Raw genomic sequence first — 141258 nt, 5'->3', positions numbered from 1 at the left:
CCCTAAACCCTAAACCCTAAACCCTAAACCCTAAACCCTAAACCCTAAACCCTAAACCCTAAACCCTAAACCCTAAACCCTAAACCCTAAACCCTAAACCCTAAACCCTAAACCCTAAACCCTAAACCCTAAACCCTAAACCCTAAACCCTAAACCCTAAACCCTAAACCCTAAACCCTAAACCCTAAACCCTAAACCCTAAACCCTAAACCCTAAACCCTAAACCCTAAACCCTAAACCCTAAACCCTAAACCCTAAACCCTAAACCCTAAACCCTAAACCCTAAACCCTAAACCCTAAACCCTAAACCCTAAACCCTAAACCCTAAACCCTAAACCCTAAACCCTAAACCCTAAACCCTAAACCCTAAACCCTAAACCCTAAACCCTAAACCCTAAACCCTAAACCCTAAACCCTAAACCCTAAACCCTAAACCCTAAACCCTAAACCCTAAACCCTAAACCCTAAACCCTAAACCCTAAACCCTAAACCCTAAACCCTAAACCCTAAACCCTAAACCCTAAACCCTAAACCCTAAACCCTAAACCCTAAACCCTAAACCCTAAACCCTAAACCCTAAACCCTAAACCCTAAACCCTAAACCCTAAACCCTAAACCCTAAACCCTAAACCCTAAACCCTAAACCCTAAACCCTAAACCCTAAACCCTAAACCCTAAACCCTAAACCCTAAACCCTAAACCCTAAACCCTAAACCCTAAACCCTAAACCCTAAACCCTAAACCCTAAACCCTAAACCCTAAACCCTAAACCCTAAACCCTAAACCCTAAACCCTAAACCCTAAACCCTAAACCCTAAACCCTAAACCCTAAACCCTAAACCCTAAACCCTAAACCCTAAACCCTAAACCCTAAACCCTAAACCCTAAACCCTAAACCCTAAACCCTAAACCCTAAACCCTAAACCCTAAACCCTAAACCCTAAACCCTAAACCCTAAACCCTAAACCCTAAACCCTAAACCCTAAACCCTAAACCCTAAACCCTAAACCCTAAACCCTAAACCCTAAACCCTAAACCCTAAACCCTAAACCCTAAACCCTAAACCCTAAACCCTAAACCCTAAACCCTAAACCCTAAACCCTAAACCCTAAACCCTAAACCCTAAACCCTAAACCCTAAACCCTAAACCCTAAACCCTAAACCCTAAACCCTAAACCCTAAACCCTAAACCCTAAACCCTAAACCCTAAACCCTAAACCCTAAACCCTAAACCCTAAACCCTAAACCCTAAACCCTAAACCCTAAACCCTAAACCCTAAACCCTAAACCCTAAACCCTAAACCCTAAACCCTAAACCCTAAACCCTAAACCCTAAACCCTAAACCCTAAACCCTAAACCCTAAACCCTAAACCCTAAACCCTAAACCCTAAACCCTAAACCCTAAACCCTAAACCCTAAACCCTAAACCCTAAACCCTAAACCCTAAACCCTAAACCCTAAACCCTAAACCCTAAACCCTAAACCCTAAACCCTAAACCCTAAACCCTAAACCCTAAACCCTAAACCCTAAACCCTAAACCCTAAACCCTAAACCCTAAACCCTAAACCCTAAACCCTAAACCCTAAACCCTAAACCCTAAACCCTAAACCCTAAACCCTAAACCCTAAACCCTAAACCCTAAACCCTAAACCCTAAACCCTAAACCCTAAACCCTAAACCCTAAACCCTAAACCCTAAACCCTAAACCCTAAACCCTAAACCCTAAACCCTAAACCCTAAACCCTAAACCCTAAACCCTAAACCCTAAACCCTAAACCCTAAACCCTAAACCCTAAACCCTAAACCCTAAACCCTAAACCCTAAACCCTAAACCCTAAACCCTAAACCCTAAACCCTAAACCCTAAACCCTAAACCCTAAACCCTAAACCCTAAACCCTAAACCCTAAACCCTAAACCCTAAACCCTAAACCCTAAACCCTAAACCCTAAACCCTAAACCCTAAACCCTAAACCCTAAACCCTAAACCCTAAACCCTAAACCCTAAACCCTAAACCCTAAACCCTAAACCCTAAACCCTAAACCCTAAACCCTAAACCCTAAACCCTAAACCCTAAACCCTAAACCCTAAACCCTAAACCCTAAACCCTAAACCCTAAACCCTAAACCCTAAACCCTAAACCCTAAACCCTAAACCCTAAACCCTAAACCCTAAACCCTAAACCCTAAACCCTAAACCCTAAACCCTAAACCCTAAACCCTAAACCCTAAACCCTAAACCCTAAACCCTAAACCCTAAACCCTAAACCCTAAACCCTAAACCCTAAACCCTAAACCCTAAACCCTAAACCCTAAACCCTAAACCCTAAACCCTAAACCCTAAACCCTAAACCCTAAACCCTAAACCCTAAACCCTAAACCCTAAACCCTAAACCCTAAACCCTAAACCCTAAACCCTAAACCCTAAACCCTAAACCCTAAACCCTAAACCCTAAACCCTAAACCCTAAACCCTAAACCCTAAACCCTAAACCCTAAACCCTAAACCCTAAACCCTAAACCCTAAACCCTAAACCCTAAACCCTAAACCCTAAACCCTAAACCCTAAACCCTAAACCCTAAACCCTAAACCCTAAACCCTAAACCCTAAACCCTAAACCCTAAACCCTAAACCCTAAACCCTAAACCCTAAACCCTAAACCCTAAACCCTAAACCCTAAACCCTAAACCCTAAACCCTAAACCCTAAACCCTAAACCCTAAACCCTAAACCCTAAACCCTAAACCCTAAACCCTAAACCCTAAACCCTAAACCCTAAACCCTAAACCCTAAACCCTAAACCCTAAACCCTAAACCCTAAACCCTAAACCCTAAACCCTAAACCCTAAACCCTAAACCCTAAACCCTAAACCCTAAACCCTAAACCCTAAACCCTAAACCCTAAAACCCTAAAACCCTAAACCCTAAACCCTAAACCCTAAACCCTAAACCCTAAACCCTAAACCCTAAACCCTAAACCCTAAACCCTAAACCCTAAACCCTAAACCCTAAACCCTAAACCCTAAACCCTAAACCCTAAACCCTAAACCCTAAAACCCTAAACCCTAAACCCTAAACCCTAAACCCTAAACCCTAAACCCTAAACCCTAAACCCTAAACCCTAAACCCTAAACCCTAAACCCTAAACCCTAAACCCTAAACCCTAAACCCTAAACCCTAAACCCTAAACCCTAAACCCTAAACCCTAAACCCTAAACCCTAAACCCTAAACCCTAAACCCTAAACCCTAAACCCTAAACCCTAAAAACCCTAAACCCTAAACCCTAAACCCTAAAAACCCTAAACCCTAAACCCTAAACCCTAAACCCTAAACACTAAATTTATAGAAAATTCTATTTTGACCCTGTAATTTTTATAAAATTATATTATGACCTTAATATTTTAGACAAATGATAGATTAACCTCTTTATTTTTTAAAATTAATAGTTTACCCCAACTCTTTTATAAAATTATAAATTGACCCCTATAATTTTATTTAATTACAAATTAGCCTTAATATTTTTCAAATTTAGAAATTAACCTTTAAATGTTAGCAAATTTATACATTAACCCATATTCTTTTACTAACTCCATAATTTCAATAATTTTGAATTTTTTACATCCTTTCTCTTTGGATAAATTGCCTTAAACCCCCCTATTGTTTGCCTTTTGTACACAAAACCCCCCTCATTGTTTAAAAACACACATATAAACTCCTTGTGCTTTGGACTTCTTTGGTGAAATTGATGGAAATCATCGAAATTGGCGGAAAGACGTAAAATTCCAATACTAACCCCATTTTGAAAATGTACCAATAGTTGATTTAGGATTTAGCTGTTATTTTACTAACTTTCTTAATTCATTTATGAACAAAAAGTAAATTAAGGGGCCAAATTGAAATTTTAAAATGATTTCATCATTTCCAAACGGTCATCTTTTCCAATCTTCTCTCCTTCACGCTATGAATATTAATGTCTTTTCCATTGTCATCATCTCTAGGTTCAACCATCAATCATTTATACCATGCCTTTTTTTTTCTTTTTTAGCATTAAAAACTTTTTTTTCTAAGCTTTTCTTTTTCCATTTTTTATTTTCTAGATTTTATTAAAAAAAAATTTCTACTCCTGCTAATTTTCGAGCCATATACAATCGTGTCATGTCAGAAGTTCCCACTCTTATTGTTAATTGACATATAAAGCCACAAGAAGGAGTTTATATTATTATCAAGATAACTACCCAACCATGAGCATTATAACTATTAATATAAGACTATTTTATGAAAAAAAGTTTAAAGGATTAAAGTTTGCTTCAACAATGAAAATTCTATATTAAATATATGACCACAAATATTTGTTATTAAACCTAATACTGAAGGGTGCGGGTCAATAAGTTAGTAGTTCAACCATTGGGTATGCGATGTGGAGATAGTTGGACATGTGAGTCATTCGAATTACTGATTTCTGCCCATTTGATATCTTTGAAATAAAAAAATACATAATTCTTTACTAGTGTTAAAGGCGCATCCATGTGTATGCATTTAAGAACAAATTAATTTTTATGAATTTTTTATTAAATTGATAGTTATCTTAGTAGATATGCTTATTGTTAGTTATATTGCTAGTTATGCCCATTAGTAGTTGTAGTGAAAACTATGTTGGTTATATATAATTTGATAATTAGGATAACATTTAGTTTTTGTGAGGATAAACATGGAAATTTAAAAAGTGAGAAAATATGTTTACCCTACCTCTTTCTCTTATTTATATATAGTATAAAAATATCTTATACTAGTGTTTAAGGCACTCTAATGTGTATACAACTAACAAAAAATATATTTATCAATATTATCTCTTTAAAAAGCCTTTTTTATGGGTTTTATGAGTCAAATCATATATATATAATAAAGTCGTATTCTCATTCTTATCCCTTCATGTTTTCTCTTTCTTACATGGCTTAACGAGACGGCAAGTAGTTTCCTAATAGGATTCTTAATAAATCGTATATATATATATAAAATAAAGTCTTATTCTCATCCTTATTCTTTTAGTTTATCTCTTTCCTACGTGGCTTATCGACATAGCAAGTAGGTGCAACACGTTTTATGAGTTAACTCCCTAATAACCTACGCTATTCTATCCCTCTTTTTTCTCTTGACTTTACAATTCTAGATAATATTTCCATAATTATCTCTTCCATTCTCTCACTTTTTTTTCCCTTAACCCTAATCGTCAAGCCTAAATTTTTAGGGGATTAGTATAAATAATTTTGAATTATGTTTTTAACTCTCTCTCATCTTCAACTCAAAAGTTCGAAATATTAATTCAAATATTAGATTATCTTTATCTGATTATCGCTATCGAAGATACTCTATATTTTTACTCATATATATGGTTATCGATCTATTACTTATTACTTTATCAGGCAGTGCAGATGTTTACACTTTTCCACAATGTTTTTGGAAATTTTTTTTTTCAATGCAAGGACCGGATTTGGAACTTCGTTTTTATTCCCTTCAATACAAGGATCGTATTTGGACATTGTTTATGCTCGCTGTATGTGATCTGTAATTTCCTACACTTTTTTCATAACTAGGTCATTGAATTTGAATTTTCTTCAAAAGTTACAGTTTGGTTTTTATTTCTGGCAAGGTTTTTGTAATTAATTTGTTATTTCAATTTATGGATTCACTCTTCAATTCAAGTATAACACATATTGCTTTTTTGGTTAGTGATTTAAAAGTGGCCTTTTAAACTATGTGTTTTCACACGATTTTTTAATTGCCTTTGACAATTTATTAATTGTCTTCAACAATGTATTAATTTTTTTTATTTTCTGGGTTTCTGGGGTTAAAAAAATTTTGTGCAGTTTTCAATGTTTTTTTTAGACTTTGATAGAAAGCTTCTAAAGAACAAGAAGGTGTCATTGATTACATAAATGGCAAAACATCAAGTTCATTGTTCACGTCATGCAGTATACATCAGACTATTTAGATTTTTTATGTTTTTGACTTAATAGCAAAATACATCTTATGTTTTCGTTTTGGTTTCTATTAGCCATGAACAGATTTAGAAGGCTGCTATGTTCCTGTGACTTGATTGATTTTGAATTCTTGTCTTTTATTAATATTTCATTCGACTTTTTTTCTTTTCACATTAACCTTTAAGCCATTTATATTAAGTACCAACATTGATGTTTTGGTAACGGGTTGGCCATTCTTTTGTTTACAGAAGATCAGCCAAGATTTGATTTTTCCTATTTTCAAGTTTTTGAATGTCATCATATTGTCGATTTTTTTTTTTTGCATTTCGAATTATTAATCACTGAATTAGATGTTTAAATTTACATTATAAGACTATTTTTGAATAACAATGTATTTAAGAAAGGTTATAATAGATTATACAATAAGTTTGTATTTTATGAAAATATTTTTATGAACTACACTAAGTAATTTATTATTTTTAGACAATTCCCATTCAATGAATGGGTACAAAACTAGTTATATTATAAGTAGATACTCATAAAAAAAAATGATATATGTGAAGCAGAATATATGGGAGTTGGGAGTTGATTTGGTGTGACGAACTCATAATTAGTAGATAACTGAAGGATAAATACCTTCTTATTCAAACAACTATTTTCTAATTATCGAGATTTTTCTGAAATAAATTGGGCTAGAATTGCCCTTAAAATTAAGGGTATATTAGGAATTTAAAAAAGTAACACTATGTGTTTACACCCCATGATGCTCTCCTTTTATATCTTACTAGTTTTAAGGGCATGCCAATGTGTGTGCAATTAGGGAACTATTAAAATGAATCAATTTTATATAAATTTTGTTTGTTACATACAAAAAATTTATATAAGATTTTCATGAAAGAATTTTGGTTTATATGGTTATAGTAACTTGCTAGTTGCAATACTTAGGATATGTATAAGTAATTATTTTGTTAATATGTGATCAGTGTAAAAATTAATCTTTGTAAGGGTAAAATAGAGAGTTCAAAAAATTATGTATTGTATATATAATATTTACATGAAAGAAGTTTGGTTTATATAGTTTTTACAATACGTATAGTGGTTATGAGTAGTTATATTGGCAAAATATGATTAGAGCAAAAATTAATTTTTATAAGGGTAAAATTGAAAATTCAAAAGATGACAAAAATTGTTCTCACTAACTGCCATTGCTCAAGCATTATATATATATATATATATATAGAGAGAAAATTAGAGGTCGGTAGTTATCAAGGAGAGTTTAAAAAGAACATAAATTTACACAAGAAGTTTACACCAATTTCGCCTTCTCCCTTTATATATAGTATAAATATTGTTATATAGACTATGTTAAGTGCACGTACAATGTGTATGCAAGTTGGGAATAATTGTTAGTTTTCATGAGTATATATATTTTGTTTTTATACAAATTAATTTTGATATAAATTCTTCATGAAATAAACTGCAATTTATTTAGTAAATTTTTTTCCTTCAATAGAGTTATAGTTAATTTATTAGTTACAATATTAAGGCACTATGAGTGGTTATATTTGACAAATTTGATTTGGTGATTAGGATAAAAATTAATTCTTTAAAGGGTAAAATTAAAAGTTGCAAAAAATGACATGAAATGTCTACCCAGCTGTCACTTCTTTCCCTTTATTATACACACACATGCATGTTAAGTTAAATATAGTATTTTATTAGTTTTAATACAAAAAATATGATACAAACAATAACAACATATGCTATGACAATTTTCTATAGGTGAAACATAAAAAACTCGAATATAACGTATATATTTTTGGTTCAAAAGAATTACAGAACTCGATCATAGTGTATATAGTATTATGAAAAATGTTCTATGCATAATTTTCAAAGATGTAGTCCTTTGGCTTTTGTTATTTTCTTGGGGTACTTTCACCTTTTTGTGGCTTCAACGGTGCCTTGGTGGCCAAACTTAGAAAAAGGAAAAAAGAGTATGCCTTGTGATGCAAAATGGAGCTTCCAAATGTTTAATTCGTCCAAGACAAATGAGCTCAAATGATCCGAGTTCTCATACCTTATTATTATTAGTACTTTTACTGTGATATTTATTTAGTTAGTAGGAATAAAGTTCGGTCCAAGATCTCATGTCGAGTTAGGTTCGAATTAGATGGTTAGGGCCATAATTAGTTAGTCGTTTTGTTAGTTAATTAGTAGGTTAAGTTCGGCCAGCTTAAGGCCTTATTAGGCCCGAATTTAGTGTTTAGTAGTTAGGGTAGTTGGGTCAAGTCGTGGCTCAACCCATCCTGGGAGTTGGTAGGTTATTTATATTTGTATTTTTCTTTTGTTTTCGGAGATGAGAGTTTGATGAATTTTCCAGCAAAGTGATATAAGGGAAACCTCTTTTTCATGGCTTGCAAAAGCTAGCTTGAGAATTTTAGTGCCGCTCCTAAGGTACTCGTAGACTTATTGATTGAGAAATGCACTCAATTGTGACGTCTTTCTACCGTTGGTTCGATACTCGAGTGATTCCTTTGTGCTAATGAGAATCTTCTATTAACATTTAAAACAATTCAATATGGGACATTTTAAATAGAAATGATATGAAATCACAATAAGTGGAATTTTGGGATGTCAATCAAAGATACATTAATAACTCTCCATCTTTTAAAGGATTTTCCTGACAATTGTATCTCATTTGCTATTTAAATGCACGCAATCACATTAATTCCACTATCTGTGTTTAGTCACTTTAACATACATAGAAAAAAAAAACACCAAATTGATCACCTAATGCCTCTTTTAACGAGTCCTTCCGTTAAGAAAAAATAATATCGGGTTTATTTTTCTTATTAAAGAAAAATAAATGGGATATGCAAATGGATGCAATGTGTCAAATACACCATTCATATAATAAAATCTCTAATTTAATGAAATATAATCAGGTTTATATGCATGGAGAAATTCTTTGTTTGTTTTTTAACAAAAATCTTTGGCGTCTTAATTGTTTCATTGATAACCAGACAGACACCTTTGAATCTGGTCGACTGTGAATATACCATCCCATGTATATGGATTCCCCTTCGCATGCAAATTAATTTTTACCCTCCAATTCTCGTTTTTCCATATATATCTGAAAGTCTAACATGTATAAATTCCCAAGTTCTTTTATGCATATGCAGATAAAAGTAGCACACTTTAAGATTCAGAATCTTTGAAAAGAGATAAGAACAAAGAAGATGGCAGCCATTTTCAAGATCCTTTACTTGCCTCTCTTTCTTGGTCTATTGAGCGCAGGTACAATTTCTAAATGCATCACTATATCAACTGCGGCAGATTTCGAAAAGAATCATAGAAACTGTACATATACATATATATATATATATATATATATATATATATATACGCGTGTGCATGCTGTGTCGAGCAGGTGTGCGTTGAATTTTGAAAAAAAAAAAGAAATTAGATATGTGTATTGATAAATTTTCATTAAAATCTATACTTAAAAACATCTTTTTTTTTTCAAGTAGGAGATAAAATAGTAGTGTTATCAACTTCAAAACTTTTGGCTGGTCCGCTTTAGACATACAATGCATGTATTTACATGTTTTTTGATGCATGCATTTCATCATTAGTTTAAGAATAATATGTATGTGTATAATGTGTTTTTCTTTGGAATTAATAAATAATATATGTTATGTTGTTAATTGGTAGTAGTAATTCATTTTAACTTGCAGGCACTGCAAATGCTCAAGGATGCTCTCTATCAAGTCTGATCATATTGCAGGCTCCAACAGGAGCAAAGGTACAATCCAAGCCGGAGTTCAAACTCACCATCTTTAACGATTGCACTTGCACTCAGACCCAGGTCAAGCTATCTTGCTCCGGCTTTCAAAGCGTTGAAAAGATTAATCCCACCGTCTTGTCTCAAAATGGCGGCGGGTCTTGCCTCGTTAACGGTGGCCAACCGATCTATTATGGTGTTACACACCGCAATTTCAGTTTCAATTATGCAGCCGATAATCAATACCTCTTTAAACCTATTAGCAGTCAAATATCCTGCTCTTAGATTGTTCTTGAAGTGGAATCCATGATTGAATTGTGCCTGGTTAATTCCAGTTTTCATTTAATGTTACCTGGTAAGACATGATCAACATGCAAATTAAATAAGATGAGTTTTTTAAATTTATATAAAGTTCTTGTTATATATATGAATGGCTTATATATTACGTAATCTATTACTTGTTTAACAAACAAGTAATAGAAAATGGATACTTGAATATCCAAGGTCTCTTTTTTCCTTGAATTTCTTTTTTTTTTCTTTTTTTTTCCTTTTGGAAAACCAGAACTAAACGTAGTATGTTCTATTTAACGTACAAAAGTGCACAACACTAGCAAACTTGTAACCTGTGTACCAAATGTCGACGGGTCTGTTTAGAATGTAAGCCTTACAGTTGAGATGATCTGGTCCAGAATAAATAAACCCATTTTGTTTGGCTATCCAAAAGTGCTACGCTTTGATTGGGGCGAACATAAAATGTTGCAATCATGTACCAATTATGTCATCATGTTTGGATTGTTAGTTTTCACAAAAAAAAAAAATTTATTCGAAAATATATCTCTTAAAAATAGTAATCCAAGCAATAGAGACGAGTTCTAACAACAAAAGCCCAAGTCTTCCATGTCAAAATAGAACCATTATCAAATAACAATTTCATCTCGTAATATCCGACACTTTCTTCTTCTTGGGCAATATATATATATATATATATATATATATATATATATATATATGTATATATCAAAGTTGCCAACCTTTCGTTGGTATTGAATTCAGAATTCTCATATATTAATTCATGACGGAGGATGATAGCTCAACCCTGTAATGATCCCACATCGGCTAGAGAGGAAGTCCTGGGCTGCTTTAATAACCTGTTGTGGTGTCCCCCACGTAGCCGAGACCTTTCGGTGAGGCATTAGCCTGTTGTGTTGTCCAGCACCACCAGGAACAAAACCCACGGCCCAATGGGGGCGGCTAACTGTGGGACAATATTGGCTAGAGGTGTTAGAAACCCTCATTCCCAAATTGATCATTTGCTTCATAGCAGCAGCTTCAACAGCAGCAGTAGTCACCATCTATCACTGCATAACCGCAGGTCACATAAGAGCCCTACTACGCTTAGGCCCCAGCTATCGCACCACATTTGTCCTCAGGCACCACCACTACCAACCGAAAATGCCCCAAAGCAGTATGGAGAATTCCTTGGCGGAGCTCATCCCATCCCACAAGTATCAGAAGGGCTCCGGTTTGGTCTCTGAAAGCTTAATAATGGCATGTTATCAGTGCACTGATCTTGAAAGCTTTAAAAATGTAAACCTTAAAATGAAACAAGGGAGCATCTTTTTCTTAATTGGTTGAGAATGTTGCTATCTTTGCTGATTAGATGTGGTGTCTAGTAATTGAAAGGAATTGGTACGTCGGTGGAACTGAACATGGTGTTTTTGGTTTGGATAAAAAACCTATGGAACCCTTAAACTATTGTTGTTGTCTACTTTTGACTCCTCATCTAAATTTTATTTTCGATTGGCCCTTAAATAATTAAATCTATACACTTTAAGGACTTCCAGTGACTTTAGACATAAATTTGGCTGGATTTAAAGGGCATTTTTATCCATTCATAACTGAAGCATTGAGACTAGCATCGAAAACCCTAAAAAAAGGTAACCCTTCAATTTCTTAAGCACATCATTAGATTTTTCTTCATAAATCTTCTGAAAATCAAGTTTTACCCATAAGAATAAAGTTTTGTACCATGCCTCACATGTGTTTTTTTCAATCATTTAAAAGCTTCACTGTCAAAATCTTTTGAGTAAAACTTGATATTCAGAGGATTTGTAAAGAAAAATCTAATGATGTGTTTAAGAAATTGAAGGGTTACCTTTTTGAGGGTTTTTGAAGTTGATTCCGAAACTTCAATTACAAATGGACAAATATGCCTTTCAAATCAAACCAAATTTATGCCTAAAGTCACCGAAAATCCTTAAAGTGTGCAATTTTAATTGTTCAATGACCAATCGGAAACAAAATTTAGATTAAAGGCCAAAAGTAAATAACGGCAATAGTTTAAGGGCTCCCTAGTTTTTTTACTCTTTTGGTTTCATTGGACTCAATGTGCATCACTTGATATAGTTGGGAAAAGATCTTTTGGGAAATTTTTGTGGGATTTGGGTTGTATAGAACAGAACCATGTCTGGTATTTATGGCATCAATGAATACCTTGTCTAGTATTCATTGATATAGTTTAAGGACTCCTTAGGTTTCTTACTCTTTTGGTTTCATTGGACTCAATGTGCATCACTTGATATAGTTGGGAAGAGATCTTTGGGGAAATTTTTGTGGGATTTTGGTTGTACAGAACAGAACCATGTCTGGTATTCATTGGATCTTATTTGGGAGCAGTTTTGCTCCTTGAAATTGTGTTTAATTGATTTGCTTTCTAGGTATTTCTTTTCATGCTTATATACTAAGCTAATCTTTTCTAATTGTTAACCGTTCTCATCAAAATTAGGAGTTGTCAGTCGAATAATTAGTCCGTTTTGAGGCCTAAATGATGGTTTGCCATGGTTATATCTTAGATGATAGTTGATAATATGATTATCTTGGATTTAGCTTTTATACAATTGTTCAAAGCTTCCATTTTGGGACAGAGGATAAGGTTGATGATGAAGATGAAACGGAAGTAGGCCTATGCATCAAATTCAAAATCGGTAAATCGGAAGCCTGAAATCGAAAATTTTCAAAATTTGGACATGTATTTTCCCGACCGCTTTCGAATTCGAAATGGCCAATTCCGATTTCGAATTCGATTCCGAATTCACCTATTTTACCTTTTTTTTCTTGTTTTAATGACTTCTCACAAGTCTGCCACTTCATACGAGAATACAAAACCAGCAATGGGGGAACCCCATTTGGTGCCACCAGCCCACCACCAGGCATTTGTTCCTACGGATCCCATCTTTCTTCCATCCAGAAAGGCAAATCAGCAGGTCATGACACATAAATAAGGAGAAGGCTCGCAGCTTCTTGGATTGAAATGACAATGTTCGGAAAGCTCAGTGCTTGCGAGTGTTCCAAGTTGTGGCCGACAATACGGTCATCATCCGAGTTTAAGCAGAAGCAGGGTCAAAATAGAAACTCTTTAATCTCTATAACTTTGAGGGTGTATTTTTAAATTAACCTCTCTAGTTTGTGGGTTTAATCACAATTTGCATCTTTTACGAACTGAAGAACAGATGCCAATTTCCATACATTCTTATATGTGGAAACTCCCCCAACTCTCCTACTCAGAAGCTGTTTGATGAAATGCCTAAGAAAAATAAACTAGAAACATAGATGAAGGCTAAGTAAAATCACCTGCGTACCTCAATTTGTCCTTGAAGATGAAGCCTGATGATGGCTAGCTGATGATGGCTTGAAGATGAAGACTGTTGGGCTTGAAGACTGCTTGAAGATGAAGGTGAAATCGAGAGTAAGAGAGAGTGAAGATGAAAGCCCTAGAAGTAGGAAAGCTGAAGGCAGAATAGTTGAGCCCCTTCTCAAGTCTTTACTCTTGACTGAAGACTGACTGAGTCTGGAGGTGGAAGCAAAGGATAGGAAGGTCCGAAGGTGAGACACTGAGACTTGAGAGATGAATTGAGGAAGAGGCGGACGGAAGAACAGATTAGGTTTTGCAATTTGCACTTTTGCTTTTTTGTCTTTTTGGAGGTTGTTTTGTGATTTTTGTTAATTGTTAGATGTATCAGTGATTCAGTATTAATGTATTATTGTTATTAACTTATTATGTTATATAATATAAATTATATATTACATATAATATATTGTTAAAAATATTATATTATATATATATATATTATAAAACGAAATCGAAATTATATTTCCGAATTCGATTACCGATTTCAAATCGGAATTCGAAATCGGAAATTCCGATTTCAAAAATTATATTTTCAAATTCGACCCGATTTCGACCAATTTAAAATCGGAATTACCGAATTCCATTCCGAATTACCGAATTCGAAATTCCGAATTCAATTCGAAATCGGTCGTTAAATCGGAATTTTTTGACTTTGCACACCCCTAAACGGAAGATTAAGATTGGAAGATGGAAGGGAAGATGATGTTTGAAATAATGATGGTGGTGAATATGCTATTAATGAGAATCAATTTCAAACAATGCTCTAGCATGAGCAATGTTTGTCGACTATGAAATTATACAAGGCCATTATCAAAATTGAAGTTTGATAGGAAATTATTCGAACTTAATTTAATGTTAGAATGGCCATTTACTGAAGAATGGTAGCAATGTATAATTATGCTTTCTTTCCCATTTTCTTTGTGCTTAAATTACTTTATTTGCATATTCATCTACTGGAACTTTCTTGTAAGACATTTGTTCTCAAAAAAATCTGTAGAACTTTCTTGTAAGATGCAACGCTCGAACATTTATAATAGTTACAAATTATGACTTTCCTCCCCCTTCGTATAACAAAGTAGTCTCTTGGTTTTCTAAACTTTAAAATTTTTAACTTAAAAAAATGTATTAGGATTTTAACTTGATAAATATTGGCTACTTTTAAGTCAGAATATATAATTAGTTTTTTACTAACATAATTTAAGTAAGAAAAAAAGGAAGCAACCATAATATATCGATTTCTTTTTCTTTTTTTGCAAAAAAGGAACTATTTGGTGTTTTGCTTTAAAGCTTTGGTAACAATTAGCTAAATCAAAGAAAAAATAAATTATTAAAGGCACTCATTGTTTTTTTTTCCTTTAAAACTTTAGTAACAATTAGCTAAATGTAAGAAAAAAGAAAGTATTATGTAGCGAAAAAGCAAAAAAGAAAATTTTTATATAAACAAAAGTTACATGGAAACAATTCTAACTCGTAATGAATTCTTCTCTCATTCAAACAAAGAATTTAGAATTTCAAATGAATTCTGTATGAATTTTATGCATTTCCGAAACAAAAAAGTTGCAATTATAATTCATAGCATTCAAATTCTATAAAATTTCAATTCTAATTTAATTCCAATTCTATGGAACCAAACGCAACCTTAGAGTCTCACTTGAAGAATTGGAGTACAAAATTTTTTTTATTCTTTTATTTATTTATTTTGTGGAGCTTTAACTTCCTATACATCACACACCCATTTTCCTTAAAAAAATAAAAAGATATTTAAGAATTTTATTTAAGATGATTTTTTGGGCTTTTCAAAATTAAAATAAGAAAAATTTAAAAAAAAGGACCTATAATGGGACTTGATCAAGGCGAAGAATTTGGATGCACAAGTCTAGGAGGAGGGCTTCTAAAAATTTGAAGTCGATATTGGATATTGAATTTAAGTATACTTAGTCACCTAAAAAAGTAATTTTTTGATGCCAAAATACAAAATTAAAACCCTTTAACTAGATAGCTCTAGATCTTTTGAAATCAAAGAAACGAATTCTGGAGCTACATTTGTGACGGGAAAAGGTCGAGGTTTTTCCCTTAAGCACCTCCCTACACCTAGCAAAACTAGTTGTGAGTTTAATTTTATTCTTTTAATTTTAAGGCCAAAATTGAGTTAATTTAAACTAAGCATAATTAATATCTGAACACATAAAACATGCGCAACACATAAATGGGAATCAAAATGCGATAATTAATTCCAAGATTTCCATTGGAAAAACCAAGGAATAGCGCACTCTTAGCCCACTCGATCACATGCAACAAAATAAAAAGTAATTAAAATTAAAAGGAAAAGGAAAAAGAGAATTACAAAACTCAAATGCCCCTATGTCCCATATAGGTTACATCACTTCTAATAAGAGAAAATAAAGTAAATTGCAACTCGACAAATTGGATCTTTTTCAAAAAAAAAAACCTTGACAAATTGAAGCATTAATTAATTGAAACATTAATTGAAACTGCCAAAAATATGTTCTGGAGTCAAATTACAAGCTATCTCCTATTCTGCTTCTTCTTCTGGTGAACTGTGCAGAGTTTTGTCCTTAATCGGCAAGTATTGAACTCATATGCAATTGGGTCACATCTCACACCAAAGATAAACAAGGCCCCATTCATGGATAAACAAATAACAATCATGCCGACTTCACCAAGGTCTTCTTCTTCAGCAATAGCATTGGAGGTAACATTGCCATGACATGGCAGTGAGAGCAAGTCGAGATGGGCTAGGCGACGGCGTAAAGCTTGAGGGAATGATTTTGATGCATCCTGATACGCTCCTCGATCCACGGTCGAGACACGTAGCACGTTTGCCCAAGGATCTAGCGGGGATGTCCAACGCTTGGATAGCGGAACCTCTAATCAAACGGACAACACGATTTGATTGAAGATGGTAGACGACACTCCGAAGAAGGTGAATACTCCAGGGGAATAGGTCGGATGAACAATCTAGGACAGGACGCGAGATTGCTCAATAACCCTTGCCAAGCAAGTTGAAAGGCACGAATTCTTTATGAAAGAAAACGAATGCACTAAGAATTTAATTCATCCAAAAACTAACTTTTAACCTTACAAGGCTAGCCTATTTATAGGCTTAATGAAACAACTAAAAACCCTAAAAAAAACCTAAAGGGGAGGTCGGCTACCTTGTCATCAAGGTGGGCCGGCCTCAAGCCTTCTACGGACAATTAGTCCAACCAAAATGGAAACAACGACTAAGGCCCTACTCGGCCGATTCGTAAGGAGGCCCACTGGAGTCTTCCTGGGCTTGGACCAAAGTGCAAGTTGCTTGATTGATCCTTTCCAAGCCTTCAATATCTCTATAGCCTCCATGTTGATCGTGGACAACTCGAACAAGGGCTTGGAGGGATTCCTTGAATAGCTTGGCCCGTGCACGTGTGACTGGGCCTAATGGGACTTGGACTGGGCCCTGGTTCATGCACACATCAGTCCCCTCCTCTTGTGAAGGATTTGCCCTCAAATCTGGATCCTCCTCACCAAGAAACGGGCTCAAGTCTGCGACATTGAAGGTCGCGCCAACATTGTACTGCCCAGGTAGCTCCAATTTGTAGGCGTTGTCATTAACCCGGTGGAGCACACGAAAAGGTCCATCCCCTCTGGGGGATAATTTGCTTTGTCGCTGCTTGGGGAACCTCTCTTTGCGTAAGTGTAACCAAACCCAATCACCAGGCTCGAAGATCATTTGGCGGCGGTGCTTGTTAGCTTGCTGGGTGTATTGCTGAGTACGCCTTTCAATGTTTGCTCGAACAGCTTCATGTAACCTGCGCACAAAATCGGCCTTCTTTTTCCCATCTAAGCTTGTGTGCTCAGAGGAAGGTAAGGGTACTAAATCAAGAGGGGTGAGCGGGTTAAAGCCATAAACAATCTCAAAAGGTGAGTAGTGTGTAGCACTATGAACAACTCGATTGTAGGCGAATTCAACATGAGGCAAACACTCTTCCCAAGTCTTAAGATTCTTTTTAATCAATGCCCGAAGTAGTGTGCCAAGTGTGCGATTGACAACTTCAATTTGGCCATCGCTTTGTGGATGACTGGTGGTGGAGAATAGTAACCGGGTGCCAAGTTTAGACCACAGAGTCTTCCAAAAATAACTCAGAAATTTCACATCCCTATCACTAACAATGGTCCTAGGCATACCATGCAGACGGACAATGTCTTTGAAGAATAGAGTAGCAATATGAGATGCATCGTCAGTTTTGTGACATGGAACAAAATGAGCCATCTTAAAAAACCTATCAACCACCACAAAGATGGAGTCATTACCTCTTGGCGATCTAGGCAAACCTAGAACAAAGTCCATAGACAAGTCAACCCAGGGATGGTGAGGGATAGGTAATGGGGTATACAAGCCATATGGATTTGTTTTGGACTTTGCCTTGTGGCAAGTAGCACACCTACCAACCATGCGGTCAACATCCCTACGCATATGGGGCCAGTAAAAGTGCTCTTGCAACATAGCCAGTGTCTTGGCAATGCCGAAGTGGCCCATGAGACCACCACTATGTGCCTCTCGAATCAAAAGATCACGAATGGAAGAGTTAGACACACACAGTTTATCTACATGGAATAGAAATCCATCATGCAAAAAGTACTTGCCATGCGGATTCTTAACACACACGGCATAGATATCACCAAAGTCATGATCATTAGTGTAGAGGTCCTTTATCATTTCGAACCCAAGCAATTGGCATCAAGACAGGCAAGCAAGGAGTGCCTACGTGACAAGGCGTCAGCTACCACATTCGTCTTGCCAGTCTTATATTTAATCACATAGGAGAAAGTGTCAATGAAGCTTACCCACTTGGCATGTCTCTTGTTTAGCTTGGGTTGGCCTTTGAGGTACTTCAATGACTCGTGATCGGTATGTATCACGAACTCCCGAGGCCGAAGGTAGTGTTGCCAGGTCTCCAAGGCCCTCACTAAGGCGTACAACTCCTTGTCGTACGTGGGGTAGTTCAGTGCAGCTCCTCCCAATTTCTCGCTAAAGAAGGCACACGGCCTCTTGTCTTGCATGAGGACTGCTCCAATACCTACACCGGAAGCATCACAGTCAATTTCAAAGGTCTTGTTAAAGTTTGGTAATGCTAACACAGGTGCATGGGTGAGTGTGTCCTTAAGGGCGAGGAACGCTTGTTCTTGGGATTCCCCCCAGTGGAACTTGTCATCCGTCTTTGTCACGGCGGTCATTGGGGCGGCAATAGTGCTAAAATTTTTGACAAATCGCCGATAAAAGCCCGCCAATCCAAGAAAGCTGCGCACGTCAGGGACGGATGTAGGGGTTGGCCATTGCTCGATGGCCTCAATCTTGGATTTGTCCACCTTGATGCCCTGCGAACTCACGACATAGCCTAGAAACACAAGCTCGTTAGTACAAAAGGTGCACTTTTTGAGGTTAGCGTATAGACGCGCCTGTCGAAGTACGTCGAGAACTAATCTTACATGCTCCAAGTGCTCATGCTCACTACGACTATAGATCAGAATGTCATCAAAGTAAACAATGACAAATTTACCAATAAAATGCCTCAAAACATGGTTCATGAGGCGCATGAAGGTGCTAGGAGCGTTAGTCAAGCCAAAAGGCATCACTAACCACTCATAGAGACCATGTTTGGTTTTGAAGGCCGTCTTCCATTCGTCGCCTTCCTTCATCCTAATTTGATGATAGCCACTCCTCAAGTCAATTTTGGTGAAAATAATAGCACCATCGAGTTCATCCAACATATCATCAAGTCTAGGAATGGGATGCCGATATTTGACAGTGATAGCATTGACAGCCCGACAGTCAGTGCACATGCGCCAAGTACCGTCCTTCTTGGGAACAAGTATCACAGGTACAGAGCATGGGCTTAGACTTTCCTTTACCCAACCCTTACCTAGGAGGCCATCAACTTGCCTTTGAAGCTCCTTGGTCTCCTCGGGGCCCATGCGGTAAGCAGGTTTGTTGGGCAATGGTGCTCCAGGAATGAGGTCGATTTGGTGTTCAATTCCCCAAATGGGTGGTAAGCCATCAGGGACCTCGTCAGGAAAAACATCCTCAAATTCTTGCAAAAGAGCAACTATGCTTGCAGGCAACGCCTTGTCGAGCTCAGCAACATCCAAAAGCACATGCTTGCAAATCATGAGAAGTATAGGCTGGTTAGAGTTCACCACTTTTCTAACATGTTTAGCCTTAATAATCATGTTATGCTTCCTAGTGGGAGGTGCGGCAGGTGGTTTGTCGCATATACCCCTAGGTGTGCTCCCTTGACCCTTGGTTGATGGCTCATTTGTAGACGTAGAGCCTTGACCAGGGTCGACCGCCTTGAGTTTCCTCCTTTGTCGGTCTTGGTCACACTCCCTTTGCAGCAGTAGTTGGTCCTCATAAACTTGTGCAGGCGTGAGAGGTGTAAGGACCTTCCGTTTGCCTTCGTGCAAAAGCGTGTACTTATTTGCTCTTCCATCGAATGTGACGTGTTTGTCAAATTGCCAGGGCCTTCCCAAGATGATATGTGTAGCATGCATTGGCACCACGTCGCACACGATTTCATCAATGTAAGTTCCAATGGAGAAGGGAATGCGTACTTGTTTGAAGACTCGTACTTCACCATCCTCACTTAGCCATTGGAGGCGGTAAGGATGTGGATGCCCGGTAGTGGGGAGTCCTAGACTTTCAACCATGAGCAAACTGGCCACGTTCGTGCAACTCCCACCGTCGATGATGAGACTACATACTTTGTCTCCTACCTTACAGCGGGTGTAGAATAGGTTTTCACGTTGTAGCTGCTCATCCTCCCTGACGCGGGCGGTTAGCACTCGTCGTGCTACTAGGCAACCTACTTCTCCTCGTGTAGGCGAGCAAGCCTCCCCAGCTGGCTCTTCTTCCAGGCAGGCATCTCCTACTAGTTCGGGCATGTCCTCACATTCGTCATCATCCGACACGATTTCGCCATTGTGAGTTATCAGCATTACCCGTTGGTTTGGACATTGAGATTGAATATGCCCAAACCCTTGGCACTTAAAGCATTTGATGTCCCTACTCCTAGCTTTAGGAGTTTCTTGCGGTGCCTTAGAAGTAGACCTGGACATATCAGAAACCTTGTTAGGTGTAGAATACGCATTACGGGTAGAAGCATTACCTTGGAGGCGGTTAGAATAGGTTGGTGTGGTTGCATTTCCAACTTCGTGGGTCACTCTTCGTGGTTGGTTGCCTTTCCACGGGGTGGTGGTAGACGATTGGAAAGTACGGGCTCCCCGTCTTAATTTCTTCCCCCGTTCGGCCTTAATGGCAAGTTCTAGAAGGTCGTGCATGTCCAAGTAGTGTTGAAGCTCCAAGGCATCCTGAAGGTCAGGATTGAGACCCCTAAGGAACCTAGCCATGGTGGCTTCATTGTCTTCTTGAACGTTGGCCCTCATCATGGCCATCTCGATTTCTTTGTGGTAATCCTCCACACTCATGTTGCCTTGCGTGAGTGTTTGAAGCTTAGAGTGGAGATCACGATTGTAGTAGCTAGGAACAAATCGCTTGCGCATTAGTGCCTTGAGTTCTCGCCAAGTCCGGACACGTGGTTCTCCCATCCTCCTCCTCGTGGTCCTCACTTGGTCCCACCAGACTAGTGCGTAGTCGGTGAACTCCACGGTGGCAACCTTCACTTTTTGCTCCTCGCTATAGTCGTAGCAGTCGAAGACCATCTCGATACGGCCTTCCCACTCCAAGTAAGCCTCAGGGTCACTTTTGCCTTTGAATGCGGGAACTTGAATTTTAAGCCCCTTGATTTCGTTTTTGGGCATGTCCCTTGTAGGCCTCTCGGGTCGTTCCTCATCCTCACTAGCGGAGTAGTCTTCGCCATTTGTTTCTTTGGTGCCATGGTTACTCCGGTTATGGGACCTAGAACGAGAGCCGCGCGTCAGGCTCCTAGACAACTCATCAAAATGAGTGTGTAACGTCTCCATTTGTTGCTCACTGATTCGTTTGAGCTCATGCCTCATGGCGGTGAACAATAGAGAGTAGTCTTTGGAAGGTGGTTGTTGATCTTGCTCCATGTCTCTTTTGTGCCCCTGCAAAGGTTAGTAACAAGCAAGAAAGTGCAAATATAATCCTCACTTCACTCCCTGAGTGTATCTCTCGCGCTCGTGTATAGTGCTCAAGTCACTCTATAAAACTTACCAAGTACCTTACCTGTTGGTTTAGGTAGTTGAGTACTGTTGCTCGAGTCCAATAATTGCCTCCAACTTTTCCCCACAAGAGTAAACAAGGTAAAGGACACAATTGGGTGAAATCTTGCAAAGGGAAGGACGGTTGTGGAAGGATTAGGGTCGGTGGACAGATTTGGAAAGTATTGCCAAGAAAGGAAACTCTAAGAATCCTAAGTTGTAGGAGTGGTTTCCTAAAAAGGATGAGAGAAAATAGTAGGATATCCTAAAATGGAGGAGAAAATGTAGGAAGGTGTCCAAGTGTTATCCAAGTGTTGTACTTAGTCTCCTAAACTAAGTTGGAAAGCAAGTTAGAGTTGGTAACCCCCTTGAAGACCTCTTTTAAGCAACTTCTAATTCCCCCCCCCCCCAAACAGATTCGGTTCCCTCTCTCCTTTCTCTTCGAATTTTTTTTTCCAGAAATCTCCCTTCTTAATCCTTCCCCAAGTCGGCTACTACTTCCTATTAAACCTCCTCTCACAGCCGCTTTCTTCACCCAAGGAGTTCGACTCCCTCTCTACCCCAAGAACCAGCAATTCGGCCCTCTCCCTTACAAGACAGATTTGGCTTTTATTGCTCCAGAAATTCGGCTCCTAATGGACTCCCAAGGCCATGCAAGTGATGTGACTCAAGAATCTCCCAAGAAGTTCACCCCTCAACCAAGAAAGCCACGTATGGATGCAAGGTCTTACAAGAAACTCTTTGTGCGAAGGGAAGTGCAAGTGTTTAAAGTTCAAGGTAATCAAGAACCTCAAACAAAGGTTGTTCAAGTGATCAAGGCTCAAGGTAACCAAGAATTTCAAGAAGAGGTTGGCCAAAACTTTTGAATTCTTTTCTTTTCTTGATGTAATTTTCTGGTTGGCCAAAACTTTCGAATTCTTTTCTTTTCTTGATGTAATTTTCTGGTTTGAAACAAGAAATAACAAGACAGATTTGACAATAAAGAGTTACGGCTTCCTTCTTGGTTTCTTGTTGGCCGAATGTTTCCTTTCTTTCTCTCTTGTCTTTTGCGTTTCTGTTTTGTGTCTCTTTGTTCGCTCTCTTTTTTTTTTTTTTTAAAAAAAAAAAAACTTAACAACTGTAACTAAACCTGGACGGGAAAAAAAGGTTCACCAACCAGATTTCTGGTCAGCCCTACGTACTACAACTAATCAGTCAAACAACTCCAAGATTCGCCAAGAGCTTTCAAGAAATTCAAGATTTAATTCCAAGAACTCAAGAAACCCTAGATGGTTGTAGTTTCCTTAAAGATTCTCAACTCCAACAAGTTTGATCCACAAGTCAGTTTAGAAAACTAATTAAAACAGCTTGGATGACCCAAACAAAACTTGGACAGATTGACAACAAAGACAACCCTAGCGCAAAGATTTAGGAAACCCTAGCCGCAACTTGGAACCCTAGCCGCAACTTGTTTTTTTTTTTTTTCTCTCTTTGTGTGCAGATTCGGCAAGGCTAATTGCTGGCCAGAATGGATGTCACTAGAGTATGAAATCTGGGCAGATTGGGACTAACAACAATAACACACAGCTGTCCAGAAATTTGACGCGACAAACAACAAGAACAAGCGGACAGAATTTTTTTTTTTTTTTTTTTGTTTTTGACTAGCAAAGCAGCAACGGACAGACTTGAAGACACAAACGAACAGATATGGATACGAACTCAATCAATAAAAGCAACGACCAGAATTTCTAGGCAACAACGAAGGAAACGGCACAACAAAACAACGAACAGTTTTTTTTTTTTTTTGTAAAACAAGGCAGCGGAAATAATGAAAAACTAAGACACAACTACGGATATAACGGAAGATACCTCCACCAAAGCTCTGAAGCCAACTGATACGCTCCTCGATCCACGGTCGAGACACGTAGCACGTTTGCCCAAAGATCTAGCGGGGATGTCCAACGCTTGGATAGCGGAACCTCTAATCAAACGGACAACACGATTTGATTGAAGATGGTAGACGACACTCCGAAGAAGGTGAATACTCCAGGGGAATAGGTCGGATGAACAATCTAGGACAGGACGCGAGATTGCTCAATAACCCTTGCCAAGCAAGTTGAAAGGCACGAATTCTTTATGAAAGAAAACGAATGCACTAAGAATTTAATTCATCCAAAAACTAACTTTTAACCTTACAAGGCTAGCCTATTTATAGGCTTAATGAAACAACTAAAAACCCTAAAAAAAACCTAAAGGGGAGGTCGGCTACCTTGTCATCAAGGTGGGCCGGCCTCAAGCCTTCTACGGACAATTAGTCCAACCAAAATGGAAACAACGACTAAGGCCCTACTCGGCCGATTCGTAAGGAGGCCCACTGGAGTCTTCCTGGGCTTGGACCAAAATGCAAGTTGCTTGATTGATCCTTTCCAAGCCTTCAATATCTCTATAGCCTCCATGTTGATCGTGGACAACTCGAACAAGGGCTTGGAGGGATTCCTTGAATAGCTTGGCCCGTGCCCGTGTGACTGGGCCTAATGGGACTTGGACTGGGCCCTGGTTCATGCACACATCACATCCCTTTTTCGGTAAACTTCCTCCCTTTTTCGGTAAACTTTGGGAGCTTATTTGTCCAAACTTTAAGGGATGGGATGATCCAAGGCTGAATCTGATGGCTCATCCGGGTTCCTTCTCCAGCCTTGTTTGAAGCAAGATTCTGATTTGCATATACAAGAAAGATATGCGGCGGTGGTGGTGGGCCTGGTGGCAGATGATAGTGGCAACCAGAAATTATTTTGGATGGCTCTAACAACAATCGAGCTTTTAGAGTTGTTATGTCACTGCTTCTTGAGTTTTTTTTTTCCCTTCAATTTTTCTTCTTATCTTATGGCCCCAACAGTGAAGTACACGAACTACCCCTGCTTAGTTGTTCAATTAGAAATTTGATCAAAATTACATGGTAGCGCCGCCACGACATTCCTTAATTGGAACCGCTAAATAAGTATAGGGATTAAATTGACCAAAAAATTACATAGGAACCACATTGACATTAAAAAGAAATTTAGGGACGAAATTGGCCATTTAATCTATTGCTACAGCAACAAATGGGTAGCTTTGGATGGATTTTGGGCTTGTTAAAACGGAGCTGGATGTTGTAAAAGTCGTTTCAAAAAAATGGGTGGGCCAAAAACACCCCATGTTGTGATTGCAAAAAATGTCCAGTCCGAAATATGGCCGAACTTGCTGTCGAGAAGAACTTAGGTTAAAATATAGGGAAAAATTAGGAAATGAAAAGAGATCTATAAATGAGGATACAAATCATTGCGGGAAATAAATTAATGAGAATCAAACATAAACAGAAAGCGATTGCCTTTTAAATACAGAAATCAAGGGAATTAATGTGCTACTGAGAATCTTCTTTTAACATTTAAAACAATTCAATCTGGAACATTTTAAATAGAAATGATATGAAATCACAAGAATTGGAATTTTGGGATGTCAATCAAAGGTACATTAATAACTCTCCATCTTTTAAAGGATTTTCCTGACAATTGTATCTCATTTGCTATATAAGTGCACGCAATCACATTAATTCCATTATCTGTGTTTAGTCACTTTAACATACATAGAAAAAAAAAAAAAGAAAACACCAAATTGATCACCTAATGCCTCTCTTAACGAGTCCTTCCGTTAAGAAAAAATAATATCGGGTTTATTTTTCTTATTAAAGAAAAATAAATGAAATGTGTCAAATACACCGTTGATATAATAAAATATCTAATTTAATGAAATATAATCAGGTTTATATGCATGGAGAGATTCTTTCTTTGTTTTTTAGCAAAAATCTTTGGCGTCTTAATTGTTTCATTGATAACCAGATAGACACCTTTGAAGCTGGTCGACTGTGAATATACCATCCCATGTATATGGATTCCCCTTCGCATGCAAATTAATTCTTACCCTCCAATGCTCGTTTTTCCATATACATCTGAAAGTCTTGCATGTATAAATTTCCAAGTTCTCTTATGCATATGCAAATAAAAGTAGCACACTTTAAGATTCAGAATCTTTGAAAAGAGACGAACAAAGAAGATGTCAGCCATTTTCAAGATCCTTTGCTTGCCTCTCTTTCTTGGTCTATTGAGCGCAGGTACAATTTCTAAATGCATCACTATATCAACTGCGGTAGATTTTGAAAAGAATCATAGAAACTGTACATATACATATATATATATATATATATATATATATATATACACGCGTGTGCAAGCTGTGTCGAGCAGGTGCACGTTTAATTTTGAAAAAAAAAAAGAAATTAAATATTTGTATTGATAAATTTTCATTAAAAACTATACTTGAAAACATCTTTTTTTTTTCAAGTAGGAGATAAAATAGTAGTGTTATCAACTTCAAAACTTTTGGCTGGTCCGCTTTAGACATACAATGCATGTATTTACATGTTTTTTGATGCATGCATTTCATCATTAGTTTAATAATAATATGTATGTATGCTCTCTATCAAGTCTGATCATATTGCAGGCTCCAACAGGAGCAAAGGTACAATCCAAGCCGGAGTTCAAACTCACCATCTTTAACGATTGCACTTGCACTCAGACCCAGGTCAAGCTATCCTGCTCCGGCTTTCAAAGCTTTGAAAAGATTAATCCCGCCGTCTTGTCTCATAATGGCGACGGGTCTTGCCTCGTTAACGGTGGCCAACCGATCTATTATGGTGTTACACACGGCAATTTCAGTTTCAATTATGCAGCCGATAATCAATACCCCTTTAAACCTATTAGCAGTCAAATATCTTGCTCTTAGATTGTTCTTGAAGTGGAATCCATGATTGAATTGTGCCTGGTTAATTCCAATTTTCATTTAATGTTACCTGGTAGGACATGATCAACATGCAAATTAAATAAGATGAGTTTTTGAAATTTATATAAAGTTCTTGTTATATTTATGAATGGCTTATATATTACGTAATCTGTTACTTGTTTAACAAACAAGTAATAGAAAATGGATACTTGAATAACTAAGGTCTCTTTTTTCCTTGAATTTCTTTTTTTTTCTTTTTTTTTTCCTCTTGGAAAACCAGAACTAAACGTAGTATGTTCTATTTAACGTACAAAAGTGCACAACACTAGCAAACTTGTAACCTGTGTACCAAATGTCGACGGGTCTATTTAGAATGTAAGCCTTACAGTTGCGATGATCTGGTCCAGAATAAATAAACCCATTTTGTTGGGCTATCCGAAAGTGCTACGCTTTGATTGGGGCGAACATAAAATGTTGCAATCATGTACCAATTATGTCATCATGTTTGGATTGTTAGTTATCACAAAAAAAAAAAAAATTATTCGAAAATATATCTCTTAAAAATAGTAATCCAAGCAATAGAGACGAGTCCTAACAACAAAAGCCCAAGTCTTCCATGTCAAAATAGAACCATTATCAAATAACAATTTCATCTCGTAATATCCGACACTTTCTTCTTCTTGGGCAATATATATATATCAAAGTTGCCAACCTTTCGTTGGTATTGAATTCAGAATTCTCATATATTAATTCGGCGAGGAAGTCCTAGGCTGCTTTAATAACCTGTTGTGGTGTCCCCACGTAGCCGAGGCCTTTCGGCGAGGCATTAACCTGTTGTGTTGTCCAGCACCGTCAGAAAATGAGAGTCCAATATTTGCACGCAAAGGACAAAACTCTACACAATTCACGTAACTTCTAAGCCTTGTATGTACTGGTACTCTTTGCTTTAAACCTTGTAGAATTACCAAAAGCAACCCCTAATGAACCTTTCTTGTAAATCTCTATAATTTCTAGAAGCTGAGATTCAGATTTGAATACCAGCATCATTTCCTATAATTTCACCACAAAATTACTTATCTACCATGCAACACTCAAAAATTAGTAACAAGCCCATAGATAAATCCCAAAGTACAACATCCTTGTATATGAGTCATCTAATTGCCTGCAAAGGTACCAAACTCTGCACAAAACCAGCAAATTTCTAAGCACAATTTAGTATATTCTGGTTACCCTTTGCCTAAAGCCTTGTATAATCGTGAAAATACAACCTCCGAGTGAATCTTCCTGCAAAAGGCTTTCTTGTAAGTCTTGGGATTTCTAGAACCTAAGTTTTAGTTACTAATTGGCCTATTTTCTTTTCTCTGGAACGGTACTTATCCACCATAATATACATTAACAATATTGAAGATTTTTAATAAAACCAAAACAGATTCCAAGTCACCCGCCTAGATTAATTAAAATCCAACCAAATCTCAATATCCAAGAAGACATGCATATAATATTTTCGGCCCCCGCCATCCATTTGAATACTCAAATAAAACTCCCGCAAAAGGACCGAACTCTATGCTTTCTTTTAAATCTCAGGAATTTCTAGAATCCGACTATCAAATCCCCCATTCCATTTTACTTTCTTTGTTTATTTCACCCCAGGGCTACTTATTTACCATAAAATCATTGACAATGCCCAAAATTTGTAAAAGAAAAACCCACAAATATATCCCAAGTAATTCACCTAAAATTAGATAGAATCCAAAAAGATGCAATACGTCATTGTATACAAGTCCTCTAATGCCGGCAAAGGAACCAAGCTCTGCGCAGCACCAGCAAACTTCTAAACAAACTTAGTATTAAATGCTTAATCATTGCATTAAGCCCAGTAGTGTGGTTAAAAAAAAAAAAAACCACCTCCAAATGAACCGCTTACTTGCAATTATTCTTGGGATTTTTTAAACCTAAGTTTCTATTTTAAATGCCTTTGTTCTTTTCCCCATTTGTTTGACCAGAACACAGCTCATTTATCACAAAATCAATTGGTAATATTCCAAATATATTCAACAACCCACAATTAAACTCTAAGTAACCCACCTATACTAATTAGAATCACAACAACATGCAGATACTCTGTTGCTTCTTTCACCATTTGAATATCCAATACCCTAAAGTCCAACATCCTTACCTGTGAATCCTAAAGTGCAACATCCTTACCTATGAATCCTATATTTGCATGCAAAAGGGCAAAACTCTACAAATCTACCTAAGTTCTTACTAACCTAGTATATTCTGAGCATTCTTTGCCAGAAACCTTGTGGAATGGTCAAAAATATCCTCCACTTGAATCTAAGCGCAATATGCTTTCTTGCAAATGTCTGTAATTTCTAAAACCTGAGTTTCAATTATAATTAAAATTTATTTCTTCTCCATTTATTTGACCACAATGCCACAAAATTGTAACAAACTCACAGATATATTCCAAGTAACTCATCTAGACAAGACAAAATCCATAAAAATCTCAGAAATCCAAAATGATGCTCTACTTAGTTCCTCATATCATATTCAACTTAAACACTAAAGTGCAACGTGCTCGCCTAAGAGGTACAAAGGCCTGTCCAGTTGACCAGTGAAGTCCTTCCAAGAATCAGAACACACAAGAGCAAACTCTTTAGACCCAAACAATATAAAAAATGAAAGCCTTTGTCTGTATCCATGGCACCCTCATTTTTAGAGAAGTCAATTGCGCACCTATCTCCTCTTTTCTAGAAATTAAAATCCAGTATTTTTAGGCTCTCACTACCCCAAGAATCACCTACTTCATTTCAAAAGTTCATTTGTCCCTGACAACAATCTACAGCCATTTCTAAATCAAAACTAAAACTTTCTACTGTGAGCCATTATTCTCTCTATCGGGTTTCAATCTCTACTGATGAGCAGCATAGTTCAAAAAATATAAACTGACCCAAGTACTGATTGTGCAGTTAGCTTTCATGTTTCAGTCTCAATATGTCTATAAAATCATTAAAAGTATAGCCAAAGATTTTAATGTAGGCAATAAAGAAATATTCACTAAAGAATTTTGGCTGCAGATAGCGTACTTGAAAGACTTAAAAGACTCCATATGGTACCATCTATCCCTTTTTGGCTTACAAAAAAAGAACCCATTCCCTATATAATAGAAAGGTATATGAGTAGATGAAATAAGCCATATAGGGCAAACGGCACGTCATTTAAACCATAAGGTGTCTTGAGTTAAGCAACTATACTATATGAGGCCAAAATATTTAGTAAATAATTACATGAAGCCTACTTTAAATGCTTTGATTAATACTTGTATTGATTTTAATCATTTTTACACTGAACTATGAAACAAAGTGCACACTCAGTCCATGCGATCAATTTATATTTTCAAACTATGCCACATAACATTAAAGGCCAAAACCCAACGAAGGCAATAAAAACTCACACTAGACAATTTGAAATCTGATTGGGAATTAGCTGTAGATTGTTGATAAAGACTAATGAACATACTAGAATTAAGCGGATGATGTCTACCGTAGTGAGGGCCCAAAAAATTTCTGGATTTCAATTTCCAGAAAAAAAAAGGAGATAGGCATGCGCTATTGGCTCCTCCAGGACTTAAGAGAGTGCAATGGATAGTAACAAAATGAAGGGTTTTCAATAGAGCCAAAATTTAAATTACAAGAATCAAGAATGCAAATTTGAGATTGATGATGTTTTAATCTTAGGAGTTCATTCTTACGCGCTTAGAGGATTGGAGGGACTTCATAGATCAACTAACAGCCTTTGTATGCAGCTTTGTGAATTCTTGGCCCACTGATATGGAGATGAGACATAAATGGGAGAATGGGATATCACCTAAATAGTGGGAGCTTTACCTAAGACATGAAACCAAATGACAGGCCATGAAATGAGTAATTGGTCCATGAAAAAATTTGAAGAAAATTGAAGAGGAAAATCGGACTAGAAGACAAGTCGTGATGGATAGAAAGGCCCATCCCTCTGGGCTGTCAGGAAGCTGAAAGTTCTTCCCCAAGATATGACTTGCAGACGCTATGTCAAAGAAGGTACAACAATGTCCAATAGTCCAAATGAACAGCATAGAAAATCGCTAAGTCATATCAAAGCATTAGTTATATCATGATACTTTTTTTCCCTCCAATGTATCTTTTGAATGTGAGTTGTAAAGAAATTCTAAGAAATAAGAACTCTTATAAAGAGGACAGATCATGCAGGTATTTTGAAAGTTGAAATTGAAGAACTTACCAGTAATAACTGTTTATCCTATTTACCAGTAAATGAATAATAAATCAACTATGTCCATTTTAAGAGATCCAGAAGTTTCTTTTGTTCTGTTTAAATGATTTCAGCATAACCAGAGAGATATATGGATATCCAGAAAAATGGGTAAAACACATTCTAAACCTACAAGAAGAGTTCAAAAATCATGTCCTCCAAGGATTATATCTTTCTATTTCAGTTTCCAACATGTATTTATTGACCATGGACAATCGAATATGAGAAGGAAAAGCAGGACAAAAAACAAAGCCATAAGAAGCCCTACTCCTACCTTGAAGTAGAAGACAACCATGCATATAGAACTATACTATGAAATTACACTTTTCAGAAACAGGGCATACCCAGATTAACTCCTATTTATGTATGAAGAACAAATGGGCAGCAGATGAACGGAAATCAAGGTATAATTGTCAAGAAAGCAAGGATTCCAAAAATTATAAAGAAAAGCAAAGGACACAAGTTTAGCAACATAATTCCATGTAAGGAAAAAGTGGGAGAAAATGTTGGAGTCAGCAATAAAGCCAGAATCTGTGTGACCATCTGAAAGGAAATCTGGAGGGAAAAGAGCGGCCTACTCATTTAAGATAGGCAGTAAGATTTTCATTCAAGAGTTCCTAAGTGATAAAAGATATAAGAGACAAATGAGTAGAGACACTGTTGACTGGCAAACATACACTGTTAAACCAACAATTCTAATAAACAAAAAGAAAATAGAAATGACCCAGACCTCCAAATGAAGGCAGATGGTGTACAGTGAAACTAAAAGCAGGTTATGCGTCTTGTCATTAGGAAAAAATCAAAGCCTAATTAAAATCCTTCAACATTGTTTGGCCAGGAGAGCTTCATTAAAGTTTTCTAGGTCCCTGAACCCAAGTCCACCATTTCCTTTAGTTTCAGTGATCTTGTGCCAACTCATCCAGTGCATTCTTTGTCCGTATTCACCATTTCCCCACTAAAAATTTGCAATTCTTTTACAGATCTCCTTACACAGGCTCCTTGGAAGCTTGAAGCATGACATAGTAATCAGAGCCAGGTATTTGAGAGATAGAAACCTTTTTGAAAGCAAGGTAAAGAACAGTGATTCTTGGGTATGGAAAAGTATATCCAATGCAAGAGAATTGCTAGCCAAAGGAATAATGAAGAGGACTGGAGACAAGAATACAGTGGATAAATGGAATAATAAGTGGCTACGTGATACAGAAGAGGGCAATGGGGTGTATACTGTGAAAACAGGCTATGCTCTAGCTAAGCAGAGGAAGAAGAAACTCCAGTGTGAAAAAGGAAAGCATGAGGCTAGTACTGGACCTAGGAAGGATAAAGTTTGGAAAGGTTTGTGGAACCTAAACATTAAACATAAGCATAAACATTTTTTCTGGAAAAGCTTACAAGAGTACTCCCGGTTCAAGAATGCATATTCCATAGAACAAAAATGGGTGATCCTATGTGCACATGTTGCAGAGAGGAAGTAGAAACTCTTGAACACGTGTTCTTTTCTTGCACCAATGTGCAACAGACATGGAAATTACCACCATTGAAGGCTTGAATGATCTGAGGTTTAATTTTTGGAGATGGTGGGAATGTCTTATAGATGCATGCAAAGTGGAGAATAGAGAGGGGCACTTGGAACTCACAGTCAATATACATTGGCAAATATGGAAAGCAAGAAACAAATTCATGTTCGAGGGCAAGATAATGGACAGCAAATCAACCATCAGGAGAGCTCAGAAAAAAATGGACGGAATACACAGAGGTAAACAAGGGGAATCTGGAGAAAATAGAGGACCAACCAAGACAACAAATGATGAACCAAAGATGGACTCCTCTCCAGTGTGATACAATAAGAATTAACAGGATGCTGCTGTGTCTGCAAAGAAGATCAGAACAGGACTTGGGATAGTTGCAAGAAACTGGAAAGAGGAACTAGTAGAAGTGAGGGTAGTGCAGGAACTAAAGAAAGGAAGAGCAATAGTGGAAGAAGCTGTAGCAATTAAACAGGCTTTGCTGATGGCAAAAGATGCAGGATAAGCGAAAATTGAATTGCAATCTGACTGTAAAAATGTGGTCAACATGATAAAAGAAAGAAGAACTGAGGACCACACAGTGACAACTATAGTGGAAGACATCATTCCGTTAGCAGATTGGTTTTCGGTTTGCAAGTTCAAGTTTGTTAGTGGGAAAAGGAATTCTCTGAGTCATTATGTAGCAAAATTTGCATCAACATTAGTGAAGAATATAATGTGGAAGCTTAGCTTTCCCCTGTGGCTCAAACAGATGGCACAAGATGATCTGATAGGCAGTTGCCCACATTTGTAGAACTTTTGTAGTATCAAGTTTTATTAATACAATATCGTTTTGACAAAAAAAAATAAAGAATTTCCAAAACCTGAGCATCAGTTTCTAGTGACACCCTTTTTATCACCAATTTATTTCATCAGAAGACCACTTATTTCACATAAAATTTTGTTAAACAATCTCCCAAATTCATAACGAGCCCACAAATAATTTCCAGGTTACTCAACTAGATTAACTTTAATTCCGTAATACACTACCAAAATCCAACAAGATGCAAAATACTTTTCTTCCTTATTGTCACCATCTAAATAGTCAATTTAAACCCCACGCTGTGACCTCCTTAGACAACAGTCAAATTTCTGCCTGCAAAGGAACAAAACTCTGCACGGTTCCACTAATTTCTTATTACTCTTTGCCTTAAACCATGTAGACTGGTCCAAAAAACAACTTCCAAATGAACCATGGGGTGCAATATGCTTTCTTGTAACTCTTCAAATTATCTAGACCCTGAGTTTCGGTTTCTAATTAACATTTCTTTCTTTTCTGCATTTGTTTCACCAGAGCACTACTTATCTACCATAAAACTATTTACAATAGTCCAACATTATAACAAACCCACAAATAAATTCCAAATAACTCATTTTCATTACATACAATCCAACATAATCTCAAAATCCAAAAAGATGCAATACATAATTCCTAGTATCCTGATCTGAATATTCAATTTAAATCCTAAAATCCAATGCATTTACATAAGGATCCTATATTTGCAATCAAATGAACTAAGCTCTGCACAATTAAACAGATATTTTAATAAAATTAGTATGTTCTTGTTACTTATTGCGATAAACCCGGTAGCATGGTAAAAAACAACCTCCAAATGAACCTTGGGTGTTATATGCTTTCTGGTAATTCTTGGGATTTTAGAAACCAAGAGACAGTTTCTAGAAAACCTTTTTTTCTTTTCTCCATAACACTACTTATCAACCATAAAACAGACTGACAATATTCCAGATACTTAACAACCCAAATAGATGTAATTCACCGTCATGAGATAGAATCCAACTAAATCTCAGAATCTAACAAGCACATATAAACCATCTGAATATTCAAGTTAAACCCTAAAAGTGCAACGCCCTTACATAAGAGTCCTATATTTGCCATAAAGGAACTCAACTCTAGATAAATCTACCAACTTCTTAGTAAAGTTAGTATGTTCTTGTTACACTTTGCCATAAAGGCTGTAGAATGTTAAAAAACAACCTATAATAGAACCTTGCTGAAATATGCTTTCTTCTAATTCTTGGGATATCTAGAACCTAAATATCAGTTTCAAATTGACCTTTCGTCTTTCCTGCAGAACACTACTATGTTTTTAACAATATTTCAAGTCTTTAACAACCCAAATAGATTCTGAGTAACTCACTTAGATTAATTAGGGTCCAACAATGTTTAAGAATCCAACAAGATGTGCATATATTTTATTCCACCTTCTATCCATTTGACTGCTCAAATCAAATGCTAAACTTCAACAACAATGCATAAGAGTCCAATATAGGAAGAAACTCTGTACAATTCACCTAAGTTTTTACCAAGCCTAGTATGTTAAGGTTTGCTCACTGCCTTAAACTGAAAACAACCTCTAAATGGACCTTGGAATAGCTTGCTATTGTAAATCTCTAGCATTTATAGAAGCTAAGTCCCATTTTTTGAAATACCAGTTTTATTTTATCCGTTAATTCCAGCACAATACTACTTATCTACAATAAGTCATTGACAATACTCGAAATTTGTACAAACCCACAGATAAATGCCAAGTAACTCACCTAAATTACATAGAATCCTAAAAGATGCAATACTAGTTCCTCATGTCACCATCTGGAAATTCAAGTTAAATCCTAAAGTGCAGTTTCCTTGCCTACAAGTCCTCTAATTGCTTGTAAAAGGACCAAACTCTACACAACACCAGCAAACTTATAATCAAACTCAGTATGCTCTAAAAACAATCTTAAGCCTTGTAGAATGGTAAAAAGACAACCTCCAAATGAACCGTGCTACAATATGCTTTCTTGTGATTCTTTAAAATTTCTAAACCTTTAACTTTCAATTTCTAATTGACCTATTTTTCTTTTCTCCAGTAGACTACTCATCTACCATAAAATTCCTTGACAGTATTCCAGATTTTTGATGAATCCAAATAGATTCCAAGTCACTCACCTAGACCAATTAGAGTCCAATAAAATTTTGGAATCTAACAAGATGCACCATACACTTTGTTTCAACTGTCGCCCATATGAATACTCAAATCAAATGCTTAAGCTAAAATCATTGCATATGAGTCCTATACTTGCCGACCAAGGACAAAACTCTGCATGGTTCACCTAACTTCTTACTAAGCCTACTAAGTTCTGGTTACTCCTTGTTTAAAAAAATCTCCTAAATGGACCTTGGTACAATATGCTTTCTTGTAATCTCTGGAATTTCTAGAAGCTGAGTTTCATATTCGAAATGCCATAATTATTTTTTCCATTTATTTCACCACTGTACTACTTATCAACCATAAAATCATTGCCAGTACTCAAAAGTTGTAATAAACCCACATATATATCCCAAGAAACTTGGATAGAATCCCTAAAGATGCAATACATAGTTCCTCAGTCACCATCTAGACGTTCAATATAAATCCTGAAGTGCAATGTCCTTGTATATCAGTCCTCTAATCGCCTGCAAAGGATCCAAACTCTACACAACACTAGCAAACGTCTGACTAAACTTTGTCTGTTCTATTTGATCATTGCCTTAATCCTTGTAAAATGGTGAGAAAACTCTGCACTAAGCTCTATTTGATCACTGCCTTAATCCTTGTAACAACACTAGCAAACTTCTAACCAAACTTACTATGTTCTATTTAATCATTGCCTTAAGCCTTGTAAAATGGTAATGGCAATTCTTGGGATTTCCGAAACCAAACGTTGTGTTTCTAATTGACCTTTTTTTCTCCTGTACAGTACTTATCTGAAATCTATTGACAATATTCCAAACTTAACAAGCCCAAATACATTCCAAGTGACTCACCAAGATTAAAGAAAGAGAATCCAACAAAATCCCTGAATTCAATGAGATGCACATATACTTTTTTCAACTGGTGGCCCATTAGAATATTCAAATCAAATGCTATAAAGTACAAAGTCGTTAAATGAGAGTCCAATATTTGCATGCAAAGAACAAAGTTCTGCACAATTCACCTAACTTCTTACTAAGTCTAGTATGTACCAGTACTCTTTGCTTAAACCTTGTAGAATAGCCGATACCAACCCCTAATGGACCCTGTTACAATATGCTTTCCTGTAAATCTCTATAATTTCTAGAAGCTAAGACTCAGATTTGAATACCATCATCATTTTCTCCACTAATTTCACCACAAAATCGCTTACCATAATATCATTGACAACACTTAAAAATTAGTCACAAACCCACAGATAAATCCCAAGTAACTCATCTAAATTAGATAGAATCAAGAAGATGCAATACTTAGTTCCTTGTGTCACCATCTGGATTTTCAATTTAAATCCCAAGTAACTCATCTGCAAAGGAACCAAACTCAGTACAAAACCAGCAAATTTCTAAGCATAATTGTTTTCTTAGCAGCAAACTCGGTGCACACTGGTAACTCTCTGCCTTAAGCCTTGTATAAAGATGAAAATACAACCTCCAAATGAACCTTCCTGCAAATGCTTCCTTGTAATTCATCTACAAAGGAACCAAACTCAGTACAAAACCAGCAAATTTCTAAGCATAATTGTTTCCTTAGCAGCAAACTCGGTGCAAACTGGTAACTCTCTACCTTAAGCCTTGTATAATGATGAAAATACAACCTCCAAATGAACCTTCCTGCAAATGCTTTCTTGTAATTGTTGGGATTTCTAAAACCTAAGTTTTAGTTTCTAATTCACCTATTTTCTTTTCTCCAGAACAGTAGTTATCACCATAAAATTCATTAACAATATTGAAGATTTTTAACAAACCCAAACAGATTCCAAGTAACCCATCTAGATAAATTAGTCCAACAAAATCTCAACATCCAAGAAAACATGCATATACTATTTTCAACCAGTCGTCCATTTCAATACTCAAATCACACGCTAAAGTGCAACATCACTGCATGAAAATCCTGTAAATGCTCACAAAGGACAAGTCTACACAATTCACCTAACTTCCTACTAAGCCTAGTATGTCTGGTTACTTTCGCCTTAAACCTTGAAGAATGGTCAAAATCAACCTCTAAATGGACCTTGATGGAATATGGTTTTTTCTAAATCTCTGAAATTTCTAGAAGTTGAGCCTCAAATCCCCTATACCATTTTAACTTTCTCTGTTTTCTTCACCCGAGTGCTACTTATTTACCATAAAATCATTAACAATGCTCAAAATTTGTAAAAGAAAAACCCACAGATAAATCCCAAATAATTCACCTAAATTAGATAGAATCCAAAATGCAATACATCCTTGTGTACAAGTCCTTTAATTGCCTGCTAAGGAACCAAACTTTGTGCAGCATCAACAAACCTCTAAACAAACCTAGTATTATTTGGTTAATCATTGCCTTAAGCCTTGTAGAATGGTTAAAAAGACTCCAAATGAACCTTGCTGACTAGCAATTCTTGGGATTTCTTAAACATAACTTTCTGTTCTATATGCCTTTTTTCTTTTCTCCATTTGTTTGACCAGAACACAGCTCATTTATCAAAAAATCAATAGGCAATATTCCAAATATTCAACAACCCACAATTAAACTCTTAAGTAACCCACCTACACTAATTAGAATCTAACAACATGCAGATATACTTTGTTCCTTCTTTCTCCATTTGAATATCCAATTGATACCCTAAAGTGAAATGTCCTTACCTATGAATCCTATATTTGCATGCAAAGGGCAAAACTCTACAAATCTACCTAACTTCTTACTAACCTAGTATATTCTGAGCACTTTTTGCCAGAAACCTGGTGGAATGGTCAAAAACATCCTCCACTTGAATCTAAGCGCAATATGCTTTCTTGCAAATGTCTACAATTTCTAAAACCTGAGTTTCAGAATTTCTAATTAAATTTTATTTCTTAACCATTTATTTGACCACAAACCTCAAAATTGTAACAAATCCATAGATATATTCAAAGTAACTCATCTAGACAAGACAAAAGCCACAAAAATCTCAGAAATACAAAATGATGCGCTACTTAGTTCCTCGTGCATATTCAACTTAAACACTAAACTACAACATCCTCACCTAAGAGGTATTCAAAGCCCTGTCTAGTTGACCAGTGAAATCCTCCCAAGAATTGGAACACACAAAAGCAAACTCTTTAGACCCAAATAATGTCAAAAACAAATTTGCGTTGTTGATTCTTAAAATTGAAACATTTGGTTCTAATGAAAGCCTTTGTCTGTATCCATGGCACCATCATTTCTAGAGAAGTCAAATGCGCACCTATCTTCTCTTTTCTAGAAATTAAAATCCAGCCATCTTAGGCCCTCACTACTCTAGGCATTACCCATTTCATTGACACAAGTACTAATTGGGCAGTTAGCTTTCATATTTCAGTCTCAAAATGTCTAAAATCATTAAAAGTATTAGCCAAAGATTTTAATGTAGGCAACAAAGAAATTATTCACTAAAGAATTCTGGCCGCAGATAGTGTATTTGAAAGACTCAAAAACTCAATATGGTACTATCTATCCCTTTTTGGCTTACAAAAAAAAGAACCCATTCCCTATCTAATAGTAGACGGGTATATGAGTAGATGAAATAAGCCATATAGGGCAAACGGCACGTCATTTAAACCACAAGGTGTTTTGAGTCAAGCAACTACACTATCTGAGGCCAAAATATTTAGTAAATAATTACATGCAGCCTGCTTTAAATGCTTTGATTAATACTTGTACTGATTTTAATCATTTTGACACTGAAATATGAAACAAAGTGAACAATCAGTCCATGAGATCAGTTCATGTTTTTGAATTATGCCACATAACATTAAAGGCTAAAACCCAACGAAGACAACAAAAAATCACACAAGACAATTTGAAATCTAATTGGGAGATGGCTGCAGATTGTTGATATAGACTAATGAAATTACTGGAATTAAGTGGGTAATGCCTATAGTAGTGTGCGCCTAAAAAATTACTAGATTTCAATTTTCAGAAAAAAGGAGTTAGGCATGCATAATTGGCTCCTCTTGCACTTAAGAAGGTGCAACGGATAGTAATAAATTGAAGGGCTTTCACTAGAGCCAAAATTGAAATTCGAAGAATCAAGAATGCAAATTTGAGGTTGATGTTGTTTTAATCTCAGGAGTTCATTCATACGCATTTAGAGGATTGGAGGGACTTCATAGGTCAACTAACAGCCTTTGTATATCACTTTGTGAATTCTTGGCCTACTGATATGGATATGAAATCTTTGTAAGGGTACAAAAGTGCTTGTGATATGCTATTCTATTCCATTATGTCTCTAGGAAATACTCAGAGGTTTACAAGAAGAAAAGCCATAAATGGGAAAATGGGATATCACCTACTAAATAGTGGGGGCTTTACCTAAGACATTAAACCAAAAGACAGGGCCTTGGGAAGAGTAATTAGTCCATTAAAAAATTTGAAGAAAATTGAAGAGGAAAATCAGAGTAGAAAACAAGTCATGATGAATAGAAGGCCCATTCCTCTGGGCTGTCAGGAAGCTGAAAGTTCTTCCCTGAGATATGACTTTCAGAAGCTATGTCAAAGAAAGCACAACAATGTCCAAGAGTCCAAATGAACAGCATAGAGAATTGCTAAGTCATATCGAAGCACCAGTTATATCATGATACTTTTTTGCCTCCAACATGTCTTCTGAATTCAAGTTGTAAAGGAATTCTAAGAAACAAGGACTCCTGTAGGAGAGAACAGATCGTGCAGGTATTTGAAAGTCGAAATTGCAGAACTTAACAGTAATAACTGATCATCCTATTTGCCAGTAAATGAATAATAAATCACTTATGTCCATATTAAGAGATCTGGAAGTTTCTTTTTTTTTTCTTTAAATGATTTCACAATAACCAGAAAGATATATGGATATTTAGAAAAATGGGTAAAATAAATTCTAAACCTACAAGAAGAGTTCAAAAATCAGGTCCTCCGAGGAGTATATCTTTCTATTTCAATTTCTAACATGTATTTATTGAGCATGGACAATCAAATACAAAAGAAGCCCAACTCCTGCCTTGAAGTAGAAGACAACCATGCATATACAACTATACTATGAAATTACACTTTTCAGCAAGAGGGTATACCCAGATTGACTCCTATTCAAGTATGAAGAATAAATGGGCATCAGATGAACGGAATTGAAAGTATGACAGTGAAGAAAGCAAGGATTACAAAATAAAAAAAGATAAAAGAAAAGGAAAAAGGAAGGAAACAAGTTTGTTAAAATAACTTCCTGCAAGGAAAAAGTAGGAGCAAATGGAGAAATCAGCAACAAAGCTAGAATCTGTTAAGTCATCTGAAAAGAAACCTGGAGGGAAGAGAGAGGCCTATTCATTTAAGAATGGCAGTAGGATTTTCATTCAGAGTTCCACATTGACAAAAGAGGGAAGATAGAAACAAGTAGAGATACTGTTGACTGGCAAACATATACTTTTTACCCAACAATTGGGTAAAACCAAAAGTATACTTTTTACCAAACAATTGCGCAGATGGTATACAGTGAAACCAAAAGTGGCTCATGCGTATTGTCACAAGGAAAAGTTCAAAGCCTAAATGAAAGGTAGCAACAGTCTTGTTGCCAGTTAACAACTAAAGAAATTATTAGCAATCCATTCTAAGCCTTTAGTTACTCAAACAAATCTTTTTCATTTTTTTTCCTAGAATCCCATACAATCACCAAGATCAGTTAAATATCAAATGCAATATGACAAAGGAATACCATTATTCACAAGACAAATTACTACAGAACATGCCTGGGCAGCACTATTGTAATCAAGCTACATGTCTTTCAGTAAGTGTACTAAGCAGAACAAACGACAGCTGATGCAAAAATAAAGCAAGAAAAGACAAATTTTACAATTCAACAGTGAGAACAGACCATGCAACAGAAAATCCAAAGTTCTCCATACTTCAATCTAAAAATGATTAGCAGTAGTCAAACTAATCAAAGTGTTAAAAGTAAGCAATATGTATTAAGTTAACTTTTCGGCCCTGGATAGTCTAGTTGCGGGACTCAAAAGCTCCATTTGGTTTAAAAATATACCTTCTACCCCTTTGCAGCTTACGAAAAAAAGTACCCATTAACCTACCAAATGGATAGATTTACGAGTAGATAAAATAAGCCATGAAGGGCAGATGGTACGGTATTTAAACCATCGGAGCTTTGTGATTGGAGCACCTCCACCATCTGGGGCCATAAAATCTAGTCAATCTTTTACTAGTTGCCAACACTATATTCCTTAATTCATATTTCACTGGCTTTTGTTAATTGTCTTGATATTATAAATACCCAAAAAAATACATTAACAAGCAGTCTACGAGCTAAATTTATGTTTCTGCATTATGCCGTTTACCATGAGATATCAAAACCCAAATGAGAGAATAAAGAACCACCATACGGAATCCCATATGACTACCCTTCAAGCATGAAACAACCATGGAGAAACAGCTGCTAACTAATTTCATTTTATTTTCTCTTTTTTTAAATTTCAAATTGCATCAACATAAAAGATTATGGTAATTTTGCTTAAACCAGAACCAAAACAGAGAGGTAGACAGAACACTCTAAGACCTTCAGTTTCTAACGTACAATGTAAAACGTAGACACTACAATTATTAGTCTTCGAACAAATTTGAAAAAAAAAAAAAAGCAATCAACAGCCATTTCATTCCAAAAATTTCATTTGTCTCTGACAAAATCTATAGCCATTTCTAAATCAAAACTAAAATTTTCTAGTGTGATTCATTATTCTCTCTATGGGGTTTCAATCTCTACTGATAAGCAGCATAGTTCAAAAATATAAACTGACACAAGTACTAATCGTGCAGTTACATTTCAGATTTCAGTCTCAATATGTCTAAAATCATTAAAAGTATTAGCCAAAGATTTTAATGTAGGCAACAAAGAAATTATTCACTAAAGAATTCTGGCCGCTGATAGTGTACTTGAAAGACTAAAAAACTCCATATGGTACCATCTATCCCCTTTTGGCTTACAAAAAAAAGAACTCATTCCTTGTCGAATAGAAAGGTATATGAGTCGATGAAATAAGCCATATAGGGCAAACGGCACATCATTTAAACCACAAGGTGTTTTGAGTCAAGCAACTACACTATCTGAGGCCAAAATGGTTAGTAAAAAATTACATGCAGCCTGCTATAAATGCTTTGATTAATACTTGTATTGATTTTAGTCATTTTGACACTGAATTATGAAACAAAGTGAACAATCAGTCCATGAGATCAGTTCATGTTTTTGAATTATGCCACATAACATTAAAGGCTGAAACCCAACGAAGACAATAAAAAATCACACTAGACAATTTGAAATCTAATTGGGAGATGGCTGCAGATTGTTGATATAGACTAATGAAATTACCGGAATTAAATGGGTGATGCCTATAGTAGTATGCGCCTAAAAAATCACTAGATTTCAATTTTCAGAGAAAAGGAGATAGGCATGCATAATTGGCTCCTCTTGCACTTAAGAAGGTGCAACGGGTAGTAATAAACTGAAGGGCTTTCAACAGAGCCAAAATTGAAATTCGAAGAATCAAGAATGCAAATTTGAGGTCGATGTTGTTTTAATCTCAGAAGTCCATTCATACGCGTTTAGAGGATTGGAGGGACTTCATAGGTCAACTCACAACCTTTGTATACCGCTTTGTGAATTTCTGGCCTACTGATATGGATATGAAATCTTTGTAGGGGTACAAAAGTGCTTGAAACAACCATGGAGAAACAACTGCTCACTAATTTCGTTTTATTTCTCTTTTTTTAAATTTCAATTTGCATCAACACTCTAAGACCTTCAGTTTCTAACATGTAAAAACTAGACGCAATAATTATGAGTGTTCAAACAAATTTGAAAAAAAAAAAAATAAGCAATCTACACCATCAGTACTAAATTGGAAGCATAATTCAATATAACTAGGTCTAAACCCACTGAAACTGAAAGCAAAGACATGAATCGGACAAATTCGTTGAAAATTTGCCATTAGGTCAAAATTGAAAGCAAATAATGGATATTGAAAGCAAATATGCATAGCAAGAAAGCACGGAATTTGAAGAATCTCATCTCCAGGGAAAGGAAACAAAAAATAGAAAGGAGAAGAGAAATAATACTTGCCTGAAATCGTTTCTCCTCAAAAAGCTTTCTTCACAGCTCCAGAAAACAGCCAACTCTGGACAGAATCAAGCCCCAAAAAAAAGGCAACTCTTTTCCCAAGAAACAAATGCGTCCCCAATTTTCTGATTTTTCTCCTCACTTTCCCTTTCCCTCTCTCTCTCCTATCCCGCTCTCTCTATCTCTCTTGAATTTTTGGAAAGTAAGAATACAGACACGAGCATATATATAGCGTCCACTGATTGCTGGCAAACGGCTAGTCTTGGCTTGCTAGTGTGACCCGAGTTCCAACGGTAAATTCGAACGGGTCGGTTGGAAAGTGTCAATTGGGAAACCAAATATGGGAAGGATTAGTCATCACAATTTGGCAACTTGGGTTGAGTTACTTGTAATTCGTCTATCACACTTATTAATTATGGTCAATGATATATTTTGAATTTGATTTGTCTAATTGGTGCTTGTAACACTGTAGTATTTTTTTTTTTTTGTAATATGATGTATGTGAGATAAAAAGAATAGTTGAGAATATAAAAAATTGGTTGACATTTTTGTTTATGATGCAACTCAAATAATATTTTTAAAAAAAAACCTACATTCCTAGTAGGATGAAGAATCAATTCGTGTGTATAAAATAATTAGGATCTACAATGTTATTATGATCTACAATGTGTATAAAATAATTATTTTTAAAAAAATAATTAGGATCTACTAATTCGTGTGTATAAAATGAATATTAGTTCCAAAATACCTCCATTAAGAATGTCCCTTTGTTATTATGTCTTTCTCATTGTCTAATTGGATTGATCTATCTCTTAAATTTTTCAATATTACTGGACATGAAACAATTAATCAAGCAGTCTGAAATTTATTATGATTTTGTCATTTTACATGGAGATTTTAAATGAAAATACAAATATACACTCAGTAAAAGTAATTATTTGCAACGTGGTTTGGAAAAATATGCACATGGGTCATATTTACTTATAAATCATTGATTTTGTAAAAAACATATAATATTCATCATTTCATTTTTCTAAAAGTGATAATTACGTTTATAATCAAATCATTATTTTCAATAGGGGCATGTCTTTCCTCTTCTTCTACCATCTCATGTGACAAAATTCAAATTAATTTGCAATTGTCAAATTGGTTGTACTACATCAAGCAAAGTCGAGAAGTGCAAGGTCAGATTTGTCCAATTAAATAATAAAATGGGTTGATGTGAGAAAGTAAACATGTATTGAGGGTATCTTCTATAATGCTTAACATTTGCTACTAAAATTAGTTGTGTTTAGGGAGTCTTCCATGAAGAATCCTCTTAGATTTGTCACGTATTATTTTGCTCTCTGTGTTCTCAATTTAAGAAAGTCTCCTCATCTATAATTCCTTTGGTTCTGCTTTCTGGGTGGTTCCATCTAGGGGTGCAAACGAGTCGAGTCGAGTCGAGTTTTGAACTTATCGAGTCGAGTTAGGGTTGTTTATATGCGAGCTCGAAAAATAGAGCTCGAGCTCGGCTCGATGTAGGAAAAGGAAAACTCGAGATCGACTCGTTTATGGCTCGCGAGTTTAGCTCGAATTCTGGCTCGCGAATAGCTCGAGTTGCGCTCGATTTTCTGGCTCGCATGAAGCTCGAAGGCAGCTCGATTTCTAGCTCGTTAGGAGCTCGAAAATAGCTCGAAAATTTCTAGAAATTTAAGCACGAAACATCACTAATACAATCATAATTCTCCAAATGTCCACTAATACAAATTCTCCAAAATTATCCACTAATACAAATTAATAGTTTCTGCCATCATAAGAAGAAAAGAACCACACTTTGAAACCTCTATCAAGCAATATAAAATTCAGCTAAACAAGCATTTCACTAATGCAAGAAGTTGCAGAAGAATTGGAATTGCATTCTGCCAGGAAAAGAACTTATACCTGCATAACAAGAATACGAGATAGTGAATAAATTATTTGGATAGTAGGATGTGAAGACAAACGAAAATAGTTCTTTTTTTTTCACCTAAAGCAGCAAAGAAGCACATGGTAACAGGATTCCATTGTTTTTCCTATTGTCCATTTTGCCGACTGCCCCACAAAAGCTTGAAAGCAATTAAAACAAAAAAAGAAATACAACATTCTACCAAAATCTAAAGATATTCAAGATTGACATGAATCTATTGCAAGCAATAGTTCAAAAAATAAAAATTTCTTATAAGATTAAAATACTTCAGTTTCACCACTCTTTTCAATATCACACGCAGATCTTGTTATACAAAAGTTCGAGTAAGACCTATCAATCAAGTTCACATGAACCCAAATTTCTTATCCCCAAACTCAAACCAAACCTACGGAAACAGAAATGAAAGGCTACAAGGGGCAGCTGAGGTTGGCTTTTAAAAAGCAGATTTTTGGAAAACCCAAAAAGGATAAGAACGGAGAGAACCATCAGTCAACTTGGAAGCAAAAACAGAACCAGTAGATCAAACTATCATCAAGACAGTACCAAAAAGCATGACATCGAATTTCATTTACCCCTTGTTATTGCTACTTCAAAGCAGAGCAAAGTGGATCACCTTCCAAATTCCAAAGAAAAAGGAAAAAGAAAAGAAAAAGAATCTCAGTACATACCTGCAAAATCTAGGCACAAAATCCAGTGGACTGATATGAGGATGACGTTAGGGAGTGGTGGAGATGGGCTCAGCGGGTGGCACACTTGCGACGCTGGAAAAGCTTAGACAAAGCCCGGAGATGGCCTTCCAGATCCTCGTCCGTTAGTCAGCCTCCGTCAGTGGGTTGCGCACTCAAATTCTTGGGCGGCTTGGAGGTTGCTGAAGTGGAACTGGCGGAAGTGGCGGAGATGGAGCTACTGCGTAGCGATGGCAGTGGGGGAAGTGGGAGGAAGTGGTGGAGATGGAGCTAGCAGTAGCAACAATGGCAGTGGCCAAAGTGGGAGGAAGTGGAGAGGGAGCTAGCAGTAGCAGCGATGGCAGTGGGAGTTTGGGACAGTCGGTCGGCGGAGAGAAGTTAACCTAATCGAAGGAGTTTGGGACAGTCGATTGTAACTTAGACTCCGAGTCAAGTGTGCAGAAAGTTGTAAATTTTAATTGATTCAGGGTATTTTTATAATTTCACATTTACTCGAGCCAAACGAGCGGCTCGTCAAGCTATCGAGTTTAAGAAATGAAGGCTCGAGCTCGCCTCGTGTGTCTTGACGAACGGCTCGAGCTCGTGTTGACCGAGCTCGAGCCGAGCTTTGACTCGAGCTGCTCGCGAGCAGCTCGAGTCGTGAGCAGGCCTAGTTCCATCAGCAAAGTAACATTTCCCTAATTTAAATTTTACTCCTTATTGTCAGATCACCTACAAGAAAAATCACTTAAAAGAGGGGCAAGAAAGCCCTCTCACCTATACGATATTAACAATTAAATAGTAATAAATATACGAGTAGTGTCACACTAGCTAAATTGCACGTTTCGTTTGTTGCATTGTTGGTGCCAAGTAGCATTGCCCATAAGCAAGGCACCTGAAGAAGTGAGAATTGATAGCATTGCTCTTGCCTCTGGTGTCAGCATTTATGTCATAATTAAATCTCGTTAAGCTAAACCTAGAAGAAAAAAATGATTGTGATTATAGTGCATCAATCACAATAAAATTCTGCAATTTTTCTCTTCACTGAAAAACATACCTGATGCAAACATATGATCCACAGTTCATGTTCAAGTCATTAAAGTAGTTGATTAATTCAAGATGGTGAGTTTGAACTCTGGTTTGAATTGTATCTTTACCCCTGTTGGAGCCTGCAATGTGATTAGACATAAAATCGACTACAATTTTACCTCAATTTTACTTCTATATAAAAAAAAAGGACCAAATTTTCTTCCTTTCTTTTGTGTATTCAAAGATAGCCCCATCAAAAAGTTCTGTCAAACTCCCCTTCGTCAGATCCGGAAGATCCTAACGCTGTCACCGGTGGTGTCTGATCAAAAGACGTCATTATCTCACTAGAAAACAAGGTAGGAGCATGGCTATTCCTTCCCAAAACAATCAAACCAAATGAGAAACGTCCCCTCTTCATCTACATCCATGGTGGTGCCTTCGTCATCGAATCAACCTTCTCCGTTCAATATCATAATTACGTTAGCTCTCTCATAGTCGAGGAGAAAATCAACGCCATGTCCATCGAATACAGGTTGGCTCCGGAGCTCCCTATGCCCGCGTGCTACGACGACTATTGGCCAGTGATTAATTGGGTCACATCTCATGCCAAAGATAAACGAGGCCCCAATTCATGGATTAACAAATAACAACCATGCCGATTTCACCAAGGTCTTCTTCTCTGGCAACAGCACTGGAGGTAACATTGCCCATGACATGGCAATGAGAGCAGGTCAAGATGGACTGGGCGACGACGTAAAACCTGAGGGAATGATTTTGATGCATCGCTTTTTCGGTGATGGAAAGCCTGATAAACTTTGTGAGCTTTTTTTTCTCACAAAGATCAAGAACACACGCACACAGTTAGATTAACACTCGGAGAGTCATCAAAAAACGACCCAAACAGACAATTTAAGGAAGACTCACAAAGCAACACGGTTCAGCCAATTGGTGACAGAACCGGCCACCCATGGACTTTAAACCCAGACTTTGGGAGCTTATTTGTCCAGATTTTGAGGGAATGAATTCTTCTCTTATTCAAAGAAAGAATTTAGAATTTCAAATGAATTCTATATCAATTTTATGCATTTCCCAAACAAAAAAATTGCAATGGTTTGAAATTCCAATTCATAGCATTCTAATTCTATAGAATTCCAATTCTAATTCAATTCCAATTCTATAGAACCAAACGCAACCTTAAAGTCTCACTTGAAGAATTGAAGTACAAATTTTTTTTTATTCTTTTATTTATTTATTTTGTGGAGCTCTAACTTCCTATAAGTCACACCCGATTTTTCTTTAAAAAAATAAAAAGATAGATATTTAAGAATTTTATTTAAGATGATTTTTTGGGCTTTTCAAAATTAAAATAAGGAAAATTAAAAAAATTACCTATAATAGGACTTGATTAAGGCGAAGAATTTGAACCCACAAGTCTAGGAGGAGGGCTTTTAAAAAGTTCAAGTCGATATTGGATATTGAATTTAAGTATATCTAGTCACCTAACAAAGTAATTTTTTGATGTGTCCCTAACCATCTCTTCTTTGTCTCCTTTTCTAAAGCTATTTTCTTCTTAATTCTAACCCCTCATTTGGAGATTCAACCAATTGGTCTCTATTTTCTTAGGACACATCTCTTCTTTTTTGTAAATTGGATTGAATCAATTATATGACCCGAATGCGTCAGATAAAAGGAGGGAAACTTTCCCTTCCTTGTGCTAACTAAATTTCTTTTTTATTATATCTTTTTTCTAAATTTTCATCCTTATCCTTGGTCAATAGCGTGTTTTACACGCTCAAAAAACCTGAACGATATTGTGGATTCTATTAACGATTTTATTTAATTGGAACGGATTCAATAGTTTGGAGATTTAGGTGTCCCATTTTAAAGTTTAGGGATTGAAGTGGAAACTGCGTACAGTTTAGGAGTTCAAAATGGAATTTACTCAAATTATCCCTAATACGTCATAATCAAAAGATTCTTTTTCCTTCCTCTTTTTTTCCCTGCGAGCACCCAAAACCTTTTTCGGAGAATACACCCAAAACCTTGGGCAGCTCCAATTGCATGTCACCTTTCCCTCAACGGCTCTGATTGTACGTGTTTCTCTAGATTAGACTGCTTTAATATTACTAAAAAAAATACCCGCTTTTATAAATACTGTAGAAACATAGCCGGTGAATTAAGGAGGCTCTCCTAACAGCGTATAGGTCCATCTCGATTTTTGCTCAGTCCTCTCGCTCGTTTATTTAACTTTTGCTCAGTCTTCCCACCAGACCACCGCCCACTCCCAGGTTCCACCACCACTTTCTTTTTCTTTTTTATTTTGTTTTTTTGTGCGATTTCCTTGTCTATTCTATTGTACGCTGTTTCCTCGTGAGTATTACTAGTATTTAATCCACACACAATAAAGTGATCATAGATGTGGCAATGACGATGGCTAGGGCGAATGGTATGTTTCTTTCGTTTTTCTTCTTCTTCTTCTTGTCCGGTGAATGCTGTTGCTCATCTCTATATCTTTGTTTACAATCAAAATGACTCAGTAATTTTCAACTTGCAGCATTTAGGGGGACCTATGTTACATATCCAACCTAAATTCCACTTGTGATTCGGACTCGAGTATGTGCAGATTTTCTCATAGTTCTTCTTTTTACCCACCGAAAAAGAAAAAGGACAATAATTAATAAGAATAAACGATCTTGTAATGTTGACTCTCGATATGAATTTTTTTTTTCTGGGAGAGTGATGAAGTCAATTAATCCTGACTGGTACCACTTCCTCCTCCTCTTCTTTGCTGCAGGGTTCGGGACAAATTCTCAAGACACCTTTCTGACTACGGAATACACTTTGTAGGTTATAAATAAATCTCAGGGTTGACGAACTCACAAAGAGTCTTGTTCGAGTTTTTCTTATTCTAGTTAGTTGGCGATTGGTATGGATCCGAGTTTTCTTGGGATTCCGGCTTCTGCAACAGGGATTCGATTGAGGAATCAAAACCTGTCCACCTTTGGGGACTTGAATCCAAATGGACCCGCATTTGAGACTCTTTATCTGGACCAGAAACGGGCGAATCACGGCCTTACAACTAAAAATGCCCCTCTCCAATACAACTTTGATGGAGGAGTTGAATTCCTTCCCAGCGATCCCTCCCCGAGTAACTTAACCTCAACTTCCAGTCTGGGTGTTGAGGATGATTTCAGTGAAGACCTTGATTTTTCCGATGCAGTTCTGCGGTACATAAACCAGATGCTTATGGAAGAAGATATGGAGGATAAGGCGTATATGCTTCAAGAATCGTTGGATCTCCAAGCAAAAGAAAAGTCTTTTTATGAGGCCCTTGGCAAGAAGTACCCTCCTTCCCCTGAGCCGCATCCTACTTTTATCTTCCAAAATGGTGCTAGCCCTGATGAATGCTTTTCTGGGGATCAGTGTAACCTGACAAGTACAAGCAGCAATCCTGGAAGTTACATAGCAGAACCTAGTTCCCTGAACAACCTTGCTCATTACGACACTACCTCTCTTGTTCACTGTCTCCATGCTCATCGTGCTCCAAGCTCATCACTTAGCTCATCAACGGTGAATAGCTTCCTGGACTCTCCGTCTAGTCCTCCTTATGGGAGCCATTCTGTTTGGAATTTCAAGAAGGGTGTTGAAGAAGCTAGCAAGTTTCTTCCAGATGGCAATAAGTTGTTAAACTTCAGCATCAACGGGTTGTTTCCCGTGGAGCTGGCGGAAGAAATTGAGGAGCCAATACTTAAGGAGGAGGGAAGAGATGAAGTGAACTTCCTACCAACTGGGTCAAGGGGGAGGAAGAACCCTCATGGCGGGGATACAGATTTAGAGGAGAGGAGTAGCAAGCTGGCAGCAGTTTTCACTGAATCAACTGTGCGATCAGAGGAGTTTGATGTAGTCTTGCTTCATAGCATGGGAGAGGGTCAGGCTGCGCTGGCAGCTTATCGAGCAAACTTGAGGACTGCCAAGAGCAAAGTTATGCTTCAGAATGGGCAACCGAAACTGAAGGGATCTAGTGGGGGAAAGGGTCGTAGAAAGAAACAAAATGGGAAGAAGGAGGTGATAGATTTAAGAACCCTCATGATTCATTGTGCACAGGCTGTTGCTGCTGATGACCATAGGAGTGCAAATGAGCTGCTCAAACAGATCAAGCAGCATGCTTCTCCTTTTGGTGATGGGAATCAAAGGTTAGCTCATTGCTTTGCCGAAGGTCTTGAGGCACGGATAGCTGGCACTGGTAGCCAGATATATAAGGCCCTTGTGAATAAAAGGACATCTGCTGCTGATTTCTTAAAAGCTTTTCATCTATATCTAGCATCATGCCCATTCAGGAAGATCTCAAATTTTGCTTCAAACAAAACAATCATGATCCAATCGAAAAATGCCGTGAGGGTTCATGTCATAGATTTTGGTATCCTGTACGGTTTCCAGTGGCCCACCTTTATTCAACGTATTGCAGGAAGAGAGGGTGGCCCTCCGAAGGTTCGGATTACAGGCATAGAGTTTCCTCAACCTGGATTCCGACCAGCAGAGCGCATTCAGGAGACAGGTCATCGTTTGGCAGAATATGCTAAGATGTTTAAGGTGCCATTCGAATACAATGCACTAGCTAAGAAATGGGAAACAATCAAACTTGAGGATCTTAAGATTGAAGAGGGTGAATTTGTTGTGGTGAATTGTATATACCGATCTAAGAACTTATTTGATGAGACTGTGGCTGTAGAGAGTTCAAGAACTATCGTTCTCAAGCTGATAAGAAGCATTAATCCAGATATCTTCATCCATGGGATTGTGAATGGAGCCTACAGTGCTCCCTTTTTTGTCACCCGCTTCCGAGAGGCTCTCTTCCACTTTTCAGCTCTTTTTGATATGCTTGAAACTATTGTACCAAGGGAGATTCCAGAAAGAACATTAATTGAGAAAGAAATTTTTGGGAGAGAAGCTCTGAATGTCATAGCTTGCGAAGGTTGGGAGAGAGTTGAGAGGCCAGAAACATATAAGCAGTGGCAAGTCCGTAATCTAAGGGCAGGCTTCAGGCGAATCCCTCTAGATCGGGAAATCATGAAAAAGGCAATAGAAAAGGTGACGTCAAGTTACCACAAAGATTTTGTCATTGATGAAGACAGTCAGTGGTTGCTGCTGGGATGGAAAGGGCGAATAATTTATTCCCTATCTTGCTGGACACCTACTTAGAAATCCCAGAAGTCCTGCACTTCTGGGATTTGAACCCACCCTTCTGCATGTATTTAGTGCCAGTTCAAGTTTACGAGGTAATGTAGTCATTAACTCCTCAGTATGCAGTTCATCTCTAATTATTTCATCCTGTTTCCTTTGCATTACTACTTCCAAAAGACTGTTATATTGGTCGTACAGGGGACTGATTGCCGATTTTGATTGTTAGTAGCTTATGAAAGAGGCAATCTTATTCTGTCTATTCCAAATTTTTAGTGAATAACTGGCCTAGGAGTGTCTTCCCATGAATCATGAGGCCCTCACTCTTCTCAAAATCCAGAATGAGCTTTGGGGCATATACGGTTTAGTTGCCAACAACACATCAGCAACGTGGTTTATTCCCTTCTTACATTGTTGAGATTCAGCTTTTAGAATTAGCGAATAGCTCTCTCAGAGATTTATGCGCACGAGAATCAGACACAAATTTTTATATCCACTGTTTTCAGTTCGTCTAATTTTCAAAGCAGTCTATTCAAATTATTCATGCATACAAATGTTTAGATCTCTATTTAAGCTTTACCATGTAGCTAAGATGTTCTTTTTTTCCTTCCTTTTTGGCATATCTTAGTTAATATGTTATTCTTTTCTCTGCTGTTTCTGTAGCTATACCCATTTGTTGTATTCTATGTTTTCCCCTGCCTGCTCTAAGAGATTTTTTTTTAATGGTGAAATTCTTGTATGGCTTGTTTGCTTTGTTAGGAAGGATAATTTCTGCACATCAACCGATGATCTTAGTTAAGCAAACTTGGCTCTGTAGATTCAAAATATTACTGATATTCCATGATTCTCTACTTCACCACCTGAAATGCCAATGCTAGCCTTCATGTTGATAGAGTCATTCGAGTTTTGATACGAAGTACCCAGAATACCTTTTTGTTTAGTTACATTCACATCATATTTACCCCAGAATTATCTAAATTATGTTGTATAAATATAATGGACCTTTGCTTGAAAACATTCAGATGCTTTGTGGCTCTCTTTTCTTGCTATTATTCGAACTTCTTTTTCCAAGGGTGCTTGTGACACAATATCAACTGGACTTATGTTCTCTGAAGAGGGCAGTGGAGATGCTAAAGCAGTAGTCAAGAGAAGAAGATAGAAGCAGGGGGTACTTTTGTCCTTTTCCAACCTCTTCCCTCCCACACTTTTTTAATAAGCTTTCCCGAGATGTTTCTCAGTGTTTCATTTGCTTATCTGTGTTTGGTTGAAACCTGGTTTACAAGATTATGTTCAGAGCAAGAAACTTAAGATGTTACTATTTGCAAAAATACATGTTGAGGGTCCTTGTTCAGTATAAATAAGGAAGTACAGACTGGTATAATTGGCTAAAAATGACTATGACGAGTTAGCTGATGTTGTGCGTTTATGGTATTGATCCACAAATGACCATTATTTGTTTCCACATGTCCTGTCATCGAAACTTTGCATGTCAAACAAAACTGATTATAAGACTTGGCAAAAGAATATAAGACTGTCAAGGCTGGTTTAATTTTGTGAAGTATCTTCTGGAGCACTTGCTCTCCTTTTTTGGTACTCTTTGCACACTGATGTGCCAAAAAAAAATGCTAGTTTATCTGCTTGCACTAAACTTTGCAGCTTCCAGGTTTACATCATTATGAAAGTGTTTAGAGCACTTTAAATACATTTCATTGTAAAACTTGTAAAAGTGTTGACCCTGGTGCATCTTGCACCAAGCTTGATTAGTTTTATTCTTCTTTTCCTTCTCCTTCTTTGGCTTCTCATGCTTCATTTTCTGAGAAGTATAGTTTCATGTGGGGGCAATTCTTCCTTTAAAAACTTTGTATATAACAACGAAATTCACATAACAAGTAATAGTACTACAACTATTTCATGTATAATAGAACCGGAAATAACATACTCAAATTCACCAATACAAGAATCATTTTCTTTCAAAAAGCATACAGAACATTTCAATTTCCCTTGTCCCTGCGACTTTTTGTGATAGTTAGGATTACATTTTTTGTTTTTGTTTTATTAGGATATGTCACCTCTGATTTACTAGGCAGTACTAATCATTTTCTAGGCATATTGAAGTAATGTACTTTTTGTTATATTGAAAAAAGCCCAAACAACTCCTTTAGCATAGGAGTAGTAAAATATAATGAGTTCCAAGGGAATTAAAGACTAAAGTAAAAGGCATATGGTTTCTGATTATTTTGTACTCCATTTCCATCAAATTATAAAGTAAGTTGTGTATATTTACATTTCTTAAAATTTAGTGGGCAGAGTTGAAAATTTTGGAAATTGCTGGAGACTTGTCCAGTTTTTCAAAATTATGTGGATCTGCCCTTGGTTCTAGGGTTTATCTGGCATCAGAATGACCAAATCTGTATGATCCTGTTTATCGATTTATAACATCAGTATCTATTGACAACAATTCCTCAATGTCTACCAGCTAGTGGTACATGATGTTAAACATTTATTGGGACAAGTTTTCTACCAAGTTATGTGGTTACATCTTTCTTTGTATGTCCTTTGTCCAGGGCATGTCTGATGATCCTCAAAAGAGATAGTACGGAACTTAACTTGGTTCCAGCATTTACAGAGTATATACTTGGGCGAACCTTGACTAATGGATAGCCCCACCTGGTGAGATGATCTTGACAAACTCGACCGTTGGGGACGACACTTTGTTGTACATTCAACGCTCTTGTTGGTTCAGGTATGGGTTTAGAATCATTGTCAAACTTTTTGTTAGATTGTTTTTGTGACTTTGTTCAGTAGCTTTTGTGAGGTTAAATTCCACCAAATCGAAATATTTGGTATTTGACTTTTATGATGGATGTGACCTGGACAACCCATTCTAATCAACAAAACTATTACGTGCTCGTAGACAACAGATTAATACTCCTTTGAGATGGGATGCCTTTGTTGCATTTGGATCTTCCAATTAATAACTACTTCCATTTGATAGCAGTTACGAGTTTTAAAATGGTTAATTTCCATATATTTTCTAGTAAAAAAGAGGTATATAGAGAAATTATAGTTCTTTTACATGTACAATTTTGAAGTAACAATGTGCTTTAAACATAGCAAAAAGTACCATAATCCATGCCCGTCTGGGGGGCGGTGATCGAGTTATCTGACTAATTAAATGTTTATGCTACAGTTGTGAACTAGAGAATCTTGAGTGTCTTTCGGAATTCACAAAGTTTGCTTTTGTTTATCTGGTTATTGACTTAACACGCCTTCAGTTTTCTTAAGGTTTTCAGCTTGTTACTCAGTCCAGGTCAACGGGGAGCGCTGAAAAATTTGTGTATTGAGTGCTGACGAAGAGCCTAAGTTGCTAATGGCTGGAAGATGGAATCAGTTTGCAATTATTCAGTCTTGCTATTTGTTAGACGAACCAGTTCAGCGCAAAAAACTGAAAGATGATTTAATGTAATGCATGATTCCTTTATATTCGTATGACACTTTGTCAAATTTGCATATATGATTTATTGTGAAACCTGATTGCCCTGGCTACTTTTCCGCCAGGAAATGTTTTAACTGGGATGATACTCAATTTGTTTACGATTTTCATTCCTTAACTAGTGTTTGGTTAGAATAATGTTAAGGGATAATTGCAAAAACTTCCCCCGAGATTTCTAATATTAGCACTCACTTCCCTTATGATTTAGAAAATAGCACTTACCACCCTTAAACTTAAGGTTTGTGTTGCAAATTCAGTCCATGCCAGAAAAGTTACCATTAAAAAAAAATTTTAAGAAGTGAGATGAGAAATTTGTATTAAATTTACCCTTCATGCTGCTTGTCAAGTTATATTAACAGAGGAATGACAAAATATGGAAAGCTATTAAGAATTAACAAAATTTAAGGGGTATAAGTGCAATTGAATAAAGTTTACCAATAATACATGAAGTAAGGTTTATAAAGAATACACATTACTTTTAAAACTCTCTATTAGTAATATGAATAGTTATTTGTAGGGATAATACGGTTGCTTATGTTGTCAGCACTGATCATATACAAAAAAAAATATCACTGAACAATCGACTAATTAACAACATACTTAAGCATCACTAAAAGTTACTGAGTATGAGATAAGTCTAATTACAAGTAATTAGAAGTACATACTAATAAGATAAGTCTAATTGCAAAAAAAATTTCCCTTCATTACCTTCTTCTCGTTCCACCTCTTCCCTCAATCCACCACCACCTCGATCGCTAGTCGATGCCAACCTCCTCTTTTTTTTTTCGCTCTTCTTGTCTCCTCCCTCTCCCTTTCCTCCTTCCTCCTCTCCTTTGGTCGTCATTTGCGAGGGGGAGGGGGGGGAGGGAAAGGGAGTGGACGAGATGGACAGAGAAGGAATGAGAAGAGGATGGGAGAGAAAATTTTCATTTTTTAATAATCCAATTAAGATAAATTTCATTACTTGAAAATTCTAATACCGTCTTTGGTAATTGGTATGCACGTCACTTGAAGACATTATACTAAAACATTACATACCAAGTTATGTACCGGTTTTGCAAATTTTTAACCCAAGTTGGGCATCATCATGCGACATACTAAGGTCCTATTTGGCTTGTAATTTTTTAAATTTTTTAAAGAATATTATTGTAGTAATATTTTATATGCAAAGTAAAAAAAAAAAGTATTTCAAAAATGCATATAAAAAAAATTCCAAAAAATCTTTATTCTGCAGGAGCTTTAATCCAAATACTCTATAAGTTTGTCTCTCATCCCTACTTGAAAGTTCAAAGTTCTACATGCACAGATATTGTCACAATTTATTTGTAAAATAATAGATGGGTATACCTAGGACGTAACCTGGGTTTGAGAAGTGGGCCTACGTTGCAGCACACCCAAATCCCACCCAATATGATCCTAGTCTAAACCTGTTTTTAGACCCAAGCCCAGCCCTCAATTGTTCGACAAAATACCCGATCTCCGACAAATGGTAGATGGTTACCGGTTAGTCTCTCTGTGTCTCGTTTTCCCTTCTGCTTCGTAGTCTTCTTCTTCACTTGCAGCTATCTCGCTTCTGCCTTTGTAAGTCCTCACAGTTTCGTTGTCCTCAACCCTAATTCCCCTTCTGCAAGTTATCTCGGTCAGTAACTTAGTCAATTTTGTATCCTGGAGGTTGAGAAATCGAAGAACGCATAACAGCTCCCTTGGCTAGGTAAGTTCGCATCTAAATTTCGTTTAGTCGTTTCTGGGTAATAGCTAACTGTAATATCTTTATTTTCTTTTTATTTTTTTGAATTTATGACTCTTGCGTTTGGGAAATAGCAAGCAATTTAGCATGCCAATGTCGGCTAAAGATGCTGTTCTCATTGTTTTTTTTTTTTTTTTTTTTGGGTTTTCATCGCGCGCGCGCGCACGCGTGGGGGGGGGGGGGACCGGAAGGAATGCCTAAAATTTCTCATTCATGCTTGTCCAACCATCTATCTGATGTGATTGCAAGCCTTGTGATTGAAAGCCTTGTGTTCAAAGACTTCTGCCTGGTTGTTTCTTCATGTAAATGGAACAGGTAAAGAAAAGGTAGACTTGCTGACGGTTAGTTTGCAAGTTATAAAGTTATGCGACTTTCTGATCTTCCCTCATTTCAATGTCTTTTCTCAAACTGCAAAGTCTTTAGGTACCGGACGTTGCAAGTCAATATTTTTTCAGTTCGAGTCTTCCTCTATTTCTGTTATGTCATTACTATTTCTAGTTCGGATCTCTAGCAAGTCACTTCGTTCTCTTTCTTATGAACACATAATTATTGCTCTGCTTATAGACCTGCTCAAGAATTGTTATTGATTTTTGAGAGTTGCTCATGGCTGATTTGAAAAATTTTATGTCTGGTGGCTGACCTGTGTGGTGCTGTGATGGCATGGTAGTGGTTTTTTGCTGGCAATCTATAGGGTAGGTTTGAGGAGGTTTGCACAATAGGTGGGAATTGACAGGTCTAATTATGGCTGCAGTTTATCTATTCTTCATTCTCTTTAAGGAGTTCATACGTGTTCTATAATGAAGATCTTTGAGGTGTATCAAATAGAAGATTTTTCTGGATTTTACATTTCCATAGGAGACTGAATCTTCTAGACATGGCAATTATTAGATAATTTGTGGCATTAGTTCCTACAGAAATCCCTAAGGGCTAATATTCTTGTTCTTCATTTTCTGAAGAGTGATATTCTCAAAATGTGACAATTTTGAGTTATGTGACAATTTGTTATATTCTCAAAAAGGGCTGATGTTCTCGTTAAATACTGTTTGAAGAACGTGACTCTTAGAAAGTTGCTCTCACATATTCAAATACAGCTCTCTTCCCCTTCCCTGCCTACATATGAAATTTATCTCTCTCCTCATCACCCAGCCAGTGCGTGACCCAACATGCTTCCCCTAATTCCTCCAATGGATATTGGAACCCTTCATGCTTAGCGAAGAGCCTGAAAAGATGAATATACTATGTGACCACTTTTGACAAAACTGATATAACAGGTTCTTAGTTATGTTCTTTCTTGTATTTATCTGTCGGTGCTAATACATTTACGTGCATGATCACTAATGTTTCTGTGTTAAAGCTTTGACTTTTGGATTGGAAATTCTTTTTGTGAAGCAGTCAATGAATTCTGCAGAGATTTGAATTATTTCATTGTATTCTCTGTTCTTTGAGCTTTAAACAATGCTGATATATGTGTATGATTAATTTTTCGAACACAAAAGAAAACAAGATGAAGGAGAAGAATTTTCGCAAAAGGAGCACAGCTGAATCAGGGGAAGACTCTGTTCATAACAGCAAAAGTGATTCAGATGATGACCAAGAAAGGAGGTACCGTTAACTTGCTAGTCTTGTCACTCTTATGATGCTTCTTGGAAGTTATGCTAAAACATGCATTTAGATTGGTGCTAGAGGAGGTGAAGTTCCTTCAGAAACAGAGGGAGAAGAAGTTGGGAATTCCAGCCATCTCTATGACAACTCAGGTGGGTGGGGCTAGCAACAGCAACAGTGGTGGTTTGATCCGGAAAGGAAATGACAAAACTGATGGGGATGGGGAGAAGGATGACTTGGTTTTGCAGGATACTTTTGCTCAGGAAACTGCTGTGATGGTTGAAGACCCTAATATGTATGAAATCTTCTGTACTCATTTGTGCCTTTTTCTCTTTTGACTTGTTCATTTCATTGTATGTTTTTGTTTAGAGCTCTTTCTTCTTTATATGCTTCTACGTAGATAATGCTCAAAGTTTAGTTACAAACAATCAATCCTCAGGTTCTCTGACTCCCTAAGTTACACTTTTTTGGGTTGGTTTTCATTTAAACCCAATTCGTCATCATGCTAGATATGGGAAAAAATAGGTCTACATTTTAAACTGTATAAACTGAAACTACTGGGGAGAAGGGAACGTCAAGTAACTTCCCATGTGAAAGGGTATTTTTCTTTAATATATTTATCTCCATGCATTTATATTATCACATTATGGAATTTTTGTGTACTTGTCCAAACTCTCCATTTTTTGTTTAGTTGCTAGTTTTCTCAGTAGGAACTGCTCGGTCTCTGTGGAAATGACGGTATTTTTAATTAGTATGAAATGCTAGAAGCTTCATGGTCTCTTCGTAATTCTTTTTTGCATTGACCAGAAATAAAGTTTACAATATCAGAGAGATATGTTAGAGTTTGGCTCAAATCCTTTTGCACACTGAGTCCAAATATGGGCTGTGTTTTCTCAAAATCTCACTGGCCCACGTGGGAGATCTCCCACGGCTTTTGTAGTTCCAGCATCAAGCTCCTCATAATTACATGAAATCACTTCTTGCTCCTTATCCATAGTTCTGAGTTTTGTTGACTTGAAATCTATCAAAAAGCTTAATCCACGTCAACAAAATCCGAAGCCAAGGAAGACCTGGTCTGATAACCGATTCAACCAGATTGCATTTCAAATTAAGCAAAAGGCTTAACACTCTGATGAAACTGCAAATGCGCAAAAGTTTTGACTCAGAACCATAAAAAACCAACCAATTTTAATAACCCTTTTGCACCTGTCTCAGACAATTTTGACAGCTTAAATGCACATAACAGTCCATTTTTCTTGCTTTTTACACGCCTGTACAGTTTTCATTGACAGAGGCTATGAACAAAATAAAGCAGAAATTCATAAAGATAGATAGGCAATGTGATGCTGCAATTGATTGCTATCTTCTTGTATGAGCAGGTTGAGATATGTTGAACAAGAATTGGCGAAGAAAAGAGGCAGGAATATTGGTGTCGAGAATGAAGTTGAGACTGATATAAAACGTGCAGAAGATGAACTCTATGAAATTCCAGAGCACCTTAAAGTAAGTGTGCTACATTCTTTTGCTCTTCCTTAAAAACCAGAAGAATGAGAGCAAAAGAACCTCAACTGCAAATTTGATAGCTTTTAGCTAATTTAGTAATTCTTTGTGTTAAGGTTATCATCCTGGCCTTCAACTAAAGATAAGACTTATCTTTGTGCTACATGACTTCACTACATGTCACAGGTGAAGTAATTGATGAGTGGTACATGAGTGGTTTTAGCTAATTTAGTAATTCTTTGTCTTAAGGTAATCATCCTGGCCTTCAACTGAAGATAAGACTTATCTTTGTGCCACTTGACTTCACTACATGTCACAGGTGAAGTAATTGATGAGTGGTCTTTACAAAACAAAAACACAATTTTTTTCTGCAAATAATCATCTTAGGTTTTTTACTATTAAGGTTTTGTATTAGTTTTTAATTACATCAATACTTCATTTCTTTTTCCCATTTAAAAAAAGATGCCAATAGTTTATTTTTTTTCTTTCATATAGCTGTTTTTGTTGGTTAAGTCAGATAGAGCCTTTTGTCTTGTCTTTCTCATTAATTCCAAGTTTATTCTTCAAATTGGAAATCTCTACCTTATTGCAGAGTCTCCTTATGGAGGATGACGTGATGTGTTGAGGACAAATGGTGTAGATCTTTTAAAAAATTAACGTCTGTACCTACATGTGCGTACCCTTTCCTCAGTCTTTTAGTTTCAGGCTAGGAATACCGATATTATATTTTTTAACACAATAAGCCAATATGCTGTTCCACTTCTATTGTCCTGTGAAGATGGTACAGAAAATAAAGGTGGGAGATTTACAGAGGAAATAGTTTATTCTCGAGGGATTAAAGCTTCTTGGGCTAGGAATACTAAGAGGACAGAATTTTAATTTAAAAGTGAATATACCCAATGTCCCTGCTGCAATGTGATGAGAAGTTATTCCTCTTGGATAAAAGGATCAATACCACCTTCCAAAAATAGTTAGTCACTGCTCATGGCTGAAAACTGTATGGGGATACAGAAACAACCTTTTCATAAAGTGACGAATGGCCATACAAACTTAGTGAAGAACTTTTTTGGCATCATACTACATACATATAACTGTAAAAGTAAGATTTTGTAGAGGATTACAGCAGCATCAATCGAAATCAAAGAAATTGTACTATCTACTTTTTTGGGCCTAATCAAGTGCAGATTTTGTACATGGGGCGTTCAGTTTACCATCTACTTAAGGAGTTTTGGTCACTGAAATTAGTCATTTTTTCCCACTTTATTGTGTTCAATATCCTTTTAAGATTTATCTACTTAATATTCTTTTTATGAAGTGTCCTAATGTTTCCCTTAGGTTAAGAGGCGAAATTCAGAGGAAAGCTCTACGCAGTGGACTACTGGTATTGCCGAGGTTCAGCTTCCCATGGAGTATGCTCATTTTCCTCACTGTGACTAGGCATATCTTAATTTGTCTTATACAACATGATGTATCTCTACTGCAAACTTTTTGTTTAATTTTGGTTGGGAAAACTAAAATGTCTTGAGGTGGCATTTGTTGTCTGTGTCAAGAATAGAACATCTTAATTTCTGTTGAAACATTATACAGATAGGTTCAGTTTGCAGATCTCTATGCAATAAGATGTGCTCAAATTCTCCCATTTGTGACAGATACAAATTGAGGAATATTGAGGAAACTGAGGCTGCCAAAAAGCTCTTACAAGAAAAAAGGCTCATGAGTCGCACCAAAACTGACTCTAGTATTCCCTCAAGTTATAGTGCAGATTACTTGCAACGCGGGAAGGACTATGCCGAGAAGCTTAGGAGAGGTTGGTGGCAATTACTCACTTAAAATGCTTATTTGGTTCTATGATCTGATGTTTGCCTAAGTATGTATGTATACCTGAGTATGTTTGCATACCTGGTCGATTGCTTAGGGAATATTGCAACACTTGGCACGGATCATTTGTGCTATCCTCAGCCTCTGCGATTAGCCTCAGTATGATAGGTTTTACCCACCTGCTATCATCACTCAAAACCAAGAAGAATAATGTCAATGCCATATCTGCCTCCATGAAGTGGCAAATCAAGCTTAGATTCTTTTTCAGGGAGAGGGATGAGCATGGGGAAGACTGGGGTCAATGGGTGGCAGGCAAGTTTGTGAAGGAGAGGAATGGTTAGCGAGCAGGTGAGAGAGTTTTTTCTTTGGGAGGGGGTTTGCTGTGGGTTAGTTGAGTGTTGTAGATTGGAATGGTGGGATCAGGGGTTGGGCTGATCCAATCCATGGCTCAATTTCATTTGATTTACGGGTGTTTGATAAAACTGAAATCTGAAGGCTGAAATTTATGTACTGACGTTGCTGATTTCATTTAGTCAAACCGGTTTGATAATCTGCTGAATTTGAGCACTGAATGAAAACTTTTATTATACATAAATTATATGGACTGAATGAAAAAATTTTATTATACACAAATTATAAAGTTTAAATATCACTCATTAATATTGTTAAACTGAAATTCCAATACGAATAGTGAATTTGTGTATGGTGTTTATGTATGCAAATGCGTGTTGGAAACAAAAATGCATGTCTGTGTATAATAAGCGAGTTATGTTTGAAATAAAATATGCTAAACAACGAATGTTAGTGTGTGAGAGAGAGAGAGAGCGGAGAGACAAGTGTGCATGAGAGAGAGAGAGTGTATGTGAGAGGGAGAGAGAGTGTGTCAAAGAGAGAGAAAGTGTGCGTGAGAGAGACTATATGTGTGTGCGTATGTGAAAGAGAAAGAGGCTGTGTGCATGTATGAAAGCGTGCAAGTATGTGAAATAATATTTTTGATGGATAATATTACTCTAGTTCAAACATTCAGCAAATTAAATGATTAAATTTTCACTTAAATTTTTTCAAAGAAATTAAGTGTCTCTTAATGGATTCAGAGGTTGTGGAGTTTTGTTATCAAACAAACTTAATAGGAAAAATGCTTAATCCATTAAGTTTAAGTGCTTAATGGGGTTATCAAACACCACCCTTAGTTGCTCTTTCAAGCTGAACTGTTAACTTCAGTGTAGAAGTTGTCTGAACAAAACCAAACTGGCTTGGTTATGTGAGTTGGCAGTTCACTTGGGGAGTTTTCAACTATAGCAAAAAGCGCCATATTATTAGCTCATTCTCTAGTTTGATTAGATTGGAAATGGAAAATACTCTATTACTTGATATAATTTGGGATTGTGAGTGATTATAGAATAAAATGTAAATTGCGGTAAACATTTAACCTTGTTATATATGTGATATTGCCTTAAGACCTCTATTTCTTTTGTTTCATGTATATTGATTTAATTTTCTGAAGATGGGATCTCATTGGAAACAAATATTGAATGATCTAGTATGACGTCTCTCATGTGTAAAGAAAGTGTAAACCTCTAGAGCTATCATATTAGTTCTACAATGATTTTCTATTCGAACTGTAGGAGCAGCAATTATAGGTAGATATCTCCGAAAAGAAGGGACACCCACTTTAATATATTTTTATAAGAGGCTTAAAGTGCAAGTGGTTTTGCACTTGACTCCAGATTTGTGTATTATCAATTCTGTACAGGTTGCCGCATTTATGTTTTTTTTTTTTTCACTTTATGGTCTGAGATGGTTCCTCACTAGACTAGCCAAAAGGTTTTTTTTTGGGGGGGGGGGGGGGGGGGGTTGTTCAAGGGGAAGAGATAAGACAGCCGAGGAGGCGAGGTGAAGGGAGAGGAAAGAGTACCTGGCAAACCTTGAGGGAATCCAGTCTAACTTAATCCTTTTGTTGTTGGTTGAATATATTTTGATATTACGCATTCAAGTGAACCTTTTTAACTCTTATACCACAAGTAGGAAACTTTCTTATGTGATTTACACATTGTTGGAAGACTAGCAGTGTGCGAAACTTTTGTGTTTGGACGCATACTCATTGGTTGTTGTATCGTATCGTTATATAAAAGATGAGAAATTTTTTGGAAGCAGATTTGGCCGTATTTAGAATGGTAAGGAAAACTGAGGATGACCTTTGAGAAGTAAGAGAAGTAATGATTAAAATAAGCTAAAAAAGAAAAAAAGAAAATAGGTTATGCTTCGTTCATCAGGTTCCTTGTGCATAAGATTTGTACATGTGCTAAATGGTTATCTTCTGGAATATGTGCTTGTAACAGTACATATTTCTGATTTACCTGTTATTCTTATGGAGATCCTCTTAGGTTAGTTTAACTAGACTTTCTACCCGTCAGATCCTCCATTACAACAGCATAGTTAACTTAGCCTAGTGACTTCTAGAAAATAGCTTCTTACAGGAGTTGATCTACATTGCTGTGGCATTTGCCACACTATTCTGCAAATCTGTACCTGTTCATGTTTGCCAAAGGGTTTTTTTTTCCCCATATTTGCTATGGTATCTGAAATCCGTTCTTGTCTGCATAGATTTTGGGATAATGGGTATTGTTTTGGCCCTGCTTCATTTTGTAAACCCTGCTTCTAGCACCCATTCTTTCCCTCCAATGACAATTGGGAGATTTAATCACCCCTTAAAGCCTTTACGCTCCTTCCAATCAATCCATTTGTGCAGTAGATGGGTGCTATGTATGGGAAAGCATATATGTTCTGACAAACCTGATGTAATACTAACATTTTTTTTTTCCTTCTTTCTTTTATGATTTTTGTGTTGAGGGCAGGGGGTTGGTCTTAGAAGTGAATAAATGTTGTGGCCCGACGTAGCTGGGTTGTGGGCAAATGGGTGATATTGTATATTGGTTCAAAATAATGAATTTTGACACCTCACATGTATAGTTTTACTCAATTGCATCAAAGTTTTGTAAGCATAAAGATTAAGGGCAATGAGGTAGCCCAGTGGTGGGTTTCTCAAGATTTAAAGCATATTATGTTGATCCTGCCTTGCATATGACTTACCTTTCTAGATCAATGTTCCCTTTCCTGATTGTTATGGTTTCTATTGAACCAAACAACAAAATTTTGCAGAACATCCAGAGTTGTACAAAGACAAGGATCTGAAGAAAAGCGATCAGGAGTCTAGACCGGTCGAATCAGGTGCGGAGGCAGCAGTTCAAAGACAGGCTGCCACGGATGAGTTCATGCTTGAGCGGTTCCGAAGGCGAGAACGGCACCGTGTAATGCGTAGATAGAATGTCTTTGAACTACAAAATCCCAGCCGGTCCTTTATATGGTTGCTTCCCATGTTTGTTGCATACTGTCTAATTGGGGTCTATTTAGAACTGAATAGTGACAAATTCTGTGAATTTCCAGAACCGAAATGTGGGATTTCAAGTTAAAGCACAATTAATTGATAGTTTTGAGGGCCACTCAATGTGAATTTTCCGGGCGTAATGTGTGTGTTCTTTGGCTCGCTTTATTGTTGAACCGCAACAGGGGTTAGCGGTAAATTTTTGGAAATTATTTTTCACAATTTAGACCCGGTAAACTTTCTTTTGTTACTAAGCATTTGAAACATTTTTTTGTTTCCTTCGGCTGATACCATTTCTTTTTATGAAAGAACAAACAAATCATGACCCAACATCATAATCACTGGAGACAACCATAGATGGCCTTTGGAGTCGGCATAAAGTTTTTGAACTTTTTTGGATGAAGAACATTTTTCAAAACCAAAAGGTTTGTAGGGGTAAAAATTTTTTGGACTATATATTGGCGCAGGGATGTCAGCAGTTGATTTACCAACCAATTTGATTCAATCTTTCATTTGTTTACTTTTATGTTTTTCTTTTTCATGAAAATGTTTGTACTGTTGTGAAACTAATAAAATAAACTCCCAAAAAGTAGGGATTGGATTAGTAGTGTAAGAAGAGAAGAGAGAACTATAGTATTATTATATTCACTGATCAAAGTACTTCCAGATTCCAATGTTACAAGGTTACAAAGGAAGTAGGATTCATCCCTATATATAGGTGATCCAAAATAGAAGGTACATGAACCCTATTAAGTACTAATACATGAATTTAGTATATCGAGTACATCCATAAATGAGTTCATCCAATGTACTAATGAATCTAGGGAGAATACATGTGACTATCATCTTGAGAATGCAAACGGACATCTTCATCTTGTAATCCTTCTTGAGAATATCAACGGACAGCCACATCTAGAGAATATCAACGGACATCCACATCTTATCATTATTTCATAACACTCCCCCTTGGATGTCTATGACACAAAGAATATGCCTCGTTAAAACCTTACTAGGGAAAAACCCAGTGGGATAAAAACCCTAGTGAAGGAAAAAGAGTACACTATTCTTGTATAATAAATTCTCCCCCTGATGCAAACATTATATGAGATCTTTTAGCCGACGCATACCAATATTCTTCACCAGTTTCCCAAACGTAGCAGTCAGCAAAGCCTTGGTAAACAAATCTGCCAAATTATTATCCGATCGGATTTGTAGCACATCAATCTCACCATTTTTCATTCCAACGTCGTCTTGTAGGCTAGAAATTAAATCTTGCTAATAAATTCACAGCAAATGATATATCTGGTCTTGTACAATTAGCAAGATAATAAGCGCACCAAATGCACTGAGATATGGTACTTCAGGACCAAGTATCTCTTCATGTTCCTCTTGTGGCCTAAGGGGATCCTTATTAGGATTCAATAATCTGATGACCATTGGGGTACTTAATGTATGTGCTTTATCCAGACGAAATCGCTTTAATACCTTCTGGGTATAAGTAGGTTGGTGGATAAAAATTTTACTCTCTAAAATGCTCAATTTGTAAACCAAGGCAGAATTTTGTCTTTCCAAACTCTTTGATCTCAAATATTCGACAGCCTTTTGGATCTCTTCAGGAGTTCCAATCAAATTGAGATCATCAACATATATCGCAATAATCACAAAATTTGACCCATTTCTCTTGATAAAAACACATGGACATATTGGGTCATTTTAGTTAAGCATTCATTGAGGCGGTTATACCACATACGTCCAGATTGCTTGAGCCCATACAAAGACTTTTGTATTCTAATAGAATACATATCTCTAGGATTTGATTTACATGCTTCAGGCATATTGAATCCTTCAGGGATTCTCATGTAAATATTATTGTCAAGATTCTTATACAAATAAGCAGTGACAACGTCCATCAGACGCATATCAAGTTTTTCATGCACTGCAATACTCACAAGATACCTAAATGTGATCGTATCCATTACAGGTGAATACGTTTCATCATAATCAAATCCAGACCTTTGTGAAAAGCCTTGGGCTACAAGTCTTGTTTTATATCTCACTATTTCATTCTTTTCATTCCTTTTTCTCACAAAAATCCATTTATATCCAACTGGCTTGACACCTTCAGGCGTTTGGACTACAGGCCCAAAAACATTTCTTTTAGCCAGTGAATCTAATTCAGATTGTATTGGCCTTTTCATTTTGGTCAATCATTTCTATGCCGACATTCATCAACCGATCTAGATTCATGATCCTCATCAACTTCTATAATATCAAGTGCTACATTTCATTAGGCTCCAATAACTTTTCTATAATTTCATTCTCTTCAGGAGCTGGCTCTTCGGGAGCTGGCTCTTCAGGAGCGACCTCTTCAGGAGGTTAAATTTTGTCATGACATTTATTTAATCTCCGGAGATATTTGAAATCAATGTATACCTTATATAGGTAGGCCGGCCTTTATTTGTAGCACTTGTACATGTCCTTCAGGGACATCAATTTTAACAAGAGTATTTCCTGCAGGAATAGTTGATTTAATAACTCTTCTGGAGTCGATAAATATAATTTTCTTCAAATGAAGAATTTCTTGAACTTCTAGTTCACATTGTTTTGTATGAGGATCGAGGAAATCCAATTGTTCAGATGATTTCCTTTCGGTTGATCTTTTCCTCCCCCTAATGTCGGGATAGATCACTCATCAATAGATCATTCATCAATAGATCATTCATCAATATTTTACGATATTTAATCGTAAAAGATGATGCATATCCGACATAAATTTCTTTTGGAGCCATGTATAATGTAAAGGGGGTATGTATAAATACTTGTCGACATTCAAATATTCTCACTTTTGCCAAATCATATATTCATTGGGATCAGTAAACTTCTGGTTTACTGCATGTGATGATTATAAATCAAATGAGAATAAAGATAACTATATCGATAACCATTACACCCTCGAATGATTAATATGATATAATCAACTTTCATCTGACTTGATTTTTATTATTATGTCATTCAGTGTCTCAATTTGATATCCATCTCGACGGATATCTTTAATAAATTTCTTCGAGTGTTAGGAGAGAGTAGTGCATTATTTACGACAATTTTGGTTCCTTCAGGAAAAATAGAGTGACTCTTCCAGAGCCCTCAATTAATTTTGCACTACCACTGATGGTATTAAATTTGTCTCTCCCATTTCCAAAGAAGAAAAATATCTTTTATTTGTCAATATAGTGTGCGCAGAAGCACTATTAACGAGACAAATGTTATCATCACCATTATTTAATCCCAAACATTTGGCATCCATTTCTTCTTCAGGAAGAAAATAAATGAAACTAAATATTGATAAAAGATACGAGAATAGACATATGCAAAGTAAATTGATAAAACTAACAACATATCAAACAACATACCAAAGTAATGGACAATCCTGCAAAACTAACAATATATCAAACATCTAGACAAATATTAAATATATGATCATTTTGCATCTTCAGGATGCTCAAAGAAATCGGCAATATCTAGGTGTGTCATGTCAGCATCATCATCATCATAAGCATTCTTTTGGTCGATAAAATTTGTCTCGACATCTTTGTCCTTCTTTTTCAATGATGCTTGATAGAAGTCAACAAGATGTTCAGCCGTACGACAGGTACGGGACCAGTGACCTTCCATACCACATCGGTAGCATTTTTCTTCATAAACTTTTTTTTCTCCTTCTTTCGGATCGTAGTTATTTTCTCCCTTTTGGGAAATATTTTGTTGCTTGCCACGGCTATAATCTTCACGAGGCACAAATCTACTACGATCACGTCCACGGCCACGGCCACGTCCACGGCTTCTTCCACGGCCACCTCTACGGCCACGTCCACGACCTCGACCAGAATTTTGAAATTGAGTCCCATTCGCTTCAGGGAATGGACTTGCACCAGTTGGTCGGGACTCATGATTTTTCAGCAGTAATTCATTATTTTGTTCAGCCAACAGAAGACATGCAATAAGTTCAGAATATTTTTTAAATCCTCTCTCTCTATATTGCTGCTGCAGGAGCATATTAGAGACATGAAAAGTAGAGAATGTTTTCTCTAACATGTTTTCATCAGTGACTTTTTCGCCACACAATGATAATTGAGAAGTAATTCTGAACATGGCTGAATTATATTCGTTGACAGATTTGAAATCTTGTAGTCGTAAGTGGAGCCAATCATATCGGGCCTTTGGAAGAACGACCAACTTCAGGTGATCGTATCTTTCTTTCAAATCTTGCCAAAGGACAAGAGGATCTTTGACAGTAAGATACTCTACTTTTAGTCCTTCATCTAAATGACGACGAAGGAAAATCATGGCCTTAGCACGGTCTTGGTTTGAGGCATCATTCTCATCAACAATAGTATTACAAAGGCCCATTGCCTCAAGATGAATTTCAACATCCAATACCCACGATAAATAATTTTTTCCAGAAATATCAAGAGGTACGAACTCTTGTTTTGTGAGATTAGCCATAAGACTATGCAATAGATTCGTAGGAAAGAATATTACCTTGATAAGTAGCCAAAAGTTGTTCGGGCAAAATCTTGACACGTTTCGTGCTTCACTTTTGCTTCGTGCCTTTCCTTCACTCAAAGTAGAGACTCGTGCTGATAACGTGTTGTGAAACTAATAAAATAAACTCCCAAAAAGTAGGGATTGGATTAGTAGTGTAAGAAGAGAAGAGAGAACTATAGTATTATTATATTCACTGATCAAAGTACTTCCAGATTCCAATGTTACAAGGTTACAAAGGAAGTAGGATTCATCCCTATATATAGGTGATCCAAGATAGAAGGTACATGAACCCTATTAAGTACTAATACATGAATTTAGTATATCAAGTACATCCATAAATGAGTTCATCCAATGTACTAATGAATCTAGGGAGAATACATGTGACTATCATCTTGAGAATGCAAACGGACATCTTCATCTTGTAATCCTTCTTGAGAATATCAACGGACAGCCACATCTAGAGAATATCAACGGACATCCACATCTTATCATTATTTCATAACATGTACCAATTATAAGAGTTATTATCACTTTATTCTCTTAACGTTCGGTATTACTATTAATTTTTTCCTTAATTTTATCTTTTAGTTACTTTATCTCCAAAATTAACGGTCAAACTTAACGGAGTTTCTTAATTAAAGTAAAAAGACAAGTTTAGCCCTTAACATTATTATCATTTTACCGCTATAATCTATACTCTCATTATCAATTTACCTCATAAAGTTATTTTTTAGGTAATTTATCGCACCATTAAACCAACTTAGCAAGTTAAAAAACTTGAAAAGAAAGTAATCTCTTCTTTGTATAATAAAAATAATAAAAAATTTAAAGTGGCTCTTCTCCTCTTTAGTATCAAGAAAAAAAATCAAAATATTAATTTCTTTCTTCTTGACAATCTTATTAATATTAAAAAAATAGAAAGATCGGAAGGGGGAGGGAGAGGGGGAGAGAGAGAGAAAGAGAGAGAGTTCAATTCTTTTTTTATAAAATACAAATAAGAAAGAATTAAATAATTTTATTATTTTAAAATTATTTCACTTTACTGTTTACCACCGGATTTCAATTCTAATCCCAACAATCTTAAATTAATACGATAATGTTAGACTTTTTCTCTTTTTTTTTACAAAATCTAATTTTCTATCTCCTTCTTTCCTATCTCTTTTTTTTTTTCATAGTATTAATAAGTGTAAAAAAAGATATTTGAGAAAACCCTTTTATTTTTATATTTTTGGATCTCTTAAAGTGAAAAAAAAGAATCATCATTCTAAATTTTTTATTTTTAATTATATATATAAGGGTAAATATATTTAAATTTTTTTATCATAGTAGTTAGATTAACGATGAAGTAAAATGCCAAGAAAATAATGTTATGAATAAAATCGATTATATCACAACAATTTAAAGGAATAAAGTAATAATAACAGTGTAGTAATGCTATAGAATAAAAGAGTATTTTTTTCCAAAATTTCTTAACACGTAAGGGGGTAAACTGATAGTAGTGATATAGTTTAAGGGGGTAAAGTGATAATATTAGATTATTTTTATAAATTTTTTGTGTGTGCATATGTATATGTATATGTTTATGAATATGTGTGTGTGTGTGTGTATATATATATGGATTTGGATAGAATTTGATTTGAATCTGGGTTTGACTTCGGATAAAAAAGTTTGGATATCAAAATTTTCAAATAATATTTCGCTTGTATTATAAATACATTTTTTAACTCATCTTTTTATATTCTCTATTATTTTTTTATTTCACATATATCAAATCATAAAAAATATTATAATAATTATTTTAAATAATATTTTAAATAATACTCAATCCAAACAAGAGTTTCAGTGAAAATACTCTCAGGAACTTAAAAAAGAATCTAAAATATCAAACTTACCAGTTCGTTTTGATAGCTCTAGCCTGTTAGTGAACTTATTACAATGCCACCGCGTGAGAAGCGCGGAACCGCGTTTATGCCAATGGAAGAGAATGAAACACGGACTGTCAACGTCCTTTGTCTTTGTGATTATTCTAATAATATCCCCACCATTGCAACCAGCAAGATTTGTCTTCTGTCCCTAAAATAGGAAATGACTTTTGGAAATATGGAAAATTTGTTTTCTTCTGTCAAATGAAATATAAAATAAGGCAAAGCCCATATATCTTCAAAAGAGAGAGAGAGAACAAAAAACAAATGATAATTCTAATATGATCCATATTTGATTGTTTTGCTCTAGAACTATCACTATCAAACTTTTTTTTTTTTTTTTTTTTGTCTCAAAGACACAACTCACCTTTCATATGCATGTCAAAAAGGGTTAATTAAAATTTACAAAACGCACCGTCAAAAGTACATAATTAGCATTTGTGCCCTTCATTGTTTAATTGGATCAGTGGCTCCAAAATTTATTAATGTTTTGCAATATGGTATAATTAATCCAACAACCACCAAGTTGAATTTATCTTTGTCATATAGGAAGTGCATAATTCACAACTTCTATGCCTTCATTGAAAGCAATAATGATTTAGGAGCAAACGTGTAGTCCCACATGTGTAAAAGTAAAACTGAATAGACAAACATACATTTTGTGAAATAAAAGAAAATTGTAACAGTAGCTGCTGAAGATGGCGTGATTTAGATTAGAACTAACAATTTCAGGGACTGATGTGAAATATATGAAATCTTTTTAAAACGAAAACAACAAAACTTTCTAAAACTTGGGTAATTAATTAATTTAATTAATTTAGAGTAATTAATTAATTAATTTAGAGTAAGATTTTTTATATATATAATTTTGTCAGTGTCAATACATATTAATATTTTTTATACTAACAGTTTATAAATTGTTAAATTGATCATTTTTTTAAAAATAAGTTTTTTTATATACTATGTTACAGTAATATACAAATAAAAATAATATCAAAATCACTATAAACAACTTAAAAAACACAAGAAAAAAATCTCAAAAACGACCTTATTTACAGTAAAAGTTTTTCACCTATATTACTACAATAAAATATTTTTAAAATGCCCCTAAAAATAACTAATTCAAACGGAGCCAATATAACAATTACGTAAAATTTGAATTTAACTGCTGAAATAGTAATTTATTACTCCAAGTCTCCTACTACTTTATTACTCCTATCCATTTTCTATCGGAAATTTCAAACTTTTTTTTTTGTTTTTTTGGTTTTTCTTCATGGGTAGTGGTAGACTATGGACTACGAGTAGTATAAATTCATAGTCCCTTTTCTCAGGGCCGAAAGAGCTGCAGACCTTCCATCCATTTCCATCCTTTCTTCCTTCCGTTCTTTCTTCCTTCCTTCACTCGTTCCATACCCTTTGGTGTTCCTTTTTTCATCTATCGATTGGTTTGTGGCCTCATCATCATCCTGAGAAATAATTAAATTAAACCAAAAAAAGGAAAAATAAAAGAAGGAGAAATGGCTGATCAGCTGACTGATGATCAGATCTCTGAGTTCAAGGAGGCTTTCAGCCTTTTTGACAAGGATGGAGATGGTACCCTTTTTGTCCCTACATGAGATCAGATTGAAACTTGTTCTAGTATAATATACATATGATTATCGGATCTGGGGGGTTGGATGGGGTGGGTTCTCTTCTGGGGGTTCTTGTTTTACTATTATTTCTTTGTTGGTTGCCTATTCATATCATAATGCTATCTTGTTGTTGTTGGTTCTTTAACCCTTCTCGCTGCTGTTGACTTATTTGGCTTTAATGAACCTTTCCTTTAATTCTCATAATTTTGTTACTCTGCGGAGAAAGATTAATTAACAGCAGGCTCTACTTTCATGGCCCCGTTTGGAGGAAAGGGAAACTTTTCTTCGAGGGAAAACTGTGAACAACAATAAATGCAAGAACGTTATCAATCCGAATTTCTACGAAAGTGCTCCTTTATCATTCCTTCTCTTCTTCTTTGCCACAATGATTTTCTTTCAAATTTCAGTCAATTCTTTTCTCGTGTACATTTGGTTTGGTCTTGACTCTCGAGCAACAAAGTTGACAACTTTTTTTTTTTTTAACCGATTGGTGCTTTTGCTGAACACCGGCAAAGATAAGATTTCTGTTATGTGGTTCGAAACTTTTTGAATTTGAAATCGTTTCTTTTCTTGAAACTGTATGTTATAGGTTGAATGAGCGAGTGATGGAAATGTTTTACCATCATCTGTTCTGTTAGGTTGACCTCCTATAACTGGTCTTTGTGAGTTGTGAGCAATCTTATGTCGCTTTGCAACTGCATGATGCTTTGCCGCTTGTGGTCAACTATTATTACACTCAATGATTGTTGTGGTTATGCACCGGTCCAGCAATTCACATCCTCTCTGGCTAATGACTACTCTCTGAGTGCTGAAAATAAACAGCATCTAGAGAACTCCAGGTCATTGATCACGGCAGTGGTTATAGGCTTAAAACTATTCTAGTAACATTACAGGATTTGAATCTGCCGTTGTTTCAAAAAATGTGTCTCTCTATGTTTTTTTCTATCGAATCATCTTTTGTCATTATGACCGTACGTGTGCATGTTCAGATATTCGTGTGCCTTGTTATTAGCTTGGAATGATACGTTGGTATGTGCTTTGTCAATTTTTGGATGGCTATGCATCATTTGTATCATTGCAAGCTGTGAATTAGTTTGTAAAAGTTATGGTGTAGATAGCTGAAAATTTTATGTTTTGTTTCATTCTCTATCTTCATTCCTTCGCGAAACCCAGGCTGACTTATCATATTTAGAATCGTTGTACCATTGAAGGTCTGCATTGATTAGTTGAATGTTCTACTGATCTCTAGGTTGCATCACCACTAAGGAGCTTGGGACAGTGATGAGGTCGCTGGGGCAGAACCCTACTGAGGCTGAGCTCCAGGACATGATAAATGAAGTTGATGCTGATGGAAATGGGACCATAGATTTCCCAGAATTTCTAAATCTCATGGCAAGGAAGATGAAGGATACCGACTCTGAGGAGGAGCTAAAAGAAGCATTCCGAGTTTTTGACAAGGATCAAAATGGCTTTATTTCTGCTGCTGAGCTTCGCCATGTCATGACTAACCTTGGGGAGAAGCTTACAGACGAGGAAGTTGATGAGATGATCAGGGAGGCTGACGTTGATGGTGATGGACAAATCAACTATGAAGAGTTTGTCAAGGTTATGATGGCCAAGTGATATCCCTGCCTGCAATCCTGCATTAAACTGAATAGATCTACATGTAGGAGTGGAAAAAGATTCAACTGGTTGAACAGGGATAGCTGGTTTAATGCTTTTAGTGTACTTTTACTACTTGTCTGGTGGTTTTAAAGGTTGAACATCTTTAGCATAATGATCTCTCTGTTGTAATGATGTCCGAGTTTTCTTCTTTTTAGCATAATGATCTCCCCTTTCCATTCTTCCTTTTTTATGTCATAGGGTGAATCTTCTCCAAAATTTTGCCCTTTCTGGCAAACGTTGGTTGTAAAGCTGTATGCTGTTGTTTGACTGATGGAGAATGCGTTTGGTTTTCTTTAATGTCATATCCTAGTTTGGAAAGACTTTGTAGTGAGCATTGCCATATCCTTATCCTGCGTATGTAGTAATTTGCTACTGGCTGCTTCTTTTTATTTACCATTGCAGCATCTTACCTTGGTATATATTACTGAGTGAAGATGAGTTTTGACGACAACATATACGCATCGCATACAATAAGATGTGTGTGAAAAAAGTTTTGATCTTACAGATACGGGACTACAAACATGATACAAGCAGCATCAGTTCCAACAAACAAACAAGGCAAAGTAAATGCAACAAAAGGGAAATAAATACCAAACTAAAGAAAACATTTTAAGAAAAAGTTATATAAGGAATTCTTCCGAGAGCGACAACCGTTGCAGAATGCTTTAAAAAACATTGGAAGATCTACAAATGGAATGAAAGAGGAGGGAGGGGAGCTCTCAATTGGTACATAACCGTGCCATTTATGCATTGTTTCTTTTTATCATTTACCAAATAAGTGAAAATTGGGGCCACTAAACACACAAAACCTCACAATCTCTTCAAGCTTTTCTTTCTTGCATCCATTTTCTTCTTGTCAGAAGGAACTTTGGCGAATAAAACTTCCTTCTTTTGCAGACAAGGTGTTGCTGATGCACCTACTCCTGCATCCATGGCTGAAGGAAGGTCAACCAGTTGATCATGATTATTTCCTCCTTTGGTTGCATTTGCAGAAGGGACTACCACCGGAACTGGAAGCGGAAGACCAGCACCTGAGACCGCATTCTTGGGATCAACACTATAAGCTGAGTTATTCAGATGGTCAACTTTTAAGGCAGTTGTAGACTCAGAAATTCCTCCTGCTTTGAACTTTGGCTTTGATTTGAGTGCATGTATTCCCGTGTAGATCCTGCAAAATTGAAGTTAGGAAGAAGACATCTGTGCCGTATAAGATACATTTTATTAATCTCCTATTTAACAACTTGAACTCTCCTCATAACAGCTGAACCGTATAAGAGCTTCCAGATGAGGCGGCAATTTAAATAGTGTCATCAGACTCATTGTCACAGGGTCATTTCCAGAAGTACGCATGCTGGAGATGATTGTTAACCAAGTTTGGCTTAACATCTTCCTGGTAGATCAAAGTCATGGTACTTGGGCTGCTGTTCAGTACATAGAACTCGAGTATAATAACTCATCCACCAATCCAAACCGTATATCGCAAAACTTTCCATATTTCCACATTCCCGGGTGTTACTCAAATGCATTATATGAAAATCAAACAGCATTAAGTTAGATATTATGTGATGCAAATTGTATTAATTTCAAAGAAATTCTTCTGTGTTATAAAGATTTAATGTCAAATATATAAAAAGGCAGGTAATTCCAGAACTTCTAGTGGAGCTTGTTCCCATATTCACCAAGCAGTGAAACACAGAAATCTTGCCACATTTCTAGATATACACCTTGGCTCTACTACTTGTTGAAAAGCTAAAAGTATATTAGAGTCTGTGCTCCAACAAACAATGGGATGACTTTTACGAGTGAAAATGCTCATGTATGCGTAGATTAAAGAGTATCTTAAAATGCTATTATACTTGACAACCAGAATACAAGGCAGGATATCCTGAAACACTCCACTGGGATTAGAAAGACATCAATGTAAGACAAAACAACTAGTATAATGTAGAAGACCATCATAGTATGACCATTAGGACATACTCGCTTTTTACCAAGCCTTATCTTGTCTAATCAAGGACAATCAACTCAGCAGCTAGACCCCTAATGCTGCATTTTACATGTAAAATGGCTAATCATACTGACAAGAAGTATATAGAGTGGAATCCAGTATAAACCTAAAACTCCTAACACAAAGCTCCCAACTACAAATTATCCACTCCTCCCACTTCCTTCTCTTCTTCCTCCTGTCCATAAATTCCAATCATAGGATACAAACTACCAAGCCCTTCTTAAGTAGATTGAAAGAACTGAATTTTAACTATGATTTAAGTAGGCCAAATATCAAAAATCCACCAAGGCTTGAGGACAAAAAGTGAGAAGCAAACATTATATCAAGTACTGCTTTTGGCCAACCTAGTTAAAATACTATCAGTGTAATACGACTCATGCAAAATCAGAAAAGAGACAGCTGAGTATAACAGCATCAAACACAGAAGACAGGTGAGTACAACAGCATCAAACACAGAAGACATCTCCACACCAAAAAAACCAAAGTCAATGAAGCAACAAGTCCTCACCTTGCATGCCGGGCATACTCCTCATAATTTTCAAGTAACAATTTGCCAGCCTGCTCATTCAAGGCTGATTCCGGAAATGGTTCAATCAACAAACATCTAATAACCTGTTGCAAAAAGAAAGAGTTAGCAGACAAAAGTTTTGCTAATTGACAACAAACTGACACGTAACTAAATTTGTTGCAATTGCTTGACAGTCTCAAACCAATAATTTTTATCAAATCAATTTAAAGAGAAAGAAAAATACCATTAAAACATGCCGCAAACCAAGGCTAGGATTCCAATCCTTTTTCAATGCATTCACACAGATCTCACCACTTGTTGCAATATTTGGATGAAAAATCTTTGTAAGAAAGTACCCTGCAGTAAAAGCAAGAAGACCACACAAGGTATTGAAAACAAGACCTCCAAACTGACACATATTTAGCCAAAATTGAGGACTTCAAACAAGGCTGAAACCTCAAAGGGCTATCTCAAACAAATTGTTCTTCGAATAACGAAATATGGTTGATACCACAGATGATGGAGAACAAGATAGAGGATCATTGTTTGTACTTGAATTGTGAGTCAAGAAAGTTTAATGCTACCCAAGGCCAATCACATGAATGAACCATGAAGCCCAGGTATTACCTTATGGTAATAGTAACAATCAATGCTGTACAAACACAATGGAATTTTTTGACTTCTTAAGGGATCCTCATTCATAGTATAGGACACATTACATCAATATGATAAAAAGGCATGGAGAAGAGAAAACACGGGGGGAAAGCATGCATGGATTACAACAGTAAACCATAGAAACATGCAAACCAACACCAAATCAATCAACTGAGCAAGGTGAGAATGCTTGTACCATGTCTAAATTTAAACCATAGAAACATGCAAACCAACACCAAATCAATCAACTGAGCAAGGTGAGAATGCTTGTACCATGTCTAAATTTAAACCATAGAAACATGCAAACCAACACCAAATCAATCAACTGAGCAAGGTGAGAATGCTTGTACCATGTCTAAATTTAAAGAGAAAAAAATTAACAACTACAAATGAACAAGTACCCAAGAATAGAAAGATAAAAGCAAAGGTTTTTGCTGTAGAGCAAAACTGTGTAGGCCAGAAAGAAGCACACCACTTCCACTCTTAACAAACATAGGAGAAAATTAGATGTTCAAAAATGCCAGTTTACCAACCTTTTGGGGGTGAATGTGGGAAATCATGAGACAATATCAACTTCATACGAAAAATGCCATTCTCATATGGAGTCCCAGCTGCAATGAACAGAAAATATCAGTGAGATAAAGATAAAACTTTTTCAAGAGTGGGAACTCTTAGGGTTGAAGCACTACCTGGGCCCTCAATGTCAGCATATATAGTCGAAAAATTGTCATCATCTACACCAACTTTAATGCCCTCAGGAGGTATTTCGTCAAGATTCTTTAATTCCTTAGCAAGTTGTTTAATCACATTTGGCGGAAGATTCTCATTTGTTGCCTGTATTAAAGAAATTTAAAACAGTTTTTCAGTTGGCAAAGGAGAAGAATAAGTTCAATTAATTCAGAATATGTAATTATATATTGCTTACTTTCAAAGAAAGAACAAAAAAAAAAAAGGAATAAGTGTCAATGTGTGAAGGAAGCACCAAATGAAAAAGACCATCAAAGTACAGCATGAGCATTGGACTTACTCATATCCTAGTCTATGATGTCAAGCTCCGACAAGTAAAATAAAACAAGAAACTTGTTTTTGCTTAATACAACACTTAATAATCAAATAAAGATTTCCATAAAAAACAACTTTATACATCACTTATAGATTGAATCAACCATATCTTGATTAAAATAGAAAAAAAGGGGGACAGAGAGAGAGAGAGAGAGAGAGTGAGGAGGGGGGGTGGGGAAGGAATAATAGATTGCTGTTTGAAAATGAAAGGAAGGAATAATAGATCCATTACCATGATGAGACTAAAAAATCTGAGCCCGTTGCAACTGACTTTGCTTGAAACTTTGGTCACAAAATTTTGACACAACAAAAGGTTATCGAGCCAACAAATGGAAATCCTGCAAAAGAAACAAAAATGTTCTTGGTAATCAGACCCATTGAGGAACTAACATAATTAGCCCTGTTGATTACCACTCTCCATAGAGAATACGCTCACTTTTTTGAAGCATTCAAGCAGCATACATATAAATGTAAACCAAAACTGTAAAACTTAAAAACGTAACCAAGTTTTTTGCCAGCATGTTAAGAATTAATTCATGTTCCAAGTACTACAAAAGGAATAGGAAAAGGAAGAGGGATGATGCCTTTGTCCACTGGATACAGTAGTTTTTTTTTTTTTGGGGTCTTAAAACTAGTACCAAGATGCCTATATGAAACAACAAAATCCAAAAACTAATTATGCCAGAATAGTCCGTGGCACGAAAACCAGGTAGAGAAGAAGACAACTAGCAGACTAGCAGTATGTTTTTGGTTATGCCAACTAACCAAGTTCAGCTTGTCAGATAATTAATCTTCCCATTAGTAGAAATAATTGCGTTCTTGAAACCCACTGAACATCATAACACGCTAAAGGCGAGAGGATACTTAGACAACAAATGCCCAGGAAGGAAGTCAGTAAAAAATGATAATTATGAGATTCACCTTCACCGCAGGAATAAAAGTCCAATCTTTATGAGGATAACAATTATTATGAATGTGGAAAAAATCAAATCATAAGGCTAGGCAACAAGAAAATAACTTTCAATAGGACCTGCATAAAGAAAAGGTTTTTCAAAGACATACATAAATGTAACAAAACTGAGATGGTAATTGAAACAGCAAAAGACCCCCCACGCAGACCAGTTAATTCAATCACCGTGAAAGGCGATAACTAAGAGGGAAAAACAAAACAAAAGATGAAACAGAAAAGCGATAGAAGATCAAGAAAAAAAAAAAGGAAAAGCGATAATTCAATTAATAGTTCAAATAAATTCTCCAGAAGTGATCTCAATCAGGAAAGAAAAGAAGGGCCGGATGAAAGAGAATAGAGTTGTACCTCGGAATTTGGATTGATGAGCGAGCGGGGTAGTTTAGAGGGCAGAAATTTGATTTGCAAGCCCTCCTTCCGCTCCACCTTCTTTGGCTTTTCAATTTCAGACTGGATGGAATAACACTAAACCTACGGATTACCAGAAATCAGAAAACTGAAATTGCATTGCTACAAGACCACTGCACCACTGCTATTATGCAACTACTACTACACAGTATTCAGATGATGCAGATACAAATGATTAACTCGGCGATTTATTGATTAGTTTTGAGAGAGAGAGCGCCTAGAGAGCGACAAAAGAAAATAATAAAAATAAATTATACTAGTAAATAATAAGCAGCATGTTGAATTATGAATCTGGTAGTGGGGCCTCTGTCAGAAACTTCTCGTCGGGCCCCCGACCCATACACTCATAGTCAATTCTCAATTACCCGAATTATTCACAACGGGAGGCTTCCAAGGTTAAATAAAAATTATTTATTTGTATCGTATATACATATTTTAATACTAATTTTATTTTTTTAATCATCTTTTTATTTCATACATATCATATCACGAAAAGTGTTACGATAATTATTTAAAAAAAAGAAGAAAAATAGGTATATTTATAACAAACTCAAAAATACTACTAGTATAATGAATTAGATAGTACATGTATTTATCTGAATATTCATATTAATGTCATCCAAATCTAAAACGGATAAAATAAATGTAAATTAGATCCATCTAAAATGAATATAAATTAGATTTGGATCAAATATGGAGAAATGGGTTTGGAAGACACATTAAAAATCTCAAAAAATATATCTATATTTGGATTAAATCCTAGTATAGATCTAATCCGTTAGCAGCCCTAGTAATAAAGTGATTTTATCATACATTTTTTCGTTTAAAGAAAAAAAATCTTTCTAAGAGATTGGCGCATATTGAATGAATGGATGGTTGTCTTTGCTCTTGAATGGTTTTGCATGTTACTACAAAAAAGCCTAACAAGAAAAGTTTTGAATTTTGGGCGTCAAACCGAAGCTCAATAAATAATTAAACTTGCACTAAGTATCACCAAGCCAATTACTAAGAGATTGACTTCCTGCCCATGAGTTGTCTTCTAACTAGTATAATATATGCCATTAAGGATTAATCTTCTATACACTGACAGTGTATACACTTTCACCATTAGATGCATGACACATAATTCGAATTTGAATTTAAAACTCAAATTTTGCATATGTGTCATATATCTAACCGTGATAGTGTATACACCGTCAGTGTATATAAGATTTACTCTTAAATTAATTATAGTTTGGAAATTGAGAGGATAAAGATGTGATGTTGGGAATCAATTGAGAGTATAGGTTGTTGGAAAGAAAAAACATATACTTACCTGGTTTGTTAATGGTTTTTAGTACTAACCTATTGATCTACATATCGTATAATGGTTTTATTAGTTCCTCAATCATACAAAATTTGTTGAATTATGATGTAATCTTCTTGGCTTTTAGTAATCTTTATCCCTTTCTTTATACGTATAAGAATATAATACTAATAATTTACTTGAAATGCTTTTTCTGGTTCCTATAAAAAAAAAATGCTTGTTGGTAGGGCCTTCCACTTTCCAGTGTAAATGTTTTGTCGTGAGGTGCGCCACCACCGCGTTCCAGCATGTGTCAATTTCAAATTTGCCGACGATTCTCTTCCAGGTGACCGTTAGGGCGTCATCTCCCCAGCTAGCCGTTATCGATGGCAGGTTCAATTATTCTGGACTGACTACTAATTGGTATTTCAGTTTAGTTTAATTAGATTTTGACTGATATTTTATCTTATTTAAGAGATTAAAGGTTTTCTATATTACATGAAAATTATGCAAAGAAAGAATGTTGAAAATTATGATAAATTAATTGTATGGTGTCAAAATAGTGAGATTTTATTAAGTTGCATTAAATAAGTATATACAAAAATAGAATTTTCAAAAAGATTTTAAGGAGGGGAGAAGGGAGGAGATGGCTGCCCCTCCCCATCCCCTATCTCTATCCTTGTGTATATGTCATAATTTTAGTAGATTTATAAATATAAACATAACAAGGTGATAAAATTTTAATAAAGTTAATGCCTAATACAAAAGAATAAGAGTTAAAAGTGGTATTAATGTAGTATAATTTCTAAAAATTGCAATAATTTTACCCATATTTTAAATTTTGTGACTTTCAAATATAGTCATACTATTCACGTGTGAATTCATATGCATAATTTTGGCTGTACTCGTATTTTTACACCAAACTTTGAGTTATATTTTTGAACAAAAATTCATATAATACAAGTACATATTATACTCATCCTATATTTTGATAACTATGGATCTAATTACACAGTTAGAAAGAATTAGTCCAAAACTTTTTAAATTTTAGGCAAAGTAGGACAATTGACAAAAATGCATTAATTTGCTAACCACCCAAATCAATTTGATGATGGTAAAAAATTTTGACGTTGCAAGTTTTGTCTAATATTTTGGAATTGAAACATTACAGATCTTTAAATTTCAAACTGGTGATAGTGATAGCCTCGTGAAGAAATAAGATGCGGATTACATTGGAGGAAGGGTTGGACGGTAAGGGAAAAATGATTGTAAGTAGAAGGTCTTAAATTCAAACCCTCAAACCTACATAGAATATATATTTTTAACTCTTCCATCAATTTCTACCATGAAAGCTAACAAAAACAGTTGCACAAAAGATAGATAGGCCAAGATCAAAGAGGTTTCGTAAGCATAATAAAGAGGAAGAATTTGAGTGGGTTCTTGTTCAAGACAAACTGAACCACATAAATAATGTAGCTGAAATTCTCATGAAATAAATAGCTCGTTAGTAGCATACAACATTGGAGAATATGAAGCCAATTAGGTCTTGAAGTAGCTGGAAATAGTGTTAATTGGTGATGCATGGTTATGCATTAGAAATTAGAAAGATTTGGTGCAACATAATATTATTATTGATTCCAAATCTCATCACTTCAAGGATCATTTTTGTATAACATTTAAGCAATCTCGTGAATGATTCTTAAAATGCTGGTAGAGATACCTTTTTTTAACTTCAAATTTAGCCCTATATGAAGACATTCAATAAAAATGGATCCAATGTCAAATTTATGCAAAAATTAGGGTTTACAAATTAAATTTTGTCAAAGCTTGTCAGCCTCATAATGGTAGCCAACTGTTCTTGATCAGTCAAAACACATGGGTGGATGATAAATAAGATCACAACTATATGTTATACTAAGGGAGCTTTCAATAGGATTGAAAGTTGAGATTAACGGAAGAGATAAAAAAATGTATATGCATTTTTATAAATTCTGGGGCAATATGATATGTTTAATAGTATATTGTCAATAGTATACAATAATAAGAGTTTGAAGGTAATTTGAGTAATTTTCCAAAAAAAACAAGATATTGACTTTTAGATACTTATTGTTGGGTTTGGGTTTTATCCCACAAAACATTCATTTTGTTGGGCTTGGGTTTTATCCCACTGTTCCAACAAAATGAACTATTGGTGGGATAAAATTCAATCCCAACACTTATATCTAATTACAAAGAGTGCATAAAAATATTAATATGTATATATACAATGCAGGATCTAAAAATACAAAAAGTGGATGTAGAAACAACTTTTTGTTTATGAAAATCTAATGGAAGAAATCCATATGGTAAACTAGAAAAATCTTCAAATGGGTTTTGAAAATAAGACTTGTAAACTAAATAAGTCTTATATGGATTAAAACAAGCTTTAGTTAATGGCAAGGAAATTGATCAATATATCTTGGCTAGCAGTTTCCAATTGAAACTATATGAACTAGAGCAACCTTTAAAATTTTGTTGTTACCTCTCATGTAATCATTTGTTTGTGTGCCATAATCTTTTACTATAAGGCGCTAGTTTACAAACAAATGAGTTTATAAAATAATCACTCCAAAAAAAAACTTTGATATGAAATATTTAGATAAAGCCAATTCACACTTGGTATGAAAATAAGAACAAAGTTTGCAGGAATTTTTGTTGATCAGTCTCTTTTGGTTGAAAAAAATGATAAAAAAATGAAATGATTATTGATATTGTAAACCAGCACATATAATGTGGTGTGAAGCTCATTTTTGTTTTGCATTTTTTTCTCCCTATTAAAAGTGATTCTGATGTGATTAAACAAAAAGATTATACTAGCACAGTTTTAGGTGCACTATTAAATATTAATTGTGTATTAGATCTAATACTGGATATGCATTTGGCATACTTTTGAACTAAGCAATTTCATTAATATATTCACCAGTAAATTTAACTTTTGAATATAGCAATTTCATTAATAGAGAAAACGAGGTATTTTGAATGTAGGAGTACTGAGGTATGCTCCTAAAACATCTTCAAGAGCTTCGAGTGGGTCTTAACTTGAGTGTTTATTGGCCAAAAGAACTTCCAATGCTAATGTAGAGCTTTATTTACATAACAACAGTTGATTGTATCACAAATACTATTTTCAATCACTTTTTTATCTTTCAAACCATCTGTTTATCTCATAGAGATAATTGCAGAAACCTTTCCTGAGGTTTCTGACAGTTGCACTCACCTCCCCTGAGATTTGGAAAATAGAACTAACCTCCTTTGAATTTAAGATTTTGATAGTAACTTCAACCCATGTTAGAGAAAGTGCCATTAAAAAAATCTTTTGAGAAATGAGATAATAATTTTGTTCCATTTATACTCTTTTTGCCTTTTGTGAAGTAGTGTTAGTGAAAGAATGAAAAACATTAAAAGATGGAAACAATTAGTGAAATTCATAACATATATGTGCAAAGAGAACAAGGACAGCAGTAAATTTGGAAGAAACAACAAACATATGCTCAGAAAGATGAGATTCTAAAGAATATAAAGAGACCATTAATCAAGCAAAAAAACTCACCTTTAATCAGTATAATAGAGTTTCTTATTATCATACTTTATAATATATCGATCTCACACTATTTACTATATTTCATACACAGCTATGTTCTCTCATGATCGACACAACAATTTCATCATACTATAACTAATACCACAATTTTGTGTATTAAGTTGAAATGATAAAAGATTGTTTACCTATTATTTTTTGATTGTCACAGATTCTTAACAGTAAAATCCTTAAATTTTGCCTTGATTTCTGTTTTCTTTCTCCTTTTATTTCATGAATGTATAAGATGAAATAAACTCAACCAAAACCACCAAAACTTATTCTTTTATTAAGTTTTATCTAAAGGTTTCTTTCTCCTACATTTTCTTGTTTTTGCTTCTATTCTATGTAGAAAATAGATGGTTTGTATTGTTCTCTCAAGTGTTATCAATCACAAAATGGCACCATGTTGGAGCATCAAAATAGCACCATTTTGTAGGTGCACTTAAAGTACCCAATAAAACAAAAAAAAAATCATTAATCTTGTTTAATTAGTTATCTGAGACTTGTTTATTGCCCTAATTTTTTTTTGCCCCAAATTTGTTCACAAACAACCTTAAACTCTTAGGGTATAGAAGTAAATTTATCCTATCTTATATCAGTTATAGGCCACAAGTTTATGATAGGGAAGGTTAGTACTATTTTCCAAACCTCAAGGGAGGTGAGTGCAACAGTCAGAAATCTTAAAGGAGGTTTCCGCAATTACCCCTATCTCATCGCAAAAAAAGTGCTATAATATTTTTTCAAAATATCATTCTAAAATAATCTCCTATTCAAACACACTTATAATTTCATATTCCATTCAATACCGTTACTTAAATGGATCCCTTTCCCTGTTCAAACACACTCATAGCTTCATATTCCTTTTTTTTTTTTTTTGTTTATAGTTCCAAAGTATACTTAACTGAGTAAATTGTACAGTTCAAGCTTTTATACAAAAATAGGAAGAAAAGAAAAAAACAAAAAGCAGGCCATTAGAAAATGAAAAAGAGTTTGAAAAATGAAAAAGAAACTGAAAGGAAAATCAGGAGACAAATTTGGGGTGGGTTGTAGAGAGAGAAGGAGAGAGAGAGTTGTGCTTGTGTATGCATGCGCGTGAGAGGGAGGAAATCAGAAAATAACTAAGCTGAAGAGAGAGAGAGAGAGAGTGAGAGAGTGAGACAGAGAGAGAGTGTGTGTGTGTGTGTTGTTGGCTTGTTGTAGCAGTTCTGTAGACTCTTTGCAGTTTCTAGTTGTAGTTGTGCTGACTCATGCCGGCTCTTTAACGAATCTGGGCTGGGGAGGGGAATCTCCTCAATTTGCTTGGCTCCATTTTTTGATCATCTCACCATCTCACCGTCATTATCATTCTATAACAAATGGACGGTAATATTAAGACGGAATTCCCCCACTCTCTCTTCTTCTCCTGCTGCCTGTTAACCCTAAATATCCGCTTCCCACCGCCCCCTCCCCTTCCTTCAACTCTGGCTTCACTGAATTGACCATTTTTTCTGGATTCTTGATCAGGAACAACGTCATTAACTTAAAAAGTTTTGTGTTTTCCGGTGATGTTTGGATAAATTCTGAGAATTTTTACTGTCTTCTTTTGATTGTTACTTGATTACTTCAGTACTGCTGCCCCAGAACTTGCGAATTATTATGGCTTCATTTTAGGTTTTCTGAATTCCTTTCTTTTGATGTCTGCGAGTTATGCTGCCCACTTTTCGATTTTGTTTTCCCCTTCTTTCAGGCAATTGTATGTTTGTTTATTACGCAATCCTTAGCGTTAGTACTTGCTTTGGATTTTGTAACCTTATTTGTGATGCTTGGTTAATCAAACTCTAATACTAGCAGCTATTTTCGAACAGGGCCGGCGGGTGCCAAACGGACCCTTCAAATATTTTTTTGCTGTGCCTGGTTATTTCTGTTTCAATTAACTGCTGCATGATATTGAGTTTTGCCTTGGTCTTTCCTGGTCCCATGATTGCTTCTGATTGCAGTGGGCGTGTGTGCTCTTTCTGTTTGTTGCTTCTGACATTTCATTCGTTGTTGGGTGTGCTTGTGTTGAATTTGATGGATTCGCTGGTTCTAGCTCAACTGCACCAGTAGTTACATAATACTACCCTCTGCTCAAATTGTGATGATTATTTAGCTGATGTATTTCATGAATGGAATTGTACCTGTCAGGTGGATCCCCTGACCGGGAATCAGTGGAATCTTGGACCAAAAAATCCAGTATTTCATCTAGTGGTAAGGCTCAGGATCGCAAAGAATTCCTGCGTAGATTCCTAGATAGCAAACTTTTTATCACAAACCTGAAGAGTTGGCTTGACGAGATCGCTGAACGAGGATCAGCACCCTTCGATATCCCTTTTGAGTTGATAGATCTTCAAAAGTTTGATTATGCATTAGAGGGGGTTCCCTTTCAGCAGCTCATTCGGATGCCCAGTGCCATATATGCTTCTACATCTGCTGCTGCGGAAGCATCAGCTTATCTTGCTCTTGAAGATTTTCTCCACGCAAGTGTCAAGTGCTTGTGGGAGGCATTTTGGAGTCAGGATGAGCCTCTGCCTTTCTATGTTTCCTCTCTGTGCAATGCCAACTTGAGGTTTTACCAGGCTGAGAAGGCCATAGCAAAAGGGAGATTTAGGGACCTTTGTGCCACGGCTATAATGCTGAAGAATCCAAGACATCCCCTGGGGAAGTGGGATGACGTTCTTGAATTAGCACTTTTAAGGCCTGATATTGAAACCCTTGCTACACTTGACATCAACTCCAGGCCTTCTAGCTTGGCGATAGGCGAAGCTTTGTTTTTTGCTGTTCGTGTGTTGCTTGCAAGAAGCTTCAGCAGGTCGAATATCCCTCTGAGTTTGAACTCTGTTTTTGTTCTTCTATTGGATTCTCAGTATGGTGGGGTCGTCAAAGTTGAAGCAGATGTGAACAAACTAGAAGCTGATGTGAACAATGTCTATGGATGTGCTGCTGAGTGGATTAAAAATCATTCACGTATTTCAATTTCCCCAGTTGACAGGATCTGGAACAAGCTTGGCAATGCAAATTGGGGGGATATTGGTGCGCTGCAGTTGCTTTTTGCTACATTCCATTCAATTGTGCAGTATGCTGGCATGCCTAAGAACTCAGTTGAAGACTTGGCTGCTGAGCATAGTTCTCGGCTTCAAGCCAGGAGAATAGAAAGGCAGTTGGGTGATAGCAGTGTGAATGGAAATGGTTTATTCAGGTACCAGCAGCGTAATGCATCACCAGAAATTGTTGAAGTGCAGGACGAATCCATCAGGTTGAGTTCTGAAAGGTCTATGAAACTAGAAGTAGGATCTGTCCTCTGGCTGGAGGAGTCTGACTCTCGTCAAGGTTATGAGATCAATGAAGTTCTGAGTGATGGTGAGATCCTATACTATATTGCATCATCAATCAAGGATTCAGGAACTGCTCTGTTTTTATATATTGGTTCTCCTCCATCTCAATTAGAACCAGCATGGGAAGATATGAAGTTGTGGTTTCAAGTTCAGAGGCAAACTAAGATATTGGGTGTTATGAAACAAAAGGGGTTGTCTAGCAAGTATCTGCCACAATTGAGTGTATCTGGCAGAGTAATTCACCCTGGTCAGTGTCGGAGACCAAGCTCAGGCGGGAACTGTGACCACCCTTGGTGTGGTACTCCAATATTAGTAACTAGCCCTGTTGGGAGGACTGTGGCTGATATGGTGAGAGTTGGTGAATTCCGTGCAGAGGAGGCTATCAGGTGCTGCCATGATTGTTTATCTGCCCTTCATACTGCTGCATCAGCTGGAATGAGGCACGGAGATATTCGACCTGAGAATGTTATTTGTGTGACATCTGGAAGGGGGCAGCCTTATTTTGTCCTTATTGGTTGGGGACATGCTATCTTAGAGGAGAGAGATCGTCCAGCAATGAATCTTCATTTCTCCTCTACATATGCCCTTCAAGAGGGAAAGTTGTGCTCGGCTTCTGATGCAGAGAGCCTTGTATATATGCTTTACTTTGCCTCGGGTGCAGACTTGCCTGATCTTGATTCTGTGGAGGGGGCACTGCAATGGAGAGAAACCTCTTGGTCAAAGAGGCTGATACAACAGAAGCTTGGAGATATGTCTGCTGTCTTGAAAGCATTTGCAGATTATGTTGATAGTTTATGCGGAACACCATATCCTATGGATTATGACATCTGGTTAAGAAGGTTGAGGAGACATATTCATGAAGAAGATCATGGGAAGGAAATTGACAGGGGTAGTTAGATTCGTTTCTTTCTATCTTAGGTGTCAGGATTGGAAGATCATTAGTTTCTGACTCTGGGATAGCTTTTCAGGATTTTGGGCAGATTTCCGTTCAATTTGTGGATTATTTGCCATGCTTATGGAAAAAGGCCTCTAGGTTGCTATAGTGGTTCAGAGTGCTATCTTTGGAGATCGTTACTGAACAACAAGGTCATCCCAGCAGCTGGATACTGTTGTTTCTTCTTGATAGATGGTTTGGGCTTCCCCCAGTCATTTACACATGCAGACGAACCCCAAGCTGAGGATTTACGCTGAACGGTCATGACAAAATGATTGGAAAGTGTGGTGCTTGTTCTTGCAGTTGAGCTGGTGTAACCAAATATCTATATGTTTCTTTTTCTTATTTTTTTTCATGTAGATTTGGACACTGTATTTTGTCTCAAGTTCTGTTATATATTGTAAAGATAGCCGCTGCAGATTGTTTTCAGATATACGAGTGTTTGTTCGAGGATAATGAACTTGTCGAATTTAGAGAATCCTACATCATTGGCAAGTAAGATATTACTTGTGTAAATTTATTTCGTTGATTTATTTGATCCAGTCACTTTCTTTATATTACTCATCTTTCTTGTAATTCTAGGCAATGCTGCCATTTTTTGCGATTGTCGCTTTGTTGGATTTTTCATGTGCTTGATGCTAGTAATATTTACATAACACAACTTTGAGTCTCTCTCTCTCTCTCTCTCTCTCTCTCTCTGCTGGTGCAGGCTCTAGGATAAGAATTTAGGAAGGATGGACACGCAGGCTACTGGGTCATACTTGCTGAACTCATTATGCAGCTCGTGGTGAAAGGCAATCATGCTGTTCAACATGCAAGTAAGAGAATAATTTTTCTTTCCGGTTGTTGTGATCATTAATTGAAAGTAAGACTTGACAATGGAGAACTGGTTTGTTGTTATAGTCATCAATTGAAAGTCAGACTTGTCAAAGTGTTGAGGGGCTTTCCAATTGGAACGGCAGGAACGGAAACAACCGCTCCTTGCCAATGGGAATGAAAAATGATTCTTTGTTTTGTATTTTCTCTTTCCATGTGATGGCAAGATAATGATATTTGCCATTTTCCTCATGAATGTAATGCAACGTCTTGTTGTCATTACTCTGAAAGTTCCATGTTGTCGAGTGTTTTACGAGTACCAAACTCCATCAAACGTTTTAAAGCACACTAGGTTTAAGTTGAGATCCATTCCTGATATTCCCCATGGCAAACTAATCTATGGTTTTGTTTATTAAAGATAAGAGAAATTTAGGTGGGGGGTAATACACAAGAAATGACTCCCATACTGCAATTTCTCTTTGCTTTTATTCGTCACAGTTTGCATTCTTGTTAAATGCTTAAGCTTTTTGGAGATTTCACTGTGAGGTTTTCTGGCCCCTTTGGGATGGTTGCTAATTGTTAAATTCTCTGAGACCTGGTACCTTTGCTATTATTAAGTACTTGATTACCTTTTTAATATAAGCATATCTATAGGGAGAGGAAATATAGTATTGATGAATATTTCCCCAAGCACATATTTAGCGGAAAATAAATATTTTTCTTAAATGTACTTTCTCATGTTTAAGTTGACTTTTTGAAAATATTTTCCTCACAACTAATGTCGATTGCTCCGTTTCCTTAGACTACCAACGTTCTAGTACACAATTACCACCACTCCTGCATCAAAATCCCCTGAAACAAACACCACCGTCAGTTCAAGACCCAAAATGACGATAAAATATTTCCTTAAACCTACGCCTTTTTGGAGATCCATCCACCGACCAATTACATAAATTTCAAATTATCCACTGATGTCCATCAGAGAAGATAGAGGAAAGAGGAATCAGTAGATTTGTGTGTTAGAGAGAAAGGCAGAGAAACCCATGCGAATTTAGAAAGGGAGGAGGAGGAATGGTTAGAAGATGAGCCGCTTGGAAAGTCCCAAGTTTTCTGGGTTTGGAAGAGCAGGTCGTTTTGGGTTGGAGGTAAAATGTAATTAACGCTGGACAGGCTACGTTGGCAGGAGCTTCTCCTAGGTTGCTCATTTTCCTACCTTTGCATGACAAAGATAACAAAATTTCCAGGGGATCATAGACGACTACATGATCCCCAACACATCTTTGCTCTTCTCCAACCCTCTTCTTTGTATGGTTGAAGCATAACTATACGGGTGCGCGTTAGAAATAACTAACTAATCAGCAGGCAATCAACTGTTTGAAATCCTCATTGAGAGAAGCCACACAAATAACCCAAAATAAAAAAAATTCAGGGTACAAAAACATGTGGTTTTTGTTTGGCATCTGTTAATGCATTAGAATAGGGTTTTTCGAGATGAGTATATGCTCTCAAAAAAGTGAAAGACTAAAAGAGCAGGAAGCATATGCTTTTGAGCTCCTAATCAGCATCCATTTCCTCAAGTGCGGCTTTAGCTGCTGCTTTGGCTTCTTCTAAAAGATCATCGGGAACCTGAGCATGAGAAACCCAAAAGAAAAAAAGTTATCAGTTCAAGCTCAAAAGTATTGCATGTCTTCTAAGGCACGTGACAAAAAAATTTGTAACGTCTGCCAATTCTTTCTTTCTTAAGACAAAGCACGATAGGAAGTAAAACGCCATTCAAAAACTAGAACCAACCTATGTTGACCAAAGCTATTTGGTACCAAGATGATCTTTAATGGAACTCAAGATTAACCTCCTTTAATGTTTTGCAAACTTGCCAATGGTGGAAAACTAAAGCAAGCCTCAAAATTAGGAAATTAATGTCATAATTTAAGAAGCACAAATTCACAAAACAACCAACTTCCTCTGCTTGTCATCTGGTGAACATATGGAGTAGATGAGCAACATGCACTAGATAAACAATGATTAAGCAATTGCCTCGGCTATCATTCCAACACGACCAAATAATTAAAATGAGTCCTTTCTCAAACTATGTCCTAGGCGTGAAACTTGCCATAGCAGTCTTCATGATCATTTGTCAAAAGTAGCATAATTTTCCAAATAATCACGTAGATAAAATCTATACCTTGTCATGATTCATAAATCAATTCATAAGCCTTTTTTTTCTCAAACATTTCACGATCTTTAAATTAGTCATTTATTATTTTTTTTTAGACAGTCATCTATTTGATGGTTCTAAATTTTTCTTCATCCTTATTTAACTTTCGAGTAAATCTGAAAAAATCTAATTAAGACCAATGACTCTGAATGCAAGTCATCTTCAGTAACAGTGCATTTCCAGATCCACCGTAAATCCAATAGTATTAGATCTCTTCAAAAGGTACATATACAACAAACAAGCCCAATAAGGTGCAAGAATGCTGCTTGTGAAATAATAGTAAACAACAACAAAAGGGGAGCAAGTCAGGAGTTTCCACAAATATGATGCAGAAGCTATTTCAGCTTAGGAGAAAAGCCAATGACATTGGACCAAGCAATAAATTACCACTTGATTGTAAGTTATATAGCAAGAACAAAATGTGACGCAGTGGTTCAATCTCAAAAATTCAATAATCTAATTGACGAGTAAGAAAACCACTAAGATTTGCATTAAGATGCCAACCAAGTATTACCTTCTGATGCTGACGATTTGACTCATCGCACACCCAACTCATTTCCAATTCAAAGGCCTTGTCCTTTGCCTCATCGTGCACTCCATAAATTCTAATTTCAGATTAAGCAAACAAGTCAAAGATGAATAAGAGTATAAGTCCAAATTGACTAGATTAGTGTGTTCAAAATCAACTTGCACTGGACAGCACTATGTTCCCATAGTGCAATGACTCCAATTATCATCCAGGCAGTGACCCACAGATAAATTGTCAGGGACCCATTCAGACCCGCATCTCTTTTCTCACCTCTATCAGTTCGAGGCTAAGCCCTTTTACACTTCAGGCTTCATCCCTTTCTAAAGCACAACTTAATCTCCCTCTCTCTCCCCCCACCTCCACAACCATCTCCTCCCTTTCTTCCCTGCCTCCCCTCTCTTTTATTTCTTTTTCCCCACCAATATCTGCCCTATGCTGGAAAGGATATTGCTCTATCTTATACTCAAAACTGGAATTCACAGAACATATACGAGCAATTTTATGAAACAATTAGATGGGTTGTTGAACGCTTATGTTTTTTAGTCACATTTACTATATATATTTACTTGGTAATTAAATGGAGGTTGAAGAAAATGGTCTAACATATACCAACAAAAAAAAAAAAGTTCGATGGGAAAGTTTTGAACTTTGACAAAAAATGTATGTTTGATTAGTAGTAAATCTACAACTGGATTTTGACACCCAGTGGGAGTTAGCAGAGGAGGATGAGCGGAGTTTGATCTAGGCTTTTTTTCATCATTCATGGTGAAAGAGGAAGAAATAAAGACAGGTGAAAGGAAACTAAAAGCTGACCCCAGGTCCCACAAAACAGTGATTAGTCAGAAACAAATAAGTAATCTGTGTGCCTTGTAATGGATCATTTTTCTGTTCAAGGCAAAATTGCTCTCGCAATAACAGCAGCCAATTGTAAAATCTTGAGTAGATGATCATCCATCAAAACAGCAAGCAGCATTTCATAAGCATGGAGGCTCTAGAGTGCTACTTAAAGCATACATATACCCATTTTGAACTTGATTCTATGTGCAAGATGAACTTGATTGAATTAGCAAAGTGAAACTGCATGATAACACTTACATTTTTGCCACCTCAATAACCCCTTGACGGCATGTCATTTCAGAAAGCTTCAGTTTTTCAATCTCTCTGCGGACAAAAAGATTCTCGTAAGACTATAAAAACTATATCAGGATATGCATAAACAAGTGGACACAAGGAGAATGAAAAGGATCTACAAGAATAATAAGTTTTCCCATTTTCTTCTAAAAATGGCCCATGGAAAAAAGCAGTCCACTGCATGAGACTGCTCTCACCACATAGTCTACAGGGATTACCCTCGTCTTAGCAAAGAATGCTATTTCAAAGTGTCTTAGGTGTCATCCTTGAAGTGACCTCATTTAAAGTCATGGCTGTTCCCTTAAGAATATTGTGTGCTTGAGACAACATGCAGAAGCAAAAATCGGGTGATTGACAGCCTAGTGGCTTTGCAGACTGAGAACCAATACAAGAAAATCAACAAAACAAATATAAAATATGACAGGCATGACTGTCTGATAACAATTTCTTGCACCGATACCTTTATTTGAAATTGATGACAGATAAGTGGCATCCTTAAGCGCATTGTTATAAAGATTATAGCAACCTCTTTACACTTTTCAGATAGTCTTTATCCATCAAGAATCTCTATAAGTTCAGCAGGGCAGTCTGTTAGATGGTTGAGGCCCAAAGACAGAAGGCTAAATACGAAACTTCTTACTAAGACATACTAAACCCCCAATTCCACACTGCCAAATGCTCAAGGGAGATACTAAATGTCTGTCTTTGAATCCAGTAGAGTAAACCCATAATGCGGCTTGAGGAGCTATGTCTTGTTCCTTTTCTTTTGCCTCCCCCAACCATTGAGGTATCCATGACTCATCTGATGAATTGACTTGCGACAAATTGCCAGCACAAGTTTTTTCCAGAACATATGATGTTGTTGCAACTATAAACCATATTGGTATGCTAGGAAGCAGAGGATGTTAAACAAATATGCATTTGCCCCATGAAGTATTTAGGAAATATAACTGTTAATGCAAAGGACATGTATCATTGTAAAATTGAGAAAGCAAAAACTCGGAAAATTTGAACTTGTCTGCTTCAAGGCATTTTGCATAATTTTCATAAGCTTTCCTTTAGCAAATCATGGCTTCTCCTTTTCTTCTTGTATTTCTATACAATAGAGTTACCGTTCTTAAATTTTGTGGGGTAGACATCTTGTTCTTGTAAACGAATTCTATTACAAATTTCATCAGGAAAAAGAAACAGATATGGATAAACACATGCATAGATAAAGATATATGGATGAGTGTTTACATTTTAGGTGTGTTACTTTATATTATTCATCAAGGACAGGCAAAACATGTGAAACTGCTGAAGTGGAACCAAGGCTAAATTGATTATTAGACTTCATACATCAAAAGCCTTGTGAAGTTAACCCACACTTTAAGTTAAAATGAATTTAATGGTAAAAGAAATCAACTAAAGTCCAACTTAGTTAACCAATCTGACAGCCCAAATAAGGATCCAAAGGAAGGAGTCAATTCTAATCATTCAAAAGATAGAATCCTGATTTTTATTCTGAAGGTCAGATCCTGACCGGTAAAAAGGATAGTGAGAACCCATCATTTATAACAGTTCCTTAATGATCAAAGAAAATTGACATTGGAGCCTCTACATAAGTTGAATATTCTATTTTGGAGAACACTAATCAAACAAGAGCTATATATGGTGTAAAGAATACAATCACAGAAAAACAATATGGATAAAAGAGTGGAACATATGGACAAATGTGCTACTTACGTCTTAGCAGCCTGCCTGCCTTTCCCAATTGACGTGCCAAAGTACCTCTACAACAAATGCCATTATACATCAATATGTGAAATGAAAGTCAACCAAGATGACCAAATAAATCTAAATCAGTAGCCATATCTTCACGGAAATTATTGTTAGAGTGGTACAGTTACTGACAAATGCATCAAGTGTGTGTTTCATATGAAACATTAAATACATGAACTCACATGAGAAACACCAGAAGGTTCAACCATGTATAGCTGTGGTCCATCTCTGTCATACCCCCCTAATATTACTCCACATCCAAAGGGCCTGGAGCAATTCATCCTCTTACAATATTTAGTTCCAGATGCACAAAGAAAGCTCAGGGAAATGATACCCAAAAGAACAGCAATATTTTATACAATCTAACCTGAGCCACCAATACAGTGTACATAGATGAACATAACTAGCAACACGGTCCGCAAGCTCTTTCACAGGAATTGGCTCTCCATACACACTGCAAAAGCATCCCGCAGGACAGGATACGTAAATAGTGAGTACATTGACTAGAAACTGCAAACATTGCATATTTCCTAGTAACTACACTATTTTGATAAAAACTACTGTCTGATGAGATTCAAGGTTCCCAAGGCAATTGAACATGAATATAGGGTACATTTTTTTGGAACTGAAGAACACACATAGCTCAAAGTAGCTATTGTAAAATCACAGCCAGTATTGTGTGATAAGATTTTAAGGTTTTAATTGGAAATTATACACCCATCCACACCAAGAATACAGTCATACATCAAAACATTTACAGCAAATAACTTCATAATTAAATAATAGAAAGCTAAATGACATCTTAAAGAGCTGAAAAGCTCTTTCATCTTCTTCATAATATGCCAATTAAGGAAACTGTAGCTAACAGTTTCCTCTTCGCTCAGCTACAAGATGTCTTTCTTATTTGCAATCAATAACTATTCATTAAAGGAGTTGATGTAATTCACAAAGCTCCCTGAAAGAGCACAATTAAATTTTATCATCAAAATGCACTACTTCCCAAGTCATAATGCAGTACCCAATGCAACCTGAACTGCTAAAGAGCAAGTGACAGTAAGAGACCAGGAAAAATATAAAAAGAATAGGAACAATTTCAACATGACTCAAAAATTTAAAAGAGAGGAAAGAACAGATCCAACAAAAAGTTTCGCTGCTCAATTTGGTCTGCTTTCCATATGTCAAAATTGGAGAAACAATGCAGTTTCTAGTATTCAGGCAATAATTGGCAAAGTTTTTAATCTAAAGAAAAGCAAAAGCACTCTATCCAGATTGTCATGATACCCAGTACATGCAGACTGACTTAAACCTGGAACCTTGAAAAGGAACTTTGGTAATAATTGATACAAACCCCCGCATTATAATCTCAAAGAATAATTTTTTAAGATTTTCAAATGTAACTTTAAACTTTACTAAATTGCAATCAATCCCAACAACTTCCCATGTGTAAGGATGGCTATAAACAGAGTCATGCTGGTACTCATTTCTTGGTGACTGAACAAACACTATCAGGAAAGGCTGTCAGATTCTTCTATATGAGCAAGTTTAAGGTTAATAGTTCAATTTTAACGGCACGGGACATGTCAAACCACTAGGAAAATATGCCATCTTGATAAAGAACATATAGGACCTGTTGTGCTAAGAGACAAATCGATGCTAGCATAGTATTTGAGAATAATAATTTGATGAGACAGAACATTCACAATCTGGAAGTAATATGGAAAACTCATACGGGTAATAATCAGTTTCACATTGATTTCATTAGGTAACACGAGGTGGAAATACAAGGTAGTCATTTTACTTCATACTATTCTTTTTCCTTGGCAGTATGAGCATCGCACTTCCACTGCCCATCTTCTTCCTTCTCTCTGTGTTCCACTTGGGATGGTACACTGGTCTAGCTCTTTCCCAGTCATTTAGCAAATCTCATTCCAAGATTTAAAAGCATAGCAACAACTCCTCAAACTATACAGAACAGTTGGGACACGTGGTTGAAACCACATTTTTCTTTAGAAATATGAGAATGTGTTAGGTGCTACTTATTAATTCACGTGATATATAAACAGCATTACACATGATTAACGAAGGAACTAGTGCAAGGAAAAAGAGAAGTATCAGTAATAGGAACGCTCGAGATACAAAAACTTTCAGCAAGTAAAAGCTCAATTAACAAAAGCAGAAGATTAGCAAGGCTAAGGCAGAAGCTTAAGAAAACCTTTCGTAATTGGTTGCCTCAGATTTAGCTCGTGCAACAATTTGCCTCCCGTCTGCAGCCAATCCAGCAACGGCCTGTAAACCGGAGAAAGAGAAAGAATAAGAGAGAGTCTAACTAGAACAGTCAAACCAGATGGATGTGGTGTGGTGGAGGCATGGTAACAACTAATATCGGTGGGCTTCTTACAACCCCACCTCTTTTCCCAGCCCCCCCCCCCCAAACACAAAAAAAAAAAGAAAAGAAAAGAAAAGGGGCCGTGAATGGGAAGGGCGTAAGGCGCACAAGCAGTCCGTCCACTCACGAAAAAGTAGCAAAATGGAACAGCAAATAAGATAGAATAAAATAGAGCAGAAAGCGCGATACTTTACCATGCCGGAGTGGCGGTGAACAGCATGAATTCTCCGATTGGACCCGGGCAGCATCATTTTTGACGCAATGAGCTTCTCCACTCCCTAAAGATATGGTACTAGCATATTCAGTTAAGGACAAAAAGAGCGATCTTTAATTTCTATGAAGGAAAATTCAAACGGTTGGAAGCCCTAAGTGCGATTAGAACGGAATACTTTAATAGCAGGAAGGGAATTTTAACCAGGACAACGCCGTCCTTGCACTTGATGCCGACAACGGTGCCGCTGTTGTCGACGGCCTTGGCGGCGTACTCGATCTGAAAAACCCGGCCATCAGGGGAGAAGGTGGTGACTGATAGGTCGTAGCCTGTGCCTATGCTGCTCATTCTACTTTTGCGAGTATTCTTTTTGATTGCTGGCCGTATTCTGCTTCCGCTTACTGTTTTTGCAGATTTACTCTTTAACAATAAAAATTGCTTCGTCTTCTTGGTTAGTGTTTGTGTGGGTTCTCCTCTTATTGAGAGGATCCTAATTCCTATGGGGGTTTCTTTGTCGCCAAGACAGTGGTTTAAGAAAAGGCAAACAAAAGTCCTTTTGGGAAAAAAAAAAAAACAAACAAAAGTGGGGAGGCTTGAGTCGCGACAAAGAATAAAATTCAAAAAAGGAAAAAATAAAAAATAAAAGCACTTCTTCTATAAATACATGCGGACTAATTCTCAGCATTTAGGTGGGGAGACAAAAATACTACTATTAGTAGTAGAGTCCTCAATAGTTTGGTTTGCCATCCAAAAAACAAATGGAGACCAAAATTGCATTTTTCCCTCTTCAAAGTGTGTGGACTCTGTTCGATTGGATATTCTGCAGTAGATTATTTGACATAATTTGATTTTAGTGTACTAACTACCCATAGCAGTAATTGGTCGGGTTCCTAAGAAAGCGAGCGAACTGGCTCGCTCCCTCTAGCCATGAACAAGAACAAACTCCCAACCGCAACACAGCTTTGAGCTTCCCCCCTTCCAGGAAAACAGAGCAAGCAAATACCCACCAAGACTTCAAACGAAAAAGGGGCAGCAAAGTCAAACAACCCAAACCATCCTCCGCCCCCCTTTCTCCTTCCAAGAATGAGAACAGGGAGTGAGGGCTCAGGAAAAAATATGGAATCAATGGGGGTGATGGGAAGGAGATTGGTGTTGGTTGCATCAGATTTCGTTATATCCTTTATGTGGGTTTGGTCAAGTGTGCTGATCAAGATCTTTGTGTACAATATCATGGCCTTTGGAAGGGATGACGTCCAAGGTGAGATCTTGAAGCATGCTCTTGCTGTCATCAACATGTTCTTCTTTGCCTTCCTGGTCAAAGCCACCAAAGGTGGGAGCTACAATCCACTCACCATCTTCTCTTCTGCTGTCTCTGGCAATTTCACCCAGTTTCTCTTCGTTCTTTGTGCCAGGATTCCTGCTCAGGTGCATGCTACTCTGCCTGCCACTATTTTCTTCATATATTTCTTCTGTTTCTTTTCATACCAATTTCCTGTTGGCTTTAATTACTTCATAACTTAAGTTTTCTTTCCCCAAATTATTCTGTTGCTTCTGTGGGCTTTTTTTTTTTTTTTTTCTGCAAGATGAAAATGTGTAATGTGGAAAGGGAATTCTACAGTAATTGCATGACACCAAATGGCTACTCCTTTTCAATTTGCTAAAATTGGCCGTGCCTTAACTGTGTAATTATGGGTTTGACATCTATTTCTAAATATATGGTGATTTTCCATATTCAGCTCTGATCCAGGTGAATCCCTAATTGATGCTTTTCCAATTTTCTCTGTCAAAATGTTTGATGTCCTGATATTTCGTTTTATTATTTAAATGAACTCAACACAAGGTGGCAAACCAACCCAAAACTCAACAACAGATTGAGAGGGTTTCTACTTGAGCTACCGAATCATTCCTCCATACCACCTCCACCATCCCTCAAGAAAAAGGAACTCTACAATCACTCTCTTGTGTGTCTGTATGTGCGCGTTTGTGGTGGTATTTGTGGCCATGCAGCAGTAGATGGCCCTTCTTTGCCGTTAAGATTCTAGCTGATGGAAGGCTGTGATCCAACCTTTTGATGTTTCTTTTAAATTATAGTGATATATTAGTTAAAAGAGGAATACCGGTCACATGGTTTGATTATTGTACATTGTCGTTTTAAGAGAATGCAGAGATTATTACAATTGATTAAGTTCCCAACTCGGTTTGTATTTTTTAAGGTTAAAGTTTGCAAAAAACAAAGGACTTGATACATAAATAGATAATAGATGTCTTAAAGGCACTGCTAACTTTTCGTGGATTGGAAATTTGAGCTTAAATTTGTGGTTTACTCTGATAGATCACAATGTATCTTTTACGAGTTCTTTCTGTTCTTGACAATTGAATTGAACCATAGATCTTTAATACCCTTCCTCATTGGTGATTGATATTTTCCTTGGTTGCTGCATATTGTGTTATAAGCTAGTATCGGCTTTGGGACTAATCCGACGTAGTGTTTCAAGAATGAAAGGGATTCTTTTTCGTAGAGGCTAACATGTAATGATAGTTAATGTATAATCATGGTTAAGTGCTTTGAGCTGCCAAGATGACAACATGTGCAACGGTGGATATTGTGTTCCAAAATGTCATAACTTCTATTAGGTAGACATACAAGTTAACGATGGTAGACAAACAAGAAACGTGATTTCTGTTATGCTTCCGAGGTTTTTTATAACTGAATGAGCTTAAGTTACAATTAGGTTGTTGGATTAGACTTTCTAGAAAGAATTCTGAAGATTTCAACCTTGTTGATTGGGGGCTGTAAAAGATAGGAAGTTGCACTTTCAGAAGTAGAGCTGTTAATAGAGGTCGCGAGCCGAGCTCGACCCGGCTCGATAAGGGCTCGACTCGGCTCGTTTACTGAGAAAAACGAGCCGAGCTCGAGTTGTATATATACTTGTCTATTAAACGAGCCGAGCTGTGCTCGATTCGCTAACAGCTTGACAGGCTCGAATAGTAGGGGTGTTATCGTAATTTTATTGTGTATCTGATAGTTTTACCCTCTTTCCTTTTCTCGATAAGGGCTCGACTCGGCTCGTTAAACTCGGCTCGATTTTGAACTCGAGTTCGAGTTTTCAGCCGAGTTTGATGAGTCGATCTCGAACAGCTTTTGAAGCTCGAATTACTAATCGAGCGAGCTCGAGGTAGCTCGAATTACTAATCAAGCGAGCTAGAGCTAGCTCGATTGGAGGTTCGAGTCGAGCTCGATTATCATGTGTTCGAGCTCGACTCGGCTCGATTAACAGCTCTCGGAAGCATGTTGATGATTGCCATCCATGTTTCACAATTGATTAATGAAGAAGTTAACGGTCATATTAAACAAATAAGGTGAAAAACATAGTAGTCTCCTTTAAGCATATTATGATAAATAGTAAGCCTTTTTATAAAGGAGAAAGTATGTGTACCCTTAGGTTTTCCATAATTACTAAAACTTCTTTTCTAGTTTGATATATTATAGGAACCTCCTTATAGCCTCTTCTGTGATTACACTAGCCTTGCTTGTCATTAACTCCTTTAGCAACAGTTTACAGTTCGGATTACTGTTGGAATTTAGAGCATAAACTACTAAACAACACTTAGGCCCCGTTTGCCAAGTGAGTTTTTTGGGTGTTTGTTTAAAACTTTATTGTAGCTTACTGTAGAAGTTGTAGAAAATTTTTTTGAAATGTTGTAAATTTTTGGATATTTTGAAGTGTATAGTTTAAAAATTTTGAAAAGTTTTTTGAGGTTACTGTAGCTAAAGTTGTTAAAAAACTTGTAACAAACAAACTTGGCCAAAAACTTGCTTATTGTTACAAAAATAGCTGACTAAGACTTTGTATTGAGGGTTGAAAATGATCTTATGTTCTTCATTCATCAGCTATTTTTAGTGTTTACAAGAAACAAATAAACATAATTTCCAGCTAACAATTCTCCAAAAAAATCTCAACAAAATTACTTTCTAACAAATTAACATAATCTTCTACTTAACAAATCTTAGCAAAAATATTTTTTAACAACTCAGCATCATCTTCTATTAACAAACATCCTAACACCTAGATTTATTGAGCAACTAACTAAATTATTCTAGTACTAAAAGGAATCTAGAAAATCTGCAAAGAAGTTGGCATATCTTAACAATTACATAAGCATAAACATTAAAATAAAGACACTTGTTATCCTCTAGTAATGTGAAAACAGTAGTATCTTCTCCAGATTTTGTCCCATGCTCTTTCTCACTCAGTTCCCCACTCCATATGTAATTCCCCCTCTCTGCTTCCACCACATGCTGTTTTCTCTTTTCTGTCATCCACTTCTTCCTAATCTCCTCTTCCACCTTCCTCTTGCTCTTCCCTCATCTGGCTTTTGCCTCTCCCACCTGTAAAAGCCTCTTAATGTTTTAATTAATAAGTATTCTTCATGCGAAATGTTGGTCAATCGTATCAATTTTCTACAACCCAAATTTGAATTCTTTTTATGTGGATTTTTACCTTAGCTATTTCAATTTTGATTTGTTAGCATTTGATTCTTAAGGCCTCTTTGGTAGAACCTTTTGATCTATAAAGATGCTAATAACCTTAAGTTTGCTTGAAACAATGAAGCTTTGAGGGTTCTGTTTGCTGTTTTGTGGTTTGCCTGAGCTATTGTGTGTTTGTCAGAAATGAGTTGAAGTATCTTTGTGCAAATGCAGTTCTAAATGTATTTGCTTATGTGTTCAGGCAAAGTGTGGTGGTAGTGGATAAAACAGATTTGGTCTTGAAGTATGGGTGTTGGTGCACCAGAGCAGTAAGGGTTGATGGTGTTATCGATGAGAGTTGGATATGATGGTGGTTTGGAGGGTGAATGGGCATAGACGAAGAGAAGAGCAAAACAACAAAGGAACAGGGAAAGAAAGAAGGGGAAACATATAAGAAGTAAATAAAATAGGAATCCCTATAAGAAAAGAAAATAATATGTTAGTTAAGAGTTTGTTAATATTTTAAGGGCATAATGTGTGAGTAACTTTTGGACCTAACATGGATGTGGTAAAGGAGGTCGGTGCAATTCCTTAAACCAAACAGGAGGTGCATACCCAAAATGAAAATGGAAAAATCGTTATCAACAGGAATGACTGGGATAGAATATCACTAATTAAGTTCACATGGTGTTTAGTCAGTCCAAATTATAATTTTCTGGAATTTAGCATAATACAATGCCTTATATGCCTCCTCTTGTGCAGCAGGGAGGGTTTTTCTGCTTTTTATGTTGAGTTGCAATTGCAAATTTGACAAGTTTATCTATCTTTGAGATACAGAGTGGCGGTTGATGTTATTACAGCAACTTGAAGGTGAATGAGACATGATAGGGATTAAAAGCCCAAACTTGATATAAGACTTGTTTAAGTTACAATTTTCTTTCTCTTTCTCCCCTTTCCTTGGTGCAATTGTCCAACAGATATAGCTCTGTAGCCTGTTTCTCTGTGTTAACTTGAGGTTCTTGTATATATGCCATCAAGTTCTTCAAATTCAGCAACATGTGACAGATGCAGTAATTTTTTGCTCTGGAAAGGGGGGACGTGGGGACAGAGCTAATCTTTACATTATGTTGATGATGACAGTAGTATAGAATAACAGTCTGATAGGTAGAACAATTTAATTTCTGCTGCTTCTTTTGGGGGTGGGAGTGGGGAGTTGCCTCAGACTATCCCTATCAGAAAGGCAATGTATTATGCTGCTTTTGAGTTGCATGCATTGGAAAGTTGGTGCATATAACCATGAAAGAAGAAAAAAAACTTAGTGAGATGGGTTGAAAGAAGAAGAGCCTGCCAAAAACTTATTATTCACAGAGAGTTGAATATATTTCTGATTGTCTTCTTCATACCAGGATTATTTGCTTATTAGAGTTTACTGCAATAATTGGCTCTAACCATTTATATCTAATTTTTCTGCTTGTAGGTCCTTGGATCAGTTATTGGGGTCATGCTCATCCGTGAAGCATTTCCTGCAATTGGAAGCGGTCCACGACTCAATGTGGACATCCATCTAGGTGCATTGACAGAAGGACTTTTGACATTTTTTATTGTAATTGTGTCACTTGGGCTTGCCAGGAAGATTCCTGGAAGTTTCTACACGAAAACCTGGATTTCAAGCCTTGCCAAGCTTACTCTTCACATACTTGGTTCTGATCTAACAGGGGGATGCATGAATCCAGCATCAGTAAGTGCATAACTAATTTTTTATGTTATTTCTACCATTAAAGATCACATTATGGGGCCTAGTTTTCATTTGATGATATTTTCTAGGTGATGGGTTGGGCCTATGCTCGTGGGGACCATATAACCAAGGAGCATATACTTGTTTACTGGCTTGCACCAATGGAGGCAACTTTGCTTGCTGTTTGGTTGTTCAAATTGTTAATGCAGTCACAGGAAAAAGATAAGGCAAAAATAAAAGGTGAAAAGTCAGACTGATATGTTCTCCATCGGAACCTCAGATGCTTGAATTTGTAAGTACTCCAGTAGCCTTAACATGTAGTTACCGGCTTAAGGACTGAAATTGGAAGGGAAGATTTACTTTGTTTAGGTCTTCATATCCTTCTATTTGCAGATGTAATTCTTTTCAAAGCTGTAGAAAGAAGATTTCCCATTATCTCTCTCTCTCTCTCTCTGATTGTATTTGCGTGCACGTCTGCAGGTCCCTATTCATTCTTATGTGAGGTTTGCTTGTCTCTATTAGTTTGGTAGGGCTTCTTATGCAGTCCTTAATTGGTACTTCAGAACAAGAGTATCCGTCGCTGTGCATTTAATTTTAAAGCAATGTTTGCTTTATCACAGAACTATGAAGTGATTGGTTATGATGAACAGCAGGAGGTGACAAAACCTGAATGAATAAAGATGAAATCTTGTACATGCGGAAGTTGGGTAACTTCATACTGGAACTTTGCTTGTGCAAGACCCCGGACGGAATTGATCTCATATAAAGAAGGATTGCACGTTAAGTATAAACAGAATTATGCCAATCCTCCTTGAGAGTTGATATCTGCAGTTACTAGATATTTCAAATCAGTTGTGTCTATCAAGAATTCAAAGTTGGCATGTTATATTTGTTCAGCCGTGATTCATAATGTAGTTATTCCCATTCCACGGAGTTTGAAGCAGGTAAATGCTTCCTTATTCGAAGATAATCAACTGAATAGAAGTTCTTAGTTTGGAGTGTATGTATCAATTATTAAAGTTCATTTAAACAAACAGGAACAGCAACCAGTCGTGGGTCTATTTGGTTAGACGTAAAACCTTTCCTTGATTTTTCTTGGTTCCTCCCATGTCCTTTTGCTTCCTTGTGAGTTCCATAAACGTAAAACTGGTGATACAAGTGATGCCTTAGGCTTTTTGCACATTTTCAAAGCTTCCGTTTTTGGTTGTCCAAATTTCTGTTCTAACATGTCTTGGGGGAGATAAAAACCTCACAAAAGATTACAGATGGAATAACGTTGTATTACCATAATTAAATGAATAACGTTGTATAGAGATGGGCGTTTGATGTTTACTCCTCTCTGCTCTTCTCCTATGTTTAGCAACAAATAATCTGATACAGACTCGTTGAGGTGACCTCTGTTTTAGGACACCTCAACGAAGTTTCTGGTTCAATACATCTCTGGAATGGGAGACATGATTAGATGGGTGAACAAAGCATATATGTTCAGCATAACCAAGTTTCCTCAGTTTTACAGTAGTGTTCTTGTTCTGTGACGGTAAAAAAAGTATGGGGAACAACAGTACAGTGCTCCCTGCAGACTGAACAAGAACATCTAGCTTTTGTACCTAAAAGATACGAGCTTACTAATAAACAAGTTGTGGCTCAAATTCTGCAATGTCAACAGAACCAGATTCAATGGGTTTCATAAGATATGTTGCCAATAACTCAGAAGCCAGAGCTGCAATAAGGGGAATCCTCTTCAAGTTCTTCACTAGTGAAATGTCTTCGCTCTCCCCAACTGCAATCAGTTTCTGGTTGATCTCTACCATCCGGTCCAACCTCATCTTAAACTCAGGGTTCTCAACATCGAGTACAGCAGGGAAAATTCTAGCTGTTGTGCGGTTCGTCTGCAGAGATGAACGAACGCCTCAGGTTTGAGATTTTTAGCATCCAACCAGCTGGCTATCTGGAATAAAAGGGTAAGAAATTTAAGTACTGAGATTGCAGGCTCACCTCGATGATGACATGCATGTCAAATTCTTTTGTGTTGAGTCCGATGCCTTCGTAAAAAGCTGTTCTTTGACAATCATTGAGATACATTGTCACATAAACCTGCATTGCATTATGTAATTGAAACGATGTGAGGGGAGACAATCTGGACGAGCAAGAACCCGGTTGTTGTTTTGTGGAGAACAATCAATAATGTCTAACAAAGCAGGTGGAGTATTGTTATTACCGAAAGGCAGAAGAAGCGTGCCCACAACTTTGCTTTCCAATCATTAAGGAACTGAGGCTGCGCCTTCATCAATGCAGAGAAGAAATCTCCATGGCGGTTCTCATCCTGGCACCAGTTCTCGAAGTATTTGAAGATGGGGTAACATTGATACTCGGGGTTGGCCTTAAGATGCCTGTAAATGGTTATGTATCTCCAGTACCCAATTTTCTCAGACAAGTAAGTGGCATAGAAAATGAATTTAGGCTTGAAAAATGTGTATTTTCTGGCTTTTGTGAGGAATCCCAAGTCCAGTGCCAAATTGAAATCCGATAAACCCTTATTCAAGAACCTGCACAAGAAATTCAACCAAATGCCGACAAAATCATCAGCACTCGTGACGACATGCTATGCAGACGTGTGTGCGCGTGAGAGAGAGAGATCATACCCAGCATGGCGAGCTTCATCTCTAGACATAAGAGAGAAAATCTCAGCCACCACAGGATTAGTTTTCTGCAACAATTGATAACTCATAGAAGTCAAGAACATCAGGATTTATAAACAGCGAAGGTGTTCAATTTGTACCCCAGGATTTGTAAATGAATGAATGCACGACGAAATTACTTGATAGTCAACAAGCTACTTCTATCACTGCAAACGATGCATATACTAAAGGAGAGGTTCAGCCAGCAAGAGTGATTGAATACTCGAATAAGACAATTGCAGAAGCAGCAACAGTCATTACTGTTGCGTTGAGTTTCATCCCATTCCCATGGGCTGGCTGGCTATAGCATGCTAAGTGATTTCTTCTTCAGAAACCGCCAATCAATCAATCAAGGAGCAACAAGAAAGATGGGTGGAATACAAACAAGTGGTGAGTAGTAGGAGGCAGGAGGGGGGGCGGGTATATACTTTATATCTATACATTTACCTTGAGCCTTCTTCCGAGCTCCTTGTAGAGAAGGAAACCAGAGAACTCGGCGGTGCAGGACCTCTCCAAGAACTCGACAAAGATCTGGCGGAGAGGGCCCTGCATCTTATCGGCAGCCTCCTTGAAGTCCTTGTTGCGGACAAAGTGGGTCTGGTTGTAGTCAGTCTTGAACTCCTGGAGGAGGGCCTCAAACTCGGCCTGGTTCAGGTTCTTGTTGATCTCAGTGTTGAAGAGGGTCTCCATCTCGTCAAAGTCGGTGGTGTAGAATCTCGGGGTCAGCAATGTCTCCTTGATGCCCTGTTTGGAGGCTTTCTTGCTTTGCCGCGGGGGTGCACCACTGCCACTGGTAGGGGCGGAGGTGGACATCATTCTGATCATGGACCTGCTGCTGCTGCTGCGGCGGCTAAAACTTCCACTCTTGTTATTGTTGTTGTCGTTGTATATTAGTGACATCCTCCTGGGAGTGGCGCCCGCGAACTTTGAGATGGGCTTGACTAGGGCCATGTCTGCTGCTGCTGCCGCCATTGTCATATTTGTTGATGATGATTTTAATGGCAGCAGGGAGTGAGTGTGTGTGAAAGAGAGAGAGAGTTTAGTGCTGGGAATTTGGAATATGGATAGACGGTCGGGAGGGCAGTGCAATTTTGCAGTCTGCAATCAGCACTGAGCAAATAAGCAAATGTAATGTTGGAGGGAAGGAGGTGGAGACGTCGGGAACAGGAATCCTACTGTCCACCCAGCCACAGGACGATTCTGAGACTGTAAAATTCTACTCCGACCACACAATTCTTGTCTTGATTTACAAATAGGGAACAAAAAAACAAAACAAATTATTTAAGATTTTGAATCTCATCTTCTGATCCAGTAGAAATCTACGGGCTTAAGTGGGTTTTGACACGTCGGATCTCATCATGTACCACTGCTCCGTAAGGACCATTACATTTGCTGACTTGGCTCCCCACTTCAACTCGTTGTGTCTTGTGTGATGGATATTCTGTCATCCTCGATTTTCCCACTCATCCCATCCTCCTCTATCCACTACTACTTGTTTGGAAAGTAGTAGACTAATTACTACCATATGCAAATCTTTTTTTATAAAAATTCTAGTATTTACTTACCCTATTCAGTTTTTTTTTTTTTTGAAAATCCCTTTTCAGTTTTTTTTTAAATTAATATATATATATATATATATAATTAATCTTTCCTACACTGACAGTGTATACATTGTCAGCGTTAAATGAATGATAACTATGCAATATACCGGCAGTGTATACACTGTTAGTGTTGGATAAATGAGTGTTGGATGCAGTGACGGAGCCAGGATTTTTTTTTGGGGGGGCCAAAATTTTTTCCTAATAAAATTATCTTAATATATTATGTTCAAAATAATTTTCTTCTATTTAAATATATGACATCTAAAAATATCAAATATTAAATTTAATTATAAAAGTATGTCTATTCATAAATATGCGGTATAATCATAACAAAAATTAACAAAAAAAATAACTTTTGATTAAATATCTTATAACATCACAAATCATCCAATTTGCACATTATGAGAAGATGCTCTCCAATATGTCACCCATGCAATTTATATATATATATAACCATGTAATATAAATGTAACTATTTTCAATTGAAAAAAGATAAAAGTTATGTTAACATAATTTGAAATTTCAATATCTTTTCTTAGAAGTAAATTGAGTTCTACGCTTTTTCATAGAACTAAATTCATCTATGATTGAATCACTGCTAAATTTTTTAGCAACTTCCTTTTCTATATACACAGTTAGACAATCATTCAAGAAATTATCTTGCATCTTGTTTCGGAGTTTTGTCTTGATTATTTTCATAATTGAAAATGCCCACTCTGTAGTTGCAGTTGATATAAAAAGAGTAACAACAAGTCTAATAAACTTGTCAATAAGAGGATATATCACTGATTTTTTTGTTTTCACCAAGTCTTAACATAACTCATGAATACCAGATAATTCTTGCAATTCATGATGATTTGGAATGTCGAACTCAAAATATCGAAGTTCTATTTTTAGACGTACTAGTTCTTGCTTTTAACAATTATGAATTGGGTCTTTTTAGCCCATTAACAATTATGAATTGGGTCTTTTTATTCTAATACATCACATTGGATCAATTTACTATGGAACATCAAATTATATGTTTAATTTTTGAAAGTTAAATAATTAGTACCATAAAGAATAAATAACTTTTTCTGAAGAAAAAAATTAATTCAAAGATGACTAATTCATATATATATATATATATCTCAACTCTCATAATATAAACTAAAATTGTAAAAATTTAGGGGGGGCCAATTTTATTTTACACACATATTTACATATTATGAATTAAAATTTTCAAAACTTAGGGGGGGCCATGGCCCCCCTCTGTCCCCCCTTGGCTCCATCATTGGTTGGATGAATGATAGTTATGTAATATACTGACAGTGTATATACTGTTAGTGTTAGATGAATAACAACTAGGCAATATATAGCAGTGAATCTGTGGATAGATCTGCATTATGCAGGACGTAATCCAACCTGTTGATTACATTACGAAGCGACGTTAACATGGTTTCGTGGACATTACTAACCTGTCCCATGTTTTACTTGCAAAAACCCACGCTTTCTGGTAATTTTTATGAAAAGGAGAGTTCTACCGTCATAAACTGTCCTTTTAGGATTCATCTTTTAAAAACTACCATATGGTAAAATACAACCCGTGCCTCCTTCCGCTCCTTTGAATTCATGTTGTAAGATCTCTTATCGGATGGCTGGCCTTCACCATAGAAAATCCAGATATTCTCTCAATAGAGTCACATCTTCCCCTGCTACTGGTTGCATTTGAGGCTGAAATTTCCAGCTTCCAATGCTTCAATAACAAAGTCTCTCGGAAAGTGTCAATACTTTACAAATCCAGGCAACATCTCCCATGGGCAGATTGTTCCTGAATAAACAGGATCTTTCCCAATAAAAAACTTCGACTAGAAAATTTCAATACCAGTAATCCTCTACTATCTCTGTCAAACTTACTTTCACAGAACCATAGGAATGGAGAAATAAAAGATAAAAGAGGTAAACTGGAACGAACAGTGAAGATAAAATGAATATATGCAAAGTCAGTCAGCAACTTAACTACAGTATTCAAGCTTGCATGCCTGTCATCCGTTTCTGTGCATTTAAGAGTTTAATTATAAAAGATCTGAAAGCCCTTAATCATTCTGATCAGGCATTAGAAATAACACAAAGGCAATGTCTGAAATTTGAGGACCTCATGCAGCCATCTCAAAGACATTAAACGCTACCATCTGGCAACAATCAATATCCAGATAATCCTTAAGCTTTCAAAACTGATGCAACCTCCTGAAGGCAACAAATGATGCTCTCACAGAAAGGAATTATCCAGTCTAAACAACTGACTGATATTTGACAAAGGAGTTTTTGCTCGCAATACCTGCAAAGCATATGCAATTCTATCACTTCATTCAGCCCCAAATTGTATGTCAAGGATGAACAGACAAGTAGTAAGGGAGAAGAAAGTATTAGGAAGTAAAGTCCAAATATATCTAACCAACTCCATGCTGCTGACTATCTGTGATCCTATCATATAGCTCGCTATAAGAAGGTACTAAAGTCATCCTTTAATGTTCATACATACAACTTAGCACTCTTCTCAGATGAAGTTTTGGCATTTAATTTTATGTTGGCACTTAGCAACTTGAACTCTAATTTTTTCTGTTCAATAATAGGCCGTTCGACTACTAACATCTTGGGTGAGCTTCCTTTCAATTTTCAACAAAGGCACAAAGCTAAATTTCTTATTTTCTAGAACTTTTCAGCTAGGGATTTCCAATTTATGATAGCCACAATCTAGAAACTCTCAATTCAAGATAAGTAAAAAAAAAAAAATTTTTTACTACAATATGCCATGTTCCAAAACTCAAAATACATTATCAGCGAATTGGTCCAAAAAAGCAGCGTGTCAAAGTATTTTGGATTGGAAAGAGAGAGTCAAGAATGTCACCTTGGCTTTATACTTGAATAGCTACTACACTCATGCTTTAAGTGAAGCCAGATAAGTCATCAACGTTGTCCTTCCCCTTAACCCCATTATTGGTTGTGGAGCTCCTGGGAGAGTCTTTTAGTTCTTGTTCGACAACAAACAAATGTGGTTCAGGATCAGCCTTTTCATCTCTTATTGTGGATCTCCTTGGAGAATCTTTTGACTCTTGCTCAAGAACAAATATTGAAGGATCAGAACCATTGAGTTCCCTCTCCTTGCTCCTGATATCATCCTCAAAGTGATCAAAACTCAAGTTTCGCAAAATTTCAGGAATTGAGATGCCACCCTCTTCTACAAGCTTAGTTCCCATCTCAATATCAATTTTCTCTTTTGAACTTGTAACGCCTTCTACATCATCCAAATTTGTAGGCTCTACCACCATATGCTCATCCTCCAAAACTAGTCCCTGGAAATCAATCACTGAAGATGGGATCTTCGAGAAGAAAACTTCTTTGAAATTACTAAATATTCCCTTGTTATATGGATTCTCCCTCCTATCATATCTATACCTGAAGTTCTCGTATGTTGTCTGCAATATAAGAACAGCAGTTTAAAGACTTGCATGAGATTTAAATTCACAATTTACCAAAAGAAGTAGGAAGCAAATTAAAAATCTATCTGAGAATGCCTCCACTGTAGAAGTAGAATTAGTTTGGGGTAGCAAACTTCTTCCCTTTGCGAGGAGGATTGGATATTTTCATGTCAAAAAGGGGGCACCCCATTGAGAGCATGAACTAGTTTATATGTTTAAATTGATGTATTGAAAATTTTAAAACTTTCCTGCTAATGGTGTAGAATGATGCATCCCTGCATCAAAATTCCTAACAGACCTCTTGACAGAACACTGTAACTATCCGTCAATAGAAGTCACTCTATCAGTTTATTTGTTTTGGAAACATTTTCTCGCGGGCATTTGCCCAGCTCAAAAGATTTTGCTCTAGTTGCATCAAATGAGGTGTGTCGAGGATAAGGATTGTGACTTCAAGTTTCTCTGTGGAAAGTAAATCTTCATCATTTAAATAATGCAAGAATCCTGAAAATTTTTCCTATTCTTTTTATTTATCATCGCATTAGCACAGGTTGCTCAATGAAACAATGAGGGTGTATGTTAACTTGTCTCATTTTCATTGGTTAATAAATAATGTTAGATGCAATACGAAAAAGTAACTTGGATCTATTCTTTTTATTTACCATCCTTGACAGAGATAAACATTATCATGGCAGACTCCTCCCATAAAGTAAAATTCTTGTCTGAATTTGCAATTGAGGATAGATGTCTTCTACCCAGTAAGTAATATTACACTGACATAATGAAACCTGGAGAACACAGACTCTAACCTTCTGGTGACAAATGCCATATGGAAAAGTTTGGATAAGATTGACCAAGTTGTTAAACGTTTAGAAAGTTAATTGCTGAATGCATATTCAGTTCAAGTTTATACACAGGCCAACCAAACTTTTAAACTTTGTTGCAATTGATTCGATAAGTCAGATCTAATTGATATCTTGAAAATGGTGGTATTTAACATCTGAAATCATTTGAATAAAAAAAAATCTCAGATAAGTCAAAGATTTTTGAATTCTTTGTTCAGAATACATTGTTCCTGTGCTAAAAACTCATGCAGATAAATAGAAGAAAAGTCGGATTTTAAGCAGGATAATGATAGCTTGCTTTGGAATATGTTTCTCATCTCTCAGACATCCTCCATGTTGCTGTCATATTGACAGAGAGATTTTAGTGCCTTGAAAGCTGAGTAATAAGTATAATAGCACAACAAATTTCACACAAATGGCAAAATTTGCTGCAAATGCAAGGCATAGTGCTATAGGTGTTACAGTTATAAGTTCCAAACTCTAGATTTCATCATTTTTTTCCTTGAACTACTATTTTGTGGCACACTCTTTGGCAACCAAGTTTTCAGCATTCCCATTTATTACCATTTTCTATGACATGGACTCTTTTATAGATGTAGTTGAATTTTCACTGAACTATAAACCATTATGCAGAGAATCTATGCTTTTGACCAAGTGTGATACATGTTATACATATTATAAATATGTGGAGGATAATGATCACCTGGTTTGTGCTGATCAGATAGAAATGGAAAACTGAAAGGCCACCGACAAACCACAGGGCAATGAAGCAATACACAATTAGAAAATCTGATAATATATCTTGTGAAATAGCCCTCCAGATACCGCCTTTTCTTCGCAGAATGTTGATCCAAGAGAACCCAAATACATATAGGCATAAGACGGTTGATGTTGATATAAACATGTAAAAGAAACGGTAATTGCGCTGCAAAAACATCAACAGGAAAGGGTTTGTCACCTATTACAAGAGTTTTTTTGGTTGGGGTTGGGGGGGTTAAGGAACTTCAAGGCAGGAGAGAGGAGAGAAAAGTCCCACACGCCTAACATGGGGTTACTTCCAGGATACTTCAAGAAAAGTTTTTAACAAGTGACCAGTGGATCTTTAAAAGAACTTCATATTAAACATTCACATTTTTCATTTGAAATTGGTAATTGGTTGCATCACATATACAAGTAAAGGTAAACTTCTAGAACTCGCATATACTTGATTGGAACCTCAGTACAAGCACTATATAGAACTCTAACATATCTAATAAAGTTGACGATCCTAAAAAGAAACAAGCAGAAATAGCTGTCCCTCATGGACAGTTTCTGGATTAGATCTTGGGAAAAATAAGGCAAGCTCAATACTTACAAGTCCAATGCATTGACCAACCCAAGGACAGTGATGATCAAATCTCTGGACACAGTTGTTGCAGATGGAGCAGTGAGATGCACGGGGAGGTCGATAAAGTAGGCAAGTGTCACAGTATTTGACCTTAACTGCATGCCCATTCACGATCACATCCATTGATCGGGGCAGTTTCAAATGAGGAGTTCTGCCACTGACCCACTCCATGGAAGGAGTGTTCAGATCATATGCTTCAACTGATTCAGGTGGCGAAGAATTTCTAGGGACAATTCCAGGATCTCTACTCGAGGTTAAGAAGAGAAAAGTTATATCCTGCACTAGGGATTAAGAAATTGTCAGCACAACAATGTCCCACTCTTAGGAGTGCAAGTCCAAGGTGCCCAAGACCCGAGCTCTCCACATATTCATCTCTTTCTTTTTATTTGGAGAATGAATATAGCTACATTGTCATGTGAAATAACACCCACGCTCCAAACATGACAAAATGCAAAGAGGTAGATGTATACTGTAAAGAGTAGAAGTAAATACTAGCAAATCCTGCTGGTGATCACATGCACTTACCAGCAAGGTGAGAAGTGATCCTATGACAAGCACGGGATACCAAGAAATGGCGGGTTTGCCTTCTTTAATGTGATGTCTAATAATGAAGTAAACTTTGATACAAAATGCAATTGCAGGGACTGCGATCAGGGCCGTCGATACCAGCAAAGATGCCACTTCTGGTCCAAAGATTAATCTTCCTCCACAGAAGAATCTCTGAGAACATAAGGAAAATATGACAGCCAGAGTGGTGAGAAGCATGTAATTAACTATTTGATATTGTCATGTACAATCTTAGTGAAGTCAATGTAGTTTGCCATCGGAACGGGAGGATGAGATGCAACATGCACTACCAATCACCGGAAAGATTGACATATCACCGTTGGCGCCACACTTGGGAGTGAGTGATTGATAAAGAGAAAGGATCAATAACGGAATAAAATACAAAAGATGTATGACTAGTATTTGTCCTGAAACAGAGACATCCGAGGTCTTGTGCATGAATTAGGAGTTGATGATGAAAGGGGCATATGTGAAACAGAAGTGAACCAAATTTTAAGTAATAAAAATTTGAACTTTCGTTTAATAAACGGTTAAGGCTCATAACCTAACAACCACCGACCGTAAAAGCGAAAAAAATAAGCAGCCACATGCTAGTAGTTTCCGACAGAGTTATGGTAGCTAAGGAGTAAATGAAAATACCAGATTAGGTGGTGTACACAAGTAATGTTACACGTATTCAACTGGGAAAAGGGATGAATATATAAACTACACTAGAACAATCAGTGAAATGAGAAGCTCCGATCATAATGGAATGAGTCCAGTAGTTGAGAAACAAGAGAGACGACGCATGCATAGATAGATGAAGAGTAGCAGCAGCAAACTTACATTGTTCCCCTTCCAAACTTGATAAAGCCTCTTTCTTGGTCTGGGTTTTTGTTGGGCCATCATGACGATAAATACGCAAACTTTCTGTCACGGGGATTAGTATACCACTCGAGAGGAAGACGGCAGAACCAATCTAACAAATCAGAAAAGTGGAGAGGTTAAGAATCATGGAGTTTTTTCCTTGATCAATTGGAGTGGGCGACAAGAAACAGGGCTGGGCAGGCAGACGAGAATGATGGGTTCCGAATTCCTGGGAGGAGCGGCCGTCTTGTGTGTAATTGTCTGGAGATTCTCCTAAAAAGGCATTGGACGCATTGCCTGTGATGACGGCAATGCATCAATATGATGCATTGGGCAAGTCTTTTGTTTCCACAGATGATGATGATGATGATGGCTGGCCTGGCAGAGAATAGGAGAGTTGGAGAGGGAATGTTGCTGGGATTGATCAAAATCCAGCTACCTTCCTTTCGCTTACCTTCCTTGTCTTTGATTTTGCCTTTTGGACGGAATTTCCCAGGAAACTTCAAAACAAAATTAGAAATATCTGTGTATGTATATTACAGTGCTATATATTCTTTCTTGCCCCAGCTCCCATGCTCCTGTCTTATCCCTCTCGTTCCTTTAATCCTCCATATGTACTACGTCTACGTGGGGAAAAATGTCTTCTAGTCTGGCACCCAACGAAACCAAATATTCCCCAATGCCAGTTGTATCGGTGTTCCCAATTTACCAGCTCTAGTGTATTAGCCTATAGTTGTAGACTTCCCCTTAAAAAGAAAAAGAAAACTTAAAAGCAGTAATGAGTAATCCCATGGAATGAGGGCGGGATTAGATTACTAATTCTACGCAACGGATCTTCTGTCCCATACTCTGTGCCATTCTCTGTTTCATTTTTTATTATATTGCTATTTCTGCTTCATAAACATCATGTTTTAATTCTTTTTTGTTTCCTTAAAATCCAATAACTATGGCTCCGTTTGAATTACCTGTTTTTGGGGTTGTTTCCTTAAAATCCAATAACATCATTGCGTTGCATATTTAATAGAGTGTTTTTATACCTTGGCATGATGTATCCCATCTAATCGAATTAATTTTCCATATGGGGATATAATAATTTCATGGGTAGAAGGTATGAGTTATTCCGAATGAAAAAGAGATTGGATGATAACGATTTTTAAGTTCATTTACGTTTGAGTAGGATAATGTCAACTACAAAACTATTCTCTCATATAACATTGCTTGAGTTTTGGACTAATTTGCCCCTATTAATAACGTAGCAAATTTTTGAATAACTTTGCCCCAACTAATAAAAAAAAATTAACTTTTGGATTAATTTGCCTATATTAATGATATAAATTCATTTTTGGATTGATTTACCTATGCTATTAACAAAATTAAACTTTGTAATCATTCGCTCATATTAATAAAATAACTTAAATTTTGGATAAATTTACCCCTACTAATAAAAAAAAATTATGTTTTGACAAATTTACCTATTTTATAAATAATGAAATCACTAAGTTTTGGACTAATTTATCCATGTTATTAATAAAATTAAAATTTTTGCCCCTACTAAAAATTTTAGATTGATTTACTCCTACTAGAAGCAAAAGTACTAATTTGATCACACTAGTTAATTATATAATCACATTCTCTGATTAATTTCAATTGAAAAAAGGTTTGATCACATACTCCATCGCCGAAGGTAGATAGCACTACTACTTAATTTGATCATCAGTCATCATCTCCACAGAACAAGGCAAAACATTTGATTTATGTGTGTGTGTGCGGGTTGTTGGGTTCGACCGGCCAACGTGCTGGCACGCCATCATTTTTCTTTTATTAATGTGCGTCCAGTTCAACTTCTTCGTCAGTTTCATCTTGCTCCTGCTCTCTCTCTCTCTTATATATATATATATATATATATATATATATATTGTCGATACGATAAATTATCCTATATTAAGGGGAGGGGAGGACCTGAAGTGGTCCAAGGTAACTCGGAGGAGATTGAATCACCATCGAACTAAACGAATGTACTACGCATCCGTCTGAATTTTTTTAAACAGAATCACTTCTAATACGGCAAATGGGTGCCACCAGCCCAAAGGCTAGTCGTTTGCTCTTTCTCTCCCTCTCCTATATATGTTAATTAATAATGTCGCATTCTGACGATGAATTCCATGTCTCAGAACAGAGCAGCCTCCAACAACTATTTGGATTTTAAAAGGGAAAGAGGTGCTCTTATTCATTTATCTTAGTAGTATTTTTTCCGTCTCATTGAAATAATCGTACTTTCCATTTAGGGATATTCCAAAATATTTATCATATTGAAAAAATGAAAGTACCTTTTAGTCTTTTTTTTGTATATAGCCTTTCTTTCTAATCATATAACGTATGCAAAATTGCGTATGATTTAACGTAGAGTTGCTTAGTTTTACAGATTAGATTATATCAAGACAATGCATGGAATTGGCGCCATACTCAAAAAATCGAAATGTAGCATCTTTGATTTTATTTCATTAGAAATAGAAGTAAGTTAAACTAGATTAGATGTGCCCGTTACATTGAAAAAAAAAAATCTTTGATTTAGTAGTAGTAGTAGTAGTTTATGGTTAAGTAGGTACAACAGCACGTCTCAGCCCATCAATCATCCATATTTATTCGATTCCAAGACACGCTTCCTTTGCTTTAGTACCAGTACTTTGTTCAGAAATGGACATTTTCTTTGCAGTTAGCTCCAAATAAATTTTCCTCTTTTTAAAAAAAAAAAAAAAAAATTTGGGTGTACGATACGACAGTCTTTTGTGCCTCTAGGACATGAAAGAAATTAATACTATAAGTAACTATATATGATGATATTGAATGTTGTCCAGACCCAGGCTAAGCCCAGAGCTGGCGTAGAGGCTGCTCAATTCAGGCTTTTCCTCCAGTTTCCTAATAATCTAACAGACGGAGCTTCTACATTAGTATCAGGTCCAACCTAATCGATCACTTTGCTCCCTTTTTTCAACCATTCAGGACGCAACTGCATCAGCCCAGCCCAAGAGCTTCAGGCTACGTTCTTATTTTTGGTATTTACACTAATTAGGTAGCGTTTTCTTATTTTTATTAATGAATAAAAGCGTTACAATTTATGTAATTCAAATAATATTTGGAAAAAAGAAGAAAGAAAAGTTTGAGAACTAGGTCAATCAGTCGAATCGGATCACTGATTTAATCGAATTTTATTTGATTTTTTACCAAAGCGATTTTGTACTACGAATCAACTCGTAAAAGAAAGTCAGTTCACAGGTCGGAGACACGGTTCGGTCCGAATCTAACAACACTCTGATAACAGCCCCAAACGAACAAACGCTATCAAACCCCCCCATGTTCTTCCCTTTTCTCCCTTCCGGTCTAAACGTATACATACATGCTGCAAAAAAACATTGCATGCAGTTTTACTTAGAAGTTTAATGTCCACATAATATCAGCAATGGATTTTCTTACATAGTCTAAAATGTGTCTCTTTAGCCACTACAATACCAAAAGAAAAAAAAGAGAGAGAGACGTGTTTCCAGAAAATAAAGTTTCCCACCCCAAAAAAAAAAGGAAAAAAGGAAAACGAAACGAACAAGAAGAAAAAAGAATATAAAAACATGTCGTTACCAAACAGTTTACCAGAAGATGGCCTCACTTTTTTTTCTTTTTTTTTGGTCTGCTTTTCAACATATAAGAGTATCCTTTATACGAAGTCCAAACAATCAACTATTACGTACCCTTCTGCTTTCCACCATCATCTTTCTCGTGCACTTTGTCCCTCCTACACCCACACATCAAGAAGGCAATAAGCCAATAAGAACTTGCCTTGGCCATTTCAACGTACATCCATTCTCACAAACAGCCATCATATGTGGACATCAGACGAGTTACACCTGCCCCCATAGATTATCCATTCATACCTGAAAAATGATACCACAAAGGTCGACTGTAAGTACTATTGGATCATAAGAATCGCTAGATCAAAAAGATTACATGCCAAATAGTAAGATTCTCTTAGATGACAAAGAACATTGGCAAGCTTTTCCTCTATAGGCTGGTGTAATGCCTAGACTAGCTAAGCAAAGGTCTCACTCAGGGGAAAATATTGCAGAAATTATAATTTTGCTGGTGAGAGACCTCAGCAGAGCATGAAGATAGGAATTTAATTTGTTCATGACACTGCTTTATTGCATCTTAAACCAATCAGGCATACAAAGTGGTGAATATTTTTGAAAAACAAAAGGGAAGCAGAATACCTCTATCTTTGAAGAACTGCTGATGAAGCCCTCTGGGAGCTGTTGTCAGACCTATCATCATCTGTGGAACATTCTTCATTCCTGGTTCTCCACTGTGGGTCTTTCAATTCTTGAGCATTAGCAAAGAGAAAGGAATCAAATTTAATATTTTCACCTCCCTCCTTCTTCAAGCTATCACTAATGCCATTATAATCAATCTTCTCCAGAATGTCTGGAAGAGGGAAAGGACTATCCTTGCTATGTTTACCTCCCATTTCTATGTCAATGATGGCCTTAGGATTGATAGTATCCCCACAAAATTTATGAGATATGGATCCCCTGTATGTATCATCTTCTTCAGTCACCCATTCTCGAAAATTCACTAGCACTGGTGGAGCCCTAGAGAGAAAGATTTCTCTCAAGTTCCTGATTATCCCCCGATTGAATGGGTTTTCCTTCTTATCATAGCGGTAACGGAAGTTCTCATATGTGGTCTGTTAACAAATCTGAATCAGAGCTAATGCACACATTCATTTTCTTCTTCAATGGAGAAGAACATATTGGTATTGGGCATCGTCATAGAAAGTAGTATTGTTTTTCAAATACATGCCATCCATACAGCTAAAAGTGAATTTGGCTTTTAAGATATAACACAAATGTGGACGTTCTTAACAGCAGACCATGATTAATTAGAAAGTGGAAGTGTTCACTGACATTAAAAATGTCAGTTCTTCAAGAAATAACAATACCAAAACACAATTCAAGACTAAAGGAAAATTAAAGTCACAAGAGAATGAAACAGGAAAAAGACCTGCTGTTTCTTAGCAACAAATCCTAACATGAACAACATAAAACCTCATGCATTTCCCCCGTCGGTTGCAGTTTCTTTACTTTAACTGTTGGTGAGCTGCTAAAATCTAAAAGCGTTCTTGTGATTCTCTTCTAGAATGGTACCATGTCCCATGGCTCAAAACATCATTAGCCTAATACTAGAACCATTCCTACTGATCGAAATGACAAACTAATCATGCCAACAATGGAGATGGTCTTTTTTTTCAACCTAAGTTCAATGTACATATGAGATTTCCTTTGGCCTTGAAAGCACTATCCTAGCTTGCTTCCTTTCACAGGAGTCAAAGAGCATTCAGGAATGTGGACTTAGTGGACAGTGTGTATACAATGAACTTCTTGCTCCCATCACTTGCATGTGCTTTCTTATATCTGAAGGAACTAGCTATGCATACTTTTCTTTCCAGGAAATCAATCAGTCTTTTTTAATTCTTTCTCAACCCACATCAATCAGTGTTTTTTAATTGCCTCACTCCACAATACTTTTTATGTTCCTCATTCTCGACATTTGCACTTGGTCACAGTCTAATTGGTGCTTTCAATGGTAGAAGTTGAACACGTTCAAACAATTTTCCTTTCCCTTTTCTGGAAAACAATCTTTTTAAGCATTATCCAGTCTGGTTTTTCAACATCCATTTAACAATTTCAGTTATGAAAACAAACCAAATACGAGTATTAACTATATCCAAAATTACACAGTTATACATTAAATTTCTTTTCTTCATTTTACAGTTAGAATCTTGAATGCAATGCATTCTCTTCTTTAAAAATAAACATGTGGTTCAGAAATCTTGATGCATAAATAGAAAACACAACAAAAGAAATGCATCAAATAGACCCAACTGTAAGCTATAAAACATCAGCCATTTAGGACAATAAAAAGCAATAAACAAATAATCTATCAAATTAGAGCATATAGAGATACTTGTTGAAGATAATTAACCATTTAACTTTCATAAGAGGCTTAATCCAGATAGTTTAGCATAGCATAAAAGCTATACACAAGTACAAAATATATGTCGTTCCTAACAAAGACAAGGACTTCTGCCTATATAGAGAGATACAACAATATGTATCACCACTAATGCATCTCATGAAAATAAGGTTCAATTGTCATAGTAGCACTTTGACTCGAAGCAGATAATACTCGACTATTATTATCCTTAGTTCAAAAGAACATATAGTTAAAGAGGTTAGAGCAAAACCTGATTAGTGGACATGAGATAAAAGTGGAAAACACTAAGTCCACCAACGAACCAGACAGCAATAAAGCAATATACTATTAGAATGACTGATATGATATCCTCTGACATGCTCCGCCAAATGCTTCCTGGTTGCTTAATAATGTTCAACAACGAAAAGGTGAAGACATATGTGCACAAAGTTGTGGAAGTTGTAATGAACAGGATGAAGCACCGATAATTACGCTGCAACCAAGTCAACATTCAATTGGCAGGTTAATTACATCCAAGAACAGAAGAAGACAGCACTATAATGTTAGGGAAGAATCAAATGTCTTAACAAGTTTGAGAAAATTCTTGTTCAATGGTACATCAGAAAATGAAAAAAATAGGGGGAAAAACAAAGCAAGTCAGGTGCTTGGTAAAGCAACAAAGCAAGTCAACAACAGTGTAAGATAATGTAGGAGGAAAAAAACACGTCCTATATTTGATGAATGAATCCACGTCCATCCAACCGGTTTCTTCTGGTAAAATAAGCGTGCAAAGTTCACTTGTTTCTTGTGCTATCTGTTACTTCTCAATCAATGTTTCACAGTGCAAGTAGCATTTTGAACCATAAAAGCACATTCTAGTTTCCTGCAACAATTTGAATCTCTACACTTTCAAAAAGTGAAAGAATCCCATGATTAGTGTCAAAAGATCTTGAAGTCTTGACAGCAAAAAGTGTATGACTGCTTTGTTAAAAGGCAAAAAACTTCCATTGAAATGTACTATCCCTGGTGAACACTCTTACTAGTAAGGTGCACTTCTGAACACGTTTTAATACTCGCTTCTCTGTCTTTTAAGAAATGGCTACAAATCATATTCAAGCGGATTCAGAACTTCTTCAAATGCATTAGTTCCCTCTCAAATACCTAAGGCATTTGATTAATTGGACTTGATGAAAGCACCCTAATTGCATGAAGAGGAAATAATTTGAAAGTATACATGTTTTTAGTATGTTGAACTAAATAAGTACAAATTACAAAGAAGATAATACTCTTAATGTATAATGGAATATAATCAATTTAGTACATTACTAATTTTCTTGATACATGAATAAAAATTCAAATTGTAAGAATAATTCTAGGAAATTGCATGATTAAGTATGTGAAAATGATAACTCTAGAGCATTTATTTCAAGCTTGGAGGACTGATCAGCTTAAACTTCTTCACTATTGATTTGAATCCAAACAATGTGAATGCCCAACTACTAAATTATTAAATAATTAAATGGTTGAAAGCACAAATCCATGCGAGAGGACCATATTTATTTGCCTTCCATATTCTAGTTTATCTTAGTAACTGTGAAAAGTTGAGATGAGTTATTCCTAATCAATGCAAATCACTTATCTCTTCCTTCTGGAAATAGTTATGGACAGAACCAATTATTCCTAACATATTCTAGTTCTACACGAAAATAAAGTCAAGTAAGATCTGCCAGAGGGTTCAATCAAAACTAAAGAGCTAGACACTCGGAAACCTATCGCAATCAGGATTAACTCCTTACTGCCACTGCCAAGGTAGTTACACAGAAAAAAAAAGAGTTTCACCAAATGACCACTCAACAATACAATGAACCATAAAAAAAGCTAGACAATCGAAAGCCTATCACAATCATGATTAGTACTCCTTACTGCCACTGCCATTGTAGTTACCAAGAGAAAAAAAGAGTTTAACCAAAATGACCACTCAAAAAGGACAACTAACCATCAATCTAATGTTATTGGAATGGAAAAGCTAAACGCGAAAAAGATGTACTTTAGAAGGATGGATTAAATATTTGCAAGACAAGTAAATGCATCTTAACCATCAATGTCAAAAGTTTAAGGTGCACAACTTACAATCCCAATACACTGACCCACCCATGGACAGTGGTGATCGAACCTCTCGACACAGTTGTTGCAAATTGAGCAATGTGAAGCACGTGGTGGGCGATATAGTAAACAAGTGTCACAGTACTTGACTTTAACAGTCTGACCATGGACGAGCACATCCTTTGTTCTTGGTAATTTTATATCGGGAGTTGCACTACTTATCCACTCCATAGATGCAGAAGAGGAGGAAAATTGATCCTCTAATTCAGGAGGCCTGGAGTTCCTAGGAACTATTCCAGGATTTGTCCCAGATGTCATGAAGAGAAAAGTCAAATCCTGTATAAGTGGGATTAGTTTAGTTTGGGGTCCCTGTGACATAATATACTTTACGCAAAATGACACTATGATTCAGCCTACCAGTACTGTAAGGATGAATCCCACAAGAAGCACAATATGCCCATAAACATCATCAACTTCTGACAACCTCAGAAGCATTTTCATACAGAAGGTCAATGCAGGAGCCCCAATCAGGAAGGTAGATAAAAGAACTGATGACCCATCAGGACCAAAGATAAATCTCCCTCCACACAAGAATTTCTGAAATCAGAACAAGACGTCATGATACTGTGCAGAATGGCAAATGTTTGTTCAACTTTTTTTCCCCCTCTGAGAATGCAAAATTTTCATGAAAGCATGGAGGGGGTACATCTGAGATAAGAAAGAGAACTGAGTAAAAAGACAAACTACAATATAACTATTTTGCTACTTTAGAACTAATATCGAGAGCAGCTTAATTTTCACTAGTGCAAGAGATGTATCTTTAGACATTTAAAAATAGTAGAGTAGAAGGTGATATGGCGTTTCAAGGCTTATGAAGACAATAACAAACAATCTGAATCAAAACGTACCATCCCTTAAAGTGACAATCTGTTTAGTGTTTGTTTACACAGAAGACAGCTTAGCACCAACTAACTGGATTGTGCCTATTAATATAAGCTCTAAATGCTGAGAGAAAGAGAAAAATAGCACCTAAAAAAAAGTTTGGCCTGAGGAGGCTTTTTTTTTTTTTTTTTGAAGAGGGGGGGTGGGGGGTGTTGGCAAGGAGAAAAGGAAGCGGAACAGAAAGAAGCAAGAGGCAAGGGACAGGTTCTCCTTATGCCAATAGAAAAAAGGACTAATGGAAATGCAGAGTGTTGCAGAACATAAGAACTTGATTCAGAATTTCATCTGTGGCGGGAAGCCAAGTGATGGCAATTCTAAGCACTGTAATAAAACGTGCAAATGTGAACGAAACAGTTACGCATGAATTGGACAGCAAGTCAATGAACACTGAAGAAAAGATTGGGCAGATTACTAGTGCTTTACTGAACCTTTCCTCGAACGGCACTGTAGGATAACAAATTATCAAAGGGATTTCAAGCATCAGAAAGATTGTTTCGAACTAATGATCAAACTATTGCAGATAAAGAGTAGAAATGACAGATGAAAACATTGAACGTGCGATGTAGATGGTGTTTTTGTTTTTTTTGTGGGGTTGGGGGGGGGAGAGATGAAATGAAACAGCTAAACAAGGGGGATCATATTATCTTACATTTCGGCCCTTCCATACTTGATAAAGCCTTTTCTTGGGTTTGGAAGACGGAGGGTGGTGGTCATGCTCGTGCATGGAAGGTGGTGCTGCAGTCATGATACAGAATATCGTCCCGGTCTCTGGGACCCTTTCTTTGGGGGGGCGGGAGTGGGGAGGTGTTCTGTCCGGATGATCAGATCTCCCCTCTTCTTCTAGAATCAAAGATTAAACAAAATATACATATGTAGGAAAAAATGATATATGTATTGGTTGATAAGTTTACATGCAAAACAAAAAGTCTTGGCATGGGTGAATAGAGCGGCAGATTGAGGGAAAGGGGGCTAGCAGTGGTGAATGCATACGGGAGGGATTTGGAGATTCTCGGGAGATTGAAGGAAGAAGAAGAACAACAACAAATATCCAACCAACAAATCTCTCTCTCTCAGTGGTTCGTTCCACCGACCCAACCCCCCCGGTTGGCAAAATGACCCCTCCCCTGTGGTTTCTTTGTTTTCTTTTGAGGGAAATCTAATGATCTTCCGCTGCTGCTCTGCCCGAATGACCCCCTCCCAATGCCCAATCAATCACATCCCAGTCAGGCCACTCTCTCGTCTTAGCTTTCTCCTTTTTTGTGTTTTTTCCTGTCGCCTTGGAAGTTGGAAGTTTCGCAACGGTCTCTTCTTTTTCTCTGTATCGTGTCTGATATCAACCGCATTTTTCTCTCGGGACCCTAACGACACATTGCATTGCATGCTCACCCACCATAGTGGCTACCAGGCATACATACCTACTACTATTACTAGTAGTACATGCTTACCTCCCCTCCATTTTTTTTGGGATAATTTTAGAAACCTCCCCTGAAGTTTTAAAAATTATATTAATCTCCTTTATCAGAAATTTGAACCCCTTACTTGCATAAGATATAGTGAAAGTACTACTTTGCCCTAAAACATTATGCATTATTACAAATAGATATTTGACAAAAATAATGGTTAGGGCACTAAATAAATAAGATTAACTAATAAAACAAAAAAAATGATTATTTCATCTCAAATTAGCAACCATAATTACAATAAAAAAAAAAATAGCATCAATTGCTATCCTAAGATTGAGCTAGTTTTTGTGATTGATATCACTTGACAATGGTCAGGACAGACAACCTTAGATAATCTGCATAGATAGAGTTTATGAGCAAGAAAAAAAGAAGAATTTTCTGATTGACTTATTTTGTTGAATCTTGTGTTCAGACAAAACTATTAATGCCTTTTGTTGTTGATTTGTTGACTAAGACTTGTATATTTTCTGCACCAATACTTTTACTTTCACCTCGTCAACTAAAATAAAAAAGATTAATTTTTTTTACCCAAATTTAGATGCTTATACTAACAATTTAATAGCATTATAGAGTTAGTTATGTCTTTAGTTACAAATGACACAAAATTATGGCCATTACAATTTGCATTAACTATGTGCAGAGACTATTGTTATTTCAGGTTATAGTTGCTACATCTTTTCAAATTTGACGTATATCTATTGACTTTTATTAATTATTTTATTCTTTACTAAAACAACTTGAGTACAATTAGAAAAGGGCATATATGAAAGAAAATTATCATCTCACTTCTCCAAATACTTTTTTAATAGTACTTTTTCTGAATTGGACTAATCTGTTACCAAAACTAATTGTACCACTTCCCTACACACTTGTACTAGCATGTGTGGGATTATTGATGATAAAGGGCATTTCTGTCAAATTATCCCATTAAAAAAAAGGTATCTTTTGTCAAATAATTCCAAAAACAAAAGTATTTTTGTTAATTATATAGCAGCTATAATCTCTTTTCATTTTTTTTTTGGCCGAAACTGGGTTCACGTATCTCCAGAAGAAATTGTTTCCACTCAAGTCCCAGAAACAAACCCAGGCTAAATTGAGTTCCCGACCGCCTACAACTACAATTCTGCTTCTTTGTATCATGTTTGGTTTGGTTTCCAAGCACAAGAAGTCATCCTTATCCAAGATTGCTGGACTCCTACTTAGTATTCAACTCCACGGGATGGGATATCATCAGACCAAGAATAAAGCTACTAACAGCTCCAATTGGTAACATTGAACCTCAGAATGGGCACCAAAATAACAAATCAAACCCAAAAAAAAAAAAAAAAATTCGATGCCATCATAGGCTATACATCCAAGACAGACGGAATATCAGACTCGAAACAACATGTTTAACCTCAAAAAGTCACCATAAAAGATGCCGAATGCTGAGGATTGGAAAACCTGTATTTTCCAGTCATCCTCACAGCTTCAGCTTGCCGCCCTATGCTCGTACGCAAGCCACAATGTTTCTTCAGCAATCTGAGAGATACTCATCAGCATACATGGCTCACGCCATCCTTTCTCGAGGTTATGGATCAAAACAAGCACAAACAAGAAAAGTACAAGACAATACCTCTCTACAAGCCTCTCATTTATCTACTTGCTATGCTGGAGATTTTCCCATTTCAACATCACAAGAACAAGTTATCCGCCACTTAAGCAAACCTTTGCTCTGACAAGGTGTGTTTCATTCGCAAGCAAATACACGCTTCACAATTAGCCCTAGACCAAAAAAAATGTCATACACAGCAACTACTCTTCCGCCTTCTCCTCAACTAGTCAAATGCGAAGTCACATGCAAAGTACAAAAGGCCGATAACAAGGAACAGCTTAAAATAAATAAGCCCCACAAGTATGATGTTCAAGACTGGCCAAACATAAATTACAACAAGAGAGAGCTCCACCTCATTGGGTTGCATGCTCCAATGCTAAATTACAAGTACATTGTACATTGAACAGCTACACAAATTACAAAGATTTACTCAGACTCTGAGCTACATTACATAATAGACTTTTTGAACCGCATACCTGCACTGCCAAATACACTAAAGAGTTAAACAAAATGTGCTCCAGCAGATCGCACAGTCCATGTACATGCAAAATCTTTCCTCCCGTCAACTAGCAATATGACTGAAAGAACGAAAAGTACAATGTAAGAAAATTGTTCAGAACAAACAAATTTTCCACCAAGAATCACAGCATACTTCCTGCAGCAAAATTTTTTAAATGGATTGCATATCTGCAACTTCTTTGAAATAACAAAATTTTCCTAATAGAAGTCATGTCAGAAATGCTTCTCATCAAAAACCAACAAATACCTTGATCTGAATCTTAATGTACAGAGAGCCTAGTAATCAGAATCAAAATTGGCCTAGACATTGACAACAGGGCACAGCACCCCATCAAAATCATTGCAATCAAGATATTCATTCTCTCTGCTTCTCATTACGGAAAATGAAAAGCAAATCAACCAGAGGGAAAATAATCAGCAGCTGCACCCATTTTCATGATAACATCTGATGTCTCTAAATGACTATACCAAAATTCAAAAAAGCAGCCCACATAGAAATCTATGTTGGGCAAAGAAGAATAAAATACTAATTTTCTTTTGATAAATCAATTTTTTGTCACCTATGAGTAGAAAACAGTGAAAAGGTAAGTCAGCTATCAACCGTTGAAGGCATCTGACTCAATCCACAATGCAATCCATGACATGATGAAATATAAACCAAAGCATACTCACAGATAAACATGATCCATAGATGAAACCCTTTTCTCAACCAAGTAAAATTTTGCTACATGTCTGAATGATGAAGCTACATCAAGTCATGACATCTGTATTTGCATAATTATAGGTCGAGTGCCCAAAAGAACTAGTGAACAAAAGGGGACCAAATGGACAATCTCAGCCAAATTGACCGGCCATGAAAAGCATGGAATTGATATTGTTAGCACAAGAAACCACTGTCTTTACAGTAAATACAATAACCCTTGAAAAGTAAATTTGAGCATCCCAATATACAAACAAAAGCCAAAAGAGCATTTCAGAAACAGAACCTACCTACCTTCAGTAAAAGTACTCCACTCTGATCATCAGTAGAAGTAACCCCTGCACTTTGCCGATCCACACAGGCATTTCTTCCTCCTATAACTTGCTTGGTCAGATTGAATCATCCCATAGTCAAATGTCAACTCCTGCATAGGAGGTATATGCCTGATAGCAAAGAAAGCAATGTGGAGATATGAATCGTTGTTGCTTTCTTGTAAGACTGGCAGCCAGTAAACATTTGGTGAACAGCTATGGTTCATGAAGCGAGCAACATTCCCACTATTTTTTGCACTAATAACAAGTGGAAATGGGGCTTTTGCTGACTCACTTGAAGCATCATGCACATTTTCCACTGGTTCATATACCCGAGTAGCATCAAAAACATAGCCATCTTCATGTTCACTCGCAAGCTCACCTACCCTAGATGCATCAACTACCTCTCCTGCATATTCACAAATAAACCCCCCAGCACGGATTGGATCCCAAGACCTAAGCCCCCAACCTCTGTCCTTTGTTTTAAACACTTCAAGACGGACTTTCAGACCGGCCTGAGATGTTCGATTCCGGCAATTAGGAGGGCATGAGCAGGTCAGGCCACACTCATGTATCAAAAGTTTGTAACTCATTATGACTCCAATTGAACTATAGGGCACATGGCCTCCATTTCTCTGAATGCAAGGGCAATTAGAATCACCGGGTTGACATCCACCAAGGCAATGGCAACCTGTAAAAGATTTAGGTGAAGAGAACGGCTTCAAGTACTTAAGGCTTGGAATATATGTGAAATAAGCAGGTCCTTTTACATCATCAACATCATTAACAAGAGAAACAGGTTGACTTTCAGCCCCTGAAGTTAAGTCCGGCAGTATGACTCCTGACCGTGAAGTAACTCCGCCCTTCCACTGCTGGATAGATTTCCACAATGTAAAGGCTGCAGGCTGGCCAGCTACTCTGCTCAATTTGTACTTGAAAACGCTGCAGCCAGACTTATTTTTCTCAGTCCACGATTCTTGGATTTTATAAACGCCATCGTAAACATATATCTTTCCGGTTGAACCAGAAACATCTTTCAAGCCCCGAATGACTCTCACTTCATTGGCTCGATGCAGGCTCTTTTCCATGGCAAGATTGCCTCTTTCCAGCTTCTGATCAAACATCTGACCATCTCTCCTTTGGACTCCACCCTGGCCACTGTAAATCAAGACGTCTCCATCATCACCCTCATCATCGTATCCTCCAGATGATACAATGCTGACTGCCAGAGGTTCTTCATCCAAGGTAAGTTTAACACTCATATAATCAATCCCAGCCATACTTGGAGCATGCAACCCTACCAGGCACAGCTCCATCCTAAAAAAGAAAATATCACCAACTTCAACCCCAGGGACATGACCGATCCTTTTCATAATATTTGTCCGGATCCCTTTATTTGTCATCAAGGTTGTTGCAGCCCTCAAGTCTGGGCGCCTTGTAGATCCTGGAGTAGCATCTTTTGCTTCTTCCATTTGGGTAAGTTTTCTCCTAAGCAGATCAAAAACCAATAGTATACGTTGCACAATCTCCCTATCACCATTAGATTTTCTATCAGGATCCAACTCCACAAGCCCAAACGTAGTGAGGAATCTATTAGCCTCTGAATCCACATCAACCTCTGAGAAGGAATCAAGGTGCTGCTGAGCTCTCCTGGTCCTCTTTTGCGAACCACCATTCTTTTGCCTCCTTCCACTGCTCCCATCTTCTACATCATTCACATGCATGCTAAACCCACTCGCATACAGCTCACTCTGATTTTGAGAATCACTGTAACCATCATCTTCTATGACTATACCTTGCATTGCGCGATTTTTGTTGCCCTTCCTCGAAGGTCCAGCATCCCCATTAGCGGATGGACCTTGTGGAGTTCTAAAGGCATTCAGTGGAACAGGAGAGGGAATCGTAGTGTTACCGAAGCCATAAAGCCCCGGTTGATTGGGTGCACCAGAAGGGGTGGTGTTTTGGCGATTATGAGAGCCATTAGAAACAGAAAATGGGTACAAGGGTGCAACTCCCGGTGGAAAAGGACCAGTTGGAGGAACACAAACAAAAGGTGTAGCTTGGGGATTTGACACGGAGCCCATGCCAGGAGAGGAAGGAAACATTGGGACAAGACATCTCAAAGGCCTTACGTCCAACACCCTAGACTTATCAATAGACCCTGATGGAGGAACTGAATCTGAACCCAAACCTTGCTCCATTACACCCCCAAACCTCCCCTACACCTACAAACCTGAGATTAGAATCCCACCCGAAAAAAAAAGAAGCTCTTTTTTATGCTTAAACGACCACAAAAACAGCCGTAGAGATACCTCACAATTATACTATTCAGAAAAGCAAAGAAAAGAGCAACAATAGCGAGAGGAAGAGGACGAATAGCCTCTCACATGATTCAGGCAGTCAGCAAACAACATCAAGGCATAGGCTTCAAAGCACAAGTCTTTAAAGGTGCAAGCTTTGGCCCCAGTTGCAGGTACAAACAGAGCTATTCTGCACATGCAAAAACAGAGAACCACGAGCAGAGTAAAGTAAATGAGGGAGGGGGAAAAAATCTTAAAACTCACAATTCAAATTATGATGAAATCAATACAGAACAGCAGAAACCCCCAAATTTTCAGTTAAGCCCTAAAAGCCCAGATAGCCACAAAATTTCAGCTAAGAAACGTACCTACTAAAAAGTGGAAGACCCTGGGAGCTCAATCGTGATTGAAGACAAAGATGGGCTGTTTCAAACGAGATCGGAATGGTTTCGGGATGGAAAGGGTAAAAGCAAGAGAAGCCCTGTGCAGCAAGTAGTGCATAAATTATTTATGCGCGAAAATGAAATTTGGAGAAACCAAAAAGTAATCCCCCCCCCCCCAAAAAAAATATGATACCGAAAAAGGTCCAATCTTGGTGAGAGGAGATCAAATTTCAGGGGAGGCAGCCAGAGGAGGACGGGGAGAAGAGGACCAGATTTTCCAAGTGTTGAGTTGAGATTTAGCAATTGTAAGCAGAATAATAAGTACATACACACTACTCGCAAGTGTCACAGTGAAATACACGTGGGGGCCAGAGTTTGGCGTTTTTGAGGTAAACTTCGCTTTGTTGTCCTGCTCCTAAAATGCAATTGAGCGCGCACAGGCATGGCAATTAAACCCAGGTCGGAAAGAGGCTCGACACATTATTGGTTTACATTACCAATAGCTCTTCTTAGGCTTAGCAATGTCCTGAGAGGATCAGACTAATGGCAATCCCTTTTCTTTCTTTCTTTTTTTATTGGCATTTTCCTTATCAAAAGTGTTAATTGTTTTCTTCTAGAAATAAGGAAGGTAAATTTGGAAGAAAATTGTGCGCGAGTACTTTTGTTTCACTTTTGAGATTACTTTTTATGACAGGGTCTGACTTTGTTATTAAACATGTCAATCAATGGGAGGTCAGTGTAATTTTTAATATTAGAAGATATTTATGTGAAATTATTAGAAACCTCAAGGGAGGTTTCTGAAATTATCTGAAATTTTTGTATTGGGTACATTTGGAAGTGAAGGAAATAGAAGGAAAATGTACCAAATTTGACGAAATTATTATTTTTTTTTTTTGAAATTTTTTTTCATTTTTTTCCGATTAACAAATACTTGATGTTTTTGTTTCTTTTCCTGCCACATTTGCAACAAAATATCCCATTTTTCCTTTTTTTGTTCTCTTTTCCTTTTTGTCAACTGGTGTCTTTTCTTTTCCTTTTTCCTTCACTCCAAATGGTTAAATATTTGTAAAATCCTTCTATAATGAGTGAGACCCTAAATTGAGTCTATGTAACTGTTGTACTTTTCACATAGAGTAATTTCTAATATAAAACCACCATAATAGGTATTGTTAAGTTAGTATTTGCAGCCAAACGTAAACCTTTATTTTTACATAATTGCAGATTATTCATTATTCACCAACTATTTGTTTTGAAGGGATATGATGGAAAGAAAAGGGAATAGGATAGAGAAGAAAGGAAATAAAATGGATGGATAAGGTTTTTAATTTTTTAGGAGAGAAATAAAAAGATAAGAACAGAAAAGGAAAGATTAAAATAAAGTTAGCTCGTGTCACTGCACTTCCTATCTAAAAAGTGGGGTGGAATTGAGGGAAAGCAAAAATCATGAAAAAATATAAGATTTTCTTAAAAGTCCTTTTTTCCTTTATTTATAATTAATGTAACTATTTTCAATCTAACCTACACACCACTGAGCATTTAAGCTTTGTTTTTTAAAGTAATATTTGAATTTTTTTAATACAAATTATTTTATTTATTTTGTGTTAATTAGAAAAAATTTCATTTTTTGCCATTTTAGCTTCTTCCACTAAAAAAAGAACAAAATAAAAGATATTTAATTCATTTTGGGATAAGTAGAATTTCACGAGAATAAGATATAAATAAAAAAAATTAGGGTAATATGCTACAAATATGTTTACAAATTAGATTCGTTACATCATGGACAATTAACAAGTGATTTAATTAGTTATATCCTACTATTTTTCTTCATTTTGTAAACATTATGTTTAGTATTGACTTTCTTTCTTCTTTCATTTGATCGAATGGTTAATAGTTAGGGTCTGTTTGGCACAGTGAAAATTACTTTTAAAATAAAAATATTTTATATAAAAAGTATTTTTTAAGAAAATAATCAATTTCCACTTGATTTTTAGGTGTTTGGTTATTAATTGTATGAAAATATTTTCCTAATAACTGAAATGCATAACTATTGTTGGAACTTGGTTTTTTTTTTTTTTTTGCAGGCGCAGGACGAGGATAGTTGTTAGATCGATAATCCCTGAACGGTGTAATATTTTTTTGTATATTTTGTATCTCTAAGTGAACTGCTTGTACATCCTTATAATAGAGGTGTGATATTTTGTTACTGTTCATGTGGGTTCAATGCATAATAATTGCATTTTTGTTGTAAAGTTTTACAAGTAGTTTATATAGAATTACACTTCATTCAAAAAATGTTACACCATTCAAGACAGTTATCACTGATAATCGTCTGTGCCCTTAGTCCTCTGCGGTCATGGGGCAGGGACAGTTGTCAGTTCAATCATTTCTAAGTTGTACAACATTTGTTGAATGTTTAGTAACTTTAAGTGAACTGCTTGTACATCCTTATAATAGAGGTGTGATATTCTATTACTGTTCATGTGGATTCTATGTATAATATTTGTATTTCTGTTGTGAAATTTACAAGCAATTCACGTAGAATTACACCCCGTTTAAAAAATATTACACCATTCTGAACGGGTGTCACTGATAAAAAACAAAAAAAAAAAAAAAAAAAAAAGCTTGGACCTTTGATCCTTTTAACTTCCATGCATCAATTTTCCAAGACATCTATCCATGCCTGAAATCCATGTTGCAATCTTCCAGGACAGCTATTATTACTCAAACTTTGTGAATCTTGACCATTCGTTTATATGGATGTGTGTATTATAGAGAAGGAGAATAAAGGATAGAAATAGAATGAGAAATATGCTTTTTCTACGTAGATCGTGAGGATCTGTGTATGAGAGAAAACTTATTAAGGGGAGAATTTTTTAAAAAAAAATTAAGGGGAGAATTAAAATTAGGAAACTGCAAGTGAATTGGTGATGAAACTAGAAAGTTTAGAGCGAACATTGGGACCGACAGTGAAATTGGAAAACAACTTCAGTACTTCGAATCTTGAAGTTGTTTCACACCATCCAATGTAAAATAATTTCCACGGAAAAAAATTTTCTCCAGACAATAACCTAACCAAACACCGAAAAGTGGTGAAAATATTTTCAATCCAATCAAACACAACCTTAGTTTGGGAGTTTAAGAAGGGAAAGATAACGTTGAGAAGAGAGATGACAGAGAAAAGATAAATTGGCATTTTAGAAAAATAAAAATGTTCAAATTTAAATTGGTCTTGTCTCCACATTTGGAGAAGTTTTTTTAACAAATCTATCTCCTCATTTCTTCCCTCATCTCTTCTATTCTTCTCTTAAAAGTTCTTAAATTACGGAAGAACCAAGCTTCTTCTTTAATTTTCTTTATTTTCAAATATCAACTCCTAAGTGAAGTTTTAATATACAAAAGTGAGATGATTTTAGGTTCCTAGATAGTTTCCGGGCAAATTATTAGTTATAAAGGGTAAAGTGTATATATTTGGCGTTTAAGGGGGCAAAGTGCCCGAGTTCAGGAGGGCAAAGTGTAATTATCTCTTACTTTTTTTAGGCATGATATTATTGTATATAATGGAAAATTGTGGTACAAATAATTAAAGATTCTTTAAGCTAGCTGGCAAATTATGAAATCACTCTCTTTGTTTCTTAAAAGGAAGTTCAGCTTAATTAGATACAGTCAAGTGCAACAACCCCCCAAAGGATAAAATTTAGCTTTTATGAGGATAAAAATGAAAGTTAAAAAAGTGACAAAAGATTTTTAATGGATAATAGAGATTGATAATAGAGACAAGGGTTAATGGATAAATTTGAAAATAGATAAAGTTAACACCAAATTAACTACCTATACTATCTTTATTATTATAAAGATTTTATTTTGTTCTACTTGAATTTAAAAACTTAGAAGTATCCATCAGTATAACAAACGGAAAATGTCAAAATTGACTTTTTATCTTTGGCAATTGTTATCAAGCAAGCATGGTAATAGACAAGGCATGGATTGGAATCACTTTGAGTCTAGACCCATTAAATTTATATACTCCTACCTCAAGCCTTAAATGGATTTGAAAAGAAGATTCATACCCAAAGGGGCCAAAACTATGTGCATTTAAGATATCCACGGGTATTTTTATAATGCACAATTGAGAATAATAAATTTGAAAATCATGCAGCAATAGGTTAAAAGCAAGCAAAAAAATTTAATTCAACATGACATAAATCTATATATGTTGTTATCACACTAAATATATCAATTATTAGAGGATGTGTCTATGTATATATATATACTGGGTTAGAATTTTAATTTAGGATCTGTTTATATATATATATTTATAGACACGCACAGGGTTAGAATTTTAGATCTTGTTTGATAACTTAATTCTGTACTTAAATTTAATAGATTTAGATCGTTTGATAATAAAAAATTGAACATCTGAATTAATTAAGTGGCACTGAATTTCCTAAACAAAACTTGTTCCTAAAATTAAGTGATATGCTATTCACCTATCACTAAATATGATATGCATCCAAATGTATTAGATTTAATACTTAACAATTTAACAACTTAATGGATTTTAAATTTAAATTTCAGTTTTATCAAACGCACCCTTAATTTGGGATTTGGATTATTCAAAATCACAATTATCTTACAAGGTCGTCTGGATATGGCAAGGTATGGGTTTGGCAACGTGGACCCGAAACTTAAGAAAGTTAAGGTTACGTTTCGGGTTACGGTGCTTTTGATAAAAAAATACTTTTAGATGCTAAAAGTACTTTTAAAATGTTTGGTAAATATCATCCCATAAAATTAGGAATAGAGCTTTTGGTGTTAAAAGTATTTTTAGCAAAAACTCAATTTTGGTACTTTTAGAGTAGTTTTTGTGATTCAAAAAATAAAACATCAAATTTAATCATTTTATCATATATTATGAACCAAATAAAGAGATAAACACTTTTAAAAATTTTCAAATTACACATTATCCAATACAATAAGTACTTATTGAATTACGTATCCAAATAATATAATTAAAAGAGCTTAAGTTATACTTTTATTAAAAACTCTACTAAAGAAGTATTTTTCAATAAATTATCGCAACCCCAGATAGGCCCTAATAATAGGTCCGGGTCAAGTTTGGACAATATCCGACCTATTGACGCGCAAGTTCTCAAGTAAAATTCGAATTCCGAATTTCTTCAAGCATTATTATTCTTCTTTAGAATTTCTTTTATTGTATTCTAGATTTTAGTTATTGATTATTTACAAAATTGTTTTTGTACGTACGCATGTAGAAGATTTTTAGAGTCACTTAGAAGAGAGTCTACAACTATCATTATTTCAATGTAGATATACTAAAGAAATTACAAGTTCTATTATGTTTTTACCATTATTCTTATTTCTAAATTTAGTGGAATATGATATATGTGAATTTGTACTGTATTGTTTGGCTTTAGTATTAGTTCAACCGAAAATGTTTGATCTGGTCTTAGATGCATTTTATCAAATGAAAGAGCGTCGAAAATTGGAAATGCCGCCCATGGGTATTGATAAAGAGCAGGATGGTAAAAAAAAAATTGATTTTACCTATATTGTTTTGGACCTCATCTTTGCATCCAAATGCTAGACATAGTCTTTTGAGTTTTAAGTTTAAATTTGTGATGCTTCATCTTTTACATTATTGGTTTGGTTTTTTAATTCACTTGCACTAAAACTCTTGGATCCATCATTTCTGGCGTGCTTCTTGTTTGATTGTGGTTAAAAGATTAGATTAGGTTATTATCATTGTTTAACATTAGTATACTACTATACTATAATTAGAACCACTTAATTTGATTACGTTGCATCCTAGGAAACAACATAGTATGTTGATTTGTTCGTTTCTAACATTTTTATTAGTTGGTTTTCGGATAGTGCAAGGCGGGGGGACTAAGACTTTGCTTGGATTATATTTTTTTGGACTTTTTTAAAAAAAAATTACTGTAATGATTTGATATATTTGAGATAAAAAAATGACCGGAAAATATGTCCACGAAAAACGAGCAATTTTTCAATCCAACCACACCCTTAGGCATATATGCATCACTTGATTATTATTTTTTTTCCAAGTTCCAAGAGAGATTCTAAACTTTAGAAGGAGGAAGAGAGGAAACAAGAAAGTTTAAAATTTAGAATTAATCTTATATACACTGTCAGTGTATACAATATCACCATTAAATATATGTTGAATTTGAAATTTAAAATTTACTCGTCTGTTATTCAAAAAGTTAAATAAGAGATCTCATAATTGATTATCTGACCAATGTCCAAACCAGTTAGTTAAACAAACAGGGTCTTGGAGATGCATCATGTAACTTTTTGAATAGGGAAAGAAATTGATTACTCATGCTTTTAATATCCCTAAGCATGTTCATCGGCCCCACATCATATTGCATACAAATACAACAAGGGACAATTGCAGAAACCTCCCTAAAGTTTCTAACACTAGCACTCATCTCCCCTATGATTTAAGAAATAGCACTAACTTCCCCTAATAATAATTGTGTTTGGATTGTAAATTATTTGAGATAATTTTGTGAAAAAGTACTGTTAGCACTTTTTTGATATGATGTATGTGAGATAAAAAGATGATTGGAAAATGGATTGATGATGCAAGCAAATCAATGTGTGTAAATAAGGTGTAAATAAAGTGAAATAGAAGACAATCCAAACACAAGAGGTACCTTTTTTTTAGCTTTCATGTTTTCTTTATTTGTTTACATGGACTTACATAATTAAATTGGCAAAACCACTACTCCAATTTCAGTAACACGCACTTGATAATTGTCCAATTCATGTACAGGATCTAATTCTTCCTCATCGTAAATTTGCACTCACAAGGCTTAGAAATTTATTCTTGATTGGTTTTCAGGCTTTCATGTAACATTCACATTATGCTAAAAACTATACCTTTATGTATTCTCTATATATAATTAATTGTACATTAATTTTAGGAAAATTTGTCAAATTGGTCCCTAATATTTTTACAAAAAATTTTTTTAGTCCCTAACATTTAAAATCAGTCAGAATAGTTCCTAACGTATAAATTATGAGCCAGTTTGATCCTAATGCTCGTATTTGCTCTTTTTTTTTTACTAAAAATAGCACACCGGCATAATTTTAACGGTAAAATTGGAAACATTCGTTAATCCATAATTTTCTACCATTCTCTTTCTTTCTGATGGTTTTCGCCATTTAGCAGCATAGAAGAGGGGAGTATGATTGTTCACATCCCTGAGGTAAGGCAAAATTGGGTTCTTAGTCACCATTGCTTTGGCAGCATCCACATCTGCAGCTAAGGCCGCGTGATGAAGAGCAGTTCGGCCAAGTTGGTCTGCGGCTTCAATCTGCTCCTTAGCTAACTCCTTCACAAGCTTCTGCACAAACTTCGACCGCCCACAGCTAGCTGCCACATGAAGGGCTGTCATGCGAAGGTTGGAGATTTTTGCTGTCTTTGCATTTTGATTGGAACGAAATTGGCAATTAGCTTCTTTCCAACCTCCTTCCATTGCTGCTCTGTAGAGTTTTGAGAGCTTGGTTGTATCAGCTTTAACAATTTGCTGACCCCCTTCTCTTGCTGCTTCGCGAACAAATTCCAATGTCTCGGGATTTAAGCAAAAAGAAGAATGGAAACTGTAGTTGGAATTCAAGAATAAACAAGAAGAAGAAAATTATGAAGTAACAGTAGGCTGAGAACCAATTGAAGAAGCGGTGGAAGAGTTTGAGGGATGCAAAATTATAGATTAATGAATGTTTTCAATTTTACCCTTGAAATTAAGCCGGTGTACTATTTTTAGTCGGAAAAAAGAGCAAATACGAGCATTAGGACCAAACTGGATTATAATTTATATGGTAGGAACTATTCTGACTGATTTTAAATGTTAGGGACTAAAAAATTTTTTTTGCAAAAATATTAGGGATCAATTTGACAAATTTTCCTTAATTTTAAGAAGAAATGTTTGCGC

At 36.3% G+C, this 141258-nt stretch overlaps 12 protein-coding genes and 3 long non-coding RNA genes across 46 annotated transcripts; 5 read left to right on the top strand and 10 right to left on the bottom strand.

Annotated features, from left to right (window-relative positions):
* Nucleotides 1-26963: 26963 nt before the first annotated feature.
* On the bottom strand, nt 26964-43686 carry LOC113696935 (uncharacterized). The gene is made up of 2 exons (XR_011817231.1): nt 43396-43686; nt 26964-27256 (listed from the first exon to the last, which is right to left on the bottom strand). It is a non-coding gene; the product is annotated as an uncharacterized lncRNA (long non-coding RNA).
* A 1430-nt stretch (nt 43687-45116) lies between these two features.
* Nucleotides 45117-46449, bottom strand: LOC113696928 (uncharacterized). The gene is made up of 2 exons (XR_003449744.2): nt 46009-46449; nt 45117-45315 (listed from the first exon to the last, which is right to left on the bottom strand). It is a non-coding gene; the product is annotated as an uncharacterized lncRNA (long non-coding RNA).
* A 2666-nt stretch (nt 46450-49115) lies between these two features.
* On the top strand, nt 49116-55782 carry LOC113696838 (scarecrow-like protein 9). Of its 17 annotated transcripts, XM_027216266.2 has the most exons (6): nt 49117-49480; nt 49589-49647; nt 49829-52310; nt 53285-53380; nt 54777-54955; nt 55488-55782. In XM_027216266.2, the coding sequence occupies exon 3, from the start codon at nt 49963-49965 to the stop codon at nt 52231-52233; it is 2271 nt and encodes a 756-aa protein (XP_027072067.1). In that variant the 5' UTR covers nt 49117-49480; nt 49589-49647; nt 49829-49962; the 3' UTR covers nt 52234-52310; nt 53285-53380; nt 54777-54955; nt 55488-55782. The 17 variants fall into 17 exon arrangements, with proteins under 17 accessions (XP_071912063.1, XP_071912062.1, XP_071912064.1 ...); XM_027216247.2 differs by having other exon boundaries at nt 53285-54955; XM_027216232.2 differs by having other exon boundaries at nt 53235-54955.
* Nucleotides 55783-57160: 1378 nt separating this feature from the next.
* On the top strand, nt 57161-65883 carry LOC113696815 (protein COP1 SUPPRESSOR 2). 5 transcript variants are annotated; one of them, XR_011817230.1, is made up of 8 exons: nt 57161-57416; nt 58949-59054; nt 59125-59349; nt 60434-60557; nt 61890-61963; nt 62204-62361; nt 62470-62720; nt 65532-65883. XR_011817230.1 is itself a non-coding variant. In XM_072055958.1 (8 exons), exons 3-8 carry the CDS (start codon nt 58957-58959, stop codon nt 65693-65695), a joined length of 843 nt encoding a protein of 280 aa, XP_071912059.1. In that variant the 5' UTR covers nt 57164-57286; nt 57377-57767; nt 58949-58956; the 3' UTR covers nt 65696-65883. The 5 variants fall into 5 exon arrangements, 3 of the variants coding, with proteins under 3 accessions (XP_071912059.1, XP_027072001.1, XP_027072009.1); XR_011817229.1 differs by having other exon boundaries at nt 57162-57767; nt 65532-65745; XM_072055958.1 differs by lacking the exon at nt 62470-62720 and having other exon boundaries at nt 57164-57286; nt 57377-57767.
* A 3348-nt stretch (nt 65884-69231) lies between these two features.
* On the bottom strand, nt 69232-70158 carry LOC113687875 (uncharacterized). The gene has a single exon (XM_027205402.2). It carries the CDS (start codon nt 70156-70158, stop codon nt 69232-69234), a length of 927 nt encoding a protein of 308 aa, XP_027061203.2.
* Nucleotides 70159-73452: 3294 nt separating this feature from the next.
* LOC113696808 (calmodulin-7) lies at nt 73453-75832 on the top strand. The gene is made up of 2 exons (XM_027216191.2): nt 73453-73811; nt 75099-75832. Exons 1-2 carry the CDS (start codon nt 73736-73738, stop codon nt 75470-75472), a joined length of 450 nt encoding a protein of 149 aa, XP_027071992.1. The 5' UTR covers nt 73453-73735; the 3' UTR covers nt 75473-75832.
* Nucleotides 75833-76082: 250 nt separating this feature from the next.
* LOC113696800 (ubiquitin-conjugating enzyme E2 22-like) lies at nt 76083-81377 on the bottom strand. The gene is made up of 7 exons (XM_027216185.2): nt 81062-81377; nt 79979-80084; nt 79374-79518; nt 79218-79295; nt 78275-78387; nt 78031-78134; nt 76083-76682 (listed from the first exon to the last, which is right to left on the bottom strand). Exons 2-7 carry the CDS (start codon nt 79979-79981, stop codon nt 76325-76327), a joined length of 801 nt encoding a protein of 266 aa, XP_027071986.1. The 5' UTR covers nt 79982-80084; nt 81062-81377; the 3' UTR covers nt 76083-76324.
* A 5599-nt stretch (nt 81378-86976) lies between these two features.
* On the top strand, nt 86977-90808 carry LOC113696790 (uncharacterized). Of its 3 annotated transcripts, none has more exons than XM_027216178.2 (2): nt 86979-87387; nt 88189-90787. In XM_027216178.2, the coding sequence occupies exons 1-2, from the start codon at nt 87381-87383 to the stop codon at nt 90270-90272; spliced, it is 2091 nt and encodes a 696-aa protein (XP_027071979.1). In that variant the 5' UTR covers nt 86979-87380; the 3' UTR covers nt 90273-90787. The 3 variants fall into 3 exon arrangements, with proteins under 3 accessions (XP_027071975.1, XP_027071979.1, XP_071912058.1); XM_072055957.1 differs by having other exon boundaries at nt 86981-87566; XM_027216174.2 differs by having other exon boundaries at nt 86977-90808.
* Nucleotides 90809-92486: 1678 nt separating this feature from the next.
* On the bottom strand, nt 92487-99926 carry LOC113696781 (proteasome subunit alpha type-3-like). The gene is made up of 9 exons (XM_027216167.2): nt 99563-99926; nt 99342-99425; nt 98974-99047; nt 97129-97215; nt 96944-97028; nt 96726-96772; nt 94965-95030; nt 93855-93945; nt 92487-92751 (listed from the first exon to the last, which is right to left on the bottom strand). Exons 1-9 carry the CDS (start codon nt 99704-99706, stop codon nt 92680-92682), a joined length of 750 nt encoding a protein of 249 aa, XP_027071968.1. The 5' UTR covers nt 99707-99926; the 3' UTR covers nt 92487-92679.
* A 311-nt stretch (nt 99927-100237) lies between these two features.
* Nucleotides 100238-106650, top strand: LOC113696767 (probable aquaporin SIP2-1). 4 transcript variants are annotated; one of them, XR_003449743.2, is made up of 5 exons: nt 100238-100783; nt 105304-105564; nt 105651-105853; nt 106042-106087; nt 106182-106256. XR_003449743.2 is itself a non-coding variant. In XM_027216152.2 (4 exons), exons 1-3 carry the CDS (start codon nt 100442-100444, stop codon nt 105816-105818), a joined length of 771 nt encoding a protein of 256 aa, XP_027071953.1. In that variant the 5' UTR covers nt 100238-100441; the 3' UTR covers nt 105819-105853; nt 106042-106650. The 4 variants fall into 4 exon arrangements, 3 of the variants coding, with proteins under 3 accessions (XP_027071953.1, XP_027071959.1, XP_071912057.1); XM_027216152.2 differs by having other exon boundaries at nt 106042-106650; XM_027216158.2 differs by lacking the exon at nt 106042-106087.
* A 369-nt stretch (nt 106651-107019) lies between these two features.
* On the bottom strand, nt 107020-109462 carry LOC113696761 (magnesium-protoporphyrin IX monomethyl ester [oxidative] cyclase, chloroplastic). Its single transcript, XM_027216149.2, has 5 exons — nt 108687-109462; nt 108204-108268; nt 107780-108107; nt 107557-107655; nt 107020-107450 (listed from the first exon to the last, which is right to left on the bottom strand). The coding sequence occupies exons 1-5, from the start codon at nt 109215-109217 to the stop codon at nt 107187-107189; spliced, it is 1287 nt and encodes a 428-aa protein (XP_027071950.1). The 5' UTR covers nt 109218-109462; the 3' UTR covers nt 107020-107186.
* Nucleotides 109463-111173: 1711 nt separating this feature from the next.
* On the bottom strand, nt 111174-117626 carry LOC113696752 (probable protein S-acyltransferase 4). Of its 3 annotated transcripts, none has more exons than XM_027216139.2 (6): nt 116920-117624; nt 116053-116247; nt 115495-115803; nt 114844-115065; nt 112728-113295; nt 111174-111650 (listed from the first exon to the last, which is right to left on the bottom strand). In XM_027216139.2, the coding sequence occupies exons 1-5, from the start codon at nt 116980-116982 to the stop codon at nt 112765-112767; spliced, it is 1320 nt and encodes a 439-aa protein (XP_027071940.1). In that variant the 5' UTR covers nt 116983-117624; the 3' UTR covers nt 111174-111650; nt 112728-112764. The 3 variants fall into 3 exon arrangements, with proteins under 3 accessions (XP_027071940.1, XP_027071939.1, XP_027071943.1); XM_027216138.2 differs by lacking the exon at nt 111174-111650 and adding an exon at nt 111785-112157 and having other exon boundaries at nt 116920-117623; XM_027216142.2 differs by lacking the exons at nt 111174-111650; nt 114844-115065 and adding an exon at nt 111785-112157 and having other exon boundaries at nt 116920-117626.
* Nucleotides 117627-120551: 2925 nt separating this feature from the next.
* LOC113696739 (probable protein S-acyltransferase 3) lies at nt 120552-127378 on the bottom strand. 3 transcript variants are annotated; one of them, XM_027216129.2, is made up of 7 exons: nt 126656-127378; nt 125482-125661; nt 125092-125400; nt 123233-123454; nt 121447-121672; nt 121200-121308; nt 120552-120863 (listed from the first exon to the last, which is right to left on the bottom strand). In XM_027216129.2, exons 1-6 carry the CDS (start codon nt 126749-126751, stop codon nt 121202-121204), a joined length of 1140 nt encoding a protein of 379 aa, XP_027071930.1. In that variant the 5' UTR covers nt 126752-127378; the 3' UTR covers nt 120552-120863; nt 121200-121201. The 3 variants fall into 3 exon arrangements, with proteins under 3 accessions (XP_027071930.1, XP_027071923.1, XP_027071935.1); XM_027216122.2 differs by having other exon boundaries at nt 121200-121672; XM_027216134.2 differs by lacking the exon at nt 123233-123454 and having other exon boundaries at nt 121200-121672.
* Nucleotides 127379-128917: 1539 nt separating this feature from the next.
* LOC140009704 (uncharacterized) lies at nt 128918-129220 on the bottom strand. The gene is made up of 2 exons (XR_011817227.1): nt 129085-129220; nt 128918-128990 (listed from the first exon to the last, which is right to left on the bottom strand). It is a non-coding gene; the product is annotated as an uncharacterized lncRNA (long non-coding RNA).
* A 107-nt stretch (nt 129221-129327) lies between these two features.
* LOC113696721 (histone-lysine N-methyltransferase, H3 lysine-9 specific SUVH1) lies at nt 129328-133771 on the bottom strand. 3 transcript variants are annotated; one of them, XM_027216110.2, is made up of 4 exons: nt 133262-133567; nt 132981-133083; nt 130577-132818; nt 129328-129641 (listed from the first exon to the last, which is right to left on the bottom strand). In XM_027216110.2, the coding sequence occupies exon 3, from the start codon at nt 132792-132794 to the stop codon at nt 130605-130607; it is 2190 nt and encodes a 729-aa protein (XP_027071911.1). In that variant the 5' UTR covers nt 132795-132818; nt 132981-133083; nt 133262-133567; the 3' UTR covers nt 129328-129641; nt 130577-130604. The 3 variants fall into 3 exon arrangements, with proteins under 3 accessions (XP_027071911.1, XP_027071901.1, XP_027071917.1); XM_027216100.2 differs by having other exon boundaries at nt 130577-133083; nt 133262-133771; XM_027216116.2 differs by having other exon boundaries at nt 129616-129641; nt 130573-133083; nt 133262-133623.
* Nucleotides 133772-141258: the final 7487 nt, after the last annotated feature.

Source organism: Coffea arabica, chromosome 6e (assembly GCF_036785885.1).
Source record: "Coffea arabica cultivar ET-39 chromosome 6e, Coffea Arabica ET-39 HiFi, whole genome shotgun sequence".
Classification (NCBI taxonomy): domain Eukaryota; kingdom Viridiplantae; phylum Streptophyta; class Magnoliopsida; order Gentianales; family Rubiaceae; genus Coffea; species Coffea arabica.
The sequence above is the reverse complement of the archived record's forward strand: the minus strand, read 5'-3'. Positions and strand labels throughout refer to the sequence as shown.

What these genes read in the sequence shown, in the direction of transcription:
- LOC113696781 (XM_027216167.2), bottom strand. Translation starts at nt 99,706, where the DNA reads ATGAGCAGCATAGGCACAGGCTACGACCTATCAGTCACCACCTTCTCC. An exon ending in GAGGCAACCAATTACGAAAG is followed by an intron (nt 97,216 to 98,973) that starts GTTTTCTTAAGC and finishes ATGCTTTTGCAG; the next exon opens with TGTGTATGGAGAGCCAATTC. An exon ending in ACACTGTATTGGTGGCTCAG is followed by an intron (nt 97,029 to 97,128) that starts GTTAGATTGTAT and finishes GAATTGCTCCAG; the next exon opens with GCCCTTTGGATGTGGAGTAA.
- LOC113696761 (XM_027216149.2), bottom strand. Translation starts at nt 109,217, where the DNA reads ATGACAATGGCGGCAGCAGCAGCAGACATGGCCCTAGTCAAGCCCATC. An exon ending in AGCTCGGAAGAAGGCTCAAG is followed by an intron (nt 108,269 to 108,686) that starts GTAAATGTATAG and finishes CAATTGTTGCAG; the next exon opens with AAAACTAATCCTGTGGTGGC. An exon ending in GATGAAGCTCGCCATGCTGG is followed by an intron (nt 108,108 to 108,203) that starts GTATGATCTCTC and finishes TTTCTTGTGCAG; the next exon opens with GTTCTTGAATAAGGGTTTAT.
- LOC113696752 (XM_027216139.2), bottom strand. Translation starts at nt 116,982, where the DNA reads ATGATGGCCCAACAAAAACCCAGACCAAGAAAGAGGCTTTATCAAGTT. An exon ending in GATCACTTCTCACCTTGCTG is followed by an intron (nt 115,804 to 116,052) that starts GTAAGTGCATGT and finishes TCCCTAGTGCAG; the next exon opens with GATATAACTTTTCTCTTCTT. An exon ending in ATCTGATCAGCACAAACCAG is followed by an intron (nt 113,296 to 114,843) that starts GTGATCATTATC and finishes CTTATATTGCAG; the next exon opens with ACAACATACGAGAACTTCAG.
- LOC113696800 (XM_027216185.2), bottom strand. An exon ending in TGCTGACATTGAGGGCCCAG is followed by an intron (nt 79,296 to 79,373) that starts GTAGTGCTTCAA and finishes TGTTCATTGCAG; the next exon opens with CTGGGACTCCATATGAGAAT. An exon ending in GAGTATGCCCGGCATGCAAG is followed by an intron (nt 76,683 to 78,030) that starts GTGAGGACTTGT and finishes TCAATTTTGCAG; the next exon opens with GATCTACACGGGAATACATG.
- LOC113696721 (XM_027216100.2), bottom strand. Translation starts at nt 132,794, where the DNA reads ATGGAGCAAGGTTTGGGTTCAGATTCAGTTCCTCCATCAGGGTCTATT.
- LOC113696790 (XM_027216174.2), top strand. Translation starts at nt 88,170, where the DNA reads ATGGAATTGTACCTGTCAGGTGGATCCCCTGACCGGGAATCAGTGGAA.
- LOC113696808 (XM_027216191.2), top strand. Translation starts at nt 73,736, where the DNA reads ATGGCTGATCAGCTGACTGATGATCAGATCTCTGAGTTCAAGGAGGCT. An exon ending in TTTTGACAAGGATGGAGATG is followed by an intron (nt 73,812 to 75,098) that starts GTACCCTTTTTG and finishes ACTGATCTCTAG; the next exon opens with GTTGCATCACCACTAAGGAG.
- LOC113687875 (XM_027205402.2), bottom strand. Translation starts at nt 70,158, where the DNA reads ATGGGCCTTTGTAATACTATTGTTGATGAGAATGATGCCTCAAACCAA.
- LOC113696739 (XM_027216122.2), bottom strand. Translation starts at nt 126,751, where the DNA reads ATGACTGCAGCACCACCTTCCATGCACGAGCATGACCACCACCCTCCG. An exon ending in TGGGTCAGTGTATTGGGATT is followed by an intron (nt 123,455 to 125,091) that starts GTAAGTTGTGCA and finishes ACTTGGTTGCAG; the next exon opens with CGTAATTATCGGTGCTTCAT. An exon ending in ATCTCATGTCCACTAATCAG is followed by an intron (nt 121,673 to 123,232) that starts GTTTTGCTCTAA and finishes ATTTGTTAACAG; the next exon opens with ACCACATATGAGAACTTCCG.
- LOC113696767 (XM_027216152.2), top strand. Translation starts at nt 100,442, where the DNA reads ATGAGAACAGGGAGTGAGGGCTCAGGAAAAAATATGGAATCAATGGGG. An exon ending in GTGCCAGGATTCCTGCTCAG is followed by an intron (nt 100,784 to 105,303) that starts GTGCATGCTACT and finishes TTCTGCTTGTAG; the next exon opens with GTCCTTGGATCAGTTATTGG. An exon ending in GATGCATGAATCCAGCATCA is followed by an intron (nt 105,565 to 105,650) that starts GTAAGTGCATAA and finishes GATATTTTCTAG; the next exon opens with GTGATGGGTTGGGCCTATGC.
- LOC113696815 (XM_072055958.1), top strand. Translation starts at nt 58,957, where the DNA reads ATGAAGGAGAAGAATTTTCGCAAAAGGAGCACAGCTGAATCAGGGGAA. An exon ending in GATGATGACCAAGAAAGGAG is followed by an intron (nt 59,055 to 59,124) that starts GTACCGTTAACT and finishes ACATGCATTTAG; the next exon opens with ATTGGTGCTAGAGGAGGTGA. An exon ending in GAGGTTCAGCTTCCCATGGA is followed by an intron (nt 61,964 to 62,203) that starts GTATGCTCATTT and finishes CATTTGTGACAG; the next exon opens with ATACAAATTGAGGAATATTG.
- LOC113696838 (XM_072055963.1), top strand. Translation starts at nt 49,963, where the DNA reads ATGGATCCGAGTTTTCTTGGGATTCCGGCTTCTGCAACAGGGATTCGA.